General features: G+C 36.7%; 4 protein-coding genes and 1 long non-coding RNA gene across 5 annotated transcripts in view; 4 read left to right on the top strand and 1 right to left on the bottom strand.

Moving 5' to 3' along the window:
* LOC139728124 (lysosomal dipeptide transporter MFSD1-like) overlaps positions 1-9,611 on the top strand; it is an 18,706-nt gene extending 9,095 nt beyond the window's left edge. Inside the window, exons 6-13 of the mRNA XM_071639083.1 lie at positions 156-241; positions 1,110-1,265; positions 2,293-2,426; positions 3,584-3,698; positions 5,250-5,387; positions 6,483-6,622; positions 8,173-8,287; positions 9,038-9,611. Of these exons, the coding sequence (XP_071495184.1) occupies positions 156-241; positions 1,110-1,265; positions 2,293-2,426; positions 3,584-3,698; positions 5,250-5,387; positions 6,483-6,622; positions 8,173-8,287; positions 9,038-9,208 (1,055 nt within the window). The 3' untranslated portion in view covers positions 9,209-9,611. The remainder of the gene's footprint in view (positions 1-155; positions 242-1,109; positions 1,266-2,292; positions 2,427-3,583; positions 3,699-5,249; positions 5,388-6,482; positions 6,623-8,172; positions 8,288-9,037) is intronic.
* A 7,973-nt stretch (positions 9,612-17,584) lies between these two features.
* On the top strand, positions 17,585-28,356 carry LOC139728122 (phosphoglucomutase-1-like). The gene is made up of 9 exons (XM_071639082.1): positions 17,585-17,849; positions 18,984-19,146; positions 20,091-20,236; positions 22,124-22,238; positions 22,861-23,051; positions 23,306-23,460; positions 24,435-24,686; positions 25,906-26,098; positions 27,491-28,356. Exons 1-9 carry the CDS (start codon positions 17,607-17,609, stop codon positions 27,713-27,715), a joined length of 1,683 nt encoding a protein of 560 aa, XP_071495183.1. The 5' UTR covers positions 17,585-17,606; the 3' UTR covers positions 27,716-28,356.
* Positions 28,357-39,965: 11,609 nt separating this feature from the next.
* On the bottom strand, positions 39,966-43,770 carry LOC139728160 (cyanocobalamin reductase / alkylcobalamin dealkylase-like). The gene is made up of 4 exons (XM_071639126.1): positions 43,702-43,770; positions 42,052-42,255; positions 40,882-41,043; positions 39,966-40,301 (listed from the first exon to the last, which is right to left on the bottom strand). Exons 1-4 carry the CDS (start codon positions 43,768-43,770, stop codon positions 39,966-39,968), a joined length of 771 nt encoding a protein of 256 aa, XP_071495227.1.
* A 430-nt stretch (positions 43,771-44,200) lies between these two features.
* On the top strand, positions 44,201-115,605 carry LOC139728159 (sodium-coupled neutral amino acid transporter 9 homolog). The gene is made up of 14 exons (XM_071639124.1): positions 44,201-44,536; positions 90,353-90,436; positions 95,246-95,387; positions 96,429-96,526; positions 100,597-100,754; positions 102,275-102,442; positions 104,324-104,431; positions 105,162-105,305; positions 106,960-107,064; positions 110,933-111,039; positions 111,923-112,027; positions 112,534-112,682; positions 113,847-113,936; positions 115,287-115,605. Exons 1-14 carry the CDS (start codon positions 44,445-44,447, stop codon positions 115,450-115,452), a joined length of 1,716 nt encoding a protein of 571 aa, XP_071495225.1. The 5' UTR covers positions 44,201-44,444; the 3' UTR covers positions 115,453-115,605.
* LOC139728142 (uncharacterized) lies at positions 50,137-79,342 on the top strand. The gene is made up of 3 exons (XR_011710789.1): positions 50,137-52,009; positions 55,120-55,205; positions 78,995-79,342. It is a non-coding gene; the product is annotated as an uncharacterized lncRNA (long non-coding RNA).
* Positions 115,606-120,123: the final 4,518 nt, after the last annotated feature.

Raw genomic sequence — 120,123 nt, 5'->3', positions numbered from 1 at the left:
ATACAGTAAAGCATGCCTGGATAGGAAGGTTTTGTCATTTTTTTCTTCCTGAATGATCTTCTTGTTGGGCCTGTAAATTTTGTAAACTTTGAATTTCAATAGCTGAAATGGGTAAGTGTAATCAAGAAGCCTTTATTCTATGTTCTTGTCCCCAGTTGTTCAGAATAGAATCACTGCCTTCTGGTTCAAGGACAAGGAACTGGCCTTTGCCTTTGGCATCACTCTGACCTTCTCCAGACTGGTAAGTACCATGGCCACTTCTTGCTCAGGAGGGGTCGGGAAATTTTTCTTTTGTTTAAGCAGGGATCCCGCTGCAGCAATTCCGATTATCAGATGGTCACTGTATTACTGATATATGGAAGTCCACAACTGGCTCACCATTTTCTGCAAAGGGTATCATATTCTGTTTTGTAGAGCAGGTTTTTTTTTATTGCAGTATGCTGTGATATCATAATAGTTTTTGGTTTCCGTAGCAGCAAGTTAGTAGCAAGCAATCGGCTGTGAGGAACACTTATTTCGTATTTGATATTTCATTGATTATTGTCACAATAGCAGATGGTAGAAATGCATTTAAGCTATTATTGCAAAGCCCTGTTTAAAATGGGTATATCATCATCATTTTCATGATATAGGTATTTCGCAATGATGATAAAATTATGGTGATGATGATGATAACTGCAGTGATGGCTAAAATAGTGAAGAAATAAAAAAGGAGATGGAGCAGAAATCTCTTTGTTGTGTGGAATAAAATGAGGAGAGACTTTGTTGGTGAAAGCTAGGAATCTTATCTCTCTAAAGCTGAGTCACGGAGTAATGATTTAATGACAACACTAAATCCCTGGTTACAGAAAATTGATAAGGTACTTTATTTGGATAGCTGCTCATTTCATGCAAGAAGAACACATTCCATTCCTGACTCAGTCACAGCTGTATTTTCAAAGCAGTGTCACATGATCAGGGGTGTCACATGATCAGGGGTGTCATCAGCTTTCGTTCTGAGCATGTGACGGTGACTGCCAAAACTTTGCATACAATTGAGAAATCTGAGACCCGATGTAATTGAATCCCTGCAATGTTTTGCTTTCTACCTGTGCTTGTCTCAATGCCAGGGGAGTGTACTGAACTTCTTCTTTACCAAGGAGATTGAAGACCAGCATGGACTCCTCTTCACACTTTGGGGTGGGGCGATCCTCTGTCTGACGGGATTCCTCTCCGCCCTCATTGTCAGTTCACTGGATATAGCTGGAGTGAAGCAACTCGGACAGGTGAGTGAAGAAGGCTGCTATGGCAAGCGATGTGTGTGCTGTTTAGCACTTTATTTATGTTTGGAATTCATTTAACAAAGCATTTCCTTCAAATTTGGGTTAGTGATGAGTTTTTTTGCAGACATGTGTATAAGGAGGCATGACACCCCATTACAAAGCACAGCTTGCATTTAGCACTGCTTAACAATCTAAAATGAAACAAATATGTTTGAATACTCATTGTGATGTGCAACATAGTATAGAGAGTTTAAAAGTTAAGAGATGGCTGACAATTCCAGAGATGATGATGATGATGATATTTTATAGGTGTCTCTGGTGTGATTTGTAAATACCAGCCTCACATTTCCTCTATGCAACAGTAGAATTGATTGGAATAGATTACAAGCACATACGTCTTATGTGATAGAATCTGAAAGCTAAAGACACACATTAATTTTGGCACCATCAAACTTAGTATCGATGTTAACCCGTTCCTCCTGAAATTCTCAGAGAACCTCCAGTGCCCCCCAAAAGAGATTCTTTCTGCAGGTTGACAGAGACAGAGAAATTCATTTTAATAATTGATCACGGATCTCATTGTTATAATGATTTCCTGCTCATTGATTTATAATCTAACAGAAATTGATAGCCCGTCAAAATTACATCAAATTTTAGTTCTTTTGCAAACACTTTAATTTTACTTTTGTACTCTGAAATTGTAGTATTTATCTGTAGTCTTTTCTAATTTTGATTCAAGCAGGCATGGCAGATAATTAGAATTCTACATTACCATATTTCTTTTTTCATTACTTCAGCAGTATTAGCTTTGCTAGCCAAATACAACGCAGTACACCAAAGTAGCACCCTCTGACTTTACTGTGTGTACAAATTGCTATAAGGCAATCGAAAGAATAATGACCAAAACTTTCTCATTTGGCAAAGCTACTACTACTACCAGTCCCCTGTACAGCGTACTTGTCTTTTCCATGTTCTGCTTCTTTTCTAACTCTTAAACCCCCCCTTTCAATATATTTTTTTTCCCTTTCAGGAGGAAGAGGTTAAAGAAAATTCCAAGAGGGTCAGAGTTTCTGACATCATAAATTTCACCCTGCCCTATTGGCTACTTGTGTTTTCCATCATGTTCTTCTACAACGGTGTCTTTCCCTTCGTCGCAGATGCAAGGTGAGGCAAATAATGGTGATAAGAATAATAGTAATAAGAGTACTAATAACAACAATGATGATGATTATAATAATAATAATAATAATAATAATAATAATAATAATAATAATAATAATAATAATAATAATAATAATAATATTATTAATAATAATAATAATAATAATAATAATAATAATAATAATAACAATAATAATTATAATAATAATAATAATAATAAATAATAATAATAATAATAATAATAATAATAATAATAATAATAATAATAATAAAAGAATAACAATGATAAAGGGTATTTCAAAAGTGCAGCTGCTATATACACTGTATATATACTCTGCTGCACTGCGATAAGCGACTCCTGTTGGTTTAATTGGTAGATTGCATACAACCAAAACAACGTCAAATTTCAAAATAAAAACATCTTGTCAAAATTTATGTGGTATTACCAAACTAGATAGACTGTATAGACTGTATAGTTTGAATAATACTATTAATGGCTGTACTGTGGCCAGAGAGTGTACAGTGGGACATGCTAGAGGTGTGGGGATGTGTTTTCTCACTTAGTAGTTTGTGTTGCTTAGCAAATCTTTACAAGTGACAATGCAAATTGTCATTGCAGATTGCCTTTCTTCAGTCTTATTCTCAGCCAAGTCAAGTATATTTTGTAATAAGCTTTCAGGAAAATAACACTCCATGTAAAATGTGTAATATGTGTAGATACATACATTGATACATGTATGTATGCATATGATTGTACATACAGTGGACTCCTGTTCTTACGAAGTCCTCGGGACCAGCTATTTTCTTTCGTTATATCGAAATTTCATTACAACCAAACAAATAAACAACGAAAATACTTGGAATGGATAATGTTGCGGCTTAATTTTTTCCTTTGTTGTAACCGGAATTTCGTTATAACCAGAATTTCGTTATAACCGTGTTCGTTATAACGGGAGTGCACTGTACATGTGCACACACGTAATAGTTCATGAGTCAAAAGAACTCCATTTTACTCCATTGGCCACTATTTGATAAGCAGTTTTCAGCAGTTTTTTTGCTACACGCATGAATACATTTATAAATTATATCAATTTCAGAGATGAGCCGGAGCTGAAAAGATGACACCGTATTTTATCACGATAGTTTGATTTATCTTTCAGTAAATTCATCCAAGACAAATACAACTTCACAGAGGAGTCGCCTGTTCCTGCCTACCTAGCCGGTGCAGTGTACGATGCCTCCCTCCTACTCTCTCCTTTTCTTGGAGTCATCATTGTGAGTTGATTGTTAAACAAATGACAGATTGACATAGCCCTACAATCAACTTTCTGATTATTACATGCATTTTATTCCCCTGCAAGCCAGGATTGAATGTTGCAGTAATTTCAGAATTATAGTAACAGACATGACTTGTGTGTCAGCAATAAGTAAATGATGAATAAACGACGTATAGATGAATTACTGAATTGAATAAATGATGTGATGGATAAAACAGGAATCAGTCAGCTACTTCTGAAGAAAAGTTCTCATCATAAATGTGACATTGTTGTTGGTTTCTTTGACTTCTTGAACTCCTGTATGTCATGGAGAGTAAAAAATTCCTTTACCTACGTTGTAGCAGACTTTCAAGGATCACAGAACATGCAAGATGCTGAAAAGAAATGTCTGTGGAGAGTTGATGAAAAAAAGAGGTCACGCCATTAAATTATTAAAGTCAAGGAGCATACTGTACACTTCTCCCTTCTTCGTTAACTCTTATGTGGAGTTATGGTCATGCATTTCCCATATGTAACTGTGCATCACAAAACTGACAATAATTCACAAGACCAGATTGTAAGTGAGGACTCAAAATAGGTGAAATGGATTTTTCTAATCAATTTTTTAAGGTTTTTTTTTAAATGTATTTTCTGACAGAGCAATTCTCCTTCTTCTACATAATTTTAAAGTTTGGGATCACAAATGAACGGGAAATTATCTTTTTTTTTTGCAATTTTTCTAGTTTCACTTTTTTTTAAAAATCTGTGTAACATTAATAGGTATGCCATATAGGTTCCTTTAATACATTTCTGAAAAAATCCACACACTTCTTACTTGATAACTTTGATAACTTTTAGAAGGATGATGCTTTTGAAAGTTAGTCTTAGTGATGAATAGAATGTACTTTTTGAGTGAACAAACTTTCAGCTTAATGTGATAATCATTTCATTGTGATTGTTATGGACTTTTATATCTTTTTTTTTTCTTTTGTCCCTTTCATTGAATGGAGCAGTGCTGGATAAGATATCTTAAATAGACCCTAACCATCAAAGCCTCTTTTCTCAGTAAACATTTTTCCAAGGGTGTACTTTTATTCCATTATTTAGATGGGTTAGGAAAGTCAATTTGTATTGACTTTAATGTCATTTTAAACCTTGGAGTCTGTTCTTTCAGAATCTGCTGTAAGATAAAAATCCATGTCTGGCAACTGTTTGGTGGTTTTGTGATGCAGCCTCATGTATGTTTTTGAATAGGAAAGTCTTGTTACTTATAGACAACACATTCTGCTTTTCCATGAATTTCATGAATTGGAATAATTATGCAGTACCTGCTGCATGCTATAAGGATTAGAACCAACACTTGTTGTCGGGCGGAAGCTCGGTGGTCTAGTGGAAATGACGCCTGTCCGGTGATCAGGAGGTCGTAGGTTCGAATCCTGCTCGAGTATGTACGCCCATGATTTTTTGTTATCATGACTACTACTAAAACACTGGTCAATTCATTGCTTATTTACGTTTATGTAGGGTAATATGTAAATCAGTTGCAACATTCTGCTTTTCCATTCCCTAGGATATATTTGGTATGAGAGGAATTCTGGCCCTGAGCTGTGCCGTGCTGACGATACCAGTCTTTGGTCTACTGGCCTTCTCCTATGTCTACCCACTCGTCTCCACACTCTGGCTGGGAGTCACATACTCCTTTGCTGCTGTGAGAATTGTTAACTTCGTTATTTATTATTGGTTGTGATATTCATCACATGCCTTACCCGCCAGTCACAGTGATATAATTTGAGCTTTGAGTAGTGGTAATGAAGTTCGCGTAATATATTTTTATGCTGACATAATGAATGAAATCTTTATTTGAGGTATTCATGTAATGTATTGGTTTTTGCAATGTTTTTTTTTTTTCTTCAACACAGATTTTACAAAGGAAATACTTATTCAAGATACAGATGGAAGGGTACATTTTGACATTGTGACATAACATAACAGAGGCTTGTCAAAATCAATGAGCAATAGATATTGTGTTTTGCAATGGGGTTGCAGGGGTTCACATAAAATGCAGAGCTTGAAAGCGTGACAACCCTGAAAGAAATCTATAATATGCATTTTTACTTGTAAACTTGATAGCTTTAATTCATCTAGAAAAGGCAAAAGCAGCTCCACTTGAACAGATGCACAACTTGTACATTATACTTCTATCCATCTTTACAAAGTTTTAGGAGGCAATTTACTCATAAGAGTGAATAAACTGCATAATACGAGTACAATGTGTGCTTGTGCATGGTTTGTAGGTATAACATAAGCATGCAATCCGCCTTTTCAAAGTTTTAGTGGGCAGTTTGCTCAATAAGAGTGAATACACTGTATAATACAATGAGTACAGTACATAATGTATGTGCTTGTGCATTACTTGTAGGTGTTACATAATAACACATCTTTTTTACAAAAAAATACATGTACCAGCCATAGAGTGTTAATGTGTGGCTGTGCTGTAGGTAGAGAACAGTACCTGGCTAAATGTACTGCAACCAATCTAGGCTTGGAGCCGGAAGGAAAGTCTCTTTAATATGATACTTGGGTTATCACAACTGGTGAGAAAGCATGCAGGCATATCATGTTCAGTAATAAAAGATGTTATCTGGGATTTCATAAAACTAGTAGAGACACATATTTATTTGCTGTTTTTAGTTTGTCAGTGCTTAAATGCCCCATTCTAATCATGATTCAGTGTGTGAGAAATTAGAAGGAAACAATGAAAGAACTGAGACTTTTACCCATTTTCTTTTCTTCTGTCTTTCAGGCAAGTCTCTGGCCGTCCATCCCGCTTGTCGTTCCCCAGGCAACGATCGGCACGGCGATGGGCATCGCAACATCAGTCCAGATGGTTGGCATCGGGGTTTCTAATGTCGTCATTGGAGCCATTCTTGGGGACAGAGAATCGTAAGTGACTTCTGCCATGGTAGCTCCGTTGCCCCTCCTTCTAAGTCTGGTCCTGAATAATTCCTCTGACACAATGCCACACATTTGTAATCATTTGTATAGGATTGGAAAGGATATTGATGATACATTTCAAACAAAAGAGCTGTGTATGAAAATATTGTATGAGTAATTGAGGTGAAAAATTGTATGGCGCCCAGGCCAGCCAGAATCTTTGTAGTAATTACTCCATACAAGAGTGCACTGTCACGCCACCTGTTTTAGGATTTATATGAAATCACTTTATCATGGTGCAAGTTCATATTATATTCCACATACTAAGAATCTTGCTATAGGATTGGTCAAGAGCTGATCACGTGATAAAGCGTAGTTTTGCCCATCACATCACCTGAGAAAAACTAGGTCACTTGATAGTACACAGTGCAATGCACTTTCCCTTCAGTGTCGCGCGGTGCGCGCAGCAAATTCATTGTTTTGTCATCTATAAAGACAGCTGTTTGTTTTGCTGATCTCTGGCAGTCCATACAGTCTTAACGCGAGATGAGTACGCGCGAAATAAAAGTGCGTTGCACTGTGGACTATCATTTAACTAGGTCACTTGATAGTACACAGTGCAACGCACTTTCACTTCAGTGCCGAGCGGTGCGCGTAGCAAATTCATTGTTTTGTCATCTACGCGCACACGTAGCCTAAGCCCTAAGGATACCTAAAGACAGCTAAAACGGTTTCAGATGTGGAATAAAATGGGAATTTCTGGGACCCTTGATGGGGAATATAAAGCAAATAATCAACTTTTAGTTTCAGGCAATGAGACAAACTATCACTTCCTCAGCGATCTGAATGTGTACGCTATCTTTCCTCAGCTGCGCTTCGGAAAGGTAGCTACATCCAGATCGCCTCGGAAGTGATAGTTTGTCCCATCACCTTCACCAACGTTGATTATTTGCTTACTATTACCATACATTGATGCAATCAATGGAGAGCAGTCGAGTATATCAACCTCTTCGACTTGTGCCACTTATGATTCTCCTCCTTCCAAAGTTTCATGTTTGATTCGTATTCTTTGCTTTATCAAAGTTTCTTGTAATGGGGTCTTTGACTTGTTATAGTTCTTTAACCTGTTGAGGACGAGTCCTGAGTATACTTGGGCAAGCATCAATGGGAAATGCGTGTTGTAGCAAAATCAAACCATCCTCAACAGGTTAAAGTGAGGGGGTGATGTTGTTTTTGGTCAACAATGATAATGGCAGGAAATGCCTCAAAGGTTAAGTTGTGGTTTTGGGAAAGTGAAAGAGTTGTGTGTGCTTACGGTGCCTTGACGATCCCTTGTGAAATTGTCACATACTGTTGTATGAGAGTGAGGGTCTTGTGGGGTTTTCTGGGAAAGACACTGTCATATCCAAACAGAAGGGATACTAAACTTTCTTTTCTCCTGTCTTTTGATGGGTACTACATTGTACCTGACAGAACATAACATTCATTTTCCACAGTACCTTCCAATTGAGACATATGGATTTCATGTTCACAAGTCTGCTCTTTGAATCTTGTCCTAGGTTACCCTACAAGGAGACCATAAAGCACTGGACGATGACAATGATCTACCTGTTTGCCAACACACTGGCCTGTGTTGTCACAACGTTTCTACTCAATGTGGTGGACACTAGACGGGTAAATAATCTGTGGATATAAGCATATACTACTGTATACGTTGTATATTTAGCAATCGTCTAAGTTTTGCAAATGGGGACTTCCTGACAATTTCATGAGTGGTTAGATTTGCATTCGTGGAGTACAGTAATGAACGGAGCTGAATGTACACATGCATACCACATTCATGTTGGGATCAGAGTCTATAATATTTTTGTGTGTTGCTGAATTCTTGAATATCACAAGACACATGAAATTTGTGAAAAGTGAATATCTCAAGACACATGAAATTTGTGAAAATAAAAACATTGCAAAGTATATGGCGAATACAGTATGTCAGTTGCTATTTCAGGCAAATAATAAGTTTAGTTGTAGATACTGAATGATGTGATGTGTTTCTTCATTTTGCTTCCGACAGCTATTATCAATTTTCAAAGGTTTTTATGACGTCTCAATGACACTTTGTAATAAGTGGCCATTGTAGAAAAGTACATATATATTCCTAACAGGGATTGTGTGATGGTGTACTTGAGAGAATTGTTAACATTTTGACTCCAGAAATCAACTTTGTTTATGCATCACACATTCTTGATTTGAGAATTCCTTGCACAGTAATTTTTTTGTTTCACAAAACTTAATCGAGATTAACTTTATATTAATCGTATAAAAGAAGGATGCTAGTCTAAACAGAAGTAGTAGAAATGTATGACATGTACTCACTCATAATTGTTAGTATAGTTGCTCACCATGAATTTATGATTACTTGTACAGGGACGTGTGTTGAATCAGAGCAGAAAGCAGCGCATTGAGGCTCACCGGAGATTCCAAGAATCCATCACGCCGATTATAGAGCCTGCCCTCGTGCCCAACTTCACAGACGACGACTACGATCAAGACCCCCTGTTGAGCCCCCCGAGAGGCAACATCAACAGGGCCATTTAGGTCTGGAATGACTTTTTTAGGAATGACTTGTTTCCAGATTTTCATATTTCAGGAATGACTCTCTGCCGATCCTGTGTAGTGGTTGCAGTGTTGAAAGTTGGCATTCAAGTGTGTGTTGAAACAAAGAGCACAATTTCAGAAGTCATTCACTGCTTTTTTCTCTTTTGTTTTAATGTCAGTTTTCACACCTGCCTAGTTTTTTTTAATGGGGTTGAGGGGGAAGCACTGCCTAGCGTTATTTATTGTAATACTTCTTTTTGTCACTTACCTGTACTTACTTCAAACAAATGTACTACATTATTGAAACATGCTTAAAGTTGAAAAACGAAAAGAAGAAGAAATGTTTCATGCCAGAGTTGGACTTTTGTCATGGCACTGGAGTGTAGAATGTTCTCAATGTGCAATAGAGAAAGTTTTGGAATTACCCAGAAATATGGTGAAATTGTTAATGGTTTCCAATCATAAATGTGTGGGGTTTTTTTTTTCATCAGAATTGGAAACACATGTCAAAGAAAATCAAGTCAAAGTACACGACAAAAGCAATAATTCTTTGATGAACCAAAGTATCAGATAAGGTAGTATAGTTGAGGGATTTTAAATAACAAATCCAGCTACCTGGAGGCACGAACTTACTATTAAAAAGCAAAGTTTGTTGCATTTTTTTTTCTCAAGTTTCTGAAGCAAACATGGATAGTTTGTCATTTGAGTCCTATACGGTGTCAGCATACTGCATGAAATTGTGTGACAAAGGTGAATATTTAACTGCTGACCAACCAGTTTGTTCGGCACTGTAACCTTTGCCAAGCTGCTGCTATGCCCATAGCAGACACTGATGTTGTTTTAAAAATAAACCATTCCCTTAAAATTATGAGAATCCCAGATACTTATACACATAACGGACCAGGTTCCAGTTCCAGTGTGCCAGGGGTTAAAGGTCATGAACGTTGTGAGTGAGGGCTTTTTCGTGAACACATTTTGTTTTGAATTGTATCATTACCTTCTAGTATTTTAGGTGATATATAAACTTTTGATAGTCTCCACAACCCCATAATACCACACATTCCATACAGGACTCTTCATAAAGACTTCAGAATTCACCATTTCATAGACTTGTTGATCAAAATGTATAGACACTGAATAACTATGATAGCAATAGATTAGTACTATCCCTGTTCAATTCCCAGTTCGTATTTGTATGTATACATGTCTATACAAAGCTGTGTAATAGTGGAATGCTAGCAACTCACATATACCACTATTTTGTATGTTCAGTTCTCAGAGTGGGTGTTTAAAGAAGCAGTGGTACTGTAACATTTGTTTTGAATCAAAAGAAATTCAATTAATAACATTTGTCTTCCTATCAGTTAGTTTCTAAAGGCAGCTGTTCACCTGGAGGCTTCACTAACAGTTGAAAACCTTCTTAAAACTGCTTGTTTCATACTAAGTCAAAGTACCTATCAGTACAAGACCATTTACTTGAAGAGTGTACTACCACTCCATATTTTATGTGTGGTGTATCTGTGGATTCTTACTAGTACAGTTGAACCGCAAAAGACATTTGAGCAAGACATTTGAGCAATTATGTGGTAAGTTTTTATTATGTGCTAGGTACTGTAATAGAAAGAAAAATACTGGCATTTTGACATATTTATATACACATTTTGATACAAATGCATTGTTTCACATGTACAGTAACTGCTCATATAATTTGTTCATGCATGTGTGTTGTTTGATAATTGTTTGGGTCTGCTGACAACAACATACCCATGGTACATATGCGAACTTGGCATAAATTATGGTAGTGCATGGAGCTACAATCCATGGGTAGTGTAACATTAATCTTTCTGTGCAGAACTTCAAAAAATGGTTTTGATATGGGTAACTTCTTTTTGTACTTTGCGTATACATGTAATGCTGTTTCTTTGTTTTTCAATATGTGTGACTACAAATTGATGTAATGCATTGGATTTTGTTGCTCTTTAACCCATTGAAGACGAGTCCCGAATGTACTCGGGCAGGTGTCTATGGGAAATGCCTGTTGTAGTAAAATTAGTCTGTAAGTTCATCAGTTCTGATTATATGCATGTTGTTGCTAATCTCTCCATATTACAGAATGGAAAAAGTCAGGCCAGAATACACTGTGTATGGAACGTCCTGAAATTTATACCATTGTACACACATAAATGGCATTGTGTCAAACTTAATGTTACACAAGAATAGGTGGGTTGTATGTGCACTTTTGTATTTTAATAGCATCCATCCAGTAAAATGCTACTTTATGTTACTCATGTTAATTTTAGTTATATTGGATTGTTTTTGTATTTATTTTGTACTGTTTGTTTGTTTGTTTTTTTCATCAAAGCTGATGACAGAGTTAGAAAACATGATTCTACCTTATCTGAAATAAATGATTCATGAAGTCACAAGAGGTTTCCTTACACTGTATATCCATGTCAACCAAAAGTTTGCTCAGACATGAACCTAATGCAGGTGTATGTGCTGATACAGATCTTGGCTGAATAGAACAAAATTCAGATTGTGCCTGCAAGCGATATGGAGAATTAGAATTGAAAGCTTAATATATATGAAGATATGCTTCCGAAAATAGCAATGCAAACATGTACTCTTCATATCATGTGTTGTCATTTTTTAATCTATTAATATTAAAATGAAGATAAATCTAAAGCTGATGGCCACTTGGCGTGGTGGCGTCCTTTTGATCATGATGCCCAGTAGGTCTGTACTCCATAATGTTCAACTAATGCACAATTCTGAGATCAGTAGCAGTGCTGAATTTAAAGAGGGCCTGGCTAACTAAGTTGTCGGCTTATGAGCGCTTTGAAGCCTGCGCGCTGCGATTGATCAATAGCTGGTCACATGATCTACCAAACAGAGTGCATATGCAGTGCCCATTGTTAACTATGCTCTACTTTGCTTGCTTTAACCCGTTGAAGACGAGTCCCTAGTATACTCGGGCAGGTGTATATGGGAAATGCATGTTGTAGCAATATCAGCCCGTCCTCAACAGGATAATTACGACATCTGAGCCTACACGCTAACCCTTTTACGCACAATGAGCTGAGTAATGGCACTCATTGTCGGCAGTTGGCCAGACTCTCTCTATAATATGGCACTGGTCAGTAGGAATTGTGTGCATAAAGTACTGTAGAATTTATTGTAACCCATGAGGCAAAACTGAGTAGATTTAGACTAGTTTCCATAGTTACCGCACATACACTATTCGCTACCGATGCAAGTAAAGACATGTGCATCACCTGTTTCGTAGAACGGGGGACAATTTGCAGCATTATTATTTTTTTTTTCTTTAACTAGAAATCCAATTTGGATCATGTAACCTGATGGCAAATTTACTGGTACTCAATGTAGTTTCTCTTGGCTTACCATAGAGAGTAAATTTAATGGATGCGTAATTTACTAGCTAGCCACAAGGTATCTCTGAGTGCACAAATGCTTGCGACAGTGCACATCTTACAAGTGCGTGATATCACAGTGACTATTGTCATTGAGGCAACGTGCAGCCAGCTAAAAATCAACACACAATTCTCGACCTTTGAGACTGCAGGATTTTCCCTACATGTTCTACAGTATACAGCTGTATGTTATATCCAAAACAAAACAATGAGGTAGTTTGTAATAATATTGAAAACAAAACAGTTGGTAGTTTGTATCACCGAAAGAAAACAAATGATATTTTTCTTCAGGACCAAAGAAAATATTTTTTTTTTTTAGTATTTCTTTTCTCTTTGTACCACGTTGCCACTATATAGCCTGCCTAGCTGAAATCCTTTTTCTTATTTTGTAGCTGATGGTCAGACCATTTTTGTTGATTTCTTTGTTAAGAGTTTGTAGATAAAGGGTAAACAGAATGTATGGGAATATTTGACTTTAGTGTCTATTTATATCTGTTGTATATAAACATTAATATGATCATTCTGGATGCCAGTCATGCTGAATGCATTGTTGACACAGGCGTACTGGTAGTATTCTATCCACCTGCTGCACGTAATCTGTAGTAGACAGTCTGATTTTTGATACAATGCATTTATTATCCCTGCCAGTTGGAGTCTAGTTAGGACTAATCCTGAACAGGATTCTTCTTTTTGTTTGATGCGAACACAAACATGTGGTATAATAACATGACATGTAAGGAAAGGGAAGTATTTTTTATGTCCCCACCCCCTCTTTTTTAGCCATGTCTGATAGAATCAGATATCAAACTAGAATAAATGACTGAGGGTTGTAGGAACAATATGTCTGTTTTTTTTTTCCTTCAATGTTAACTGATATTTCTCATTTTGATTTGTATTTTTAGCTCACCTGAGCCAAAGGCTCAAGTGAGCTATTGCGATCGCCCTTCGTCCGGCGTCCGTCGTGCGTCGTGCGTCGTCCGTCGTGCGTCGTGCGTCGTGCGTCGTGCGTAAACTTTTTCATTTTCATCTTCTTCTTGAAAACCCCAAGACCGATTTTCATCAAACTTGGCAGGTAGCATCCCTAGGGGGTTAGGAACTCAATTTGTTAAAATGGGCACCATGCCCCACCCAGGGGGGCCCCAGGGGGGCCCAAACCCCCCAAAATTAAGGAATCTGTAAAAATCTTCTTCTCTAGAACCAGAAGTGATAGAGCTAAGTTAATACTATGAGTTAGTACATTGATGACTGTAGTTTCAAGTTTGTTCATGGCAGAATCAGGGGTGCCCCCCTTGGGACCCAGGGGAGGGGGGTGGGGAAGGGTTCTAATAGGGCCTAAATTGTACATTTTCATCTTCTTCTTGAGAACCCCATAACCCATTTTCACCAAACTTTGCAGGTAGCATCCCTAGGGGGTTAGGATCTCAATTTGTTAAAATGGGCACCATGCCCCACCCAGGGGGCCCCCAGGGGTCCCAAACCCCCCAAATGAAGGAATCTTTATAAATCTTCTCTAGAATCAGAAGTTATAGAGCTGAGATAATACTATGAGTGAGTCCATTAATGACTGTAGTTTCAAGTTTGTTCATAGGAGATCCAGGGGTGCCCCTCTTGGGTAGGGGGGGGGGGGGTGGTTGGAAGGGTCCAAATGGGGGCCTGAATTGTACATTTTCATCTTCTTCCTGAAAACCTCATGATGGATTTTTGTCAAACTTGGCAGGTAGCATCCCTAGGGGGTCAGGATCTCAATTTATCAAAATGGGCACCATGCCCCACCCAGAGGGCCCCAGGGGCCCCCAATCCCCCCAAATTAAGGAATCTTAAAAAAATTGGGCCCTTATTGTACATTTTCATCTTCTACTTGAGAATGCCTGGTCAAATTTTGGTAGAGCTGTGAATAATTTAGATTAGTGACTGCGTGAAAGGTGAACTTGCGATACTCAGGTGAGCGCTAGACCAGCGGGTCTCTTGTTCTCATGATATATTATTATTTTGTGTGTGGTGATGAAATTATTTGTCTCTAGAACTTGCTGGCCCAAATAAGGGTGAAGGGTGGGGGGGGGGGGGGGTGAAGAGAGAGAAAGAGAGATGGACAAATTGAGTACTAGAGGGAGAGAGAAACATCAGAGGGAGAGGAGAGAGAGAGAGATAGAGAGATAGAAGAGAGACAAGGAATGAAAGTAGTGCATAAATTATGGTATTTTATGCACATCTTCTTTCTCTCCCTTTTGCTTTGTTTTTCACAACTGAAAGCAGAAGTAAAATTAATAGTTGAAAAAGAGAAGAGGGTATGCTCTTCTCTACTTCATTGTATATTGTTCATTAGATTGTTCATCTAAATTAGTGATGAGTGTAGCTGATAATACCTGGCATTCTTTGAAAAAAAAAAGGAAAAAAAAAAACCTCTTGTGTTGATGCAGAATCACCAGCCTGCAGCATCCGGTGATATGCAATGGATTGACTTGAAAGAGGTTGACTTTTTATGACTGTAATTCATTCTTATTTCATTTGACAAATGATATGTGAATATTTACATCCTGTTGCAATAAAATCTTCATGAAATGATAATGAATGTATTTTGTTGTTTTCTTTTAAATGCTTGGTATTGTTCTCAGGATTTTTTTTAATGTAGAGAATAATGATTAAAATCCTATTTTGTTGGAATTTTAGAGATGCAAAGTATATAGGGAGTGTTTTTCATGCTTTCCCCATGGATATGGAAACTCCCTCTTGTTACAGATGCACGGTGTGGTTAAAGGAATGGTAGATAGTTGTGGTTGAGATGGGGCTTGAAGTTTCCAATGTTTTTATGCCTCCGCCATGAAGTGGTGCCGGAGGCATTATGTTTTCGGGTTGTCCGTCCGTCCTTCTGTCCGTCCTTCCGTCCGTCTGTAATGAATTTTGTGGACAGGGTAACTATCAAATCTTTTGAGGTATCCTAATGAAACTTGGCATGTATGTGTATTAGGGGGTGAAGTTGTGCCTATCAACTTTTGGGTGCACATGCTCAAGGTCAAAGGTCAAAAGGTCAAGGTCAAATACATAAAATTTCACTATTTCCACCATATCCATGCAATGCCTGAGGATATTTTCTTGAAACTTAGTGTATACATGTATTACCCAATTAAGATTCTCTGGTGAAAGTTTGGGTCATGAGGTCAAAGGTCAAAGGTCAAAAGGTCAAGTAAAAATATTAAAACTTCACCTTTTTTCTCTGTACCTTGGAAATTGTTCAAGGTATCTTCATGGAGCATACATGTACTGACTGGCAGTGATTATCTAGAAAATTTAGGGTTCATGGGGTCAAAGGTCAGGGGTCAAATGTCAAGGGAAACACTTCAAAATTTACTATTTCCGTCATGTTTATGCAATGCTGGCAGGATTATTATATTTTTCACACTTGGTGTATGCATGCATAACCTGATAGAGATTCTTTGGAAAGTTTTTTTTTTCTTTTGTTGTTGCCTCAAAGGTCAAAAGGTCAAAGATCAAGTGAAAGTGCTGAACTAAGCTTTTCCTCCATATCTCGGAAGTGGCTCAAGTTGTCTTGAAACGTATATGCATGTTCTGCCTGACAGTGATTACTTTATGAATTTTAGGGTCAAAGGCCAGATGAAAATGGTAACAATTTACTATTCAATACAGAAATTGCACTTTTGCTCCGTACCTTGAAAATAACTCAATGCATAAACATATGAATGGGTCAAAGTCAAGTTAAAGTCCTTAACTCCCAAATACATGCTCTCCTATTCATCCAATTAAACCTAGGTCGAGGAAGGTGAACATTCAACACATTTGTGACAAACTTGTCGTTTTAATATTTTGCCAATTTTGTGAAAATGTAATCACACATTGTCCACATGTACTATCTGGACCTATTAGGAGAATCATGCATTATGGCGGAGGCATACCAGTCGCCATAGCGACATTTCTAGTTTGATGATTATTTTGTGAAATAATGAGAAACTTCTTATGAAATATATGAAAGAGCGTATAATTTCTAAGAGGAATTCAGAGTTTATTTGATGAAAAACTGTTTTGAACTTGTGGCGGCTGATATATCCAAAACAGAGCGATCCTATAAAAGGTTGGAATCACCTTTTATTAGGATCAATTTGTTTTACTTTTTGGGGGATATCTCAGCCATTTCAAAACCGATTTTCATCAAATAAACTTTGTATTCCTCTTAGAATTGTATGCTTTTTGACATTTCATACAGTGGTTTCTAATATCTCGCTTAAAGTTAGAAGCTGATTTCTCACCTGAACTATTAGGTCTACTATAGATTCTATCATCCCTTGAAAACCTCTAGTCCCCACCACTCTCAATGGATCTGCCCAGGAGACAATAATTGCTAATGAATTAGAATGAACATCCTCTTTGAAGCAGAAACCATCCATGTCAATGCTTGAGGCAAATTGTATTCATGCACACCGAAATACACTTTCTCACTTAGGGTATACTCGATATCTTTGATTTTGAATTACACTTGTGTCCTACTGTACCTGGAATTGTCATTCATGAAGTTTTTTTTTTTTCTTTATTTTCGGCTTAACCGTTTCATCTGCAGATTTGTCTAGTGCTTTTTTTTTTTTATATTCGGATTGACTCTTCACCTTCATTTTTTGGACAACCTAACCTTTGGAATAACGAACTGTATGCACTAATCTCTTACAGAGATCAGTGGCCGTATCAAACGAACTTCCGAAATATTACTAGTAACGAACCTTCGGTAGGCTCATAATACAGTAACGAATACAGACTGCAGTACCGCGGTACTGAAAACGGAATGAAAATTTCGCGATGACCAGCTGCACCCCATAGTCTTTGTACGATTTGCTACTCGTCCATTTCGCGTTCCATACACGCGTCTTCTCGATGTTTTTGTCTACGTGACCGACCCAGTTCAAGTCTTCCTGGAAACTTGCTGGGGTTTCATTTCCTTACCTCTACCTAGGAATTACGCAAAAATGGCGTACACGTCAGAGGTTGTATCAACGACCCCATTCCCTGGACAGAAACCTGGAACCAGTGGCCTTCGGAAACCGACGGGCACTTTCCAGACGCCCAACTACACGGAGAATTTTGTCCAGAGCACGCTGGCGGCTATCGGGGACAAGCTCTCGGGGGCTACCCTGGTAGTGGGCGGGGACGGCCGATTCTTCATGCGGGAGGCAGTCGGTCTGATAGTGCAGATTGCCGCAGCGAACGGGGTAAGTAACCAAGCCATTGATTAATGTGTTTCTGGCCTAATCGTGAAATAATGTCACCTCTCATTCCATGGAAGTCTCTCCACTGTGTAGTACCTAAGCTAAGCCCAATAGATCCTACTGCAATTAGTCAGTGGAGCTGGGCTAGCGTTTCTGCTGAGCTCGAGAGACACTACACGCACGCTATATGTAGGTGGGGGTCCATAATCGATGCACTGCCACTGCCACTGACAAAATGAATGACATGCAGTGAACTGAAACTGAAAGGAATACTGGTGACCAACATTGGTGACAAAAACCAAATGATACCACGTTTTTTGGACTTCCTCTTTGTGTGCAGTTTTGCGGAGGGGGTAACCAAAGTGGGAAAGTCTGTGTAATATGAAGAAAAATGTAGATCCTATGAACATGATGAAATAGCTTGTTTGTTCTAACAATAATTAATAGCATGTAAATTGATTGATTGATTGATTGATTGATTGATTGATTGATTGATTGATTGATTGATTCATTCATTCATTCATTCATTCATTCATTCATTCATTCATTCATTCATTCATTTATTCATTCATATATTCAGATGACAACATGGGTAGGTCAGGATTTAACGATATATTATTGTTGTTTACCATCATCAAATGCACATCTTTTGTGTCCCACCACCCTAATTCCTATGTTCGTGCACAAATTTTCAATTTCTGAAATAAACCTAATTTAGATTCTGCTAACAAGCAGCAACTTCATTTGATCAATTACAAAGTTAAATCACAGTTCTCACTGCTCCCGACAATATCCATTGAAATTTATTTCAAAGTAAAATACACAAAACTGCTTTTCAACAGAAAAGATGTCATAATCAAGGCTTGATAGGATGCCATGTTTGTTAATTTCACACTGAAATTGTCATTATTTGTATGTTATTTCCCCAATTTGATCAAGTTATGATGGCATCAATTCACACTGTCTATGTGTACAACTTTCAAAATTGTTGCACAATTGAACTTTGCAGCATGATAATTAAAAACAAAATGCTTGAAGACATGGTCTAGTGATCAGGAATCAGTCATAGTGAGTTACCAATAATTGATGCCTAAAACTTTCAGCTAAAATGGGAAAATTACTGCTGGTCATTTTCAGGTTGGAAAGTTGATCATTGGACAAAATGGACTGCTGTCCACTCCTGCAGTCTCCTGTCTGATTCGTAAACGCCAAGCAGCGGGCGGAATCATCTTGACCGCCAGCCACAACCCAGGGGGACCCAATGGAGACTTTGGCATCAAGTACAACACAGGCAATGGAGGTAAAGTTGCAGAGAATACTGGACTGGTGTGACTGGGAATACAGCTGTGATGTCTTGAAAGTTGTCCTGGTATTTATCATGTGAAAAGAGTTTCACTTGGGAGTTAAACATGCAGGATGTTACTTGATGTACAAGTAGCTGGATTTTTTCGACCGTCCAGGCCTGCCTGTTTTGTCTAAGGATAATGTTATCATTTTCTTCAGTCCTTTGGCATTGCCAAGGATTTGAGCAGCAGCCCCCTTGAACCGTTACAATTTTTGTTGTCTCCCCCCCCCCCCCTTGCCAAGTTGTCTTGTCTTTTAATACACTACATGTATTAATTTCCTACCAGTGGCCATGCTTTTTTAGACCACATAGAATCAGTTGACATACACTGAGGAAATTTCCATGAAAGCCTATGTTGTACTATACATTACAAATATTTGGGTTCAAGGATTCTTTTTTCGTTTTGTTCTAGTTTATAGACATAAATTTATTCGTTGTTGTTCTTGTGATTTCATAGAGAGGTGTACGATCATCCATGTTTCCACTGAATATTTACATGGTGTTACTTTCTTTCCTTGTTGTCAGGATATCTTCACCTGGGATGTATGGTTGAAATGAAGTCAAGATAGTTTGTATATCATGCCGTTTGCAGTGCTATGCATTCTGGGGTCATGCCACAATGATACATTTATTCATAATATGTCTACTATGTCTATAACAGTGATAGCATGTTTGATCATAGTTTGCAAACATTATTGTTGTTGTTGTTGATTGATTTGATATATTTGATAAGTACTGGTAATCAGAAAATATACTCAAATTATGTACCAAGCAACAACTTGATGTACCTTATCGATGAAGAAGGTTACAAACCTATAATTTCTGATTTTTTTTAAAAAGTTTTTTTTGCATTCCCTCTCAGCGTTCTGTTTATTTGCTTGTTTTTAAACCCACTGCAGGTCCTGCCCCGGAAGCAATCACCAACAAGATCTATGAACACAGCGAGAAAATCACAGAGTACAAGATATGCCGTGGACTCCAGGTTGATCTCAATCGCATTGGAACAACAGAATTCAAAGTGGATGGAAGAACTTTCACTGTGGAGGTTAGTACCGTGTTGTAAGGTCCATGTTACCAGCATCATGCATGTCTGTATAGCAGCACAACAACAACAAAAAGCCATATCATTTAAATTTGTAGTCTTATCAGGGCAATTACCCCAGGCTAAATACTTGTTTATAGTGATAAGGTTAGAGTAAATATTAGGTTTCGGGTTAAGTTTAGGTTTAGGTTTAGAGTTTGGGTTAGGGTTAGGTTTAGGTTCAGGATTTAGAATTAGGGTTAGGGTCAGGGGAAGGGTCTGGGGTAATTGCCCAGGGGGTAACTGCCCTAGACCCTTTGTAGCTACTACACAAATAAAAAGAAAGGAATATTTTGTATGTTATCTTTTAAACAAAGTGGGGGCGGGATGTGAAGGGGGATTATCTGAAGTGTTCATGAGAATTTGATTTATTTCATTTTTTTCTTTACTTTCACCTATAGTCGATGAGAAATATCCCACCTGTGCAACTCTGGTCTGCAATTACCAAACATTTGACTTGCCACGTGTTATGAATATAAATTATGCACTTTTGATACCACCTGGCAGATGGAATTGTTGACAGAGAAGTAAAGGTGTGTTTACAGTCATCTATTTACTCTGGTATTATGACATGGTCAAAGAGCAATCTTAGCCATGAGTCTTCTTCGTGCTCTATAGCTCTACAAAGTCATTTCTGCTCCTGCAAGGTTTAGATGGCACCTTGTAATGAGATCAGCACTAATTCCCATTTCTCACCTGATTAACCCTGCATGTGTTTTCAGTGCTGATTGGCACAGAAACCGAACAGCATTGTACGCATTATCAAAAGTTCCTCACACGAAAATGGTTAAGGCTAAAGTTCATGTATAATAAGACAGTCTAAACAAATTTATTTGCAGTTTGATGCATGCCTTATGCCTAAAGCAGAGATGGTCAGTAGTTCAGATTCACAAAGACACCACAGCCAGTTTTGAGGTTATTTGATACTTTGACTGTTTCCCATATTGACACCATCTCCTCTGGCCATTTGAGCAACATATCCCAAGAGTTTATTTGAGTTTTTAAGGGAAGTTTTCTAGTAATGATCATGTCTACTGTACCTTTCCTGTCTACCTTGAAAGTTTGCATGGGGTGTAAATTATCCAACAATGTCAGGGCATGTCACCATAAAAAAAGAGAAGAAAAATACCTGAGTTCAGAAACATAATCAGTCAAAAAGAGGGTAAACTTGAATATGAAATATTGATGTCCAGAATTTGTAAGGGTTTTGAAAGACATCAGAATTTTACATTAAATATCAGGATTAAAAAAAAAAAGGTAATCTATTCTGCATAATGAAGTTTGCATCATATTAATCCATTCCCCTCACCCCCCCCCCCAAAAAAAAAAAAAAAAAATACCAAGGGAGAAAAAAGGGGAAATAGCTATAACCAATTTGTCGGTCCATGGTAACATGAAGTGGAATAGATAGAGTGAGCATTCAAAGTCTGCTTTTAGAGCTTTTATTCTCACTCTGCACTGAAGATTTTAGGAACTGTAGTTAAACTTACAGCAATGATTATATCTTTATTATTCTGTATACCAGTAGTCCACATAAACCTTGTAGCTTACAACATATTCTCAACAATTCAAGAAATTCTTCCGTTGAGATGTTTTCATTGCAACTGATTGACAAATTGCCCTACATCGACATAAATAAGCACTGAATTGATCAGTGTTTTAGTAGTAGATTTTTTTATCATGGCTACTACTATAACACTGATCAATTCAGTGCTTATTTACGTCGATGTACGGCAATTTGTCAATCAGTTGCAATATTCTCAACAACTTTTTCTTTCATTTCTAACAACAAATTCTCAACAACTTTCTCTTTCATTTCTACTCTTCTTCCATTCCAATGTTTGATTCCAGGTGACAGACTCTGTAGATGACTACCTCAATCTGATGAAAGATATCTTTGACTTTGCCGCCATCAAGAAACTCTTGGACGGAGGCTTGAAAGTGGTCATCAATGCCATGCATGGGGGTGGGTACGACATGAATCTTGTGGGCCTGCTACTCCATTCTACAGTGTAGAGATAATTGCTGTGCTGTTGCATAATCAGTTTGGGTTAGATTAATGTTGAGAGTTTCATTCTCTGCTTCATGTTTACAAATTGTCAATGCATTCATGATTATCTGATGGTGCAATTATGGTAACTAAATAAGCGAGATGGGCTTAGAGTGGTAGGCATGATCAACTTGCTTGTGATATATCTATGTAGATTTGATAAAGTGTGGGTGCAGAATGCACACACTGAATTAACATGCAGTTGTTAAATGTACAGGTTGTAATCATGTAGTGTGTCCAGAAGAAGAATTCCATTGTTGTTGTTGTTTGTTTTTTTTTAAAGGCGCTTGTCATTCAATTGTGAATATTTATGCCTAATACATGAAATTTATATACTTGTATCTTGTTTTCATATGAAGAAAGCAAAATCAATTCAATAAGGGAGGGAAAAAAACTATGCTGCATTATTGCCGCAATTTTGGAGATTCTGAACAGACTGTCATTACGTGTCGTGGACCGTTTCATCATCAGTTAGAGTACGTAGCCTAAGCCCAAGTCTTGACCACTTATTTTTCCTCTGTACCCTTGTGTCCACCAGTGATGGGACCGTATGTCAAGCGAGTCTTCCACCAGGAGCTAGGGGTGGAACTTGACTCCTGTCTGAACTGTGACCCCAGCGAGGACTTTGGAGGTCATCACCCCGACCCAAATTTGACCTACGCAGCTGACCTTGTTGACCTCATGAAGAAGGGCACCTATGGATTTGGTGCTGCATTTGATGGAGATGGGGTGAGAATGTTTGACCCTCATAATACTTTTTAAGCCCTTATTGATTAGAAGGTGCTTTGCTTTAAATTTGCTAGTATTATATTAGAAGACATATACTCTGTGTATATTGTGCAAGGGGTTACCATGGCAACTGCAGTTTATCATCCAAAACCTTTTTTTGTCACAAAGGGACATGTCCAGGGTATTGCCGTAATTATTTGTAGTCGTACTTCTAGTCATCATTGTTGTGTTGTTGTTGTTATTGTGTTGTGCAGGATCGAAACATGCTGCTTGGTCAGAATGCCTTCTTTGTGAATCCCAGTGACTCTGTGGCAGTCATCTCGGCCAATGCCGCCTGCATCCCATACTTCCAGAGGAAACCAGTGGCTGGCTTGGCCAGGAGTATGCCTACCAGTGGAGCTATGGATAGGTAGGTACAGACTCCCCAACCATACTCAATTTGGAGGAAAGAATCAGAATTTTGACCATTCCCAGCTCTTGTTTCAATAGGAGTTCCTATTTTTTCTGGATAATTTTACCACACTCTCCTATGGGAACTGCTCTTTCTTTCCTACTTTTGAACCAAATCATCCCCATTTTTTAGTCAGAAAGGTTGGGAGGTCTTGTAGGTACAGGGCAACATCACAGCTTAGCCCCATGTGCAGAGATGAGCTACTTAAGTGTTTTAGGGGATGATCAGACTTGAAGTAGATATTGCGTACATCATTTATTTTTATGAACATATGATTTCATGAATTGGAACTTGTAAGATGATCACAGGATTGTTTGAATATGGTGTAGGAATGAAAAATATTCATTATTCCTTGTCAAGAGAAAAGTTAGCCTTTTCCCACCTTTCGTAAGGACAAATGTTATTCGAGGCAATATTTGGCTTCCTGTTAAAATTTGGAAATACCTGTTGATTTTGTGAAGATAAAAACTCTGCAAAACTTAACTCTGGTGTAAACAGAAGGTTTGATGTTCAATCTAATTAGTATTTTTTCATGACATGCTGTGTCCCTCAAGAAAAATCATGTATAATGTTTTTATTCTCCGTGTAAAATGAATTCTGCTTGAATTCCTTTCATACCCATTATCAAGCAGATTGTAGGGCCTATAGATTGAGATACCTTTGAGAAATTTAAACTTTATATTTTGTTTTGATTTCTAGTACCTCTCTTGACCCTTTATCAGTCAGTGAGTTAAAATAATGCTTAGTTTTCATTGATTTTCTATGTTTTGCATCGGATATTGAGATTGGCAGGGTATGTGTATTGATCAGAAATGTGTCAATCCCCCTGCTAAGAGCAATCTTTGTTTCTCATTGCAAGTATGCTCTGGTTTGGAGTCTGGCCTGATCTGTGTTGATATCATGGTAACAGCACTGTTTCCACCTGTTTGTAGGGTTGCTTCCATCGACGGGGTCAAGATGTACGAGGTGCCCACGGGTTGGAAGTTCTTTGGCAACCTGATGGACGCCGGCCGCCTGTCCATCTGTGGGGAGGAGAGCTTCGGGACCGGGTCGGACCACATCCGGGAGAAGGACGGCATGTGGGCGGTGCTGGCCTGGCTGTCCATCCTGGCCTCCCGGGGCCAGAGCATGGAGCAGGTGCTACAGGACCACTGGAGGAAGTACGGCCGCAACTTCTTCACCAGGTGGGCATGCAGCAGGCGCAGACCGAAAATTCTAGCAAGCTTGATGGAGTACCTATCAGACATGACTTGTTCATCTTATCACTGTTCATTAAACATTGACCCAAATTTTGGTTGCTACGGCCGTGATTGTTATATTGTGGGCCATTTGTGACCATACACTGTATGACCATTTTATCAAGCTTTGCCAACAGTATTGCTGCCAGCTATCATTACCTTGGTGTCAGTAAAGTAATAACCGATCAGCCCTAAGCAGTTAATCATTGAATTGGTAACTGCAATTATTTTTAGTTGTAAATAACTGTAACTTGCCAAGTTCTTTCATTGGTATTTGGTTAATTGTATTTCAAACCAGACTGTAATCCAGTGCACTCTTATTATAAAGAATGCAGTTTTAACAAAATTGTGCATACAACAAAGTAAAATTTTGGGTCCCAAATTATCATGTACCGTTGAACCTCTCGTATCCGGACAAGTCGGGACCGGGGCTCATCCGGATAAGGGATTTGGCCGGATACGGGAGACTCGATGCTTTATACATGTACAAACATATACATACACATGTACTGATGTAGCCCATTGTAGTACCACATGTAGTAATGTGTATACTGCAACCTTTTCATTGTTACACTCAGTAACAGACCCCAAAATAGAGGTTCAAGATCGTGTTTGCAAGAATGAAATCATTTTCTTTTATAAATTCTTGGGATGATTTACCTAAATAATTATTAGGAAATGTATCAAGTATATGTAATTCATTGTGTTTGTGTAGGAGATCTCAAGGAGTTGGGAATCCCCCTTTCCTCCCGTAATTATTAAAAAAAAAATCACGGCGAGATTGCGTCCGTATAATAGAGAGATCCGGATAAAGAGAGGCCGGATAAGAGAGGTTCAACTGTAGGTATCTTTATACACTTTATTTGTTCGGATGTAATGAAATTACGATATAACAAAAGAAAACTTCCATTCCCATCAACTTTGCTATAACGTAGTCACCTGTATAAGTTCATAAAGCACCTACATACAGACTAAATGATATGACAGAACAGTGGAAAAAGCAATAGAAAGACTACCAGTATACAGTGGGAATTAGGAGGGTTGTAGAATCCCTTTTAGGATGGTTTCTTGAATCCCTGGTCATGAATAGGATATCTCTGCCACTTAGTGAAGAAAGCATTGAACAAAGAGCAGTAATTATTAATGATCACTGTCTATCTCATAGGTGGGATTTTGAAGGTGTTCCTGATGAACCCGCCACTAAATGGATGGAGAACCTACGGGACATGGTGTCTGCAGAAAAGGTCAAGGACCTCGTCGGAAAATCCTTCTCCAAGGGAGGCAAGACATTCACCGTTTCCGAGGCTGATGACTACCGCTACACAGACCCTATTGAGAATAGGCTTACCACCAAACAGGTACTGTGTACATGTATATATCTCACTGCGAGGGAGGATGAATGAATATTTCCTTGAATCTTGGGAAAGACCATCCAATGGAACCACCACAAGAAGGGGAACATACTGAACAGAGAGATATAAAGGGAATGGACTATTTAAAGGGGATGGCTAGTAACTGATCAGTGGGAATCAGTGGGAATGCTGGAGGATGATTGTTCCAATCCTTGTGGGATTCATTTAAGAGTACACTATATATCTATTCTTGTGTGAAAATTATTTGCTTCAGAATGGTCTCATATTCAAGTAATGTGCAGTTTAATGTTTCCAGGTAAGCGTCCCTGGTCAGTGACGGGGCTTTAATCTGCACATTACTTGAATATGAGACCGTTCTGAAGCAAATAATTTTCACACAACAGTAGATATATAATGTACTCTTGAATAAATCCCACAAGGATTGGAACAATCATCCCTCAGCTATCCTACTGATTCCCACTGATCGGTTACTAGCCATCCCCTTTAACGGTTTATTGCCATTGGGTCTAATATTAGATGGTCTACTTCCCAGTCCGTCAAACACCACTACGGCTAAGCTCATTTGGTCTACTATCAATTTCGTCTAATGCCAGTTTGGTCTAATCCTCACTTGATCTAATGTCCAGTTTGGGTAATTATCATTTTGTCTAATGACCAGATGGTCTAATTGCAATTTTGACTCCTTGGATTTGTTTTCCATTTTGTCCAATACTGTCAGTATTAGATGAAATGGGCATAGCCCATCTGGAAGTAGACCAACTGGTAATTAGGCTAAGTAGCAACTGGACTAAATGGTCATTAGACAAACTGGTTGTAGATGAAACAGGATTAGGCCATGTGGGTTGAGACTAAATGGCTATTAGACGAAGTGGAAGTAGACAAGCGATAGATCACCTATTTAACAGGAAAAAAAGAAGAAGAAATATATACCGATAGTCGTTGCCTCTGCCATGCAGGCAAAAATATGAAATGAATCTTATTTCTGATTGTACAATCTAATCCTATTTCTAATCATGCAATCTGTAATAATATGGTATTTTGAAACCTCAATTTTCCACCTGTAAACTTTATTTTATTTCAAGTCCAATACTAATGAAACTTTGTTGTCCCGTGTATGTGATTTGAGTGTAGCTATCATTGTAAACTTTAATGATGTTATCATTCATTTCAGGCATGTCAGGTATTCTTGATTGAAACTGTAAGCTGGATGCATTTTGCTAAAGTCTTGCAATAGTAGTAGACATCACTACATTATGCAAATGCATAGCATACAATAACAACTCTACTTTTACAGTAAAGAGTTTGCAAGTTTTCATATGGCAAGTATCAGATCCATTATGAATATTGATGATTATATCTGTTTTCTTACGCTCACAGGGTGTACGGATGATCTTTGATCACGGATCACGGGCAATCTTTCGTCTGAGCGGCACAAGCAGCCAGGGCAAAACGGTGAGGATGTACATCGACAGCTTCGAGTCCGACCAATCAAAGTATGGCATGGACTCACAGGAAGCACTACGCCCTCTGGTGGAAATTGCCCTCGAAGTTTCGCGGTTCAAAGAAACAACAGGTGTAGAGAAGCCTACTGTTATAACATGAAGACAAACATTATTTAGTGTAACTTTATAGTCTGAATTTAAATATTTCATACGATAGCTTTATAGAAGAGTGTATTATTATGTTTTGCATGACCAGTATTTTTAATACAAAGTATTATAGACTTATGTCACTAATCTTTCCATTTGAATTTGGGAAACTTTGAAGACTGCCCTCTAAGTCCTAGCAGCTTCTAAAAGGAATTAAAAATAACTAATCCCACCACGTCAGAAGCACAAAGATAAGAGATTATTAACGATTCAATCATCGCCTCAAATTCAGACTTTGGACCTGTACCCTGGAGAGAGTCAGTTGTATAAAAGAATGGCGAAGATTGTAACCAGATGGCTACCAAGCTTATGGCTACTAATCGTAACTCTAGATCTGCTTGTGAATCTATGTCAATGTGTGGCATCATGTCCAGGAGCAGTGCATTCATTTCTTGTGTCTGGACCCCATGTTTGTATTAAAAGCACTTTACAGTAATTGCAAATACCAAAAATTGCAGTAACTATGGCAACAGCTGGGCAGCAACCACTCGACCTTCAACATCAAAGTTGTTTGCAGGGGTAATTGCAAGTATTTTAACTGGCATTGATTACAAACCTGTCTCTTGAGCCTCAAAGCCACCCAGTTTAGATAGATTTTAACTCGCTATAACATGATTCTGTGACAGGGGGCCCTCACAGCAGTTTTATCGCCAGATATAGCGAGTCAAAATCTATCTCAACAAGACCAAGAAAATATCTTTATAAAAATAACTCGACAGAAGAAATGATTGGAATAGGAAAATGTTTCCTATCCTAGTGGAACTTTGTTAGCCAGGGACTGAATTCTTTGTTTACCTTTCCTGCAACACACAAAACTTTTGTTCTTTTTTCCACATTCAGAGCTTCCACATTCTCTTGTCTCTCTTTAGGTATCACTTTATGGAACTCTGAGAGACTTGTCGTTCTGCACTTCATTCGTAATTGAAATTCTCTGTGTTGTGATTTTGATAACAATGTAATACTTAGAGAGGCTTCATGTTAGTATTCACCAGTGGACAATCCTATAGTTTGTAGAGGACGGAAGAGTTCTTGTGTGACAAGTCAGTCATGCCAAAATGTTAATATTTATTTATGATTATGGTAAATTTAATCAATTTAGTAGGGAACTGCTGAATATTACGTACTAAATGTCAAGAGTTACCGAGTGTAATCCTTCACTCTTTCATGTACATCATGTTTAATGAAAATTAAATCCCCTCTAATAGACAGTGAGTGCATGTCCAAGGCATTTTAATTTCTTCTTCCCCCACCACATTTTCATGAAATAGTTGTAAAGGAAAACCCCAGAACAAGTCACAGTAATCAGCAAGGGGAATTATAATCATCATCACCCAAAAGGGATATTGTTTTTAGATTGTTTGAAGTTGTCCTTTCTTTGCTGAAGGTGGTGGTTTATGAAAACATGACTTTTGGTGAAGATGTTTGACTCAAAAGTCACCGTGTTTTGGGGAAGCCTACGTAGCATCAAATGCTATCAAATTTCCTTTCCCCCCCCCTTTTTTTTTTACCTGTTTGCTGACAAAATTTCAACCTCTTTTTATTCATGTTTGTCTCAATTCCTGTTCTGTTTTGTTTTCACTCTATGTAATACGTCAAATCTTGTACTCATGCACCCAACGTAAGAAATGATACTTCCCAAAGACGAAAGTACTAGAGGAACTTGTGATATAATTCGTGAGTTTTTACTTTCTAATGCCAGTCTCAAAACTGCTTGTAATGGAAAGAAAAAAAAGAAAGAAAGAAAGTAAGATTAAAAAAACAAAAACTTTACCTTGTGATTCTCTTGACCTTGAGAGTTTTATATTCAATTGTACCAAGTTATATGTGCTGTATGATTTTTTTTTTTTTTAGCCTGGCCAGTATTCTGATGAAAATAATCATGTTGGAAAAAGTGAGAGTATATGATTTTTCATTGCTATCATTATAACTGTATTTTATTATTGCTATGATTATTATTTTATAATTCTCAACAAATGAAGAATGTATCACTTTCTGTATGGGTGACTTTATAATTTCCACCAAACTCCATTGAGAAGTATAATATTCTTGTGTTGTTGGATGTATTTGATAATATGGAAGAGTCCTTGGAGAGCAAAATGTTGAAAGTGTCAATTTTAAGCCGCGGGAGAATTGAGATGTGACAAATATCATCCTTGTTGCCAACTGCACAAAGACGCTAATTCTCCCGATAAGGTCATCTGTCAAAGTAAGGAGCCCTCGTGTGGCAAGACCTTGCCAATGTAACCAGAATATATCTCTGAGATGTCTAGTTTTTCATCATACAATGTACGTGTGTACTTGAGATATTGTTTAGACTTTGTGACATAAATGAGTCCAATTTGGTTTATACTGTGTTGTCAGAGTTCAAATGTGTAATAGTGGGCTATCAGGAGTAAGTGGCAAAAAGTCATATGAACCAAATACAGTCAAACCTGTCTATAGCAGCCACCCAAGGGAGATGGAAAAAGTGGCAGTTATAAACAGGTGGCCACTATAGACAGGTTACCCAACTTTGTGTGCATTGCTTACATGTAGGGTCCTACATGTATCATCGTTGTATCCTTATACATGTACGTATGTGTGTATGTATGCACACACCGTCTGTTTCATGCATTTAACCATGCCGGTGCATATGAAATTGTTGCACAGTAGCATGTGTATTGTCTTGAAGAAAGCTTAACACTAGTGCATTATTATGACTGAATGGGGGATGAATGCAGCGGTGGCGATCACTGAAAGTTGCCCGCACGGCTACAAAGCAGAAAAACACAAATTATCGGTTCGGCTACGGCTCCATTGGGTTTTTAGCCGCTATAGACAGGTTAAAATCTACCGCAGGAAACAAATTTGTGGCCGCTGGCCGCGTTAGACAGGTGACCGCTATACACAGGGTCTTTAACAGGGCTTTTCTCTTGGGGGGATTTTTCAGTGGTCGCTATAGACACGTGGTCGCTATAGACAGGTGGCCGCCAAGGCAGGTTTGACTGTATTGATTTTGACCTGTCTATCATGTTTCACAAATGAGAACTTCTCTCCTTTATCCCGTGAGCAGAGATACTACCATGTGTTCATCGATGGTATGAAGTGAGTTTAGGCTGAACATGAAAATTGCCACATACAACAATAGAAAAGTGAGTCTGAGAATGTTTTCCACGTTTAACCAAAAGTGGAGAATACTGGCGTGTGTTGTGAATTTCAGCAAATTCAGAGATGCACAATGATATAGGGACTAAATGCAGAAAGTGCCAAATAAATTAGTTTCATCTATGTGGAAGGAAAGTACCAAGGAGTGTTATTGATTTTGAGTGTTTACTTTTAAAAGGCCCTCACTCAACCATTAAGTTGCAGTGTTGTGAAATTTCCTTGACTTTGCAGTTTTAGTGCAAACCTGTCTAGAAATATCGCAATATGATAGTACTGTAGAACACTGTGTAGCACAGCACATTAAATTATGGTATCTTCTCAGCACTAGAATACTTGGATAGATCTATCCATTTTTTTATCTATAAAACATGTTTTTGTCCGTTTATGAATGTAGAGGAGGGGAGGGGAGGTTGAAATGCTGAAATGTTAATGTCTGGAATAAAATCACATGCTTCATGATTAAATATGACATGTTTGTAGATCAATGAATATTGTATGTATAATTCTGGACAATCTTATTATTTCAAGAGGAATCAATTATTCCCTCCAAGGATTTTAATTTAAAAAGAGAAGCAACTAAAAAATATCTTCTTAACTGCTAAACAAATGTACAGCTTTTTCTTTTCAGTTAAAGTAACTTATTGGTGATTGTATTTCCCCTCTGCATATTTTGGCCACCATTGCACATCATTGCACAGCTGGTCATTATTATTGCATTAGAAAATGGTGTGCTGCTATGGTCACTGTTGGACACTAATGTGGGCAAATCAAATGCTTTTTTTCTTCATTCAAGGTACTGTCAGATGAGTGTAAGCAAAACAATATCATTTATGGTTAAATTATTTAATAGTGGTGATACAAGCAAATTCTGATGCACAGCATTTAAAAAGGAAAATTATAGCTGTATTCCTTATAATATTTACATGTATGTCCCATCCAAGATTTATTCAGATGTCTTAATTGCACATGCGTAACATGAAGTGTTTAAAATGTCATCCTAGCTACTAATAATGCTTTATAGGTGCATCAAATGTATATGTTGTTACATGTCTTGATGCATACAGACTTACATGTTGCAGGAGTACTGCAGGGATGCAATAGTGGACCATGTTGTGTATGTACGAAATTGCATCGAGGTTTATTCCCGATCTCAGAAAACAACTTGGTCCTTGAGGTTTTGGTAATGAAATATTCAATTTACTCAAATTTCTGCCCAAATCCACACCAGCTGCATCAATATTTTTGATGGATATTGCCTCATTTTAATCCAGTTTACTTATTTTTTGTTTTGTTTTGTGCCTACAATTCATAACTGACAACAGTTTAACTTGTGTGCGTTCTGGAAAACTCCATCCATACATCATTAATCTGAGAGTGCAGAAGTAAGTGAAAGAAAAGAAAAGGTCAGCAAATTGCTCGAGATTGTACAGTACTAACTTTTCCTCTTCAATGCTATCATATGGTGCAAGCTGACTGTGTAAGGATCTGCCAAACACACCACACTGAATACTGTACAACTCAATGTCCTCTGCTATGCAGAATGGATGATCATCCCAGTTTGCACAAAATTGTAAACTGGTGAATTTTGAGTGTATGTATGTTTACTGATTGCTGCACCTTTTTGATTAATGGTATTGCATCCAGATAAGTTGTTACTAGGCTGCCGAGACTGTTTGCTGAAAGGAATGAACAGAAAGGAGAATAAAGTTGTTCAACTTGATTTCCCCTGAGTCTAGCCTGATTATATTCAGCATGTGAAGTGGGACACTGCATTGATTCCATTCTCTCTATATGATTGTTACCAGTACTTTCCTACTTTCTATTTCCGACTGTCTCACGATTTTTCCCTTTTGTTAATTTTTCCTCACTCTTTCCCATGTTACATACATATGTGCACACATAGATGCATACATACATGTACATACAATCACCTGGTATACATGTATACCTACGGTACAAACATAGGTACCTCTACACACACACACACACACACACACACACACACACATTCATATATTCACGCACATACAAATTGGTAATGATGTTGGTCAGCAAATGTAGTTCAATGAGATAAACAGTGAAATTGAGTACTGAAATGTGAGGTAATAGCCATTCATCGCCATGGAAACTGATGGTTCTAAAACAACCTCACATTGCCACAGACCCAAACTGGCAAAGGATGCGATGTAATTATTGATTAAAAAAAGAAACAAGATAAGAGAATATCTTACAGAATCTTGTAGAATCCGAAAAGCCATACTGTAAAACATGATATATTCGCTGCATGCAAATTTCGCAAATTGGAGCCTGTAGTAATCACTGAGTGAAACTTTAACAATTGTGAGAGAGTAAAGTTCATCACCTCCGGACCACGCAAATTGGAGGCGACGGCCTTTCTAGCAGCATGAAATTTTTGCGACTTGCCACTGGCATCCAATGCATATTGTGTAGGCAAGAACTTTCGCGTGCATTTTAATTTCGCGAATGTTGCCGCTCGCAAAATTAGCGAAATTAAAATGCACACAAACATTCTTCATTTTACAGTATTTCATTGTTTAAAATCTTTAACAAACACCAGAGGGCTCCCTACTTGTGCGCTTCATAGTAGGCTTGCTAAGGGCGAAAAAAGGGGTGATCGCTGCATTTTATGGTACAAATGTCCTATTTGGCACACATGTTCCTCTGTACAATTTGAATTTTTTCATCTAAAGAGACAATCTGTATCTATGCAAATAAGCCTTAATTTGCATAATTTATTCAAAAATACATATAAAAATTATTTAAAAATACATGTTCATCCAGCGGAAATACCTAATTTGGTAAAAATATTTTATAGAGTATGTGGAAACAATTCCTGCAAAAATTGATTTCATAACTATGTAAATTAACATAAAATTTGCATAATTATGCAAGTTATTGTGCAAAAATCTGCGTTTTTCAAAGAATTTCTCAACTATTAAGCACTGAATCTTGTAGTACAAAGTTTGAACGTGGAATGGATGTTCCTTGGGTCAAGAGTAAATTATTCATCTGAAGAGACAAACTTCTCTGTGCAAACAACCTGTTATTTGCATAATATGCATATCAATACCTACACATCAATAGATAATCAGAACAAACAAAAAGCCTTAATGAAGCTTTAAAGAAACTCCCCTTAAATCTCATCCTAGATAGATTTAACCCATTAGAAACACTTTATGAAACAAAATGAGAAAAGAAATTGAATTTATTGAACCATCATTACCAGCTAATTTACATAATTACTAAAGAAAGTAAAGTAAAAACATTATTTTTAAAGTTTTCTTACAGTCAAAGAACTGCATTTTATAATCGAAACTACGGAAGTAGTATGCATTTCCTTTAGTCAAAAGGAAATGGTTTGTAATATCAAAAGACTATTTGTCTATGCAAATACCACCTAATTAGCATCTTATGCATATTAATACCCGAATGTACCAGAAGATAATGGTCAAGGTCGACTTAAGAAATTGTATCAGTTTACGCGATAACTCGAGACTAAACTATGCAAATTTCACCAAACCTGGTCCAAAGATGACGTATGATGGGGCAAGTGATTAAGCAGTTTTTAGTAAAATCAGCAAGAGGTCAAAGGTCAAAAAGTTCAAGGTCAATGCTGAAATTTAATTGTTTTCCCCATATCTATGCAACGTCTGAAGGTACTTTCTTCAAACTTACTAACTGCATACAATGTACTACCAAAATAAGATTCTCCAGAGAGTTTCAGGTCAAGAGGTCAAAGGTCAAATTTCAGGTGAAAGTGTTTAAATTTCACTTTTTTTCTATGTATCTCGCAAATGGTTCAAGGTGTCTTCATGGAACTTGGTACTGGCAGGGATTTTCTGGGGAATTTAGGGGTCATTTGTAAAAGGTCAGGGGTCAAAGATCAAGGTCAATTGAGCCCTCAAAATTTCACTATTTCCCTCATGTTTTTGCAATGCTTGTATAGGATTTCTCTTGAAACTTCATATATACATGTATTATGTAATGGATATTCTCTGGGAAATTTCCTGCCAAAATGTCAAAGCTCTGATAAAAGTTCTATATTTCACTTTTTCTTTCATATCTTGAATGTGAATCAAGGTGAGATCATGAAACTTAGTACATATTTGTGCATGTTCTACCTGACAGTGATACCTTTGTTTATTATCGAAAAAATGTTAAGCCCTCCCCTCTCAAGTGTGTTTGTTTCCTCTTGATAAGTAGGAAAGGACATGAAATTCAGTGACATGGTATAGTCATCACCGTCATTACATTTAATGTATGGGTCGCATGGAAGTTAATTTTGATGCACACATGTATAACCTCTGACATTCTTTATACCTTTTACATTTTTACCTGTGTATTTCTTTTAATTTAACCTCTGCCATCTTTACACTAAACCAGTAAACATAATTATTTTTTGGAAAAAGCTTCAAGATCATGTAGGTCATGATCATCTATACAGGTATTAGCTGATATGTGGTGGAATATAACATTCTTTTACCGCCAGGGAGTTACATTTTCCCAAGGGAAAACAATCACAACCAGGGAGAATATGACATTTACGTTTCACGTAAACAGTAGCCTGTGACGATTTGTTGACAAATCACATCCTAGTAATTGTAAAAGCCATCAAATTAACTCTTTTATGGCTATGGACATACTATGTCTGCTTTGATTTATGGTTGAAATTGACTGATTTTAAGTCAGAGACTGAGATTATTTGACTTAAAGTACTTGTATAACATCTCCTTTATTGTTCACATGACAAGTTTTGCATAATATTGCCATATCAAAATGTTATTGTGTATGAATTTCCTAGCATAGTTCCCATGCAATAGTAGCTCATAGTATACTGGGTTAACTTTTTTTTTTCCAGAAACAGACTTGCAGCTACCCTTGCATCCACATGATTTGCACAATCAGTTTGATGTAAAAAGCCTCTTATTCGCTTGATTGCCTAGAAAATACAATGAAAATTAGAATTCACACTTTATGGTAGTATTTTTTGTAATGATTTTCTAACCATGACCTCAGTTGTGTAATGTTTGCAAGGGAAACACAGTCCTTTTGTAAGCAATATCGTTCCAATTTGCATCTGTTCATATGCAGGCTGTACTGTTAGATTTGCATAATCATATTTAAAGAGTGTCACTATCAATTGTTATTAGTTCCACCCTGCAAAGCATTTATGCAATGAGGGAAAGTTGCTAGCAAAAATCATTTCAAAGATCAATATGTTTTGAAATTTCACGTCTGGTGTACTTATTTACATAATTTATGCTTAAAATACCCAAGTTAATTCAACAATATGAAAACAATTTTGGCAACTGAAAAGTGTTGCTGTGAGAATAATTTATTGTCTTATTCTATTAGCTTTTTGGATATTAAGTTCAAAGCGATTGAAGACATTGTCACATTAAGGCTTATTGTTTGTTCTGATTATCTGTAGATGTATAGGTATTGATATGCATATTATGCAAATAACAGGTTGTTTGCATAGAGACATTTTGTCTCTTCAGATGAATCATTTACTTTTGTCCCAAGGAACATCCATCCCAGGTTCAAACTTTGTACTACAAGATCTAGTGCTTAATATTTTAGAAATTCTCTCAAAAATGCAGATTTTTGCACAATAACTTGCATAATTATGCAAATTTTATGTTAATTTACATAGGTATGAAATCAATTTTTGCAGGAATTGTTTCCACTTACTCAATAGAATTTTTTTTTTTGCCAAATTAGGTATTTCTGCTGGATGCACATATATTTTTAAATAATTTTTATATGTATTTTTGCATAAATTATGCAAATTAAGGCTTATTTGCATAGATACAGATTGTCTCTTTATATGAAAATTTTTAATTTGCCCCAGGGAACATCTGTGCCAAGTAGGACATTTGTACTAAAAAATGCAGCGTTTACCCCCTTAGCAAGTCTACTATCAGTTTTGATGCAAAATTGAAAGATAGATCCAGTATCTTCAAAATAAATGTCTTTATTTTTTGAAATAAATTGTTGAAGCACAAGTCAACACATTTGAACTCACAATGGTAATACACTTGAATGAAATGGATTAAATCCACAAGGTAGGTGGCAGTGACAGCAGGACTACTAAAACAGAATGTATGTTGTGCGAAGTCAAAGGATTTTAGCAAATGTAAGCTGCATATATGTCAACTCAAGAATTATTCACTTCCTACAGACCTAGTATTTCATTTTTATTCTATTTGTTACTGTTGTTGTCTACAATGACATGACATTACAGCAGAATTTTGGACAATCAATTCTTCCTCTAATTGTTCACTGGATCTTCATATTTCACATCTAAAATCAAGACATTGAGGTTTATCCAAAACAGGCAAAACATGTGAAGCATCAACGGTCTGTTTACATCCTGGAGATATGCTGCAACTTCCAGTTTGGCATCCACTCCCAGGCCTCTTGTAATGGGTGTTACAGTGATGTGACAGACATTAAAAAATCATAAAAACTAAACAAAAGCAATATTTCTAGAAAGAAAATCAAAACAAATGACTTAATCTAACATAAAAAAGATCAATGAAATTTCTAAAGTTTGAATAATGGTTGTTACAGTTTGCACAAACATAATTGACAGAAACTACCACTGGAATGCATGCTTCATGAAAATTCCAGTTTATTTGAGGAACAGTTTAAAACTTTATATGCTTTCTCTTCCAGATACAAAACTTCCAAATAAGACCCGGGAAATACTTATTTCAGGACTATTGCATACTTCGCCAATATTGTGTAAGTGCTTATATGTACATAATTGCATATATAATATTGCATATTGCAAGTTCATGAGTAAATACACCATATAAAGTTTGTGAAGATGAAGTCAGTGGACATGGAACATACTGAAATACATATGCCTGTCAGAGTATACAACACTGCATCAATAGAAACCTCGCCAAATATAAAACACTGAGATAAAACAGATAAGGCACACTTGATAAATCTTATACACACAACCTGGAGCCTCATAGAGCATTCATATATACATATTGTACATGTACATTCTACATGCACAGCACACATCAAAATTTTAGCTTCAAAGTAGTTTGATGTTTTGCATCAAATACATAGCAGGAAGACCAGTGAATCCTCTATTCATTAGTGGATCAGATTAACTGACTTCATGTATATTGGTTATTCTTGACAAACAAAAGTAATATCCTTGCAAATGATTGACAAATTGCATTACATCGATGGAAATAAGCACTGAATTGATGAGTGTTCTTTTTTTTTGTCATGAATTTGAACAATTACGCAGTACCCGCTGCATGCTTTAAGGATTAGAACCAACACTTGCTGTCGGGCGGAAGCTCGGTGATCTAGTGGAGATGACGCCTGTCCAGTGATCACAAGGTTGTAGGTTCGAATCCTGCTCAAGAATGTGTGCCCATGATTTTTTATCATGGCTACCGTACTACTAAAACACCGATCAATTCAGTGCTTATGTATGTCTTGTAGGGCAATTTGTCAATCAATTGCAACGAAAACACCTCGACGGAAGAATTTCATGAATTTGAAAAAGTAATATCCATTTTTAATTTTATGAGCTTGTCGAAGTACTCAAAGATCACATACTCTCTAAAAAGCCTTTTTTTTGGTTCTTTTGCCCTAGCCATTTTCATAGCACCACCATTGAGAAAACAGCAAACACTCCTGTAGCTTTTGTGCCTCATCATACGTGTAGTACGTACTGACCACATGTTTATACAGGCTGCTTCCCTCAGTCACATTTCTAGACACGTGGCAGAGCAGAGTTTGGCATTGCATGCAAAAGATATCATCTTATCATTATGTATCATCTGCAAATTGTTTACACAAATACAATGTACATATGTTCACCCAGGGAAGAACATCATGGAATGTGATCACCAGCACTGTCTGGTAACTCACTATTAAACACGAGACATGATATCATTTAACCCTTTCTGTGCCACAGACTTTGGACATGTGTGTACAATGCTATGGGGTTTTTCTGTGCAAATCGATACTCAAAGCACACATGAAGGGTTAAACTGTTTGTAAGCCACTGTGGCTACATGAGAGCAGTATGTATAGTTGAAAGGGCTCTGGACAAAAACAAACAAACAAACAAACAAACAAACAGACAAACAAACAAACAAACCCACAACAGCAACAACAAAAACCACCAACAGCAACAACAAAAACCACCAAACAAACAAACAAACAAACAAACAAACAAACAAACAAACCCACAACAGCAACAACAAAAACCACCACCACCATCACAACCATCACCACCATCACAACAACCACCACCGCAACAACAATAACCACCACCACCACATCACATTCCTCTTGACCAAGGAGTGTGAATAGATATGATGAAATAATGAGGTATATGAGGTATACATGTATGATAACAGAGCTCACAGGGAGAACAGTGCTTACACTGAAGAAGACACCCTTGATAAATATCATATTGCTTATCACTACCACATGCATCTTTCCATTTTTCCCCATAAATTTGCAATGAATAGAGAACAGTAACTGGAAGTGAAATGTTCTACTTTTCAGATCAATTCAAGCTTTCAGATTTTGAAGTTACGAACCCTCTCAGTGATATTTCCACAATTCCAACTGATCTTTCTCACAAGTGTGAGAGATTACCACGCATTGACTAGATTGTGAGAAATTCATTTTCATTCTTAACAACATGAGCTTGCATGGTACCACAATAAGTCAAATGAGATTGTCACCTAAAGATCAAAGACCAAATATTTCTCTTCTGTTACTGAAATATTTCACACTGTGGGACACTAAAAAGGTTTAACAAAAGTGTTTCTTCTATCATGAATAATGTCTGGGTATACCAAATTGTCTCCATGCAATGCATTAAAGATATGTTCAAATGACATAATACATGAGTTGGGAATGAATTACAAACTCAAGACTATAATCTGGGATAACAACAAATGAGGTTAGATATGAATACATTCTCTGCCATCCATTATAGTTTCTTCAACACATCAACTCCTCTTCCTGCACAAACCCTCTGGTGGCTAAAAGAGAATTTCGTGCAGATCCTGAAAGCCTGACTTTCCCTCAAGCTTGTCTTCAAGACCAAGGACAGCAAACCGCTTGGACGGCGCCGTGTCCCAGTAACGAATCTGTTCGTCCGAATACCGTTCCTCCACTGGGATGACATCCCGGTACGTTCCGTCCCTCCAATTGTTGTTGAATCTCTCCAGGAGATCAACGATGTCATCGTCTGACGTCAGGAGTTTTGGAGGCAATGTTTGTGGCATATTGCTGCAGGTTAAATCCTTGATGATAATAGCTCCACGAAAAGCAAACCAGCCGCCAAATTTTGGGTGAAGACTGACTCCATAGATTTTCTGAACAGAGAGATTGAAAATCACATTTGTTTGTGAATGCGATAATGCATGATAACTAATTGGTGTGTGAATATTGACTCTCTTTTTCACAATGTGAATGTAAGACAACTAACATCATATCAACATTCTATGGGAAGCTTTTCTGCAGCTAAACTAAATTGAAAGTGTAGAATACATTCAATAATTATGGCATGGACAGTGGATCATTTTGAAACCAAAACATTTACTATTTGACAAACTCCCATATCAACATTCAAGTAAACAATGCAGTCAGTGGGATATTTTTAGGCAAGTTTTAGGATAAAAACTCATAAAACATTAAGTGTTTTATCATCTAAACTGTGGAATCAAGAAAGAGGATTCCACAAACTCAAGTATCGGTGCAGAAGTGTCAACATATATCATTACATTCTGCCGATAGCTAAGGTTCAAAATAGTCATGAAGACAAAACATAAAACAAGGTAAAATTATACAGTTGAACTCTTCTATGCTGACTCCAGAGATTGTTTTGTTTGCTGGAATGTGATATATGTGTGCGTGTGTGAGTGTGTGTGTATGTCACTTAAAGAGAAATCTCACCTTTTTTAAAGGCCAAGGACTATTGGAAATGTCTTCTTTCTTGTAGTAGTATGCAGCTCCCGAGACATGTCCAGCGGTTTGAACAAGGAGCTTGGGTCTCCTTGTGGCTGGATGCATCTCAAAGTCTTGAATGATGTCCACTTCATGATCAGGACTTAAAACCTTTTAATGTTACAAAATAAGATTCTCATAATTCATTGTCATTCCATCAAGTACCTGAAACCCCAGTTCTGTGGTTTGGTCTTGTATCTTATTAGCTTCATTTTCAGTTTTCATAGTTAATGCTTTGTAAGTAAGAGTGAAAAAAAAACAACAACAAATATTTCATTTGAGTCAATTGTTGTTAATTCAAATATTCTGTTTGTTTCACTTGCAGAATTTACAAAGCCTCTCAATAGCTAAATTTTCAACTTATAAATTGGCAATGAACTTCAAAAGCTCAATGATCTTATGTTTCTTTCACATGGGCTTATTTTGGTCCATTGCTTTCTGATTGGGGAGAATTTATGAATCTAACCAAGTATTTCCATGATCTTTCTCCAACGCAAGACACACTGCAAAATTCAGCATTGCCAATTTAATGATGACAACATGATAAATTTTGCAGCAAATTCCTCCAAGATATGGATTGCATCATAATGATGACGAGATGATAGACTGGAAGCTCTGAAGTGTGATTCATTGAAATTTAGTAATGGAAAATCTCATATGGTAATTTTGGGGACATCACACAGGCCTACTGTAAATGATGTCATATTTCAGCTTTGTAATGTAACTGACTCCCACTAGCTATGTACAATACTTGTATCAGAATGAACGTGGAGAAGATGTTTTTTTGGTTTTTTTTGTTTTTTTTAGTCTAAACCTAGCAAATTTCAGTTGATCTTGACGGTAAACATTCTTCTATAACACCAATCGCTATATTCATCAGAATCATATTATGATATTTATGCGAATATAAATTCACATTGCTGACATTATCACATGTCATGTATCTAACAATGGAATAAAAAGTTCCACATTTGGAATTATACTTTCTTCATCACTAGATGTAAAACATTTAGCACATCTGAGCTGATTCAGACTTCTGATTTTGATTTCTTATTGTGTGTGGGTGTCTGTGCCTTCTTATTTTGACAAGCAAGGTAAGACGAGGATTCCTTACTGTACCTCTTTGGCTTTCTGCAGATGTTCTGCAACACAGGAGTCAACTGGATCTCTGTTCTCGATGGAAGAACGTTCTCTAAGTCTCTCAACAAATGGCAGGAAAGCTTTGTCAAACATTGATGGTGTGCTGATCACACAGAAGGCAAGAGTGTCTTCAGGATAGGAGAGATGAAAACCTGGTTCTACCTTCTCATTATACCAGCCAATCTGTAGAAAACAGAGTGATAACCAAAAAAAAAAAAAAAAAAATGTACATCAGATTCATTAGCAAATAATCAAAGAGGCATAACAAATGATATTAAAAACAGAAGCAGAAAGCAACTATCCATCTGGCTAAGTCATGGTATAAAACATTCATTTGGTTTATGAACATTTCAACATCTGTAAAGGACAAGTTTACCTAAATAGGTGTGGATTGAGTGAGTGCAGCAATTTCAATAAAACACATCAACAACAATTTGAGGAAAATTGAACAATCCATTCAAAAGGTATGAATTTGTAAAGTTTCTGTAAAGTCATCGCTGGATGAGAAGACTACACCAATTTGTGATGTCACACTGTACATTGTGTATAACAATATAAGATATATAAAGAAACAAATTGTTTCATGAAAGCTATGCATTCCCTCTACTTGTTATTGACATATAATTAGGGTACTGTAATATTGTTTCCCCTGCTTTCTGAAAGTGGTAGGTCAAGTGCTCTTTCATTTTGCTAGAAACATGAAACTACATTCAATGTGATATCACTGTAAGCACATGGCACAGAAACTTTAAAAACTCATTAACTTTTGAATGGATCCTTCAATTTCCCTCAAACTTTCACCGATGTGTTTGACTATTATACTAATATTGCTGCATTCACTCTATCCACATATCAATTTGGGCAAACTCATCCTTTATTTAACGTAGAACCCCTTACTGACTGAACACACTTTCATGCTGATCAATGCTGGTATCTTTGACGTACGACATGAATGATGGAATGAAGGATGACAGATGTAAATTTATTGCAATGTTATTGTTATCATTTCAGTAGATACATGTTCTGAATATTAGGATACGCAGGCTCATTCCACCATCCATCATGTACTGACCACATCGTGACACAATTTACCCTATTCCTTTATAAATATACATATAGCATCTAACATAGTTCTGAACCACTGCCTTGTCCTTTAGGGACTTTATCTATGTCCTTACATAGCGTCTATGTCTAGACTAAATTTAAATCATCGTAGACTCGATTGCGATTGGTATGTAAATTCAATTTGTAACAGGCCTAGACATACGTCGAGTTAATCACACTTTTTACTCTTTTTACAAATGACAGTTAAAATTTAACCATTTTCTAGCTCAGGTAACTAGATCTAGCTTAGGCTAGCTCCGATTATGGATCTAGACGTTCTAGTAGTAAAACATGTAGACTCTGAATCCATGTAGGCCTAAAGGCTAATATCTTCTTCTTCTGGTAGTCCAGCGTTACAGCGTTACAGGCGTGATTCATGCTGTGCGTGCTGTGTTTGTGTGAAAGTGCAGTTTATGTTTGTAATCCTGGCCTACAGCTACATGACACAAATGTATACACATGGGACTGAGTAAACTACTACGAAAAATGTTTTAACTCTATTGTCTTGATGAATTCCAAGTTTACCTTAAACGGATGAATTTCGAAGCCATAGCGTACAAGTTCACTACAGAGTGTCTGCTGAACAATCTCCATGACATGAAATTTACAGTGAAGCCAGATATCTGAATCAAGCCGGAATGCAACCAAGTCCACCACACGCCACGGGGGCAACCTGTCGTCCAACACGTGCGATCGCAAAGATCTGCCTTCGACGCGACCCGACTATTTGTGTACGAGTACACACTTAGTATTCCGTGCGTAGCGTCGTCGCGCGCCCTGGAGCCTTGGGTCATCCATTGTGTCGCGGGCGCGCCGCCGCCGCCGGGTCGTCGGGTCTTTTCAAGTCGACAAGTGCTAGGCTCCTACTATCAATGGGTGTACTCGTCTGATTGGATCGTAGAGCCTGCCATACGCGCTACTGGAGCGAGCGGTGCATGTTGATCACGATTTGTTACAGTTCATGGACGTCTACAAACACTATACACTTTGTACTGTGGTTAGTGACCATAGAGCTGTACTGTAGTCTGCTGGATCGTGGATCGTGGAACGGCATACCGGATTGGTGTCTTATCTACTTACAGTAGGGCCCTACTTTGACATTTCTCTTTCCTTGCCAAGTTTGCGTGTGTGTAAATAAGACTCTGAGAGTCTTACATTCCATTAAGACATTCAAGTAAATTAGAATCCTACTTGTGTTGTGGCGGAACTGCGATGAACTCCGAAAAATGATAATATAAGCCGCCGTATTTTTCTATAACTCAAGCAAAATGTCATTCAAATCGGAGACTCCACCAAGAGACAGTGAAACTGGCGAAAAGACACCTCTTCTGGACGACGGTGAAGACATCAGCAATGGAGTGTAAGTGTAACTGTAGAATGGTGTAATGAGTGAGTGAGAGTCAAGGTACGTAGTACAGTAATTTTGCTGCCATGGCGTGATATCATTATCAAATGTAAACAAGCTAGCTTGAAGTTGAAGTGTTCTGTGTGTGGTATTACCAAGGATGATGATATCATTCATACTAATATGTCTGAACGGTCCTACTTGCTCTCAAGATGTTTCGACCAGTCGATCAATTGTGATTTAACGTTAGTATTACTAGTGAATGTGATGAACGTGATTCACATGATGATATCTAAATCTAGCCCTTCTCTTGAGTCTTTGCATTCATGTGTCGTGATCATGGTGATACAGTGCACTCCCGTTACAACGAACACGGTTATAACGAAATTTCGTTATAACGAAGTAAATCTTCTGGTCCCAAAATTATCACCATTAAAGCCTATGGTACAAAATTCGCTTATAACGAACACGGTTATAGCGAAATTTCCGTTATAACGAAGTCTTTTCCGAGCGCCACAGACAAAGAAAAACAAAAGAATTGTGCTCCGTTATAACGAAATGCGAATTGCTTTTGAAAATACGTAGCGGAACAAGCATTTATAGCGTCTCTGCATGGGTGAACGCTTCACACCACTGTGTGTTCGCTCCTTGTGTCACGCACAGTTTCTGAGAGGAATTTGCGTTTATTATTGTAATACAGTTATCCCATCACATTTCACATAGCTTTGCAGTGTATTCAGCAAACGTAATATACGTGGTTTCTTGTTTTCGTTATATATTGCATTTGTTCGGTTATAACGAAATTTCGTTATAACGAAAGAAAACTGCCGGTCCCGAGCATTTCGTTATAACAGGAGTGCACTGTATATGGTCTAGAGTCTCGGACTGTCGGAGAGAGAGAGTTTTCTAACTGTTTTATATGACGTAGATTACTAGATGGTCGTAGGGTTGTGGTAGACAGAAAAATCCATCTGTCCGGTACTGGCGGTAGTACATCTGGCTGCACGGACGCTGAATCCCTCTTCTATTGATGTGTCTTGGAGGAGAACCATCAAAGTGAAAAAAAAAAAAAATGTCATAAAACTCTTTGAATAGACAGATTTCTCTGTCTAGTGCAGTGGTAGAGCTATTTAGGTAAAATAGATACTAGGATTACTACTAAGTACTAATAGTCCTGATCCTGGGAGATGATATAGCATAAACATTCACAGACACAGACAGACACACACACACACACACAAACACATGCTGAGGCAGAGAGAGAGAGAGAGAGAGAGGGAGATACATACACACATCATTTCTCAATCAACTTCTTCAAACTTGCTATAATATTGTGCTTTGAATTTTAGCTCCTAGTAAACTTTGCTTGAAAGACAGGCTGTTGAGTGTTGCACCTCACATTATTATACACAAGTTCATTATAGCTAACTCCAGTTTCAGAATAGGATTATACACATGTATTACTATCATCCTCTGTATTATTACCATTATCAGTATAACTTCATTATTATCTTGATCATCAACATCATCGTCATTATCTTTCCTATCACGAAGTAGCAAGAAATATTGAGACAAACAACAGAAACTCATATTTATAGTCTGACTAAAAGGCACAAACAACAAACTTGAATGAAAACAGAATTGTTTGGAATCTTCTAAGGTGCAAGAAAATATGAAGTAGCCATCTCTTACTGACAAGTCAGAGATGGCTACTCCAATTGCAAAAACAACAAATTTGCAAAAAAAAAAAAAAAAAGCACAACATTGCAAAAACCATGAAATAATCTGGCCCAGGCTGTGCAGACTATCAAATAGTAATTAATGCCCTTTCAGGTATTCATGGTTTACGAAACAGATCTGACCAAAAGTATTGTGTTCATACACTTAATTGTGTTAAATGCTATAACCGTGCGAAGGCTATTGGAACAGGTATTTTCATGACTGCCCTTTCTATCGAGCACTTGAGATACCGGTACCAGTAATGTTTCTGTCGATGCAATATGTACAATATACTTATGTAGCATGCAGTAATATAGTTCATAAATCACATATATATCCATCACAATTCTCACATGAAATCTATATCGTCATTATTGTGAGCATTTTTATTATCTGAATAATACTAAAGTGTGAAAAATCTTACAGACAGACAAGTCCATTCATGAAGTCATTGTTTTACAACACTCAGCTCTCCCACAGTATCAACATCAGTGATTACCAGGTACCTGAAGACAGGGCGTGAGAGTAATACATACATGTACACTTTCAAGTGTTTCATCAGGAATGCATAGATCTGTGGATAAGAGCCCCATACAGTGTACATTATTGCATTTTTTTTCTTGGCAATATGATTCATTTCAAATACAGAAGACCTTAGGAAGACATTCATCAAGTACCGTAGAAACTTCAGGAAAACAATGCCTCCTTATCATTAGGCGTTCGTCAATATTGCTGGGAAATTGACATATGTGTTTGCACTCATTGGACAAAATAGTTTTCAGCAGCCTTGATAAGGGAGATAAAGGCCCATGCTGGTTGACATGTGACTCCATTCTGTTGCAATGATTAATGATACTTGTGTGTTTGTGTTTCAGAGCTTGTGTATCCTGCTACATAATCAAAAGTACATTCAGTTTACTGATTTGCACACTTTATGGCCATTTCATGGTCATGTCAAAACATGATTTGACATGGTGTCGATCCAAAACTTTAGAAGTCATGTTCCTAGCTAGATAGTGATATGTTTCATGGCAGGAAGATAATCATACCCATCATTCCCAGTCCCAGCTACCTTGATCTGTGTTGATGATTTAAACTTTTAACTTGTAGTGATAGGCATTAGGAGGTCATTTGTACGACACACCACCTGAAAAGTTAAGCAATGACTGATTATTGTAAAGGTACAGTATGTGCCCTAATTACTGAACCCTATCAGCTATCTCTGTAAAGAAGGTACAATCAACTATAATGCTTAGTGTAAAGCTTCTTTAGAACTGGTTCAGTGCTCAAGCGATAGGACAAGCCTCTTTTAGTAGGCACTGTGAATTAAAGTACATTGTACAGCAGAATTAGCGGTTACAGGGTGTTCATTTCCCTGCACAATCCACAGCACAGCACTAAACTTTATTGAGTAATACCTCCAATCTCTTTCTCTTTCATTATCTCTCTTTAATAGCTTCCTCAAACTCTAATCACACTTTAACATAATGCTGTAGCTTGCCCCCCCCCCATATCCAAAATATTTTCTCAGCATCCCAACAGTCCCATGCTTTTCCTCTCAGCTATACACTGTATGTCTCCCCACCTTTATTTATTTATTTATTCTTATACACATTGTCATTGTGGTGTGTAATTCACTTTTTATACAGTAGTTGAGGTTTGGCAGTTGAACCACAAAATTCTATTAAAGTATGTAATACTAAAGTGAAAGTTGTATTTGCCTTAAATCTCACCAAAGTGCTTCTAAAGTGCTTTCTGTTTATTAGTGGCTTTATCAGCTGATACTTTCACATCTCATTGTACAATCACTCTTTTGGTAATGTTTATTTAACATTTTCTTTGTTTTGATTTGGATATGATTAAACAATAAACATATCAAGTTAGAATCCTATATATTTTTGAATGACCTCAGGATCACTCAAAAGGCTGGTTCATCCCCATATGTCAAAAATGCTACAAGAAGAATAAACCTTGAGTGTGGAATGAAATTACAATGCAGTTTCATTTTTGTCTTCATACTGGTGCATTTGGTGTAATTTCTGTGCGAACTAGCACTTTGTAGGCAGTAGTAATGCTCCATCTTTATATTTTAACCTCATACCCTGTACTGACAATATTGGGGAAGATAGAAACAAAATCATGGTGAGTACCAAAAGCAAGACCCCAGTGCTTTGTTAAAGTTGTGAAATTGTAAAGAAAATAGAAACTGGAGTCAAAAGGGGCCTGAGCTGTTGATCCTAGCAGAATCTTCATCAGAGGCAAAATGATATAGAAAATAGAAATTGCAGAAATTGCAACTGTAACAATTCAGAAATATTACTGAGAAAAGTTGACACAGATCAGGCTTTGGTACACATTTACAGGTAAATCTGTGGAGAATTTATTCCACCACATTGTTGTTCCAAAGTAAAGAGAATCTTTAGTTTATCAGCATTTCATATTCTTATATAATTCATGGTTTTAAAGAAAAACAGTCTTAGACATACTTTGATATGCATTGCTATATGTTACTGTATACACATTTTTAGTCATAGGCACAACACATCCACCACTCAAGAACAATAAAACAACTAATGCCTGAAATGTAGCTACAGGAGAAAAATAAGAATTTCTTGTTTGAGAGGTTTTATGGTCATTAAGAAAGCAAAATTATCATCAAACATTTTAATGCATTAGTAATCACTTCATGAAGGCTTGTAAATACACTGTAGTGGAGAAGAATCTACTATAATATACAAAGTGTATTAACTACAGTTGTATAAGACTGCACCTTCAAAATCATTGACCATTGATGGATGTGTTTGCCCAAAATGATCAAACAGAGATAGTGCAGCTCAAAGTAACTGTGAAATTCATGTCCATGTGACCAGACGGATGTGTCCAGAAAAGCAGGCCGGAAAGTCAAGGCCTGATCTCCATGTGGACATTGTGTGTGTGTGTGTGTGTGTGTGTGTGTGTGTGTGTGTGTGTGTGTGTGTGTGTGTGTGTGTGTGTGTGCACTTGTGCACCCATTACAACCGATGACATGCATATAGATACACACCTTCAAACTGGTGACACACAGACAACTGGTGACGTCATCGGTTGTAACTGAGCATAAATTTACGAAGAGGAACCCCCTATGGAGTCAATTTTCAAATCATACTGTTTTCTGAGCATAGTCATCAATTGGATAGGAACAAGCAAATACCCCGACAGAGGAGAAAAATTGAACAGCGCCATCTCTCACTTACACCCGGGTATTCCCCATAAATTTTCCGTCGGAGATGTCACCAGTTATGTGGAGCTCTACCTACGCGTACGCGTACGCCGCGTGACGTCATCTCGCAAATATCGCTGGGCGACCCGGCGATCGCTAGTCTCAGCTAACATGACGAAGAAAATTGACTGCTGGGGAGGTGTGAAGCTAGCTAGACGTAGACGTCTCTCTCAACTCGCACGAGACATTGTTCATCTGCTGTGTCTTCGGAAGGAAAAGGTAAGTTAGTGATGACTACTGGATAGGCCTAAATTTTATTTTTTTAAGGTAAGATATACTCGTGAAATAGGCAACACCACTGCGTGTCCGTATTGTAGCAACGACGGCTATCTTCAGTCCCATACATAACAAATTGTAGTAGGCCTCTGTGACCACTCCTCAATGGCCTACCTGGCCTCTTCTTGCACGCCGCCTCTCAGCTCACCGCACCAAAAATGTGCAAATCACCAGACACCAGATCACGTAGAAATGCTGCCGTATACTGGTTCTACAGAAGAAAGTGCCTAGCGTAGAGCAGGCTAGAATTCTGACGCATTTTGCAGTGATATGAACAAAGTGTTCTGTTCTGCTATCATGCACAAATTTTTATGAATGAAATAATAACAATAATGATAATACCGTAGTCAGCCATTAACCATTTTCTTCCCCTTCTTCATGCTATCCTTTTCTAGTTCTAGTTCCATCATCTGTTTCACCATTAATTCTCCTTTGTTCCCTTCCTCCTCTAACAGTTACATCATTGTCATGCTTTTCATGTTCTGTTACCTGAGACAGTCTTCAATTTCTCCCCTGTTCATTCCGACCATCTGTCTTTTCAGCAGCTTTCTTTGCACTCGGGTGCTACAGCTACTAATCCTCCTTCCTGTTCTGGTTTGTTATGGGTATAGTGTACTATTCATTCTCCTTTTTATCCTTCTCCTTATCTTCTTCCACTAGCAAAGTACCACACTCCACAGCTGTTTATAAGTAGGCATAATGGCTTTGAAATGTAAGAGTGCACGAGTGGTTACAATGACAAGAAGATTGCAAAAAGCAAGTGTGTGTGTATTTATACTTGTGATCTGTTAAATAATGATAATAATAATAATAATAATACATAATGTTTATAAAGCACTTAATATCATATTTCTAAGCGTTGGGGAAAAAACAATGATAGAGAACGAGTGATGCCATTCTAATACATAGAAACTTCATGTACATGTTTGTATGTCTAAGCATAATATGCATACATGTAACTTTGAATTGTAAGAGTGGTGACATTGCATAATTATGCACAACATGTGATTTAATACAGTATGTACCAGTAGGAAGTGGAGAAACTGAGTACAAATACATGTACTATCTAGCCTAACCAAACCGCTGTGCTTCGTACAGCAGTCTGACATATAGTGTTTATTAATGTTGTAAACGATCGTCGCTTTTGACGGCAAAATCACATAAAATGTCTTTTATTTTGTTTGATTTTAACAGTAAGATAATTTTTACCACTCACCTACATCATATTTTGCTGATGATTGAGTTGAATTTGGTGTTTTGTTGGTATCCAGACCTTATTGTTGAATTTTTCGGAGTAGATTGTGCGATGATTCACAAAATCAACGAACTACCACGAACTCTCAACCGGAAGCACCGTGGTAACATTTTACGTACGCCCTTGCGTTTTGTGTGTTACGTAAAGCTTGTTGTCTGCTACGTACATGTATTTCAGCGTGTGCTGCTCTCATGATCTGACCTTTGCTGCATCCCTTCGCTCCGACAAGGTCATCACTTCCGCCTCGACTAGGTCATATGAACTTTTCTGACTCGCTATGTTGTAGTATACGAGAGTGATTGCCATTCAAATAACACGCAGAAGATGAGGAGTGCAGCAATACGGATGCTTACAGACCTGATTTTAATCACAGATTTCGGTGGGTTTTTGACGTAATAAAAAAAAAACGCATACTGATTATTGAATGACTGTCATAAACTATGGGGATTCCTTATCTAAATATTTCAGTTTTCTACAATGAATAAAGATATTCATAAAGGAAACGTACACCCACCGCTGAAAATGACAACATCTACAAGAGGGTAGACGTGCGGTTGCGTGTAGTTAGTACTATACCCTATGTAATAATATACTTACTGTTCAAGTAAATGTCAAATCTTTTTGTATTGTGTATACACTCCTCAAAGAAGTAAGTTCTCTCCCCCCAGCCTTTATTTATGATATATCTCTACAAATATCAAATGGTGATTTTTAGCTAGCAATAGCAAAAGGTAATACATGCTCAATTTTCTTGTCAGTCCAGTGGGTACTGACATTGTTTGTTTTGTTGTTGTTGTTTTGCGTAGGCTTAAGCATTGCACATTATGCTAGCTCTCAAAACCAATGATGACCTGTCAAAACTTTGTCATATAATTTATCCAATTGTCGTACAGCCCATGGATACTGTCACAGAAGAGAGGGACAGGCATCTTCACACATAGACATTGATGACGAGGCACCTGATTAGACGAAAGACACAGTAAGCAATCAGTATTCCTTCTAGATAAGTCAAATTGTATTAGTTTTGTGATTTCATACAATATGTAGGAAGTGGAGAAAGTGAGTACAAATACATATGTTCTATACCCTATGTAATAACATACTGTTTACGTAATATGAAATCTTTCTGTACTCTCCTCTCAGCACCTTTATGAGCCCATCTATGAAGGTGTTGTATAGAAGGGGGGAGAGGATTCCTCCTTGTCGAACTCCTTTCTGGAGTGGGAAAGTGGAGCTGACTTCACCTTTCCACAGGACCCGACTAGCTGCTCCTTTGTACATTTCGGCAAGAGTGCGTTGGACTTCAGATGGGATTGGTGTGGTGGAGAGCTTCTGGAATAAGCCAGAATGCCATACACAGTCAAAGGCTTTGGCTGCATCTAGGAGGGCTAGGTATGTTGGTTTTTTTCGGACAGAGTTGAGTTCTAGGATCAGCTGAAGGGTGATTGATGTAAGCACACAGGATCTGGTCGCTTGGAATCCAAACTGGAGTTCGTCTGGGATACTGACTCCTGTTAAAGAGTCTTCTATCTTCGGCTTCAGAGTTGTTTCCAGAAGCTTAGACAGTGTTGGGGTCAGCGAGATTCCTCTGTAGCTGGATGGGTCATTAGCGATGGAAGGAAGAGAATAAATCCTTTTGACTTCGAAGCAAATATCCTCGACCATACGCTGATGGGGCAAACGTGGAGGAGTATTCGGTCGGTCAGCGTTGAGGGATCGAGTCTACATTAACCTCCAACTCCGCGTGAGAAAGCAAAGAGAGAGATGATAACATAACGTCGCGACGGCAGAACTAGACGGTTGTCGATCCTGCGATGCAAAATGGTGGGATCATGAAGCCGGTAGTGACAAACGTTCCTGACGAAGACAGCAAGACGAATCTTATCGTCAACTACTTGCCACAGAACATGGCCCAGGATGAGATGAAGTCTCTGTTTGGGAAGTTTGGGGAGATTGAATCCTGCAAACTTGTGCGCGACAAGCTGACAAACCAGTCTTCAGTCCCATACATAACAAATTGTAGTAGGTGACCACTCCTCAATGGCCTACCTGGCCTCTTCTTGCACGCCGCCTCTCAGCTCACCGCACCAAAAATGTGCAAATCACCAGACACCAGATCACGTAGAGATGCTGCCGTATACTGGTTCTACAGAAGAAAGTGCCTAGCGTAGAGCAGGCTAGAATTCTGACGCATTTTGCAGTGATATGAACAAAGTGTTCTGTTCTGCTATCATGCACAAATTTTTATGAATGAAATAATAACAATAATGATAATACCGTAGTCAGCCATTAACCATTTTCTTCCCCTTCTTCATGCTATCCTTTTCTAGTTCTAGTTCCATCATCTGTTTCACCATTAATTCTCCTTTGTTCCCTTCCTCCTCTAACAGTTACATCATTGTCATGCTTTTCATGTTCTGTTACCTTAGTCTTCAATTTCTCTCCTGTTCATTCCGACCATCTGTCTTTTCAGCAGCTTTCTTTGCACTCGGGTGCTACAGCTACTAATCCTCCTTCCTGTTCTGGTTTGTTATGGGTATAGTGTACTATTCATTCTCCTTTTTATCCTTCTCCTTATCTTCTTCCACTAGCAAAGTACCACACTCCACAGCTGTTTATAAGTAGGCATAATTAATGGCTTTGAAATGTAAGAGTGCACGAGTGGTTACAATGACAAGAAGATTGCAAAAAGCAAGTGTGTGTGTATTTATACTTGTGATCTGTTAAATAATGATAATAATAATAATAATAATAATACATAACGTTTATAAAGCACTTAATATCATATTTCTAAGCGTTGGGGAAAAAACAATGATAGAGAACGAGTGATGCCATTCTAATACATAGAAACTTCATGTACATGTTTGTATGTCTAAGCATAATATGCATGTACATGTAACTTTAAATTGTAAGAGTGGTGACATTGCATAATTATGCACAACATGTGATTTAATACAGTATGTACCAGTAGGAAGTGGAGAAACTGAGTACAAATACATGTACTATCTAGCCTAACCAGACCGCTGTGCTTCGCACAGCAGTCTGACATATAGTGTTTATTAATGTTGTAAACGATCGTCGCTTTTGACGGCAAAATCACATAAAATGTCTTTTATTTTGTTTGATTTTAACAGTAAGATAATTTTTACCACTCACCTACATCATATTTTGCTGATGATTGAGTTGAATTTGGTGTTTTGTTGGTATCCAGACCTTATTGTTGAATTTTTCGGAGTAGATTGTGCGATGATTCACAAAATCAACGAACTACCACGAACTCTCAACCGGAAGCACCGTGGTAACATTTTACGTACGCCCTTGCGTTTTGTGTGTTACGTAAAGCTTGTTGTCTGCTACGTACATGTATTTCAGCGTGTGCTGCTCTCATGATCTGACCTTTGCTGCATCCCTTCGCTCCGACAAGGTCATCACTTCCGCCTCGACTAGGTCATATGAACTTTTCTGACTCGCTACGTTGTAGTATACGAGAGTGATTGCCATTCAAATAACACGCAGAAGATGAGGAGTGCAGCAATACGGATGCTTACAGACCTGATTTTAATCACGGATTTCGGTGGGTTTTTGACGTAGTAAAAAAAAAAACGCATACTGATTATTGAATGACTATCATAAACTATGGGGATTCCTTATCTAAATATTTCAGTTTTCTACAATGAATAAAGATATTCATAAAGGAAACGTACACCCACCGCTGAAAATGACAACATCTACAAGAGGGTAGACGTGCGGTTGCGTGTAGTTAGTACTATACCCTATGTAATAATATACTTACTGTTCAAGTAAATGTCAAATCTTTTTGTATTGTGTATACACTCCTCAAAGAAGTAAGTTCTCTCCCCCCAGCCTTTATTTATGATATATCTCTACAAATATCAAATGGTGATTTTTAGCTAGCAATAGCAAAAGGTAATACATGCTCAATTTTCTTGTCGGTCCAGTGGGTACTGACATTGTTTGTTTTGTTGTTGTTGTTTTGCGTAGGCTTAAGCATTGCACATTATGCTAGCTCTCAAAACCAATGATGACCTGTCGAAACTTTGTCATATAATTTATCCAATTGTCGTACAGCCCATGGATACTGTCACAGAAGAGAGGGACAGGCATCTTCACACATAGACATTGATGACGAGGCACCTGATTAGACGAAAGACACAGTAAGCAATCAGTATTCCTTCTAGATAAGTCAAATTGTATTAGTTTTGTGATTTCATACAATATGTAGGAAGTGGAGAAAGTGAGTACAAATACATATGTTCTATACCCTATGTAATAACATACTGTTTACGTAATATGAAATCTTTCTGTACTCTCCTCAAAGAAGTAAGTTCCCCCTAGCCTTTATTCATTATCTCTAAAAATATTTCAGTGATTTTTATCTAGCAAAATGTAATAGATGCGCAGTTTTCTTTTGCGCACTCTCAATGGTAAATGGTTGCCATGGAATACACCCTTGTAACTTTTTCGTCAAGTGCGCAAAACAAAAAACAAAGAATGGTTGCACTTATAAATGGAAGCTACAAGCTACATAATGTACATTGAAGATGAGCCGGCTCACAAATCTGCCATTATTGTCTCAGGTCTCACAGGATTCCCATTGTTTGTACCATCTGAACAGAATTGTGTGCTCTTTAAAGAAGATGCAATATCAACACACACACAAAAAAAAAAAATAACTCCCGTCAACCCTGAGGAAAATGGCATCAGGTTTTAATGAAACATTGTTGTAAAAAAAAAAAAAAAAAAACTTGGCAGGATTGTTTCTATACCTACTAGTATTTACTAACTTCTGTGTGAAATTGAGTGTTACATGAATGAGCACACAACTTACACTTGTGCCCTTAAAAACAAAACAAAAAATACTCTTTCGATTTCTGAAATGTGACATTTTTGCATTTAATGTGTTCTAACTCATGCATGACTAAACAGAACAATCTCATTTTAATTAAAAAACTAGTCAAGTATGGAAACACTTCTGCTCGGTTATTTCACTCAACAATTTTTCATTAAAAAGGTATGTCATTTTGATTGGGGGTTACTTTTTTGTGTTTAAAATATAAAGAAGCGACTTCTTTTGCTCTTTGCACAGGAAAATATATTTTTATGTGATGAAAGTGTGATGTTATGGCAACAATTTTACCATTCACATTGTACGTAAAAAATGCACATACCTTTTTGCTAGAACAAAATTGTTTGAATGTATATTCTGATCAAAGAAACTTCATCTATATACGTGTATGTATTTGTGCATACATTTTTATGCATGGTTTTGAAATGTGAGAGTGGTGACATTGTACAAGAAGATTGCATCTAATGATGTGTGTATATATTTGTAACTGTGAAAGGGGTGACATTTTTATAGCAAACTGTGAGTGTTTATGTACATTGTTTGCATGGTTTTGAAATGTAAGAGTGGTGACATTGTACAAGAAGATTACATATATAAATGGTGTGTGTATATACATGTAAAGTGTTGAAGCGATGACATTCTGATAGAAACTTAATGTTTTTGTGTTTAAGCATATGCATGGTTTTGAAATGTAAGAGTGGTGATGTGCAGATTGGAAATAATGGTGAGTGTTTGTGGTAGTGAATATGTATACTTGCTAACTCGAAATAAGATGATTTTCTTATAAATACAAAGAAGCTCTATAAATGCTTGTTTTGTATGCATGGTTTTGAACAGAAAGAGTGGTGACTTGAAGATTGCAAATAATGGTGTGCATTTGAATATCATATCTTTCTAACTCTTAAAGTGATAACAATACATTGACATTTTACAAATGTTGGTGTTTTTGTATGCATGGTTTTGAAATGTAAGAGTGGTGATATTGTACAAGAAGATATATTGTGTGGGTGAGTGCATATTATATACTTTTAAACTGTGCAAGTGATGACATTCTCAAACAGAGACTATAGATGTTTGTGTGTTTATGTATGCATGGTTTTGGCATACAAGAGTGGTGACATTGTACAAGAAGATAACAACTTATGGTGTGTATACGTGTGTGTGTGTGTGTCTATAATATAAAGAATTAAACTGTTAAAGTGGTGACATTTTATTTCTAAATGCATTAATCTTTATGTTTATGTGTTTATGTATGCATGTTTTTGAAATGTAAGAGAACGGCGTAGCCAGGATTTCATCTTAGGGGGGGCAGTTAGTCTGCGAGCGAGCGGAGCGAGCGAGGGGGGGAGGGTGTGGGAGGGGGGTGTCCCCCCTCCCTCGGTAAGAACTTTTTGCATTTTGATGTTGTAAATGGTGCAATTTGATGCATGTTTTTGCGCGTTATATCGACGTGAAACAGTCCCACTTGTTTAAGGTAGCAGTTTATTTTGATGTAGATTATTATTGAACAATTTGCCTTTAAAATGCTATAAGTTAAATACACTTCTTGTATTAACTCTTTTCACTGAATATCATGAACGCGACTGAACCCGAGAGAGCGGAGCGAGTGAAGGGGGGAGGGGAGGGGGGGAGGGGGGTGTCCCCCTCCCACGGTGATCTGAACTTTTTGCATTTTGATGCTGTAAATGGTGCAATTTGATACATGTTTTTGCGCGTTATATCGACGTGAAACAGTCCCACTTGTTTACGGTAGCAGTTTATTTTGATGTAGATTATTATTGAACAATTTGCCTTTAAAATGCTATAAGTTAAATACATTTCTTGTATTAACTCTTTTCACTGAATATCATGAACGCGACTGAACCCGAGAGAGCGGAGCGAGTGAAGGGGGGAGGGGAGGGTGTGGGAGGGGGGTGTCCCCCTCCCACGGTGAGAACTTTTTGCATTTTGATGTTGTAAATGGTGCAATTTGATGCATGTTTTTGCGCGTTATATCGACGTGAAACAGTCCCACTTGTTTAAGGTAGCAGTTTATTTTGATGTAGATTATTATTGAACAATTTGCCTTTAAAATGCTATAAGTTAAATACACTTCTTGTATTAACTCTTTTCACTGAATATCATGAACGCGACTGAACCCGAGAGAGCGGAGCGAGTGAAGGGGGAGGGGAGGGTGTGGGAGGGGGGTGTGCCCCTCCCACGGTGAGAACTTTTTACATTTTGATGTTGCAAATGGTGCAATTTGATGCATGTTTTTGCGCGTTTTAACGAGTCAAAACAGTCCCACTTGTTTAAAGTTGCAGTATATTTTGATGTAGATTATCATTGAATAATTTGCCTATAATATGGTATGATTTAAATACACTTCTTGTATTACTTCTTTTCACTGAATATCATGAACGCGACTGAACCCGAGCGAGCAGAGCGAGCGAGGGGGGAGGGGAAGGTGTGGGAGGGGGTGTCCCCCTCCCACGGTAAGAACTTTTTGCATTGTGATGTTGCAAATGGTGCAATTAGATGCATGTTTTTGCGTGTTTTATCGACGTGAAACAGTCCCACTTGTTTAAGGTTGCAGTATATTTTGATGTAGATTATCATTGAACAATTTGCCTATAAAATGCTATCATTTAAATACGCTTCTTGTATTACTTCTTTTCACTGAATATCATGAACGCGACTGACCCCGAGAGAGCGGAGAGAGCGAGGGGGGAGGGGAGGGTGTGGGAGGGGGGTGTACCCCCTCCCACGGTGAGAACTTTTTGCATTTTGATGTTGTAAATGGTGCAATTAGATGCATGTTTTTGCGCGTTTTATCGACGTGAAACAGTCCCACTTGTTTAAGGTAGCAGTATATTTTAGTGTAGATTATTATTGAACAATTTGCATATAAAATGGCATACGTTAAATACACTTCTTGTATTAATTCTTTTCACTGAATATCATGAACGCGACTGAACCCGAGCGAGTGGAGCGAGTGAAGGGGGAGGGGAGGGTGTGGGAGGGGGTGTCCCCCTCCCACGGTAAGAACTTTTTGCATTTTGATGTTGCAAATGGTGCAATTTGATGCATGTTTTTGCGTGTTTTAAAGAGTTGAAACAGTCCCACTTGTTTAAGGTTGCAGTATATTTTGATGTAGACTATCATTGAACAATTTGCCTATATAATGGTATAATTTGAATACACTTCTTGTATCAATTCTTTTCACTGAATATCATGAACGCGACTGAACCCGAGCGAGCAGAGCGAGCGAGGGGGGAGGGGAGGGGGTGTCCCCCCTCCCACGGTGAGAACTTTTTGCATTTCGATGTTGCAAATGGTGCAATTTGATGCATGTTTTTGCGCGTTTTATCGACGTGAAACAGTCCCACTTGTTTAAGGTTGCAGTATATTTTGATGTAGACTATCATTGAACAATTTGCCTATATAATGGTATAATTTGAATACACTTCTTGTATCAATTCTTTTCACTGAATATCATGAACACCGTCTGTTCAGCAGTCAAACAGAAAAAGCATGCACACGAGGGGGTAGAACTAATAGGGCCGGCATATCCCCTCCCACACGAAGGTGATTTTGCGTTTTCAGACCTGAAATTCAGCGATCTGTTGCAAATTTTTTGGTGCAATACTTTTTCATCGAAGTGATAAAATCACGGAAATTAGCTCTTATTCCGAATGTGCACCATCTGTGTGTATGTATAAAGTCTAGTGAGGTATATAGAGGAAGGGGGATTCCTCCTCCCGCTCGCGGAGCTTTTGCGTTTTTAGAATTGAAATAAAGCGATCTGGGTATATAGCCACAGTCTATACTTCTTATGCATGGTGGAAGGGGGGAGGGGCGGGGGAGCAGGGAGAAGGCGTGGGCGAGTGTTATCCCCACCCTTCCCTTCCGATCGAGCTTTTGCCTTTTTAAGGTTGAAATTGAGATATCTCATCTACGCATTTTTGATGGAATCAACATTTGGGAAATCACACACACACACACACACACACAACTGATTAGGGGGGGGGGGGCTGAGGGAGGAAAAAGTCGATTAAAAGGGGAAATTCCCCTTATACATGAGGGAACCTTGAGTTTTCGGAATATAAGTGATAAGTCTTGTGCACTCAAAATTATTCATAATTTTTTGTAAATCTAAAAAGTGTACTAAGCTAGGGAAAGAGGCACAGAGGGGGAGGGTTTGGGAGGGGGTATCCCCCTCCCAAGCACGAGAGATTTTGCATATTTTGAATTGAAATTTAACGATCTGGTGCACACTTTGAGTGAAATATTCAAAAAATATCTTATTTGATGAAAGGTTGCAAAGGAGACCCGCTTCATGTGCATGCATATACAGTATACACGCATTTTTTTTTTCCGCCTCCCAAATCCCCGGTCCAAATCTTAGGGGGGGCATCGCCCCCCCCCCCCTGGCTACGCCAGTGATGTAAGAGTATTTTTAAACTGTTAAAGTGGTGACATCTTAATACATAAAAACTTTGTGTGTTTATGATGCATGGTTTTGAAATGGAAGAGTGGTGACAATGTACAAGAAGATTGCATATAATGGTGTGTGTTTGTTAAAGTGTTGAAGTGATGACACTCTGATAGAAACTTCATGTTTTTGTGTTTAAGCATGTGCATGGTGTGTGTGTGTGTATGTATATATGTTGTTAAGTGGTGACATTGTAATACATTACTAATCTATATTATAACATTAATCTTTATGTTTATGTGTTCATGTATGCATGGTTTTGACATATAATGAGTGGTGACATTGTACAAGACGATTGCAACTTATAGTGTGTGTTTGTGTGTGTGTGTATATACATAACTGATAAAATGGGGACATAAGTACAGTTATCTTTATACAAGTAATCTTTATGTTTATGTGTTTATGTATGCATGGTTTTGAAATGTAAGAGTGGTGACATTGTACAAGGAGATTCCTAACAATGGTGTGTGTATCTGTATATACTTTTAAACTGTTAAAGTGGTGACATCTTAATACATAAAAACTTTGTGTGTTTATGATGCATGGTTTTGAAATGTAAGAGTGGTGACATTGTACAAGAAGATTGCATATAATGGTGTGTGTTTGTTATACATGTAAAGTGTTGAAGTGATGACATTCTGATAGAAACTTCATGTTTTTGTGTTTAAGCATATGCATGGTGTGTGTGTGAATGTATAGAATTAAACTGTTGAAGTGGTGACATTGTAATACTTTAACCTATATTACACATTAATCTTATGTTTATGTGTTCATGTATGCATGGTTTTGACATATGAAGAGTGGTGACATTGTACAAGAAGATTGCAACTTATGGTGTGTGTTTGTGTGTGTGTGTGAGTGTATAAAAAGAATTAAACTGATGAAGTGGTGACATTGTAATACATTTATCTTTATACATTAATTAATCTTTATGTTTATGTGTTTATGTATGCATGGTTTTGAAATGTAAGAATGGTGACATTGTACAAGGATATTCCTAATAATGGTGTGTGTTTGTGTATATACTTTTAAACTGTTAAAGTGGTGACATTTGATGCATAAAAATTGTATGTGTTTAAATGTATGCATGGTCTTGAAATAAGAGTGGTGACATTGTAAAAGGAAATTACAAATAATGGTGTGGATATGTGTATTATTAATAATACAATCTAAAACAGAGACTATAGATGTTTACAAGTGTGTTTATGTACAATGTATGCATGGTTTGGGCATACAAGAGTGGTGACATTGTACAAGAAGATTGCAACTTATGGTGTGTGTGTGTGTGTGTGTGTGTCTATTAAACTGTTAAGGAGGTGACATTAATACATTAATCTGAATGTGTAAAAGCATGCATGGTTTTGAAATGTAAGAGTGGTGACATTGTACGAGAAGATTCCTAGTAATGGTGTGTGTATACTTTTAAACTGTTAAAGTGGTGACATCTTAATACATAAAAACTTTGTGTGTTTATGTATGCATGGTTTTGAAATGGAAGAGTGGTGACATTGTACAAGAAGATCGCACATAATGGTGTGTGTTTGTTATACATGTAAAGTGTTGAAGTGATGACATTCTGATAGAAACTTCATGTTTTTGTGTTTTTTAAAAGCATATGCATGGTGTGTGTGTATCATGTATAGAATTAAACTGTTCAAGTGGTGACATTGTTACATTAATCTATATCATACATTAAGTGGTGACATTGTAATACATTAATCTATATTATACATTAATCTTTATGTTTATGTGTTTATGTATGCATGGTCTTGAAATATTAAAGAGTGGTGACATTGTAAAAGGAGATTGCAAATAATGGTGTGTGGATGTGCATTATTAATATAATCTAAAACAGAGACTATAGATATTTGTGTGTTGATGTATGCATGGATTTGGCATACAAGAGTGGTGACATTGTACAAGAAGATTCCAACTTATGGTGTGTGTGTGTGTGTGAGTGTGTCTATAATATATAGAATTAAACTGTTAAAGTGGTGACATATTCATCTAAATGTGTTTATGCATGCATGGTTTTGAAATGTAAGAGTGGTGACATTGTACAAGGAGATTCCTGATAATGGTGTGTGTAGTGTAAAGTCACCCCTCTTTCCGTTCAAAACCATGCATACAAAACAAGAATTTATAAATATAAAGCTTCTATGTATAAGAAAATCATCACATATTTAGAGTTAGCAAGAATACATAAGTATAAATACCACAAACACTCACCATCATTTCCAATCCCCACATTACCACTCTTACATTTCAAAACCATGCATTTGCTTAAAAGACAAGTTCACCTTCATAGACATGTGGGTTGAGTGCATGGAGCAATATTAGTAGAACACATCAGTGAGAGTTTGAGGAGAAATGGACAACCCGTTCAAAAGTTATGAATTTTTGAAGTTTCTCCTCACTCAAGGCTGGATGAGAAGACTACTTAGTATACAATGTAGCTTGTGATGTCGCATGAGTACAACGATATCAAGAAAGAATAAAGAAAATTCAACATATTTTCACTTTTCTCGCATAACAAAAGAACACTTGACTTCTCTTTTTCAGAAGGCAGGGGGAATAATACTACCCTTAACATATGTCAGTAACATGTCGAAGAAATGTGCACTTTATTCAAAAAGTGAAGTTTTGTGAAATTCTCTTTTTATTTTCTTTATATCGTTGTACACATATGACATCATACACTGTAGTAGTCTTCTCATCCAGCAGTGACTGTGCAGATACTTTAAAAATTCATAACTTTTGAACAGATTGTCCGATTTTCCCCAAACTTTCTCTTATGTGTTCTAATAATGTAATATATAATATAATATATATAATGTAATATATATAATATAATGTATAATATAATGTAATAATGTGTAATATTGTGGCATTCACTCAATCCACATACATATGAAGGTGAACTTGTCCTTTAAACACAAAAACATATGAAGTTTCTATCAGAATGTCATCACTTTGACAATTTACATGTACGTACAAGATGTACACACACACACCATTTATATGCAATCTTCTTGTACAATGTCACCACTCTTACATTTCAAAACCATGCACACATAAACACACAAAGTTTTTCTGTATTAAAATGTCACCACTTTAACAGTTTAAAGGTAGTTATACACACACCCAAACCATTATTTACATTTTCTTGAAAATGTCACCACTCTTTGTACATGTCAAAACATACAATGCATACATAAATGCACCTGTTAGACATAAATTTATAAAGTAATACTTTGTAGTGTCATCACTTTAAGAGATGGAAGGCACATACCACAAACACACACAATTATTTCCAATCTGCATATCACCGCTCTGATAACATATTTCAAAACCATGTATTAAAGCTGGTATGAGGTTTTTGTGTACCTGGTATTAGAATGTCATAACTTTCACACTTTACAAGTATGTATACACACACAAACAATTATTTGAAATCTTCTTGTACAATGTCACCACTCTTCCATTTCAAAATCATGCATACATCTTTAACACACAAAGATTTTATGTATTAAGATGTCACCATTTTAACATAAATTGTACTCAAAATTTAAATGTGACACATGCGAATGAAAGCGTTTCTCACAATTCCGTTCCTTTTGTCTATAACTTGCATTTAATGCGGTGATTGACTAACTAGCAGTGTTTCATACTCAATTTGTGTGCAAATTCTAAGTCTCTGTCACTGCTTTTTGTGCAAAAGTCATGCATTTACAGAAATGTACATTGTAGCTACAGGGCATTTGAAAGAAAAGCAATTATAGATTTGTCATAGAATTTACAATCAAAGCAAAGCTTGGTATTTTCTCGACAATTTGGCTCAGTTTGTATACACTTTAACAGAGATATATAAAGGTTTTATAGATTTGGAAAATAGATTGTTTTCTCAACATATGACCACATTGGTGTCTCAGAACAATGTGGCGCACAGGGGGTTTCCACTGTGGCACATAAAGAGTTTATATATTTAAATACACACATACACACACACACACCATTAATTGCAATCTCCTTTTACAATGTCACCACTCTTACAATTCCAAACCACGCATACATAAACACACAAAGTTTTTATGTATCAAAATGTCACCACTTTAACAGTTTAAAGGTATATATACACACAAACTCGCCATTATGAGTAATCTCTTTTGTACAATGTCACCACTTTTCAATTGTCAAAACCATGCATACATGAACACATTTCTACAGCAACTGCGGAGATCTAATTTGTTATGTTAAAAGCATCTACAGTTGTATGGTCAATTGAAAAGACCAAATTAGTTTGGTTGGTAGCTGGCCCCATATTTTAGAATACTATGTCTTCAAATTTGAGGTTTCGGAGGTTTCATTTTCCGTTAACAATTGTGAGCAAACTTTGACGGACAGTAATGATCAGTGGATGTGTTTTGGTTACTTTCTTTTATGCTGAAAATATTAAGGTACAGCTAAACTTTAGACTTACATCAAAGTTTACTTGGTTCTAGGGCTCTTTGAAATTTTGTGATGATTTTACTTCATCGAGAGAAATTTCCGTTAGCAGTTTTGAAGCCTCCGAAACAAAGTGTTTAGTCAAATAATATGAATACAGATGAGAGAAGAGACCCAAATCTATATATGTCAAATGTAGGATATGGGGCCCTAACCTAATAAACCAAAAATAGTTAAGATCTGCCAAACTCTCTGAAAATAGGAGACAGTACACATTTTCCGTTAACATGTGAAGCCTCCGAAACACATTGAAGCCTCCGAAACAGCAGAAACATCTAATTTGACATTTCTGATAAATTCTTTGAGTGTCTGCCTCAAATTATGCCATGAAATCATCAACAGCCATGGGCAGACAACAAAAATAATTAAAACATTGTGATACTGCAATAATTTTTTGAGCCAATACACTTTATAGAGAAAAAGTGGTTTCGGAGGCTTCAGAAGGATGTTAACACTGCATTTTCGTGATTTTCTCTAGACAAAATTAAATTACATTCATTGTTCATCCACCCAATGATCATTTATGACATATCTAAAAGATATTTTATCACATTCAGTTTTCTGGCTCCTTTGTTTACTCACCAATATAGATTTACTATCAATTTACCTATTTTTCTTTAACAGCACAGACGTGTCATACATCAACTCACCTTTTCATTCAGTAATGAAATATTGGCAGATGAGGATGTTGCCCCACAAATATGTTTAAACAGTGTATATCAACCAAAAAAGACACAAATTTACCCATCACTTTCTACATAACATGATGATTTTCATAAAAACCTAAGGCATACCAAATGAATTTTCCAGATGTTTTGGAGGCTTCATTTCATGTTAACAGCATGTTCATGGAATGTTTTGATCCATTCTAAGTCTATTAAATAACTGTTTGGACTGAATAAAAGTTGTTGGTTCATCAAATAAGGTTTACACAGTTGTTTAAATGTGTGAAAAGCATTTATTTTGTAGGTTTCCTTTTGAAACAACGGAATAGGCTAGATATTGTGAGAAATGAAAATGACTTCCAGCTAGTGTGCTTGCCTACATCATGCAACAGTAGTGCAACAAAGCAAATAGTTGTGGACACATCAATGTTCTTATTAAGTTGGATATCTCATTTTTACTCTTGAGAGAAGATGAAGTTTTGTATACCATTTTTTATCACTCTTTCGACTGGTCAGACTTAAAAAATGAAGACCAAATAATTACTTGATTATTTAGTATTAAATATACTTTTTTTCCTTTTTTTTTAACTGAACATTCTTCCTGGCCTGAAGATTCAAGGATTTTAATAGAGGGTTATTCAAAAGGGAAGCATACACAAAACTAAGAAATATATTACTTTTGAATAGGTTGTACCATTTATGCATGATCAAAAGCAAACTTTCGACTCACTACCATCTGAGTGTAATAGTTTCAAAACACAATCTTCTACATGTCCATTTTAACATATTGACAAATCCATTCCATTGTTACTCACATGGCATTTGTTTTTGCCATACTAAAATCTGACCTTTTTCAGCTTTCCATTTCCTAACAAGTTCTTTGGCTTTCATCTCCAATACTTATTTGGAGGAAAGTAACCAATAAATTTGTGATTGGATAGAAAATAGCTAACATCCTGCAGATTATCATTTCTGTGGTGTGACGTGCATCACAGGGTATTGTTTTGGAATTTTGACATTTGATTACTTCATTCAGACAGGTTTTCATATCAATCTGTACAATTATGTATTGTCAGATCTGATGCATGGTAGGTGCAACACAATCTTGATACTATACTCTATTTTCCATATTTTGTCATGCTGGCAGTAACCACTTGAGTATTTTTGAGTAAACAAAATGTAACTTGTGTTACGAAACATCTCTTATCATACATGTGTGACAGCAGTGTGACACTCTATGACATGTTTGCGGATGTAGTTCTCGGTGCAGTATATGGACAGTAATGGTTGGGATAGGATTGTTTAAAATGACATAATATACCTCTACTTATAGACTGTTGCCATGGGGTACATGTAGTTTACATGGGTGGGTGACTGGAGAAGTTATGTTCATGAAGAACAATATTGAAATGATTGAAATCTTCATAGTCTGTTTAGTCCTGGCTTTTCTGGAAAAAAGTTACAACCCCCTAAGTGTATTTTGAAATTCAAAGGGTTAAAACTGTAGTCTGTGGGCTTATATTCTAAAACAATCTCAGATATTTAATCACATTTGCTCCTTTTTAATCTGCTTTTGCTAAAAGGTTGTCATTTTAGAAACAGTAAAAGTTCTGTTTGCAAGTTCTCAATGTTTTACTAGTGTTACCTTCAAAAACAGACCTCGTACCTGTCACAGGAGTCACACAAACTGGAATTTTATACAATAACTATAAAAAAGAAGCCTTTGAAGCGTAAAAAATAAGAGAAATGATATGAAACAGAGGTGACTTGTATACCACAGAAAAAGAAAGCAAAATTCTACCTATCATATAGGGAACTATACATTTGGTCAACATTTTTTAAATTCAAAATTCATACACAGTCATGGGTATACGATAGGGTATGTATCTTTTCAACAGGTAATTCAAAAAGATGAATGGGATCTTGACCATTTCAACTTTTATCTCCATGATAATATCACCCATATAATTATTTCAACTCCATTTTTTTCAGTTTGATGATAACCCTTACATGGAATGGCTAATCAGCATTTTAGATTGCTGTTCTATGACCATGATCATTGCAATTGATAGCTATACGTATGAGGATATTAGGCATGGTCCATATGCAAAAGAATGTTTAAAAGCCTTTACCCATTTTTATATTTTACAAGACTATGTTGTATTCTAACTGTCATGCCATCACATAGTCTATTTTCTATACATCCCATTCTCATCAACAGCTGAAATCGATTTCACATGTGATCTACAATTATGATGGGTGGTTGTACATCCCACAAACTGTCCTTATAAAATGCAAATAAAGCAAGCAAACATAATCTTTGCATTAAGTCTAGCTGCAGTTCAAACTCATTGAAAGTAACTCTTTTTGTATTATGGTGAAAAGTTTGACAAATGCATACAGCTGTACATGTGTGTAGCCTACTCATGTTCTGCACTGCCACAGTCATATACAATGTACATGTACACATGCAAATATACAACTGAGCTTAAAGATTTAAAATAATACTTTTCTTTGTCTCTTAACAAATGATGGAAAGTCTTTTTTCTGCATACATATTATACTATTTCACATGTTACAACATTGTTAGTTATTTGGAAACAATCAGCTGCATTAATGTACTTCATATCACATTAAAATGGACCATTTTTTGCATGTTAACAGTTACATGATGAAGCCTCCGAAACATGTGTTGCTGCTAACTTCAAGCCGCCAAAAAAAGATGTTCCTAATCAGTGTTACCTTTATTGCTACTGTTGCAGTTTCCTTTAGAATCATATTGCCACATGTACACGTAATGTCATAAATTCGAACTGAGAATCGCTCAAAGTGTACACAGATTGTTATTCACTTTTGGTGATAAGCACAATCAGGTTATGCAATCATGACTTTCTCACTTTAAAAAATTGTAACTTCTAAAAGAATGCACCAACTGACTTAAAAATTCACATGCAGCATGCTAAGACATCAGTAATCACATGTGGTAAGACAATAGCTAATTTCTTCTCATTTACTGTTAATTATCAAAGATTAATTACCAAAAAGTCCCCCAAAACCCACGTATTGCGTAAAAAAAAAAGCGTTTTACAACTTACGTAAAATCAAGATTTGAGGTCCATATTTTAAGTCTACCCCTATGTGTTTGGTATCAAATTAATGGATTTTTTCCTGGCATTGCTTGCATGCAATAAAAAACAGTGGTTCTTTCAGCTGGAGAAAGTTATAAGGTCTGAAGTCCCATCCTGGTAGGAGTGTAATGCTGGCTTATTTTTGTGACATTGTGACCTTTTAACCCATGCTGTACAGCTATACATGGAGAAACAGCTTATTTTTCTGCTTTTCCTGAAAGTACTGAAGACACACTACAATATGGTGCGCTGTTTGCCAATAAATGTTCAGCCAGTTTTGAGTTTTGAGCCATTTTCAAATGCTGAGTAAAATAAGTGCAGCCATTTTTCAGTATTTTCAGTGAGGTATATCCTAATTTGACTACTTAAAAGAATCTTTTCCCCTTATTGAATATCCTTGTTTTTTTAACCATGAATTGTACATATGTAGAAATCTATTGTGTGAAAATTTTAGCAAATTTGAAAAATAGGAACTTATTTTTCTATATTTTTACAAATTGCTAAGCATAAAAAAGTGCGATACACGCCCATGTTATACTGCATGAAGGTCATATGATAAGGGTTCAGTGTTCATATTTCAATGCTTGTTCAATTTCTAAAGATATCATAAGCAAAAACATAGTATTTTGGCTTAATATGTCATTGTTTGAGTGTCACAGCTTGGATATCAACTCAAGTCATCATAAATCTCACATTCATTCTTCTATCTGTGTTTACAAATATGAGAATTGATCCAAACACTGTGCGCACATTCAAGGTCAAACTGTACAGATAATTTTTTGATGAAAAATATGATATCTTCCAAAGTACCAGCCCTAATTTCATAAAAATTTGTAATAATGGCCACTATATGTCTGTTACCTATTCCTGAAGTTTCGCCTCTTCACTCTTTGGCAAAAGTGAAATATGATAAAATATGTAAAAGTGGTTTTATTTGAATTCAAAATAATGCCTACAAAATTGATCATCCATTTTGAGAAGTGAAAACATATTTTGTGATATGTCATAGCTATGTGCTGGTGGTGAATGAAAGGGATATTTATCAGGAATATCTAACAGCAATATCAGATGAAAAAAACATTCTCTTTTTTTTTAAATGAATTTTTCCAATATATTAGTCATTTCAATGTAATTCGACACCCCTAATTTAAATGCTAATTTATGCACAGTTTAATGCAAAATTTTGACTCTTTCTTTACATGAAATGAAAATTTGAACACTCAGCTACAACAAACAACAACAAAAAAAAAACATTTTCACCAAGTTTTTTTCATTTTTGCACTGTTACACATTTGCATATCCTGATTGTGGTATTGACCTTTTGTGGAAGCCAATTTCCTAATAATAATAAGTATGAAGAGTTGACATTATGTACTGCCATAAAATGTACATCTGTATACTGTTATTCACATTTTATTGATGCCCTGTTGTTATTCTAGCACTGGTGTTGTGATAGTTGCTTACTGTAGTTTTATTATTTTAAGTGAATACAGGACTAGAACTTTGTGTTAACAGTTTTGAAGCCTCCGAAACACACTACTTTGTTAACCGAAGCCTCCGAAACACAGAAATCTGAAAATTTCAACTTTGTTGAAAATAATTGAATTTCTTTGGGATTTGGATTGATAAATGTTTGTTACCAAGAGATAATTTGGGGCTATGTTTAGAGTGGCTCTTGCTTCTAGAACATTCTTTTAACTTAAAAATAGTTTGTCAGGTACCATTTTTACCTTGGAATTTGAAGTTCACATCCAAATAATTGCAAGAGTGAATATCTGTTGGGGGAAAAGTGTTTTGATATTTCAAATATATGTTCACAGCAAATGAAAAGTTGCATTACATCCACCATTTATTTTCATTTGGTTGCTGTGGGTGACCAAAACATTCATGTTGTTTTTACCTAAATTTATCTCAAATTCCATAATAGTCACTTCATTTTTCATATTTAGCCTAAGAATTAAGCTCTGGAATGACAAAATATTGAAAATATAGACATTCCTTTATAAAAAAAAAGGCAAAGATAAGAATGGAAACACAACTTTAATTTTTGACCCTTGCCACATTAAAGTTACACCCTTTACTGTAAAACTGACCGTGAAATATGCTTAAACAAAAAACCAAAACAAACATTATGAAGTTTCTACGTATCAGAATGTCATCACTTTAACACTTTCCATGTCAACACACAGTATTGTATACCCGACCTCGATTCTCCGGCCATGTCGGGACCGGCGCTCATCCGGATAAGCGAATTGGCTGGATATGGGAGACACAGTGTTAATGTAGCTGCCATCCTAGCTGCTGTCCCAGTGCACTGGCAGCTAGGCAGGTAGGCAGGTAGTGTACCCCACAACGTTAGTGTAATCTATGCTAGCCAGCACAAAATTGTATCGTTAACGTCTTCACAAAAATAAAGTATGTTATATCTTTATGTGAAAATCACACATTTTTTACCTCATTAGATATTGAGAAACCTATCATTCTTATCTTATGCAATTAGTGAAATAGATCCATGAAAAGATGTTAAAGTCACTGTTTCTTCTCAATTTTTGGATGAAAAAAAAAAAGTCCTTCACTGCCTGAACGCGTCGGGATAATAAGAGTTTTCCGAATATAAGGAGGCCGGATAATCAAGGTCGAACTGTATTAGAATGTCATCACTTTAATAGCATAAAATATACCAACATCCACACCATGATTTGCAATCTTCTTGTATAATGTCACCACTCTTACATTTCAAAACCATGCATACATCAATGCACAAAAAAATTATAAAGTTTCTATGAATTAGAATGCCATTACTTTAGGTGTTAGCATATTTTACCACAAACACACTAGATTATTTCCAATCTACCTATCACCACTCTAATATTTCAAAACCATGCATATGCTTCAACACACGAACATATGACATTTCTATGAATTAGAATGTCATCACTTTAACACTGTATGTATACACACGGGTATACACACCATTATTTCCAATCTTCTTGTACAATGTCACCTCTCTTTAGTACATTTCAAAACCATGCATACAAAAATGCACAAATATTTATAAACTTTCTTTGTATTGTCATCACTTTAAGGGATAGAAAGTATCCATACACCACAAACACAAACCATTATTTGAAATCTTCTTGTACAATGTCATCACTCTTCCATTTCAAAACCATGCATACATAAACACACAAAGTTTTTATTGCAATCTATTTGTACAATGTCACCACTCTTACATTTCAAAACCATGCATACATAAACACACAAAGTTTTTACGTATTAAAATGTCACCATTTTAACCGTTTAAAAGTACATACCGGTACACATTTATACACACACCATTATTAGGGTACAATGTACAGGTAAAGGTACAATTATAAGGGTACAATGTACAATGTCACTACTCGTGATATTTCAAAACCATGCTACATAAACACTAATGTATCAAGATAAATGTATTAAAATGTCACCACTTTAACAGTTTAATTCTATATACATACATACAGGTACACCATTAGTTGCAATCTTCTCGTAAAATGTCACCACTCTTACATGCCAAACCCATGCATACATAAACACACAAATATTTATAGTCTCTGTTTTAGAATCACTTGCACAGTTTAATGGTATAAGCACATATACAGAGTAAATATACAATTACACACATGACACACACACATACACACACACACACCATTAATTGCAATCTCCTTTTACAATGTCACCACTCTTACATTTCCAAACCATGCATACATAAACACACACAGTTTTTATGAATTAAAATGTTACCACTTAAAGGGATTGCACAGTTTTGATTGAGACATAATTTTTAGGTTTCTGAATTTTTTTGGTGAGATAATGAGAAACCTCTTATGAAATATGAAAGAGCATGTAATTCTATGAGGAATTCAATGTTTATTTGATGAAAATTGGTTTTGAAATGGCTGAGATATCAAAAAAAAAGTGATTCTGATAAAACGTGTGACCCACACTTTATTACGATCGCGTTGTTTTACTTTGTTTTTGGATGTTTCATTCATTCCAAACCCGATTTTCATCAAATAAACTTTGAATTCAAGGGTATGCTTTGTACTATATCCTTTAAGTGTTTTCTTGGTATCTCGTATTGAAAGTTAAGAGCCCAAATCTCATCTCCACCAATACTGTACAATCCCTTTAACAGTTTAAAAGTATATATACACACAAACTCACCATTATTAGTAATCTCCTTGTGCAATGTCACCACTCTTACATATCAAAACCATGCATACATGAACACATAAACATACAGATTAATGTAAAGATTAATGTATTACAATGTCACCACTTAAACAGTTTAATTCTATACATACACACATACACACCATGCATATGCTTAAACACAAAACATGAAGTTTCTATGAGAATGTCATCACTTCAACACTTGTATGTACAAACACAGACCATTATATGCAGTCTTCTTGTACAATGTCACTACTCTTCCATTTCAAAACCATGCATACATAAACACACAAAGTTATTGTGTATCAAGCTGTCACCACTTTAACAGATTGTATTATCAATACTGCACATACAATACACACCGTTATTTGCAATCTCCTTTCACAATGTTACCACTCTTACATTTCAAAACCATGCATACATAAACACACAGTTTTTATGTATAAAAATGTCACCACTTTAACAGTTTAAAAGTATACAAACTGTACATGTACACATACACACACCATTATTAGGAATCTCCTTGTACAATGTCAATACTCTGATATGGTCAGTTTCACAGTAAAGGGTGCAACTTTGATGTGGCAAGGGTAAAAAAAATAAAGTTATGTTTCCATATTTATCTTTGCCTTTATTTTATATAGGAATGTCTACATTTTCAACATTTTTTAATTCCAGAGCTTAATTCTTAGGCTAAATGTGAAACATTAAGTGACTAATATGGAATTTTAGATAAATTTAGGTAAAAACAACATGAATGTTTTGGTCACCCACAGCAACCAAATGAAGATTAATGGTAGGTGCAATGCAACTTTTCATTTGCTGTGAACATATCTTTGAAATATCAAAACACTTTTTTCCCCCGACAGATATTCGCTCTTGCAATTATTTAGATGTGAACTTCAAATTCCAAGGTAAAAATGGCACCTGACAAACTATTTTTAAGTTAAAAGAATGTTCTAGAAGCAAGAGCCACTCTAAACATAGCCTCAAATAATCTCTTGGTAACAAACATTTATCAATCCAAATCCCAAAGAAATTCGATTATTTTTAACAAAGTTGAAATTTTCAGACTTGTGTGTTTTGGAGGCTTCAGTTAACAAACTAGTGTGTTTCGGAGGATTCAAAACTGTTAACACAAAGTTTTAGTCCTGTATTCACTTACAATAAGAAAACTACAGTAAAGCAACTATAACAACATGCTAGAATAACAACAGGGCATCAATAAAATGTAAATAACAGTATACAGATGTACATCTTATGGCAGTGCATAATGTTTACTCTTCATACCTATTATTATTATGAAATTGGCTTCCCCAAAAGTGAATAACAAACTGTGCACACTTTGAGTGATGCTCAGTTTGAATTTATGACATTACATATATGGCAATATGATTCTAAAGGAAACTACAACAGTAGCGATAAAGGTACACTGATTAGGAACACCTTTTTTGGTGGCTTAAAGTTAGCAGCAACACATGTTTCGGAGGCCTATCGTAAGTGTTAACATGCAAAAAATGTCCATTTTAATGTGATAATAAGTACATTAGTGCAACTGATTGTTTCCAATTAACTAACAATGTAACATGTAAAATAGTATGTATTTGTATGCAGAAAAAAATTCCAACATAAATTATGTTAAGAGACAAAGAAAAATATGGTTTTCAAATCTTTATGCTCAGTTGTATATTTGCATGTATATCCATGACTTTGGGAATGCAGAAGATGAGTAGGCTACACACATGTATAGCTGTATGCATTTGTCAAACTTTTCACCATAATGCAGAAAGAATACCTTTCAATGAGTTCGAACTGCAGCTAGACTTAATGCAAAGATAATGTTTGCTGGCTTTATTTGTATTTATTAAGGACAGTTTGTGGGATGTTATATTGACAAACATGTAAATCACCCATCACAATTGTAGAGTATGTGAAATCAATTTCAGCTGTTGATGAGAATGGGATAGAAAATAGACTATGTGATGGCATGATGGTTAGATTACAACATAAAATATAAAAAGGGGAAAAAAGGCTTTTAAACATTCTTTTGCACATGGACTATGCCTGATATCCTCATAGCTATCAAATGCAATGATCATGGTCACAGAACAGCAATCACTGATCAGCCATTCCATGTAAGGGTCATCATCAAACTGAAAAAATGGAGTTGATGGATGATATTATCATGGAGATAAAAATTAAAATGGTCAAGATCCCATTCACCTTTTTGAAACGCCTGTTGAAAAGATATATGCATTTTTTTAATGTAAGAGTGGTGATGTGCAGATTGGAAATACTGGTGTGTGTTTGTGGTTTGCTAACTCTAAAAGTGATGATATTCTAATACATATTAGAAACTTTACAAATGTTTGTTTTAAATGCATGGTTTTGAAAGGAAAAAGTGGTCACTATATATGATTGCAAATGATGGCATGTTTTTGTATTGTATAACTTTCTAACTCCTAAAGTGATTGCATAATACACAGAAACTTTACAAATGTCTGTGTGTAGACATGATTTTGATATATAAGAGTGGTGACATTGTATCTAAGAAGATTGCAAATAATGGTGTGGGTGTGTAGATACAATACTTTTACATTCTTATGAAGTTGTGACATTGTAATACTTAGAAACTCTATAAATGTTTGTGTGCTTATGTGTGCATGGTTTAGAAATTAAGAGTGGTGACATTGTACAAGAAGATTGCAAATAATGGTGTGTGTGTGTAGACATGTAAAGTGTTAAATTGATGACGTTGTAATACTATAAAAACTTCAAATGTTTTGTGTTCAAGCATATGCATGGTGTGTGTGTATGTATACGTTTAAACTGTTAAAGTGGTGACATTTTACATAAAAACTTTGTGTGTTTATGCGTGGTATTGAAATGTAAGAGTGGTGACATTGTAAAAGGAGATTGGAATCAATAGTGTGTGTGTATTTATATGTTAATGATACAATCTGTTAATAATCTAGTGTATAGATATAAATATATTATAGGAAATAATCTAGTGTGTGTTTGTGGTATAGCTGCTAACTCCTAAAGTAATGGCATTCTAATACATAGAAACTTTATAAATTTTTGTGCATTGATGTTTGCATGGTTTTGAAATGTAAGAGTGGTGACATTATACATGAAGATTGCAAATCATGGTGTGGATTTGTGTATATTTTACGCTATTAAAGTGTTGACATTCTAATACAGTTCGACCTGGATTATCCGGCTTCCTTTTATTGGGAAAACTCTATTATCGGGACGCCTTCAGCCAATTCGCTTATCCGGATGAGCGCTGGTCCCGACATGGCCGGATAATCGAGGTCGAACTGTAAATAGAAACTTTTTGTTTGTGTGTTTATGTATATGGTTTTGAAATGTAAGAGTCATGACCTTGTACAAGAAGATTGCAGATAATAGTGAGTGTGTGTATATATACTTTTAAACTGTTAAAGTGGTGACATCTTAACATATAAAAAAAACTTTGTGTGTTTATGTGTGCATGGTTTAGTGGTAACATTGTACATGTACAAGAAGATTGCATACACATTGTATAATAATGATGTGTGTGTGTATATAAATGTAAAATGTTAAAGTGATGACATTCTGATACGTAGAAACTTCATATGTGTGTGTTTTTTTTTGTCTTAGCATATAATTATGCATTAAGAGTGGTGACATACAGATTGGAAATGCAGTAATGATGTGTGTTTGGGGTTTGCTAACTCTAAAAGTGATGATATTCTAATACATACATTACAAAAAGTGTGGTGACATCCTCCATAGGAAACGAGCATTTTTGAATGCAACTTTGTGTGTTTATGATGGTTTCGAAATATAAGAGTGGTGACATTGTACAAGAAGATTACAAACTAGAAAGCACTCTGAGAGTGCAGACCTCCGCCAAGCAGCTACTAGTTATTATACTCCCATGGTAGATTATTAAAATGATTTTCTTTCTATGTTAAGGAAATATCTTTACAAGACCTACTGATTCCTTGGTTTTGATTTGAGTATTTTCTGCTTCATTTATGTTGTAGAGTAGTTGCATGTAGATGTCTGACTTCTCGAGTAGGGCTGCTTGCAATGTATTTTAACAAAATTTTCTGTGAAATACTTTCTCTTGCTGAATTTTGGGGGTTTTCCATCAATTTTTTTCAGGTTTGTCTGCTTGCATACATTATGCTTGTTCATCTGTTTGTCCATTCAAAACTAGTGAATGTCCTAACTTCTGCACCATTTTAAGGAATCAACTTTAAACTGCTGAACTTTAAAGTATTGAATTGAAAAAATTGGATTGAATTTAACTAGCAGCGTTGCGGGGGGGGGGGGGGGGGGGGGGGCTGTGACACCACCGCCCCCATTCAAATATTTTGTCAGCAAATTTTCAATTTTAATAAGCTATCAGCAAAGCTCAAAAAGTTGATGATTTTTTTTTTTTTTTTTTTTTGGGGGGGGGTTGTCACAAAAATTGTTATGTTTCTTCATTTGATGTCTTGAAATTTGGTCTAATAACACCCCCCCCCCCCCTTCAAAATGGTCTAGTGATGCCCCCAGCATGCATGAATGTAGGACGATGAACTTACTCTGAGTTGGAAAGGACTGTGACTCCTTTTCTTTTTCTACATGTATTTTAGCATTTTTGCCAAAAAAGGAGTAGTAATTACTATCATGTTGGTCTTACTAAAAGTGCAGCTTTGTAGTGACGAAGCAACAATAAAAATGTGGAATTTTCTTAACGCTTGTCATCACAATAAGTCTGAAGAGGCCAATTACTTTGAACTAAACAATAAAAGTTCAGCAGTTGATCATGAATTGAACAGATGCTTAATGGCTGCACTAATTATCTTTGGGATGGTATTCTGTACTAGTTCTACTTAGCTACACTAACAGAAAAGAGTAAGTAATCAGCATTTTAAATGGGGCGAGGAGTGACAGCGTTTTAAAGATGTTGTGTTCTCTCCTTTTCTTGCTGTATCTAGCACATCTAACTGTTGGATTCAGCTAGATAAAAGGGTGAATGCAACCTGTAAAAATGCTGTCACTCCTCGCCACTTTTGATGTTGATTTACTCTTTTCTTTTTAAGAGTGTATCATGTGGGTAGGCATATACCAATCCTTGACATCAGACTTAATCATAAAATGGCTGTTGTTAATTAATGATTTCTGAATGCTATAAAAGCATCAATATCCTTTAAAGGGACTGTACAGTACTGGTTGAAGTAAGGATTCATGTTTTGAACATTCCTTGAAGTGAGATAATGAAAAGCCTCTTATGAAATATGAAAGAGCATGTAATTTTAAGAAGGATTCAACGTTTATTTGATGAAAATTGGTTTTCAAATGGCTGAGATATCCAAAAAAGTGCTAATAATAAAAGGCGACATGCCCCAACTTTATTAGTATCTCTTTGTTTCACCTTGTTTTTGGATATCTCAGCCATTTCAAAACCGATTTTCATCGAATAAACTTTTGATACCCCTTAGAACTGCATGCTCTTTCACATGTCATAGAGTGGTTTCTGAATATCTCTCAAAACGTTAAATGCTAAATCTTCACCTCGACCAGAACTGTACATACCCTTTAAACATTGAACTGAATCCCAAAATCCTTACTGTTAATGACAACATATATCCTAGCATAATCCCTTTCATCTTCCACTATCGACACCCCACGGCTAAAGAAAATGAAGCGGATCAAGTGGTTAGATAGTCATCCTTCTATTCCTCCTCAACCCACTCCTGCTATCTTCCTTTCTTCTTTGCTGTCGGTGTCTTTGCTGTCCTCATCATCCTCATCCTTTTCTTCCCTTAACACTTCACTTCCTCCTTCTTCTCCTTGTTCTCCTTCTGCTTCTGCTTCTCATACTCTTACTTCTTCTCCTGCCCCTCATATGCCAAATCCTTCTTCTGCTTCTCCTCTTCCTACCTACTCTTCAATAAGGGATTTTCATTTCACTGTCCCTAACTGTAATCCCCTTTGTTCCTACTTGACACCTGTTTCTGTTGTGGTTTTGCCTGTGTTTCTGATTTGTCTTCTTATTATTGTTGTCACATCATATTAGCAAGTTGTTTCACTTTTTCATTTTGACATTCTCCGTGTCTGGATGCAGAGTCTTCGGTGGCTCCAGTGAGAAGTACAAAGAGAAAACACCCACCTAAGACAAGGAATCGGAATATCAGGAAATGGCAGCAGTGGTGTCCAGGTGAAAAAGCAGCAGTACAACGTCACTTCCGTCAACTTATTTTGACCAACACTCTTCCTGGTCAATCACAAATTGAGCAGTGCCTAAAAGAGGAGCCCATCTTGCATGAAAGAACCTGGCATAATATCAAAGATTACATTCTCAACAGTTTCAAGCAAAACATAGCCTGCAGGTAAAAAAAAAAACCTGTAGACTTCTCTTTAAACATCTACAATGAAAGACTTGCACACAACATTGTTTATATCATCAAGCAGTATGCATTAAGTGCTTGTTTTTTTTATATTCTTTGAGTGTTTATTAGTTAAGTGATAGAAAAGTCTTTTTTTTAATAGTATTTTCTATACACATTTGGAATTTAACACAAAAATTTCCTGTTCAGCAATGATCTTATGGTATGCAATAGACAGAGAGAGGGACAAATCAAGAACCAAAGTGTAATAAAGAATTGTTTCATAATCTTTGTTTAGAGCTTAGTGTCAATCATGTTTTTGATTCAGGCTAGGATGGGTGTCAGATATGTCAGAAAGTGTAGGACACTTATTTTCGTAAAATCAAAGACCAAAACAATAAAAGCTAACTTTCTCATACTCTTTGTTTAAAGTGCATAATTGTGCTGGCGAACCCAATGCAGTTGTTGCAGATGTTAATGTTTTCATACCATAGTAGGATGGTTATTGGATATCATTCTGTTCTGTAAAAATGTTAATAGTTCAATAGTTTCCAATCAGGCATTTCATTGTTGCTTATGAAATTTTGGCAAACAAAATGTGCCCCCCCCCCCCCATCTTGGTGTTGGTGTAAAGAGTTACCCACCTTCTGATTGGTGCATTCCTATTCGTATTCATGAAAATTAACAAAGAGTGTAGTGTTACTGGATCTTTAAATTGACTTTCTATATAACAGCAACAAATGATTGAAAATAAGGCTGAATATTTTAGCATTATATCAAATCGAATAAGTTGTAGTCGGCATCTAAGTAACACAAACTTTAAATGACAGAGATATGGTAAGTTCAACCCATAGGATCGAATTATCAAAGGAGGTTTAAACCTGGACCTGGTTTAAACCAGGGAGGTGTTAGAAAAGGAGAGACAACTCTTCGTAATTCATGCAAACACATGTTTTGGTTCAAAGCGTTAAATGGGATGTCTGGCATTCCACTATACGCTTTGAAGTCATGCGCTGCACTGCTCTAGTTGCATGGCAAAGTTCGGAGACAAAGAACGCATTTCACCTTTTGTTGAATTACGAGCTTTATTTCCCCGTAAAATTTTAAATGAAATACTCGAATTGATTAAGAGTAGTTTAGGAAAGAATTCAATATTATAAACATGTATTTCTAGTTTCTTCCTAATGCGCAAATTGAAATGAAATGAAAATTAGGCCATCTTAAAAACCTCATATTTTTGATGCGCACATTTCCGCATGTTAGTTTTCTATCCTTATATCTGGGATATTTTGATTTTTCAAATAAAGTACTCCGCTAAAGCGTGCACCAGCGTGCTTTTAAACTATTTGCTGTTAAATTGTCAGTTTTACGCTGCACTTTGATTCGCTGCTCCAATTCAAGGTACACAAGTTCATTGTTGCCATCACATTGAAAGAGAGAGAGCGAAATGCAGTAAGGGCAAGTATTTCTAGAAGTGAGAGCGCTAGTCCCAATTTTTGATGCTCTCTTTTGTCAAAGCACCTGATTTCCACCTGTAGTTAAGCGCGTAACTTCTCAGCGGTGCCGCGCATGGCTTCAAAGGAGAGCAGGAGTTGTCTCTCCTTTTCTAACAACCCTCATACGTTTTTTAAGTGTACACGCACACTGAATGTGATATAGTTATGTATTTCTTTAAGCGTGCACATGCCAAAGCAAAAGAAAGGTTGCAGGTAAAAAGATTGTTAAAGACTCTTAAACATTAAGATGATCAAGTTTACCTGGTAAGTAATTCTGTTTACCAGTGAAGATTGAATTTCCAAATGATTACCATTGTGTAGTGTGTTGTGTAACAGTAAAATTTCTTTCCACTTTGCCTTTTGTTTGCTCATGCATTAATACCTATTAATACATGATACTATTCTTTTTTGACAAATTTACTTCTTTATTTGAAAGTGTGCAATGGAACTCATTTTTGATAAGTGGCCATCTATGTAATGGTCCTTTAATTTGACAACACAGTGTAAGTAGATAATCTACAATGAAAGACTTGCACTCTGCATTGGTAGGGCCTATATGTCATAAAGCAGTATGCATTAAGTGCTTGTTTTTTTAATATTCATTGAGTGTTTATTAGTTTGCTGATAGAAAAGTGTTTTTGTGATAATGTTTTCTATACATGTTTTGAATTTCAGCACAAAAATCCCAGTTCAGCAAGTATCTTATGTTATGCAATAGAGAGAGAGAGAGAGAGAGAGCGAGAGAGAGACAAATCAAGAACCAAATTAGAACAAGGAAACGTTCAAACCTGTAGGCCCGAATTATCAAAGGAGGTTTAAATCCCCACCTGGTTTAAACACCCTCTTAAGGTTTTTCGAGTGTACGCACACACTGAATGTGATCCAATTATGTATTTCTTATAAAGCGTGCACATGGGCAATATGCAGTTATTTATTCAGAGTTTAATATGCTTAGAAACCCCAGGAGATTGTTTAAACCTCATTTGTGAATTCGGGCTGTAGTGTTACTCTTGACACGTTCAGGAGAGCATCATAAAATGAAATGAGGCAATTGCAAAGCCATTTCATTGATGCCCTGATTCTGATTTTGTTCACAGATATTAAATTAGGTCCATAAAAGATTATGGCAATTTATCCTCACCTCATATCAATGGTAATTGCATATTAAGGGAGTGAAAAGTATAATGGATGCATTTTACATTGTATTTGCAGTCATTTAGTTTACAGTCATTGATAGATTGAACACAGTTTGAGTCGATAAGAAGGAAAATGTGTAATTGTATCAATATCAAAATTTCCCTTTAATATGGAAGTTCAAATTTGCAAATACAATTACAGATAATGAAACACTGGTCTCTTTCCTACGCCATGTCAAAATCAGAGTTACCCAAGTTTTGGGTTTGGTGATTATCAGAAGCTTCTGAATGTTCAATTTATTTGGACTCTATGAAGCACCCATTTCTTTTGATCTTGTAAAACATTGCTAATTTGCATTCAAAAGTTTTGTTTTTATTTTAGAACCTCAATATGTTAACTCAACTCCTTTGGCTTTGCCGAGTTATCTGTAAATAAACCTTAATCAACGTGTCAAATTAAAAAAAATATTAAAGGGCTACAAGATCATACTACTGGAGTTGGCCTTTATTGTATGATCTGTAAAGGAACATGGTGTCAAACATGGGTTTTCTTTTCTTTTTACTGACACTGTATAGCATGCTATAGACATCAATACAAGTATAGCTTAATTATTGCATAGAAATGATGAATACAATTTAAATACATTAAACAACTGGGGACTCTATGCAGTTGAGGTTTAAATCATGAACATATTTTTAATTGAAAATGGTACAACATCCACATACTGGACATGATACTCCAATCACAAATTGACTGCAGTTTACGTGTTGACAGCTGATAGGACAGCTGATCTGTTGTACAGTTGATCAATTTGATTGCAGATCTCTTCTGCTTCTACATGTAAGAGGTCAAAACTCGTTTGGTAATTCTTATGGTATGGATTGTATAATTGTAAGCATTTCCCTTTGGTACAGTTGCAGTTAATTTATGAGAAAGCTTTACAGTTTGCCTCCTTCCAGTTTTTGTGTGACTAAATAAAAGTTTTATGTTTTCTTTAGATATTCACTGTGAAGGATATATTCTGTTGTGGGAATCACATGCACATGAGACATTTTATTATTCTGATGGACTCAGCAAATATGAGACATCCATTACTGTGTGGCTGAATGAGCACAATTTCGAGTCATTTATCAGCATTAACTCCATGTGTACAGAACTGTTATATGTGACCCAGCACCACAAAACAAACAAGAAGTCGCCAGACATGGATTTTTAGTTAAGAGTGGATTCTGAAAGAGCAGACTCTAAGCTTTAAAATGTATAACTCAATTCAAATGGACTCTCCTAACCTATCTAAATATTGGAAAGAAAGGACACACTCTGGAAAGAGTGAACTGAGAAAACAGGCTCTGAAGTACATGGTGTATTCAAGCGTTTAATCTTTACCAAGCTGTGCTAGGTGTGGGATGAAATGAACAAAAAACAGGATGTTGACCACTGGAGCAACAACAATGAAGGGATTATCAGATTAAGGTGAAATTGAGCATGCTACATTAGTACATTCTGTACATGATTAATGTCAACTTTCAATGCAGTAGCAGCATTCTCTTCAAAGTTATTGGAGTTGAAAGTGAAGTGTATGGACAGGGTTTTTGAGAAATGGGAAGAGGGTTCTATGAAAAACAACTAATTACACTATTCCATCAAAAAGTGTTCGAGAAACACTGCTGAAAACACAAGTTCCCGTTTGTTTTATGATCCCAAACTTTGATATTAATATAGAAAAAGACTTGCTCTTTCAGAAAATATGAAGAACTCAAGTATTGCTGAAGCATTCAACAATTTTTTCATATCTAATGCAACTAAAATTACAAAAGATCTGCAGAGGAATACTTCTCAAATGATATTAGATGAAGACAAAGGCTTTGTTCCATCTCATTCTCAATTTAACTTAAATATGATAACGAGAGATTTTGTATTGAGACAGATAGAGCTTCTTGGCATAGATAAAGCAACCGGAGAAGATCACATCGGCTGCAAACTTTTAAAGATGACAAAGAATGTTATTGCAGAATCTCTTTGCGACATTATCAACAAATCCCTGTCTACGGGAATTGTTCCACGTGAATGGAAAAAGGCTCGGGAAGTACCAATATTTAAAGCAGGAGATATTTCTTTGTTGAATAACTACCGCCCCATTTCAATCTTACCAACAGTGAGTAAAATTATCGAAAGGACCGTACATCAACAACTGAGCGAATTCATGAATGCGAATGATTTACTACACCCTAATCAATCTGTTTTTAGACCATTTCATTCCACATCAACTGCTCTTGCAAAACTTTTGAATCAGTGGTCTTTGAATATAGATAATAATCAAATTTCTGGAGTTGCCTTCATAGATCTTCGGAAGGCATTTGACACTGTAGATCATGACCTACTTTTCATAAATTAAAGTGTATAGGGTGTAACAAGACGACTGTATACAGATTGGTTCAAATCCTCTTTAAGTGACAGACAGCAAGTGACGCAATTCAAAGGAGCCAAGTCCCACCCTTCAACTATTAAATTGGGTGTACCTCAAGGGTCAATTCTTGGTCCCCTTTTATTTTCAATTTATGTCAACAGTCTACCCGAGTGTACTTCAGAAGGTGTTATAGATATGTATGCTGACGATACGACCCTCACTGTCAGTGCTAATGACGCAACAGTTTTAGAAGAAAAGATAACTGTTGCACTAAATAAAGTAATGGGGTGAATTAAGAAAAATCGGCTCGTCCTTAACACTGACAAAACTTCTGTCATGATTATCGGCTCCCATGCTAATCTCGGGAAAATCGAAAATTTCAGTATTTCATTAGAGGGTAGTCGGATTAAAAGAGTTCAGTTCACTAAATGTTTAGGTGTTTTAATAGATGAAGAACTGAAATGGTCTAAACAAATCGAAAATGTATGTAAATGTACCCAAAGAAGTGTATGCATGATAAAGAGAGCAAAGGCCTTTTTGCCCCAACAATCCCTAAAATTACTTTATAATAGTCTAGTGTTACCACAATTTGATTACTGTTCTGTTGTTTGGTCAAACAGATTTCAATCCCATACAACTAAGCTAGAGAAAATTCAAAAGAGGGCAGCAAGAATGATTTTGGACAAAACATATGACACACCGTCGGCTGATTTATTCAAAAGTCTTAAATGGATGACACTAGACAAACGTTTTGATTTCAGCCGCGTTATGATGATATATAAATGCGTCCATAACTTAGCACCTTCGTACCTTCAGGTGCACGTAGTTAAGCCTAGTGATGTACATGAACATCATACAAGGCTGATAGACAGTGGAAATCTACGTGTTCCAAGATTTCGCTCTGATTGTCACAAGTGCATTCCAATCGTATCTTCTTTACTTGAATGGAACAGGCTAGATTATTCAATTAGATCAGCTTCTTCCATATATTCATTTAAGAGATTGTTTAAGTTGCTATTTGTAAGTAACACACGAAATTCATTCTGGGCTTTATCATTCCTGTATAATAGCGTTTTAATTGTTATTTTGGCATTCTGGTGAACTCTTGCTGTGGCATGTATTTTTTTATGTTACTTTGCAATGTACAGTATGCTGGTAAGTATCTACACTGTATATGTCATCTTCTGTATATATGTTTTGCTATGTAATGTACATATGTTCATCAATATTATTCAGACGCAAGGATTTCATTAGCTTTTAACAGTTGTCAGTGTAAATCCTTGCGTCTGATTGGCTGATAGCAAATTCGTCGGTGAAAACCTCCGACGAACTCGTTGATGAAACGCCCCCCTCGGCTCCATGGAAGACCACTATTTATTGGTGAATGGACTACCCTGACAAAAGACTAGACATAAATAAATAAATAAATAAATAAATAAATAAATAAATAAGATTGGTTAGGTTGACCCATTTCAGCTATTTTCAGGCCTCACACAAAATCACTATGTGCGACTTTTTGTTCGTTTTGTGGTGCACGATCACATATGAAGAACCTTTATTTTCTTTTTCAATTAATCCTCCGTCAGCCTAAGACAAGGATTTGTACATAATTTAATGAAGATTGCAAATAATGATGCATGGGTGTGGTTGTATGTGTGTGTGTATATACTTTAAACTATTAAAGTGATGACTTTGTAATGTGTGTGTGTGTGTGTATATCTATATACTTTTAAATTATTAAAGGGACTGTACAGTACTGGTTGAGGTAGGGATTCATGTTTTGAACATTCCTAAGTGAGATAATGAAAAGCCTCTTATGAAATATGAAAGAGCATGTAATTTTAAGAAGGATTCAACGTTTATTTGATGAAAATTGGTATTCAAATGGCTGAGATATCCAAAAAAGTGCTAATAATAAAAGGCGTCATGCCCCAACTTTATTAGTATCTCTTTGTTTCACCTTGTTTTTTTTGGATATCTCGGCCATTTCAAAACCGATTTTCATCGAATAAACTTTTGATACCCCTTAGAACTGCATGTTCTTTGACATCTGATAGAGTGGTTTCTGAATATCTCACAAAACGTTAAAAGCTAAATCTTCACCTCGACCAGAACTGTACACACCCTTTTTTTTTACAAGCTCTGCTTCTTTTGGGGTCCCAAACCATTCATTATTCTTAATGCTGTATCCTTTTGTAAAATGTCAAATGTTTAATGAATTGGTTAAATAAACTTGAAACTTGAAACTTGAAACTTTGTAATGTGTGTGTGTGTGTGTATACTTTTAAACCATTAAAGTGATGACTTTGTAATGTGGGTGTGTGTGTATACTTTTAAACCATTAAAGTGATGACTTTGTAATGTGTGTGTGTATACTTTCAAACTATTAAAGGGATGACTTTGTAATGTGTGTGTGTTGTGTGTATACTTTTAAACTATTAAAGTGATGACTTTGTAATGTGTGTGTATACTTTTAATCTATTAAAGTGATGACTTTGTAATGTGTGTGTGTATGTGTATACTTTTAAACCATTAAAGTGATGACTTTGTAATGTGTGTGTGTATACTTTCAAACTATTAAAGTGATGACTTTGTAATGTGTGTGTATGTGTATACTTTTAAATTATTAAAGTGATGACTTTGTAATGTGTGTGTATACTTTTAATCTATTAAAGTGATGACTTTGTAATGTGTGTGTGTGTGTATACTTTTAAATTATTGAAGTGATGACTTTGTAATGTGTGTGTGTGTTTTTGTGTACTTTTAAACCATTAAAGTGATGACTTTGTAATGTGTGTGTGTATACTTTTAAATTATTGAAGTGATGACTTTGTAATGTGTGTGTGTGTGTTTGTGTACTTTTAAACCATTAACGTGATGACTTTGTAATGTGTGTGTATCCTTTTAAACAATTAAAGTGATGACTTTGTAATGTGTGTGTGTATACTTTTAAACCATTAAAGTGATGACTTTGTAATGTGTGTGTGTGTATGTGTATACTTTTAAACCATTAAAGTGATGACTTTGTAATGTGTGTATACTTTTAAACTATTAAAGTGATGACTTTGTAATGTGTGTGTATACTTTTAAACTATTAAAGTGACGACTTTGTAATGTGTGTGTGTGTATACTTTTAAACTATTAAAGTGATGACTTTGTAATGTGTGTGTGTATACTTTTAAACTATTAAAGTGATGACTTTGTAATGTGTGTGTGTATACTTTCAAACTATTAATGTGATGACTTTGTAATGTGTGTGTGTGTGTATACTTTTAAACTATTAAAGTGATGACTTTGTAATGTGTGTGTATACTTTTAGTCTATTAAAGTGATGACTTTGTAATGTGTGTGTGTGTGTGTATACTTTTAAACCATTAAAGTGATGACTTTGTAATGTGTGTGTATACTTTTAAACTATTAAAGTGATGACTTTGTAATGTGTGTGTGTGTGTATTATACTTTTAAACCATTTAAGTGATGACTTTGTAATGTGTGTGTATGTATACTTTTAAACTATTAAAGTGATGACTTTGTAATACATATAAACTTTTTGTTTGTATGTTTATGTACGTGTATGCATGGTTTTGAAAAGTAAGAGTGGTGACATCGTACAACAAGATTGCAAATAATGGTGTGGGTTGGTATATATACTTTTAAACTGTTAAAGTGATGACATTCTAATACATCAACATTTCAATATGTGTGTGTTTTTTTATGCATGATTTGGAATGTAAGATTGGTGATTTTGTACAAGAAGATTGCAAATGATGGTGTGTGTGAGTGTGTGAGTATATATGATTGCACATACAGTCATAATCATGTGCAATTCAACCTTTGATCAATCAAGCAAAGTTTATGTATGACAATGTCACATAAAGGCTTTATGTTTGTGTGTTTATGTATGCATGGTTTTGAAATGTAAGAGTGGTGATATTGTACAAGAAGATTGCAAATAATGGAATGTATGTGTGTGTATACTTTTAAACTGTTAATGTGTTGACATTCTAATACATAGAAACTTTTAAAGGGATTGTATAGTTTTGGTCGTTCTAATACATAGAAACTTTCAAAGGGATTGTATAGTTTTGGTCGAGACCTTATTTCAGGTTTCTAATTTTTCTTTTTTTGTTCTTTGTGAGATAATGAGAAACCTCTTAAAATATTAACGTATATTAAAATATGAAAAAGCATGTAATTCCATGAGGAATTCAACGTTTTTTTTGATGAAAATTGGTTTTGAAATGGCCGAGATATTTAATACAGAGCACTTCTAATAAAGTGTGTGACACACGTTTTTACAATCACTTTGTTTTACTTTGTTTTTTTTATCAAATGAATTGTAAATTCCTCTCAGAATTTTATGTTCCGTACTATTTCATAAGTGGTTTCTTGGTATCTCGCAAAAAGTTTTTAAAAGTCACCATATTTGGTTAGAATTGGGTTAAGGGTGTGGGAGTGGCAATTGAAAATGTGGTAGGGGACAAAATGTGCCCCTCTCCCCTCCCGGGCTTTATAGAGTTCAGTAAATGAAGACATAAACGGGTCCAACGAGTGTGTAATCATTTGTGACATATCGCGATTGGCACATTCCAACTGAGGACACACAAACCTTACGCGATTGACACATTCCAACTGAGGACACACAAACCTTACGCGATTGGCACATTCCAACTGAGCACACACAAACCTTACGCGATTGACACATTCCAACTGAGGACACACAAACCTTACGCGATTGGCTCATTCCAACTGAGGACACACAAACCTTACGCGATTGACACATTCCAACTGAGGACACACAAACTTTACGCGATTGACACATTCCAACTGAGGACACACAAACCTTACGCGATTTACACATTCCAACTGAGGACACACAAACCTTATGCGATTGGCTCATTCCAACTGAGGACACACAAACCTTACGCGATTGACACATTCCAACTGAGGACACACAAACTTTACGCGATTGACACATTCCAACTGAGGACACACAAACCTTACGCGATTGACACATTCCAACTGAGCACACACATGCCTTACGCACCTTACGCACCAAAATAACGGTCAGTCACCGTTTGTATAGTATATGGGCAGGTTCAATGAAATAAGGAAAATCAAGCCTTTTTTCATTAAAACTTATCTCTTTTTTTAATTGGTTGTCAAAAATATCTCATTTCGGATATGTTTTATGGATTAAAACATAATCTGATTCAGTCACCACTTGAATAGTTTTTATGCACTGTCACCACTTGTAATGCGTGCACACGTATGTGTGTGTGTGTGTGTGTGTGTGTTGTGGAGTGTGTTTTTGCATACGGTGTACATTGTATCAGTACCTTGGTACATGTACTATACAATTATTCGGAAACTGCAATACATTTGCAGTTTGGGAAAGCATTCTGTGTAAGCCATATATTAAAGTCTTCATAAAAACATTTTTTTTTTTGGTTGCTGGAAATACTGTACCTTGGGTACGTACATCAGATTTGCAGAGAAAATTGCAGGCTTTGTCATTTCTGTAATTTCATGACAAAGTTACATGTATTGCTATTTTCCTTGCCAGTGGACAAAGTATTAAAAAATGAATATACCAGGTACATAGTGATACATACATAACATGTTGTATCGGAATTTACAAAACGGAAGAAATTGCATTCTTCTCACAATTACACATTTATACTTTCTTGAATAGCATGGGAGGCAGTATACTTTTTTTTTTTAAGGCAACCTCTACAGAAAATCAGAAGTTGAAAAATCCCTAGGGAGATCAAGATGGAATATTGCTAGTCAGTCACCACACACCAAGCATTGTGTTTTTGAGGAATGGCATTGTGCACGACAATTTCAATTTACTGTGGTATATTGCGATAATGGCTTTGTGTGCAGTTTGAGCCTTTGTTCGCAGTTTGAGCAAAATATGTGAAGTTTGCAACTAATGACAAGCCGTCAACTGCGCTGGTTGTGTCAATGTGGCACATAAAGAGTTAAGAACTGCCAAGCTGTGGTGTGCATTTTTATATCCTAACCAATACCTTGTGTGTTCTCATCCACAGAGCTAGAAAGGACTCAATACGAGGCAGTCCAGGGTCAAATAACTTGAGTGGAGTCAGTCAAGGTGGAGCAGATAGGAAAAGAAGGTGAGAGATTTAATTTTAAAAGAACCCTGTAGTGTAGGGAGAGAAGGCTAGCTCTCTAATAGTGAATTAGTATAATGCCTGTATCTGTAATTTTGTGTCTTTGAACAGGTCAGGTGGGTATGTTTCTACTGAACCCTGAACCCTGAACCGGAAAGAATTGAGAGAATTGAGAGAAGTGTTGAGTATTCAGGGAAGTTTTCAAACATCGCCATATTAAATTATGGCTGTGTTGAAAGTGAAACATTGTAGTATTTCATGTAACCCATTGTGTGCTGTGTGTGTCATTTGGCACTGAAAATCTCATAGCATTGCACACACTGTCCAAAGTCCATGGAGAAGAAAGGGTTAAAGGGATATCTTTATGAGAGTGAAGCAACTTCATTCCCATTGTAAATTGGAGACATTTCAATGTCAAATGTGCATAGGTTTTAGATACATTGAACAGGAGGTTAGTACATTATGTTTTTTACAGGAGATGTCTTGCGCTCTCTGAGTGTAAAGCCACTGCAATTCCATTGTTGAACGCAGACGTTTTGACATCAAATGTACTTGGGTTGTATAATCTATATTAATGTGTTGAACAGGAGATAATAGCATTCTTTCCTGACGTATCCATGGAATAGACCCCGGCATGTGTGACAAATGTGATTTGCAGACAGATTATGGCTTTACCAGGACAGACTGGTTGTACACTCACATGTACAAGGATCCTACTTTCAATAGGTCGCATGAATGCTTACACAGCCTGTCCCAGGATGTGATAAATCCAACTGTCGACAGTACCGATAGATAGAAAAACTCCATACCCTTCCTGTTTTCACATCACCCCTCAACTTTCTTTGTTTTCGGGTCTCCTTTTCACATCACGTTAATTTTCTTTGCAGCCATTGACTTCAACACACTTTTGAATTTGAAATAATCGTTGAAATGGTGAAGAAAAAATTAATGTGTAGAAATAATCTTTACATTCTTCTCATCCCCCAACCCAATGATTACCTTGCTGTAGTATTGTATAATCATTGAGCATTGGGTGAAGGGAGATTTTGAGAATGGCTGAAATATCTGAGTTAAATTTGTACAGTGATACACTTGAGTGCAATGTGTAGATGATAAGCTCAATATGAGTCATGCATTCCCGGCTATCATGCACAGGTTTCTGCCATTGTCTTCAAAATAAGAAAATAGTCATGTGACCTACCATTGTGTATTGTGCCGGTCTCCTTCACATACAATATGTAGGTAAACTGTTTGTGAAGGTCTACTCATCTGGTTCTAAGGTTTTGGTTCCATGATAATCTGTCAAACTGGCATTTGTGTTTCATTTGTCTGTTTTCTGTATGTTTGTGTTTTAAATATACAGTGTACAATGGCAGTATACAGTAGGTCAGTGTGATTTGTTGAGGTCCTGTAATCTGATCTTGGTTGGTGGTTCAAAATTCAATCATTTAAGTACAGAAATAATAGCATAAATGTGCCAGACACTAAATTTCTACACTTTTTCCATGAGGATCATGACAGTGATGTTGATGTTGATTTGATGATAATTATGACAATAATAGTAATGATAATTGTGGATGTACAGTGTACAGCGTCCAGCAGTTATAGGTATGTACAGTATTGTACGGTGTAGGTGGCATGAGAAGTGATTTACTGGCACTGATGATAGCAATACTACATGTATAAGAGTTTTTGTTATCATTATCATTATCATTATTGTTATTATTATTATTATCATTATTATTGTTATTATTGTTATTATTATTATCATTATTGTTATTATCATCATTTTTATCATTATTATTATTATTATTAATTTATTCAAATACTTCTCGAGAGTATTTTTTTTTCCCCCTGAGATTGCATTGCTGTACATACTCCCACCAAACAAAGAAACTGCATACTATGTAGGAATCAGCATTTCTGGTCTCTGACATGGTTGGTTGGACAGTTGCTATTTAAGCTTGTGGAACAACTACTCGTGCAGTTTTGAAGCAATTCAAATAAATGTCATGCCATTACATTGTCCTTGATGTGCGGGTTGATGTGTTAGATGTTCCTTTTTTTTGAGAGAGAGAGAGAGAGAGAGACACACACACACACATAAGAAACACACAAAGTGTATTGTCATGGAAGTAGCATAGTGTGGCAAAAAATTAGGTGAAAAGAATGTTTGCAGTTTTCACGTGATTCAAATTGCTATGCACATGTTTTGATTATTTTAAATTGAGAAATTGGTGTTCAAATCGACCCACCCGAGTAGGAGAAAGTATGTTGCCATGGTAACTACATATGACAAACAATTATTGGCCGGAGAAAACCCTTGTGTCCAAACAACTTTCCCAGTATAATATGAAAGTTGGCTCACATGTTGACTTTGAAATACATGCATGTTTGTATGTGCAAGACACATTTCAAGAGTGGCAATTAAAGTGCAAAAATCCTTGCAAAGGACTGCTTTTCACATTTTGCTTTAGTATGCAAATTTTAGTGTGCAAATGGAATTTGGCACACATGTTAGGTAATATGTAAGGCATTAATCTTTCAGAATGGAAGAATGTGTGTTGGTACTGGGTGTCGATGATACATTCTCCTCCGAATTGTTAAAAACAAAACAAACAAAAAAACACTGAGATGGTTGTACACAAGTGTTTCTACAGGTCAGGAGGTCATCAGATGAACTCCACATGAAGATATATAGACTCTCCTCTGTTATTTACTTTATATTTCCCCTGTTTAGACTTACACTAAAGGCAAGGATGGGATATTCATTGTCTTCAGCAACATTTCTTGTTTTTTTTTTCCTTCTCTAATCTCACTAATTTGGAAAACGTTGATCACAATGATTCAAATTGTAAAAGAAACCTTTTTTTTTTCATGCTTGATAGGCTATATTTAGGCATCTGTATACATGTTGTAGGTTGTCATGTTATTGTAGAGAATCATGATTATTTTTCGACTAGGGGATTAAAGAATGTGGGTCTTCAAAACAGTTAAGAGTTCTGTTACATGAAAATATGATCATTTTACAGCTAAAATTAGAATTAACACAGTACTGGTACTTATCTCCCGAGGACTTAAATGTCTGTTGACCTTGGTCCATACACTCTTACTGTCTATCCTTCTATTTTTAAACTACAATATGGTCGGGTCCCAGTCACTTGCATGGTTGAACTATGAGCGGAACCAGACAGTTTACATAATACAGTGCAGGGGACTTAAAATATTTAATGGTGAAATAGACTCAACAACAGTTTTGCCCCTACATCCTGTCACACTGGTGGGTCATCCAGTTCTACATTTACACATGTAGGTTCTTACTGTATGTTTCCAACAAACCTCCTAGAATAGTCATGTGTCACATGCATAAACAGTCAAAGGGATCTTGATATTATATTGCAAGAATTGCTTTGAGTGTTGATATAATTAGCCAAGGTATATTTTCGTCATCTGAGATTAAACAAAAAAAAAATGAAGAAAAAACAACACTTAATGTTCAGCCACAAACAAAGTCCTATCAAATTGTGAAAGTACTCAAACAGCTGCAAAAGCCCTTCTTTCAATATATTGTGATGGGGTTTTATGTTGAACTTTAGATATGGTTTTAAACTCTATCTGAACTTGAAATAGAGTTTTAAACTATATCTGAACTTGAAATAGGGTTTTAAGCCTGAACTTGAACTGGAAATACCTGTAGCTGTAGAATGCTGATGGTAGGAATTTGTAGGTTGATGATATTGATGATATTATATTACAAGATTGCATTTTTTTTAGTGGTCATTAAAGTAACACATCCGCACATATCTCCCCAATGTGTGAGACAAAAGCACTACTGTAGCTGAAATCTGAAGTGTGCAAGAGGAAAAGAAAATAGACGCAAATTTTTTTCCTTGTCTGTTCTGAGCACCTAATCCATGCCATAAGCTAATACATTGGTATAGCTGTTTAAATATCACAGATGCAGTATTTGCAAACTTTCATATTCTTTATCTATGTACTGTACATTTTCTCATTGGCACATCTGCTGGTATGCTTTGGACACTAATTTGTTTCATATGAAACTAAAATGGTGAGTAATAAGATATTGTGTAATTCTGCTGATTGCTGTTTTATCACATATGGCCTACAATATGGAGAAACTGCCGTTTATTCTAATTACCCTTTATAAAATTCAAATTCTTTTTTTTTTCCTCTCTCGATTCGGGCGGGGAATTATCTGAATGTACCAGAAACAGGACTCGGCAAATTACTGTAAAAGCTTAAATTTCCATGAAGGTTTAATGTCAATTAAAAGTTGTCAATTAAAAGTTGTCTTCTCCATATTTAATGTCAATTAAAAGTTGTTGTTGTTGTTTTTTATGTCATGAATCACTGGTGGACCACAAATTTAAAAACGTGTGAAAATATTGCTTACGAACAGGCATTAGTGCACTTGCGATATTCTTCATATCATCATATGAAATCATGAAAACAACATTTTGCAAAAATGTCTGTTATCTCTAGTCCTCATTCATGAAAATATCTGTACATGAAAATGACTGCATTTACTGTATGACCAAGTGCTTAGAAATCTAGATGTAAGGTACAGTAGGGGCAAATTGGCTTGCAAAAATGTATTCCTTCCTTTATCTGTGCAAAGTGTGGATAGCGTAAATTCCATTCAGTGTTATCAGCTGAGTCATGAACATCTCAAAAGCAGAATGAATTTGCAGATAAAGACTCTCAGCAATCTACACTGTATGTCACATTGTGAGAGAGTACATGTATTGACAGTCTGTCTCTTTCTCTCTGTTTAAACTCCAACGAACCCAGACGACCTTTCCACCACTCCAGCATCCCAACGTACCCCTCGGACCAGGGCAACATCCAGCACCCGGCCGATGCCAGGGTGGCAGCAACCTACAACAGATATCGCTACTACAGCAGGCTCAGCCAACACAATACAGGCCACTTTGTGAGTTGAATGTTAAAGAACTCTCTTGGCTCCACTAAAGCATCATGTCACTGTCAGTGGTATTTTAGGGTAGAGGTAAAGAAGAGTTAACCACCTGACACTTAGAGGCAACCACCTGATGCTTTACATAGAGGCATCTGCCATCTGGTGAGATGATCACGAAACTTCAGATTTTTTCCCATTTAAAGATTTCCTAATTTCTCTTGTAGTATCTGTTGTATTTTTCAAAAGTTATAACCATGAATAATTGTTTCTTTTTTAACTTCGATCTCCTAAAACGTAATGTCAAATATGGGATATGTGTATGTTCTTGTATGGCAAAGACCTTCAACTAATTTGAAGTTGCAGGTACTGGATGCATGGTTTCCTTTTACTTCAAATTGATTTAATTTTGTTTGTCAACTGAAATAAGCAGAAATGAGAAGAGTCACAAATATAAGAAGATTGAATGCTCTGTACTGTGACAGCTCTGATGCTAGCCAAGGAAAGCTTGGCACTCGTAAACTCAAACTTGGAATGCATCACAAGCATTTGTCACACAGTGTGTTGTATTCATTTTGGCCACATGTAGAGTTGTACAATTTCATATTCATTGGGTCTTGTTCTACAATACAAGCAAAGCTGAAGTTTTAGAATACACTGTAAAATTGCATATAGATTTAATACTCAATTATTAAAAAGTACTCTTGTTTTTCCCCCTTTTACAGGAAGGCATGTCTTATAGAGTAGTTTAAAGTGATTATGTCACAGTCTTTTGTTATAGCTTTGTGCCGGTTCCAAACCAGAAATCTTTGCACAAGACTTCATAAAGACAGTGGGTTGGAACCAAGCATTGTGAGCAACCATTGTGAAGTTGTTTAATACTAGTTTCAATGGTGATGAATGGTTGTGATGCCACATTTCAGTTGTCTTTATACTGAAACCAGTTCAATTGATTTTAAGCTATTACACTGCAGTTACAAGGGTCATTTATCACATGTTTGTCCTTCAGTTCATTGTTACCGTACCAAAAATCTCACACACTTTAATATTCCTGTGCAGGATATTCCCGATCATGTTGTCCCGACATCGCTGTTCGTCCTTGTGTCGCCGTTTGTCAAGAAGGAGTCGGGAGCAAAGCAGAATAGTATAGTTACCATGTGAGTGTAATATATGTGACCCGCTACAACAAAAAGGTCCTAAAGTCGCGCATGGTCGAAGCTGTGAAAATCGAGTTTGAAGTCAGGGCATTAAAATTGGTCAAAACTTACGATTTTCTGATTTTGACATATTATTGGAGTCTGACATGTCTTCTATCATCTGTCGAAATTTTGAAGCAAAATGATGAAAGGAAAGACCAAAAAATAGCGTTTTTCTGAGCCATGTTTTTTGGCGTTTCAACGAAGCAGAAACTGGTTTGAAAATTTGGATTGAGCGCCACAGATAGGCTCCGCCCCTAACAACGACCAGAGTGATCTCATTGGTCAGTTTGCTGCTTGCTGCTAAACGAAGCGTGAAGCTCGCACACTGCCCCGTCGACTGGTGCGTGCAGGCGGGGTGCTCTATGCTCAGCCGTTTCTCACATCCTGGTCACTGATTGGTCGGTGAGGAGACCGCCGACGCTGTGCTTGAATGTACTTTTCGGGGGTTGCTAGGGCTTACCTTCTATTGTCCGGAGCTGAAAACGGACTTGCGTGTCCCTTGATCGCGATTGCGTCGAAAGGAAAACTTTTAGGGCGCTTTTCTCGAAACAGTGATTTCCCAGACGTCTCGACATGCTCTCTTTTAAACATCGATATCTCCGCAGCTGATTATTTTTATAAGATGTATTATATATCAATTTAAAGCAGAAAGATTGGGGAATTATGTCATGCAATTTTCAAATAATCGACCGCGCCCGACTTTAGGATCATTTTGTTGTAGCGGGTCACATATAGTGATTCTATTCAGAGTGATACTACTTGTCCAATGGGATCCTCATTCACATTTTCCCCTGTGCTTCTGAAATGTGTGTCACAACATGGTTATGGGATGGTACAGTATTGGCCGAGGTGGGAATTCAGCTTTTAACTTTTTAGAAATGACTTTGTGAGATGATGAGAGGCCTACAATTCTGAGAGGAATTCAAGGTTTATAATGAAAATTGATTTTAAAGTGGCTGAGATATCCAAAAACAAACTTAAGTGAAACAAAGTGATCCTAACAAAAGGTGGGTCCCACCTTTTATTGGAAAAGCTTTGAGTTTGGTTTGGATATTTCAACCATTTCAAAACCAGTTTTCTTCAAATAAACTTTGAATTCCTGTGAGAATAATATTATATGCTCTTTCATATTGCATAAGAAGTTTCTCATTATCTCAAAATGTCACCTTCAAAAAATGTTGGAAACCTCAAATCCAATCTCAGCTCAAACTGTACCATCCCTTTAAACAGAAGATGTTCTTGCGAATATAAACCAATACATGTTACCAAGCTGAGTGGTCTATCACACAGTTGAATTGACACATCAAACGTGAATTATTCGTAAGGGAAATTTCCTCCAAATGTTTAAGGATATGATTCAAGACACTGTCTCACTGGACATAGTGCAATAGAGGAATTGATATCATCTCAATTCCCATGGAATTAATAGGAATTTGGCAGTATTTTATGTCATTGAGTTCAATGATCTAAAAAAAAAAAATGGAAAGAATATATTTCAGTGAAAGTGCAATGAGCCAGTTTGTTTGAAATGTACACAGACCCACACTCCAGGAGACAAAAGAGATCATATTGCAGTTTCTCCTTTACCTTGATAATGCAAAGATAGTGGCTAATGTCTTGTCAAAAATAAACTCGAATGAGCACTGTGAGAGCCACAATTAAAAAATTATATATTAACACACTGATCTATTGTGTGACACTGTGAAACACACAAGCTCTTCAGGGAAGTTTTGTTATAATTTTTTCTATACTACGGTGTAAGGTGTAAGGTGTTAATCCTGGCACATCTTTTTAATGTAAGCTAATACTTTAGGTGACTCAGCTGAAGCATGAATAGTAGGCTCATGTATCATAAATGAATGTGAAATTTATTAAAAAACATACCAAATTCACCATACACAATGAGTGAACAAAATTGATTGTGTTTTAATTTGAGAATAGCATGTGACTCGCAAAATTAATCATCTGCTTTTGAAGGATGCCAAAGAAGAAGGAGACCATTGTTTGATGTCTTGATGGTATGTAAACAGCAGGTAACATTTTATCAACAAAAACATCATATATATATATATATATATATATATATATATATATATATATATATATATATATATATCTAAATGTAATCTTGCAAGAAGCAGTGATGAACTCATATTATCTTGCAGCATCCAGGTTTTATCCAAAACCTGGTTTCAACTCATGATTCCGTCATCATACTTTGTGAGGCATGCTCTTTGTTCTTGAACCAAAAAGAAAAGAAAAGAGGAGAAAAGCTGAGCTAGACCAAGCTGATATTGTCAACCTTTCTTTGCCATCTTCTAGCCTTTACATCTCATCATGATCGCTGATAAGGTCACATTTCTTGGTGATAATTTTGCTGGAAAAGATAATTCTGCTGCCTGCATGTCTGTAAGAGTGTGCATGGTAACATGGCGGCTCACGTATGAGCTGCAGCAGCATTAACCTGTTAAGGACGAGTCCCGAGTATACTCAGGCAGGTGTCTATGGGAAATGCAAGTTGTAGCAAAATCAGCCCGTCCTCAACGGGTTAATTGTTTGGACAGGGTGAATAGGCCAGTGAGATATCCAGATAATACTGTAGAGATCAGTGATAATGATTCATGCTCATGTGTGATGAAATTTGCCCAGCATTCTCTCCTATTAAACTTGAAGAGCAGATGATATCAGCATAATCTCAATATCAATCATCAATTTTCTATCTAATTCTTTGAAAATGTGAATGCTGTTTTACATCTTCTGACTTACTTCCAAAAAATGCTTACAGGCCCCTATCTACGCCAACTTACATTACAATGCACAGGCCTGATTACTAAAAACAAGTGCAACTAATCTCAATCTGGCAATACTCTGACATACCTGCTCCATATTCTAAACCAAAGTAAAGTGTTCACATGTATACACTACAGTTTGGCAAACATCTTCCATGCCTATTCTTCTTCTTAAAAAAACCAACAACAACAAATTTGCTTCAGTCATATCAGCTGTTGGACAAAGCCTCAAATCAAGCGAGATTTCAAATATCTTGTCATCTATACACATGCAATTTATTTCATAGTATAGCATTTGTGAGGATGTAATCACATTATGTAGATGATGAAGATGGGGATCATAGAGATAGTATCATGTGCAGGGTTTGAAATACTGTAACGAGGGAGGCTATCTCTTCCAAATCCTGAGGTTAAACCATATGGTTTGACCCTGATGGCAAAACTCGTTACCTGATAATACAGTGTCATTTAAGTGTGACCCTGCATCACAAAACCAACAAAAAGTCACCAGAGATCAGACTCTCAAGCTTTAAAATGATGTAGAAATCAATTCAAATGGACTCCCCTAACCTATGTAAATACTGGAAAGAGAGCACACACTCTGACAAAGTGTGAACTGAGAAAAGAGGCTCTGAAGTCCAGGAGCTATTCAAGCATTTAATCTTTACCAAGCCATGCTAGCTGTGCCATGAAAGGGACAAAGCACAGGATGTAAACCACTGGAGGAACAACAATGATGGGATTATCAGATTAAGCTGAAATTGAGCATATACTATTAACACATTGTGTCCATGATTAATGGCAACTTTCAAAGCAGTAGTGTTATCCTTTCAAAAGTTATTAGACTTGAAAGTGAAGAGTGTGCAAAGGATTTCACGTAATGAAAAGGGGCCTCTAAGATATATCTGATCATTCTACTCCCCCCCCCCCAAAAAAAAAAAAAACCAAAAAACAAATGGGAAAAAGTGCTGTAAACAAACTTTCCCATTCATGTTATAATCCCAAACTAAAGAATACTGTAATAGAAGGATATCTCTTTCAGAAATTATGAAAAACTCGAGATTGACTCAGTTGACCCATTTCACCTTTTTCCTCACATGAAATCAATGGGTGTGACTTTTTGTTGGTTCTGTGATGTACGGTCACAATTGCCAAAGTACCTGTGGGAGTGAACATTAACCCTTGACCCTAACCAACCATGAACACTACATAGTTACCTTGTATTTCTTTCTTACATAGATTTTCCATCTGGAACACAATGATGGGGACATCACTGCTCAGCATGCCATGGGCCCTGCAGCAGGCTGGCTTTGCTATGGGGCTGGTACTCATGCTGGTCATGGCTGCCCTGGCCCTCTACACATGCTACCGTGTCATGCAGTCTGTGGAGAGGATACGTGAGTGCTTTTCATCACCATTTAATATCACATTCACTTTCAGTGCACACTGTGATGGCAATATAATGTCCGTCACATGCATTGCAGAGACTCCAACCCTAAGCACCTTCTGATCTGGAGAATCTCCCGCCTGAAACCCCTAGCAAACGGGAGACTCCAACTTGCAGTTCACGAGCACGACGTTTCTTGCGGTCTTGGGTTCTAGATGCTCTCTCGTGCTATCTAAGGCTTATTTTTCAACATAAAATGAAATTAACTGAGAAATCATTTCAAGCGGGAGAACGGGAGATTCGGCAAAAATGGGCTTTCGGCGGGAGATCTCCCATCGAAAGCGGGAGAGTTGGAGTCTCTGGCATTGCTTCATCTAAATTTCTTCGATTGTACTTACAACTGCCAATTTGGAACTGTCGTTATTTTTTTTTTTTTTAATTTATATGATTTTTATACTTCCTATTTATTTTCTTGCTATTAGGTGTCCCCCTTTTTTATTTCATCTGTATAGCCCCTGTACATACCCATGACTATGGCCTGATTATGTTGCTTGGAGACATTATGCGGTGTACATTGATGATGGGTCTGACAGATATTGACACTCAAATCCTAACTACAGTGGAAACTCAGTATAATGAGATCCGTTGGACCAAGACATTTTGTTCTTTATATCAGATATCTTGTTGTATCAGTAGTCAATAAACAATACAAAACAAAGGAAATAAATTCATTGGGACCAGAGGTATTAGTTTGCTATATCAGGTATATTGTTATATCAGATCTCTGTATATTGAGTTTCACTGTACAAGATTTTGTGCCATCTGGGGGGTGTTTCATGAAACTTTTTGTCGGTGATTTACACCGACAACTGTTAAAAGCTACTGAAATCCTTGCGTCTGATTGGCTGATAGCAAATTTGTCGGTGAAAACCTCCGACGAACTCGTTGATGAAACGCCCCCCAGGTTAAACCTCATGGATTTAAATCTCCCAACAGTGCATTTGTTAGGAATATAGATCTACTAGTAGCCATCTTCACAACCCCATTATCTCTTTAATTCTCCCTCAATAGTCATGTCTTTGCAATTAATGTCACACAATAACAATGCTTTGCTCATAAATACTTAACCCCCCCTTGTCTTAAGCAAGAATTGGCAAGCATCGTAAAATATTCAATTCTTATGTTGTCAATGCTGGAAACCATCTGTGTAATCGAGATTGTAGCTGAAATGTCTTGCTGTATGTACCTACCATCCAGGTATCTTTTTCAGAGATTTGTTACTCTTTTGTCACGAAGAACACATTCCAATATCTTCGTTACCCCCAAACTATGAAGACTACAAACGTGTAAATGTCTCACATGATATTATATTTTTTGTCTCTCCAAACTAATGAGACAAAAGTGTTAATCAAGATGTTTCATATTTTTGTTTCCCCAAACTGTTGAGATTATAATGTCTAGATGTCTCATATTTTTGTCTCTCCAAACTAATGAGACTAAATATCTAGATGTGTGTTTTTGTCTTCCCAGAGGACAAGGTAGGGCTGGTGGAGTTCTCTGATGTCTGCAAGAAGTACCTCGGTCGTTGGGGAGAGAAGTCCAGTGTCTTCTTCTCTCTCTCAGCTCTCCTGGGAGCCATGATTGTCTACTGGGTCCTCATGTCCAACTTTCTCTACAGTACTGTCTTCTTCGTCTTCCGTAAGTCTCTCATCTCGGTCCCATTGGGAAGGCTTGCAATGCCTTTACCTGTTAAAGTCTATTTCTGATTCTACTTAGGTAGATTTCTATGGGAAGATGTGAGTTAAAGCAAAATCAGCTCGTCATCAGTGGGTTAATAGTAAGTGAGACTCCTGCTGGCTTAAATAAATAGAGGAAAATCAGAGTGATACAAGTTTTGTTGATATCGGATCTAAATCAAGAAAGTTATGAAGTTTCACAAATTTCCATATATTTTCTATGAAACATATCAATAAGAGCGAGCATGTAGACAAACTGCAGGAGGCTTACGATGTCATCAAGTCATACCTTTCCCATTTGTTATCTTACACTAAAATATTACACTCACAAAAAAGAAATATGTCTTTGCTATATTATCAAGCAATTATAACCACCTTCCCCTAGAAGTCATCATTGCTGTAGTAATTTGATGCAAAGGATACAACTTATTCCCATTCAGTTTATGTGAAAAATATTTGTTTTTTCTGTATTGAATATATGTGTCTGAGTCAATGGCAGACTGGACAGGTGATGAATGATATCATTTCCACTTTGTGTATGTCATTGCTCTTTAAAGCACTATTTTTTGAAAGAAAATTTCAAATTGCCATAGCTTTCCTATTTGAGGTCTGATGTTGATTTGTTATGGACAAAGTCTGCCTATCTGTCTCATTTAATTCCATCTTATTCATTAATTCAAACTTGGAGATACACTTTTAACATCCTTAAACAATTTGTGGCAGAAATTGAACCATCTGTCCTCACTACCTATAAGAAGTAGGAGATCATGATTATTTTAATCTGTTGGTTAAAGTGAGTTAAAAGAAGCACAGTAGTTCCTGTAGCTGAATGAGCTTGGTGTTTAAAGAGGAATTGGGTTTGATATAATGTCATCTACTTGGTTGGTAGCATGTTAATGAAGAATGTGGGTAGAACTGAAAGTAGAACTCTTTCTAAATGAGCCAAGATGAGCTATAAGTATACCAAGACACTTGAGTATTACATGACTATTATGTTTCAGTTACACAAAAGTGAGTCATATGCATCGAATGTGCATGTGATATATCATAGAGAGTCTTTGATAAAGTTTAGTCCTCTATCAGTGTAACGATGCTCACAGCAACACATTTCTCCAGGTAAGACTACATTTTATGCATCCATTTGGGAAATAGCCTGTAGAATACAAAGTAAATTTCCTGTTATTTTGTTAGTTTACAGTTGCTGTGGAGAAGACAGTCTTCTGCTATGTTAATGAATTTTGAATTATTTTATCCAGCACTTTATGCTTTTAGCTTTTATGCTTTTAGAATATCATCTTTGGTGGGGTTTCACTGTGTTTATGAATGAAATGATCAATGAAATTTGCTAGACAAAAAAAAAACAAAACAAAACAAAACAAAACAAAAACAAAAATAAAAAAACAAAAACAAAAATAAAAAAACAAAAACAAAAACACAAAACAAAAAACCCCAAAACAAAACCAACAACAACAAATCAAAACAAAAACAAAAACAAAACAAAACAAGAAGTGTTATAAATCATATCAGGGTGAATGCTGTTGCATACAAGAACAAATTAAATGTGATATGCTTCATGACATGTATGGGAAAGTCAAATTGATTAATAATTGAAAAGCATGGAAGGGGATTGGTGCAGTACCTAGACTCTGTGCTATGAGAACAATGCTTGTGAGTTTAAAATGCTTGTGTGTGTGTAAAAAGAATAAAAAGGCAGCGAAGCTGCATGACATTATCGTGTAGTAGTAGCGTGTTCATTATACAAATATCCTTTGAAAACCTTTATAATTATCATAATTAATCACTTTTTTGTCATGATTTTCTTGCTCACCCCTTGACTTTCCAGAGGAAGTCATGGGCATTGTTCCTGCGAGTAACGACACAGCCCTGTGCTACGGCTCTCCTGCATTCAATCGCACTGTCCTCTTTGTACTAGAAGACCCGTCCAATAAAGGTATGTTCAACTGTAACAATGTTCTCCCCCACTTATGATCAAAATCACCATGTGAATTGACAATTTACTGCATGTTCTAGATCTTATGAATCTCTTTGGTGCATGAAGACTTACCGGAATATTTTGTGTTGATATCTTTTTTTTTTTAATTGTTGTCTTAGTAGGTGCTTGTGCCAAACAATTGTAGCCACCCTGGTGGGCAGTGTAGGAAATCCACATTTCTAATGTTGAATGATCAGGAATGTGTCACTGTATCACAATCATACATGTAGGTTTGTTACTCTTTTATGGAAAAAAGTTTTGGTGGAGTTTGACATGGGCGTTTATTAAAGAGTATACAACCTCAGACCACTTTACGTTTTTTTTTTTTCTTGTACAAAGTATGAATATAATTTCTATTCTATAGAGAGTTATCTTTCATTTTTACCATCTGTTGTAGCATCAATTTCCTGGATAGAGTACAATTTACTCTGCCCTGTTTGTGCTTGGTCCTGGAGTAGAAATGTGTATCGTGTTTTGTGCAAAAAGAACCTAATGCAGCATTTGTGAGTCAAGCACAGCAGAGTAAAGCCTTATCCCATATCAAAGAGATTTTACTATCATCACTTGCTTTGGTGAAATTGATTAACCTATTTGTTCAAACTCTTCTTACATTATTTTTGCTTCTAAATTGTAACTTGTTAAAATGAAAATTGAAGTTTGCTAGTATTTTGCCATTCATTGATTGTAGTGACGAACACAACTCCAGCCAAGGTGGCGCTGTTCCACAGGGTGTGGTCAGAGACTGGAACAGTTCCCCTCTTTCTCTGTTTCCTTATACTACCTCTCATCCACATCAAGTCTCCAACTTTCTTCACAAAGTTCAACTCTCTTGGTGAGTGCTACGCATTAAGATTCACACTGGATGATTTCAAGTTTGCTGCTTGTGCCAGTGTCGGTATTGTCTCCAGAGCACCTGTGTGAAATTGAGCTTCACCACCGGCGGTCATAGTAATGCAATCCATACCGATCATGATTATTGATTCCCAACACTTATATTATATTGGATGGCTATGAATGGGATACCAGGGAATATTGCACGAATTAGGGCCAATATTGCACGAATCGAAGATGAGTGCAATATTGACCCTAACGAGTGCAATATTCCCTGGTATTCCATGAATCAAGGCCATCCAATATAATTATTATCATCTATACAATCAAGCAGAACAAGCATAAACTAAACAAAATTAGCGGGCTTCTACTCGTCTTTGAAGTTGACTCGGCAGTCACATCCCAGCGCTGAAAAGGGGAAGCCGCTAATACTGCGTATGGGAACAAACAACTAGCAAGATGTTTGCGCGCTTGTGAATTGCGACAAAATGATGCGCACTAGTAGCAAGCGTTTGCGCATTCAGCAGCGCTTGCGCATTAGACGAGACAGAATTGAATATGGTGTGATCTTGAACGGCAAGTAACAACGGTATAGCCTATGGTGAATTAATACGTTGGTCTATGCGTTTCGTTCAATATGCTCTGATATTAAACGGTAAAAATTGAGCGGACTACAATACGCGTTTTTAATGCGCCGCTAAATCGTCCTATATAGATGATAATAGATATTATCTTCACACCACCACAGAGTCTGTGTGATTGTGCTGGAATTGCACTAGCTACTGAACCTATGTCTTAATTTTGAGGTCCACCTACTGGTATCAGTTGGTGCTAGTGTTCAGATAGCACTAACACCAGCACTAAAACACCAAACTTGAAATCACCCACTGTTGTGTTGCAATATGTTAGCATCATTTCCATTGTCTTTGAATGTAGCAAAGAGAAATGGGGTGAAAAATATGGTATTCATAGAACTTCCAATGTTTACAACAGGCAGTTTTTTAATGCTCTGTCAAACTGTATTTTACATCTATATTACCAATTTTGATTTTCTTTTGAAATATTCTGTGGATTACCAGTGTTCTCTCACTCAAACATTGAGTGACTGAACTGTGAATTACTGAATGTATGTCATTATATGTTGTTCTCTATATCCCTTTTGCAATGCGCTGTTTTGAGCATAATTTCTATCTTGTGCTAAACTCAAAATAAACCTCTGTGTAGGCGCAGTCAGACTGGCAAAAGATGTAGAAGTGTAAGATCGCGATCTTTAAGATCTCGAAATTTTACCAGTGTGACTGCAAACTTTCCGCGAAACTTCTCACAAAACTTCTTGCGAAACTTCCCACTCCAACTGGGGATATTGCCCTCACCCCTGCCAAACTTCTCGATCTGTTTGCGGGTGGTGTCTCCGAAATGCGAGGCCATTGTCACGTACAGATGTGCATTGTTACGCCACAAGCACTGGGCATCGGATGGCCCGCTCTTTCTTCTTATGCATGGGTACCAATGACCAAAAAATCTTGATCCAAGTTTTGCTGCCAGTGTGACCGTATGACAAAGGATCGCGAAGGCTTCGCGATCTGAAACTTCTCGATCATTTGCCAGTCTGACCGCACCTTATGTGGAACATTTCTCAATCCTCCCTTCTACAGGAACCCTGTCTGTTGCCTTCCTCTTGATATATGTATGCGTAAGAGCAGCGAAGTGGGGCATCCATATCGACTTTAATAACGTCAACTCTGATGAATATGTGCAACGTAAGTAGTACGAGAGAGGGGGTTTTGTTTTATTTGGTTCTTTTCATGACACAGTAATTCAAAAGCATGAGTTAATGTGCCTTGCTCTTTATTTAGTCAAATATTTGCAAAAGAATGCAGATTTACGCAGATATATGATGAAACTTTCTTGCCTTTTTTATTACAAATAACTAGAATTCACTTGCCGAAAAATATGCACCATGTGTTTTTTGCACAACACAGATTTTGTTGTTGAAGGGTATATCATGCCCTATTATTTTCCAATGATTATTGCCACTTCATAATCTCAAACCCAACTCAAGTCACCATGTAGATCAATACTATTTAAAATCTTACCTTATTTACCATTTTTTCAGTGTACATAAAACATATATCTCATTGTTCCATACAAATATTACAATGTCATTTTAATGTATTGTTTGTTATCATTCAAGTCTAACTCACCAGCAACCTGTCATAAAGATGCATTACATTGCTGTAGTGCTCCTCTCTAAAAACGACAACAACAACAACAAAAATGATCTGGTGGGGTGCTTAACTGTTTTTGGTCAGTAAGAAGACACTTCATTCATATAAAAATCATCAGTGTCTTGGTAATACACTATTTGCAAATCAATGAGGATACACTGTGAACACTCTGCTGTGGTTAATAATGAATTTTGGGCAAAAAAGTGCTGACTACTGTATTTTATAATGGTGTTATTTCTTGATTCTTTTTTATTGAGAACTTCATTTAGAGGCATAATATTCCCCAAATTACTAACGCCCCGGAATATTGTATCCTGTAACACAAATGCATTTAAAAATGCTTTTCAAATATCGCTAACATTGCTTTAGATAGATTCTCATACTGTTCTCTGTGGTTCTGGAGCATGACTTTTTATCACTTGCAAACCTGTCTTACAAGTCCTGATTGTGAAATGTGCTTTCAAAATGTATTAGTTATATGGCATATGCAGCAATTGAACAATAGATATGAATAATTGAATTAAGCCGTGAAGGGTACAAATTCCGTTGTGCTATAACATTACCCTCAACTCTCACCTACTCCTCCAATTACTCAGATTTTTGATTTGCATTTTAATTACCATGTACACATACTGAATTTCATTTAATTTTTTTTCTTGCATAGTATTTCACAAGTAGAAGTAGACAAATATCAGGAAAGCATTTGCAAATTGATGGCAATGCAAACACATTGTATTGACTATTGCAATCACATAATAACATTTTATAAAGCTGGTATAGCTGTTACAACGGCAGGAGCAATTCTTGAGCAATAAGTTGCCTTTTTATGCTGTTAGGCCCAGATTTATGAGTTTCTAACGCTTGCCATAAATTCACCTCACTTTATACCTTTTACAAATACCTATTTGCATTGTTTTGTCACAAATTTTTTGAGTTGCATTCAGCTTGTATTTATTTTTCTTTGTATTCCCCCCCCCCCCCTATTTTTGACCCCATATTCATGACCTTACCACCATCTTTGCGACTAGTGTTTCACTGGCGATTCCCCTCTCTGTCGGGACTTCTAGCACTGGGCTACTTCATTCACAATGCCATCTCGGCCATCACCCAAAATCAAGCTCATCCAGAAAACAATGTAAGATCACGGCTGGGTGCGGTCATACCTGCATACTCACTCGTTCATCAGGCATCGGAGGTTAAGTGCTGAGTTGTAATGAACAGGGTCTTTGTGAAACACTGTATGCGTAACAGTCGGCCAGATATTGTGAATTTTACTGCATAAGATATTGATTCAGATCTGTAAAATTCTGAGTAGGGAGTGTGATGTGATGACCAGAAGTAAGTCCATTTGACCTCAGTGTTTCAGCTGTCTCCGTTGGTCATTTCTACTTTACTAGAACAAATTAGGATAAAATGATAGTGATGATAGTAAGCCATTTACTTGTAATACTCAGTGTATTTTCAATATCGGTATCAAAAAAATTCATCAAGTAGATTGTTATTGTAAGGGAAAAAAGTCGGGACCAAAACAAATGCAGTGGAGTAACTGCTTCAACATAAACACAGCTTGCCTGGTTGATGGTGACCCCCAAAAATGTTCGTATTATAAGTAGCCTTTTTGCCCCTTTATCATGGGCAAAAATTTGTTTGGAAGTAGTAATGTCTTGCATTTTACTAAATTTGGTAGAAGCTGCACTAGCTGTTTGTTGTAGTACCAGGTAGTGTGTAATAAAGTCATTATCTAGATCAAGGAGTTGTTTGTGAATTAATGGATTGAATTTCGGATTCACACCAATGTGTGATGTACATGTATAAGGTAACAGTAGATTACTTTTGACTAGTGCATGTTATGTCACTTATCTTCATATTACTATTGTAGGTACTTGGGGAAACAGGCAAGGTGGGGGGGGGGGGGGGAGGGGGGATGGTAGGTCAAAGGTTATCAACAATGCCGCTGTACACCTTCTTGAGTAGTGAATAAAATAGAAAGTAAACTAATTACTAGGACAAGGAAGTTAAGGTTGGACCTAACTAATTGTTACCTGGTACTGGGCAAAGTTGTGAATCGTTGCCCTTATGATCTTTCCCGTGATGAGATGCAATGTGAATGCAAAATCATGAAATACACTTTCAAAGAAGATTTGAGAAAATTTGGAAATTTTTTTTGGCTTGTGTTGTATGCAAACTATAGGGACATGAGTATATCTGTTTTGGAGACTGATAAAAAAAAAAAGTTAATAAAGATTAGAACATATACGGTGGTTCTGGCGAAAAGGCTGTTTTTGACTAAGCAAAGGAGGAAAATGAGTGCTTTATCACTGGCATAGGTCATGTAATCACCATTTCTCTTTATTTCAGTTGTGTTTTCTTTCTCTAATTCAAACACTTTCTTTGCTTTGAGTGGTCTGATCATTCCATTTCCCCCTTTTTTTCCGCTCACATGCCTTTTTTTTTGCTTTGCATACATCTAATGACTCAAACTCACTTCCACTCTGTTGGATTTGGACAGAGTTAGCAAACAGCTACAGATTAATCATGCACAGCTCTATCAGTCATCCATCAATCTTACAAACAAGTATTTATGTTGCATTAATGTCACTTTGCCTTTCACTGCAACCAAATGCTTCATCAACTACTCTCAGCCTGCTGCAATCGTAAAACTCAAACATATTAAGCTGCCTCCATGCTCATTCAAAGTCATGCAATCCGAGTTCATGCTATGCAGTTCTCAAGAGATACACACCATGAGTCCCATGGATAATCATCACGCAGATGATTAAAGAGTTGGAATGTTCTCAGTAGAATTTCCAGGAACTATGACAATGATTGATTAAACTGTCAATGTGATCTCCTTTGATTGAAGTGTGTTTATCCAAAAACATATAAATGATATTAATGTCGAAGTTGAGACCTTTCCCTCTTCAATGTGATATTTTATTCTTTAACAGCATATATGACTGAAACAAAAGTCCCCATCCAGCAAAAACAATAAGACTGTGCATGGTCTTAGAAGGAACCCTATCCCTAACCCCCAAACCTAACCCCAACCATAGCGTAACTCTCTTAGAAAAGTGTATTGTAAAACCATATTTTTTGGATGCATGAAACTTTTGTGAATTTTGTGAAGAGCAAAGATTCGTTAAAGTAAAACGCATGCAAAAATGTTCGATCTACGCAATTGATTGAATGCCAGTTGCGTAACATGAAAGTTTCATAGAGCGAAAAAGGCTGTCGGCTTTAATATGCGAAAGTTTCATACTGCTAATGTTTCTGGTTTTACAGTATGTCAAACATTCTACCCCACTAACGGTTTGACCCTCCCCCCCCCCCCCCTCCATTCCCCTCAGCTTGTCCTTATTTCTCTTCATGTGTCTGTTCATAAACTGTTCTCCTCTGCCAGTGTTTAGCTGGAACTTTCCCGCCCTGTCGGGAATATCCTCCCTGGGTTTTTTCATTCACAATTGCATCTCATCGATAACGAGGAACCAGAGGTACCCCGAGAACAATGTAAGTGACTTCATGATAGAACCGAGGGGGGGGGGGGGGGGGGGGAAGGAGATGAAGGGCCTTCAGGGAGCACTTTAATTAACCAGTTCAGTGCAAGGAACTTTGGACAGTGTGTACAATGCTATGGGGTTTACTGTGCCAATCACCACTCAAAGCTCACAAAGGGTTGATATATATTGGAAGACTTCTTGGCAGCTGCCTCATGCTTGTGAAATCAGCTCCCTCAAAGCATCAGGGAATCACCATCTCTGTCAGTGTTCCAAAAATCGTTGAAGACTTTCCTTTTCAATGACTGATTGATTAATTATGTATATTTTGTTTTTTCCTTGTCTGTTGTATTTTTTTTTCTTCTCCTACCTCCTAAGTGTAAGGTGGATATTATATTTCTATGAAACGCTGTGATACATGTTCACACATCGCTATATAAGTACCCATATTGTAATTGTAATTGTATCAATGAAGATTTTTTTTTTTGGGGGGGGAGGGTTAACAATTAATTTCATCATTAATTAGGATTAGATAGTGTAATGAAATGTATGTGTAGTTCACTAACCTATTTGCATCAAGCACTTTTAGTTGAATTGTTTATACTCTTTTGTCTAAGTGTTAATCTTTAACCTTACTTGATCAGTGACCTAATTATGTAGATAGTTTAGTGAGTGTAGCCTAGTAGTCAGTCAATAGTATAAAGATGGAAGAATCTGCTTGTTAGGTACAGGTAAGTTGCTTTCTATAAAGACCATTCTACTGCAACACCAGCTCACCTGCCATATGTCGGACTTAATGTGCAGTGTATGAGATAAACCTATTTAACTTGTGGAAAGAGTATTAACTTTGTGTGAGTTGGAGATTGAAGAGTGTTTTCTTGTGCCTCGTCTTTTAGGGTCGTGACCTCACCATTGCCTACTTCCTGGTAGCCTTCACCTACATATTTGTGGCCGTGGTATTCTACATCTCTTTTCCCCTGCCGAAGGAGTGCATAGCAGATGTAAGTACATCTGGAGGGGTTACCATGGCAACGCATCAATGCCGGTGGTAGTGTTTGGGTTGAATTGGAATGCTCTTTAGCCTCTCTAGTCGTTTTTTATAATGACAATACAAGCCATCATTCGTTCAACCACAGTGCCATTTAATGAATCATTTCCACATATGGATCGGCTTGAGTGTAATGCATACAATGCAGTACTTCACTTACCATAATAAATTTGACTGTGAAAGGTACATTATAAGTGTCATATTCCTTGCAATTTAACCATCATATTTTGAAGTTGTTTAGAACCTGTTTCCGTCATTAGAGGAAAAACGGAGACAGATGTTACTCTGTGTAATTAACGAGCTTGCCTGTTGAAATTCCTGTTTGTTTAAACCCATTGAAGGCCAGTCCCTAGAATACTCAATCAGGTGTTTATGGGAAATGGGTGTTATAGCAAAATCAGTCCATCCTCAATAGGTTATGTGTTCATGAATACAACATTTGTTTGACTTGTTTCCCAGAACTTTTTGAAGAACTTTTTCCAGGGGGATGCATATGCCTTTGCTGCCAGGCTGTTCCTGCTCTTCCAAATGGTGACACTCTTCCCTCTGCTAGTCTACATCACCAGGGTGCAACTGATGGACCAGCTGTTTGGCAAAGCATTTCCAAGGTCTGTTTAGCAAAGCATTTCCAAGGTCTGTTTAGAACAAGACTATCATGAAAAGGGAATATTTCAGTGTGAAGGTGTGGTTATGAATTTTGCACTCGACTGAACTTGTAAGATAATGATTGGCAAATTACTTTGAAAATATCAGATTTTTTAAACAAAAATACCTACATCACAAATTTATAAATGAGGAACGTACACTGAAATTGGCCTGATGTGACTAACCAATCACCTGAAAGATTCTATTGTTACAGTATATGATATGAGGATGTGACTATGTGGCTATGAAACAGAATTTCTCCATGCCTCTAGTATGTTGATGCTGTCTCAATCGTGTATAAGTTGCTAAAAATACACACACACACACAAAGAAGAGATAAAATGTCTTGATATCCAACAATTATCAGAGGGGCTTTTTGTATGAAATTGATGATGACATTTATGAAACTACCTTTTAAGCATGTAATCTTTTGAGAGATTTATGGCTAATATCTTTTGCAGTGTTTCGTCGTATGGTTTCAGGAAAATATTTTTATTTTGACAAGAAAAATCTAGCAAACTTTATCTAAAAAGGACTTTTCTTGCATTTGTAGCATCCAGTCAATATTATCTGCAAACTGTTTTGTCTTTGTTTATAACATTGCAAAAAAAAATGTTTGTAATTGCAGATGATAAAGATGAGTGGTGTCAAACCTGTCTCAAGAGAGCAAAAAAGTGTTGAGTTTATGTCTTCTGTTCCATTGATACCATCTTTTCCTCTCATCATTTTTCCACTCTCTACTCCACCCCTCTCCCACACCTCTCCCCCTCTCTTTTTTTCATTCTGTCTGCCCTTTGCCCTCTCTCTCTCCTCTGAACCCCACCCTCACTCTCTTATCCCTCCCCTTCTCTCACCCCTCTGCTCCTCTTTCTACCCCCTTTCTCCCTACCTCCCTACTCTTCCCTCCCTCTTCCCTCCCTCTTTCCCTCTCCCATCCTCTCCCTCTCTCCCCCTCTGCCCTTCTTTCTCTGCCCTTCTCACTCCCTACCCCCTACCCCTCCTCATGTCCCTCACCCCCTCTCTGCCCTCTGCCCCTCTTTCTATCCCCTTACTCCCTACCTCCCTACCCTTCCCTCACTCTACCCCTCTCCCATCCTCTCCCTCTCTCTCTCTTGTCTGACCTCCAGCTGGAAGCACATGATAATCTTTAACCTGATCCTTGTCACCATCTGTGTCCTGTTTGCAATGTTTCTGCCTCACATTGGGAACATTATACGGTGAGTATTAAAATCCAAGGAACCTAAAGCTTAACTCTCTCCCTCACACCATTGTATGGGACATGTTGCATCGCACAATAGTCACGGCGTGACATTATTGATAACTTAATAAAGCAAAAGATGTGCAACATGATCAAAGTTTGCTGCACTATGCGGTGAGTATGAGGCAGGGAATCTAAAGCTTTACTCTCCATCACTCCAATGTGTGGGGCATTCTTATGTGGCATCGCACAATAATTAGGCCATGACATGATTGATAACTAATAATATTAAAGAAGAAGGTGCAAAACATGATCAAAGTTTGCTGCAAGCAAGAGAAAGAAAAAGGAAATAGACAAATCTGAATCGTGTGTGCAACATGATGGTCATGAATGTCCAAATGTCTTCCAAAACAGTGACCGTTGAGGACGAGTCCCGAGTATACTCGGGCAAGTGTCTGTGAGAAATATGTGTTGTAGCAAACTCAGCCCATCCTCAACGGGTTAAGCTGTATCATCTTACTTGATATCACTGCGTGAATCTCGTGTCCTACGTATAATAGTAAGCAAATAATCAACATTAGTGAAGGTGAAGGCAATGAGACAAACTATCACTTCTGAGGCGATCTGGATGTAGCTATCTTTCCGAAGCTGCGCTTCGGAAAGATAGCGTACACATTCAGATCGCCGAGGAAGTGATAGTTTGTCTCATTGCCTGAAACTAAGAGTTGATTATTTGCTTTATATTCCACATCTATGGTCCTAGAAATTCCCATTTTATTCCACATCTGAAACCGTTTTAGCTGTCTTTAGGTATCCTTAGGGCTTAGGCTACGTGTGCGCGTAGATGACAAAACAATGAATTTGCTGCGCGCACCGAAGTGAAAGTGCGTTGCACTGTGTACTATCAAGTGACCTAGGTCACATGATAGTCCACAGTGCAACGCACTTTTATTTCGCGCGTACTCATCTTGCGTTAGGACTGTGTGGAGATCAGCGAAACAAAAGGGACTATCAACATAGAGTGTAACAAACTTTTCTTCTCAGGTGATGTTATGGGCAAAATTACGCTTCATCACGTGATCAGCTCTGGACCAATCCTATTGCAACATTCTCAGTATGTGGAATATAAAAATAATTAATCACCCAAAGCTCTTTGTACTTATGCTAGGCACATTGGAAGAGAGTGCAGTAGAATTGCAATGGAGAGCAAAAAAACAACAACAACAACAACCCAAAACAAAAAACAGCAACACTGACAGCAACAAATAAGATCACTATTTTTCTGTGCTGTTTTTAAAATGAGGTAGCCAATCTTGATTATGAAGGAAATGAGTAATCAGTCATGATTTCTGTATGTCTTGTATTACAGGTATTCCGGAGCCTTCTGTGGTATGGCCTATATCTTCACCCTACCTGTAGTAGTCTACCTCCTCTTTCACCGAAATCAGGGCACGCTGCGCTGGTATCACGTTATTCTCCACTCAGTCCTCGTTGCCGTGGGCGTGGCTAATTTTATCTCTCAGTTCCTGGTGTGAGGTCATGACTATGAGCATGGTCGTCTGACCATGCGGAAAGAAAAAGAAGCGGAAACACATGTATATTCTTTGCAATGTGTGTATTAAAGGTGGCCGCACACTATATGATCTGACTGGTTGCACGACTGGAGGCAAGCTGGGTCACAGCTTGGATGGACGACATTGGGCACTACATTAGACCGTACAAGTATTTCGTGCCTAGTTGCGTCATCAGTACATAATACTGTCGTGTGATTGGCTGAAAGTTCCATGAAACTTTGACATGCCAAATCTTTACGGCTGGCATTGCAACTCAGTTTCGTGGCAAGAAAGTGGCAAGGTTGGTGATATCACGCTTTTGGTCGCTAGGTTGTACGAGCGGTGAATCGTGGCAAAGTCCAGTATTGTGTGGTGGCCTTTAAGTCTTCCATGCAAAGTTCCATTTGTGTGACAGTGTACGACTTAGTCTGACTCAAGGCGTATATTGTATTTATGTCATCAGTCAATGAATATATGTGCTTGCAATCTCTTTTATCAACTTGAATCCAAGTTGTGTGCTCAGAAATGTATTTACATCTGTATTTCATGTAGCTATTCCTTCATTCTTTTTACCCCCTGGTGTTTGTTTTAACCCTGAAGCTGTCACTCGTTTCAGCCACTGAAGTGTTGTTATTTAAACCTGTTACATCATAGCCCTTGTAAGTTTGTGAAGTTATCACTAACTGTGTTTATTATACAGTAAGTACATTGTGCATTCTTGTATCCTGGTATTTCATGAGTACTACGCACTTCGAATACAACATTTAGAAACAGTAAGGTACTTTTTATCTCTTTAGTGTGCTTGAAAGAGAGTCCTTAATATTGGATGGAGTAGGAGCAAGTTTTGGCCATGTATAGGGTACCATGTTTTATGGATTTTTTTTTTTTTAAATCTATTTATTTGTATATTTCTTACCTTTTGTCAGGGTAGCCCATTCGCCAATAAGCTGCGGTCTTCTATGGGCCGTGAATAATATTTATGAACATATTTACAACAAATAACAAAGCATGTATGCAGAAGAAATTAAAATAAAATTCCATCATGAAATCTGAAATACATTACAAACTACCACAAACAAATATTAATGTGCCATAGCATGAGTTCAACAGACTAGCAATAGAAAAAATTAGAAATATTGATTAAATTGCTATGATTATTATTTTTTTTTTCTTGGGGGGGGGGGGCAGGGAGAGGGAGAAATCCACAATGATTTGCTGATTTGATGAGACAAGTCTTTGAAAGATTATTTAATAGCAAATCAAGCCTAAAACCTGTTCTATCAGATTTGAGTAGCATAAACTTAAAATTTGATTTCAGCCTTGTCTACTGTATTGGGATGATGTCTGTGTGTGTGTAGTTACAGTGTGTGTTGTGTTTCTGTCTGTCTGTGCTTGTGTGTGAGTCTGTCTTTTTGTCTATCTGTTGTCTGTGTGCATGTGATTTGTTTCTCAGTGCAGTCAAGAGCTTCCAATTCTCCTTTTTCATCCTTGCAGCTTTGCATGGTCTTGAATACTAAAGTTGGTGCAGGCCCTGCTTTATGAAGAGTTATGATTGATTAATAAAGTTGATTTCTGTGGTAAGTCTATATGGCAGCCTGTGTGGAAAGTGAATTTATAATTGATTATATCTTTTGATAAAACAGGCCCAGATTGATCATGCTGTTTGGATATCTGACAGCACTCTAATAGAGACCCCTAGACCCCAGCAGTGGATAGTAACTTTTGATGATAAAAATCTTACAAGTGAATGGTTCTTGGCATGTAGTCTTGTTATCTCTTGCAGCTTCACTTAAAAAGAATGAAACAATTCAAATATGGAACAGATAATGGGCCAGTGATGTTTGCTTTTTTTCTCTTTTTTTGTGGGAGGGAGGGGGACTCCAATTTTGGAGAGATTTGAGCTTTGCCTTACTTGGTGTTCTTTGGAAGAGCAGCAAACTCTAAGGTTGCTTTCTGAATCACATGTGAACTTAGTTTCAATTACAAGCGAGTGTAGATGTGTTTGGTCAACAAAATCCATGCTCTTGTATGTGGATAATAATAGTGATGATGACGATGACAACAACAACAACAACAACAACAACAACAACAACAACAACAACAACAACAACAACAACAACAACAACAACAACAACAACAACAACAACAACAACAACAACAACAACAACAACAACAACAACAACAACAACAACAACAACAACAACAACAACAACAACAGATGTTTGGTGAATGCATATTGAGCACACATATGATAACAGCAGAAAGTTGCTTCATTCCCATAATATCATCATTATTATTGTTGTACTTATCCTCGTTATATTCTTTGACATCTCTTTTTGTCACTTCTCCATATCGTCATAGCAATGGTGATTGTGATCGTGATAATGATTGCCATTGTTATTATCACTGCTGTCATCATCATCATAATCCTTTTTGTCATGTGTGTTTACTTGATACTTGCAATAATGTGTATAAATGCAACTTTTCTCCTTACCTCTTCTAGTTTCTTTCCTGGTTTAGTGTTTCTTGAGGTATTCCTACCTCTTGATAGGAGATTTACTGTTGCAGTGAGATGTGTGTGATGTTGAAGTCGGATACTATCCAGTATTACCATTTACTTACTAGGAAAAGGGTCAAGGTATGATATTCTTTCCAAACAACGTTCAGCATCACAGGATCATCATAGTGTAATCATTCTCTACCAGTCAGCAGCAAATTCAATATTTTTCTTTTGCTTGTAGCTGTAGAATTTTTTTTTCCATCAGTGATCTTGCCAATCTAATTATTTACGTGTCTGTATATTATGTGGTATATATCAGTGCTTATATTTTTGTGAATTTCGCGGGCATTCAATATTTGCAAAATTAATGACTCGCGAAAAATTTTGCTTCTCATGGTGCAAGTGCATTATACAACATGTACATTGTTTCAAGGTGGGAAATGGTTAACTTTTCTCTTATGATAAGAAATAGTACTTCTTTTTTATTCCATCATGTGCAGTTCTTGATCGCCACTCGACCATTCAACCACTGGTAGAGTTGCCATTCACGTTGCAGTTTGCAAAATGTAATACTGTATAAGTTGGTATTTTCATGAGATTAATTTTTCATGCTCGGCTGGGTAAGATTTCATGTGTCTTTAATTCCACTGAATCAGGACATTAATTATGAGAACATATGGCATGCAAAATTATTTGTGCGCTTTTATTTTCGTGCTAACTGGTGGTTGCGTGAAATGCGTAAAATTTCTGTTTTTATAGTACTTGTAAGCTGCTTGTAATATATACTGGCATGTAATATACAGCACCAAGTACTTGAAATGGTCTCTTTGCTTGAAAAGTTCTTGATTTTTTTTTTTTTTTAGGATGGGAGGGGAGGGATTTTCTGGACACCTTTTCACATCTTTTGGAAAGCCACTAGCTCTATCCAAAGTTTCTTAAATATCTGGAACATCTCGAGTCCTTTCTCCTACCTTAGATGTGTTATCGCATGACGGACTGTGCCAGTAGGAATCTGTTTCAAAATCAAAACTTATTCAGCCTGGGAAAATGTGTCCCATGTTAAAGGAACATCTTGTTATTGCATAGCTGGAATGTTTCATGGTGCTTGGTGATGTGCCTAGTTACCTACGTGTATTTGATTTCAGCCTTCATAGATTATACTGATGAGAACAGAATTATCTGTCATACACATAGCAGAATGTTACCATTAATCAATAGCAATCCATGACAATAATTTTATGTTCCTCTTCCTCCTAGCAACTTGTGTATTTCGACCATTAAAACAGGAATGATTTATATCTAAGAAAATTATACCATGTGCATATTTATGATGATAGTTTGGAGAATGTTCAAGTACTTATAAGTACTTATTCTATACTTCTGATATTGTATTTATCTGCTTGTGTACTTTAATGTTTTTTGCCATTTAAAGGCAGAACCGGTGCTCAGTTTCTTGCATAGCAATCCTGCTAATTATTCTATTCTATTCTGTGTACAGAGAACAGTGAAGCTATTTCATCATGTTTTTCCATGATTGGCACATCTTCTTTGTGGTAAAAATGAGCCATATTCTTTGAAAAATGTATTAGCAATAGAACACTGTGTCATTACTCTGTTATATACCTGTTTGAGGAAAAATTGTATATGTTTACAAGAAATGAAACAATTTGCACTCAATGCAGATTTTTGTCTCTTTGAATTCTTGATACCGATAATCATACATACAATCTGACTTCAAATGAGATCATAGTCATTAAATGGAGGTCAGCTATTCAGATGTGACAAAACACTGAAGTCATAGAAGAGAAACAATATTGCCTCATAACCAAATATGAGTGTCAGTTTGTCTGAACTAACCAAACAAGAGTGCCAGTATGTGGGGACGAACCAAACACGAGTGTCAGTATGTTGGGACTACTCAAACACGAGTGTCAGTATGTTGGAACCAACCAAACTTGAGTGTCAGTATGCTGGGACTAATGGCTGTATTTGGTAGTTGTGTAGACTTCATTGAATGAAGAAGTGCAATTTGACATCCGTCTTAATCATATTTAAACAAGCACGTGGCCCTGAAAAGCCCTGTCAATGAAGAAACCACATACTGGTATTGATGGCATATTCGGAAAACTAACAGCAGGGTTATTTGTTGTCAG

The sequence above is a fragment of the Diadema antillarum genome, unplaced genomic scaffold (genome assembly GCF_040938485.1).
Source record: "Diadema antillarum isolate AM-2024a unplaced genomic scaffold, OU_Dant_1.0 seq00000166_RagTag, whole genome shotgun sequence".
Classification (NCBI taxonomy): domain Eukaryota; kingdom Metazoa; phylum Echinodermata; class Echinoidea; order Diadematoida; family Diadematidae; genus Diadema; species Diadema antillarum.
The sequence above is the reverse complement of the archived record's forward strand: the minus strand, read 5'-3'. Positions and strand labels throughout refer to the sequence as shown.

Coding starts and splice junctions, on each gene's coding strand:
- LOC139728159 (XM_071639124.1), top strand. CDS start 44,445: ATGTCATTCAAATCGGAGACTCCACCAAGAGACAGTGAAACTGGCGAA. Junction 95,388..96,428: donor AACACAATACAGGCCACTTT/GTGAGTTGAATG, acceptor ATTCCTGTGCAG/GATATTCCCGATCATGTTGT. Junction 107,065..110,932: donor CTCTGATGAATATGTGCAAC/GTAAGTAGTACG, acceptor CTCCTCTGCCAG/TGTTTAGCTGGAACTTTCCC.
- LOC139728122 (XM_071639082.1), top strand. CDS start 17,607: ATGGCGTACACGTCAGAGGTTGTATCAACGACCCCATTCCCTGGACAG. Junction 19,147..20,090: donor GTACAACACAGGCAATGGAG/GTAAAGTTGCAG, acceptor AACCCACTGCAG/GTCCTGCCCCGGAAGCAATC. Junction 23,461..24,434: donor ACCAGTGGAGCTATGGATAG/GTAGGTACAGAC, acceptor ACCTGTTTGTAG/GGTTGCTTCCATCGACGGGG.
- LOC139728160 (XM_071639126.1), bottom strand. CDS start 43,770: ATGGAGATTGTTCAGCAGACACTCTGTAGTGAACTTGTACGCTATGGC. Junction 41,044..42,051: donor ATCTGCAGAAAGCCAAAGAG/GTACAGTAAGGA, acceptor TAACATTAAAAG/GTTTTAAGTCCTGATCATGA. Junction 40,302..40,881: donor GTCCTTGGCCTTTAAAAAAG/GTGAGATTTCTC, acceptor CTCTCTGTTCAG/AAAATCTATGGAGTCAGTCT.